The sequence below is a fragment of the Coptis chinensis genome, chromosome 7 (assembly GCF_015680905.1).
Source record: "Coptis chinensis isolate HL-2020 chromosome 7, ASM1568090v1, whole genome shotgun sequence".
NCBI lineage: Eukaryota > Viridiplantae > Streptophyta > Magnoliopsida > Ranunculales > Ranunculaceae > Coptis > Coptis chinensis.
In genome coordinates this window covers 16,797,169-16,941,347 of record NC_141462.1, presented here as the reverse complement: position 1 = coordinate 16,941,347, position 144,179 = coordinate 16,797,169, and the positions used below count along the sequence as shown (strand labels likewise).

The window sequence follows — 144,179 nt, the reverse complement described above, 5'->3', positions numbered from 1 at the left end:
TCCAGAGCATTTGCGTGTCTATTCTCCCCTCGCCCAACATGTACAAATCGGAGCTTCGTAAACCTGCAGGCCCTCTGTCGCACTACGTTCAAGTACTTCGCCATTCGCAAACATCTTGCTGCGAACCCCCCATTGGCCTGGCATACCACCAGGTTCGAATATGAGTATACGGTCAATTCTTTCACTCCCAAGTCCTCAGCCATCCTTAATCCCGCGATAACAGCCTCGTACTCAGCTTTGTTGCTAGATGTCGCAAATCCCAGTTTCATGGTAAACTCTATTCTGTTGTTGTCAGGTATAACCAACATAACCCCTATGCCGGTGCATGTGTCCGTAGCGGATCCATCTGCGAATACTCTCCACCCATTCTTCTTATCCCAAGGGTCTAGTAGATCAAGCTCCCCGTCCTTCTCTGATTCCATGACCATCTCCTTTCCCCATGTGGGGTCCTCGACAGGGAATTCTGCAAGAAACTTTGTGACAGCCTGTGCCTTCTCCGCCGTTCTTATTTGATATTGTATCTCATATAAGCTGAGCATCACTGCCCATTTCAACATTCTGCCTGACTTCTCTGTTCTTAATGCTTGTTTAAGAGGCAGGTTCGTCACCACCACCACCGAGTGTGACTCAAAATATGGTTTCAATTTCATGGCTGAAAAGATTAAAGAAAGGGCATACTTCTCCATTCTGCTGTACCGCATCTCGGCGTCCAACAATGTTTTGATTTGAAAATACACCGGCTTCTCCACTCGATCAACTATTCGAACAAGCACTGAACTTACCGCATATTCGGTGGCCCCCAAATATAGATACAACTTCTCCCCTTGCTCCAATCGTGACAGCAACGGAGCCTTACCAAAATACCTTTTTAGCTCTTGAAACGCATTCTCACATTCTGACGTCCATAGGAAATCAGGGGTGCTTCTCAATAACCGATACAGCGGCCTGCATTTGTCCGATGACTTGGAAATGAATCTATTCAATGCCGCGACCCTCCCAGCAAGCCGTTGCACCTCTGTGATGTTCTGTGCTGACGACATCTCCACCAATGCTCTTATCTGTTCTGGATTAGCCTCTATTCCCCGATGAGTAATGATGTAGCCTAGGAATTTCTCCGTGGTCACTCCGAATGTGCATTTCTCTGGATTCAACTTCAAATTGTATTTCCGCAGTATTCCGAGGGTTTTCCTTAATCCCTCCAAGTGTTCTCTCTCAGACATATTTTTTTCCACCATATCATCTATGTATATTTCTATCCCCTTTCGAATCTTGCTCTCGAACATTTTCTCCCCCAACCGCTGAAAAGTGGCTCCTGCATTTTTTAATCCGAATGGCATCCTTGTATAGCAATATGTGCCGCCTTCTACAACAAATGTTGTTTTCTCCTGATCTGGCCTGTACATCGCGACCTGATTGTACCCCATAGATGCATCCATGAACGAAAATATTTTGAATCCTGCTGTCCTGTCCACCAACTCATCCACCCGCGGCATGGGATAGCTATTCTTCGGGTACTCCACATTCACATCCGTAAAGTCGACGCACATACGAACCTTGTCGTTCTTCTTCAGTACCGCGACCACATTAGACAACCAATCTGTGAACTCCACTTCCCGTATTATTCCGGCCCCTTTCAACCGCACAACCTCCTCGCGAATGCCCTTCGCATACTTCGATCTAACGTTCCGCATCTTTTGCCTCACTGGTTTAACATCCTCTTTCATGTGTAGCCCATCGATATGCGAACTCTGGATCTAACCCCATAACCTCCTCAATTGACCACACAAACACGTCTCGGTTTTCTGACAAGAACTATATTAACTTACTTTTCCATTCCTCAGGCAAGCTGGACCCTACCGCGGTAAACCTCTCATCCTCCCCTCCAATATTCACTACTTCAATCTCGTCAGTGTCTTCGGATCTGCTGCTGTCTCTCCCTTCTCTTCTACTGAGGCGGACTGTAATTGCTATGCCTGCCTCTTCCTAGGGTTCGAGTTCTCTTCCTCCGGTCCGCGAATCAACCGTTTTACTGTACCCCTATGACTGTTCTTGGCCGTCACTTGATCTCCGCGAACTTCATACATACCCGTGGGAGTGGGAAACCGTATCACTTGATAGTATGTTGACGGAACGACCTTCATCTCATGAATCCACCGCCTCCCTAAAATTGCATTAATTGTACTGAGAAAACGAATCTACCACTATAAACCGTGCAAATACAGTCACTGGACCTGTGGTTACCGGTAGTAAGAGTTCTCCCATAGGCTCAGTCATGCTTCCATTGAATCCATATAAATTAGTCCGCGGATGCCTCAATTGCCTATGCATGATCAATCCCCATTTCTTCCAGAGCTCCTTTAAACAACAAGTCCATTGCGCTGCCGCAATCTACAAACACCCTCTTCACCATGTAGTTGCCCATTGCTACTGTGATGACCAACACGTCCTCATAGGGAGAATCCACCGCTCGCAAGTCCGCGTTGCTAAAGACAATCTTATCCCTGTCCTCCACTTTCCCAACTCTTGCTCGCAGTCTATCTGCCCCATCATTGATCTGCTGGATGCTCGGGGTTCTTCTCACCCTATCTTTATGGGCATTATGGCTTAGTACCTTTCCACTGAAAATCACATTGATAGTTCCTAGTATACGATCTTGATGTGGCACACGCTCCTCATTCTGTGCTCCCCTTATAAACTCTCTCATCCTCCTTTTTTCCACCAATCGCTGAACCATCCACTTTAGTGCATAACAATTGTCGGTCTCATGATTAAGTATCTGATGGTAGGCACATAAAGGTTTATCAGGCAACTCTCCGGGTGTGTTCCGCGGCCCTTCATATCCCTGCAGGTTCTTGAACAACGGTAATATTTTGCTCAGGGGTCTATTCAGCGGTGTTACTTCTATCTTGCGGTATGGCTTCCTCTCTCTATTTTCCCGTCGAATCCCTTCCCGGTTTCTCTCTGTCCTCGATGGATATCCCCGATACCCACCACTTTCTTTCTCGGTCGCGCCTGCCTTCCTTGGTTCCCTATCTTTCTCCAACGATAGCACTGCCTTCCCCGATCTCTTAGACCCCTTCTACATACTGTCCTCATATCTGATATATTTTTCCACTCGCAGATATAGTTCATGCAAGGTTGCAATCTCATTCTTCGCCACCGACTGGTGTACTCCTGTCCTTGGTCGCAGCCCTCTTTCAAATGCAAACACCGCGGTTCTCTCATCCAGATTTTCAACCTTCAACGTCTCGACTTTGAATCTACACAGGTATTCCCTCACTGACTCCACTGATCTTTGTCGAACATTGAATAATGCCGTAATATCCACCACCGCTTTTTTTTTCTGATGTATGAAGTGATCTATAAACGCTTGTTCCAATTCTTGAAAGTTATTTCTTATGCTTCCCGCGGGTAGCCGGTAATACCAGTCCGACGCCCTTCCTTTCAGACTAGCCGGGAACATCATACATCGCTGCCCGTCATATTGGGATTCTTGCCAGAGTGGCATTTGCTGCCGAAAATGAAGGATGTGATCTGCTGGGTATCCTTTACCGTCGTACCTTTCGAACCTAGGATGGTTGAAATGCTTTGGGACTTCCAAAGCCCAGATGTCGTCCGCTGGTGGGTTGCGGTTCAGCCCGGCCACCACCTGACAAGCTACTCCCCCACGACTCTTCGTCTGCTGCCGGTTAGCTTCCCTATCATTATTTATCATTTCTTGCACATGTTCGACTGGCAAGCCGGTTACTGGATTTTCCACGAGGTTCGGGCCATCCTCTTCCTCTTCCACGTTCTCACTTGCCTCTCCGTCTGTCTCTTTCTCTTCCCTTTCCATCTCCTTTCTCAACTCGTCATTCTCCTCTCTTAACCTCCCGATTTCTTCTCTCATAAGCCGATTCTCTTCCGCTTTCTGCTCCTCTCTTCTATCTCCTTCTTCATCAATCACCGCCTCGGGCATCGATTCCTGCACCGCCACCCTCTTCGGTCTCCTTACTTGTTTCTTAGGTGCCATCTCTCTCTTGCTTCTAGTCCCCACAGATGGCGCCAAATGTAAGAACCTAATACAAGCTACTAACTATTACACAAGAAACCAAGACTGTCTCACTATTTTTCCTCCTTTCTCCCCTCCCTTCTCTCATTTCTCTCTTTCTCTGTTTTTCCTTTCTCTCTACCATGCGGTCTCCCTTCTCTCTCCCCATCTTCTTCTCTTTATACCCCTTCTATCCCCTCTCTGGATCGTCCACCTGTCCCCCCATATGATGGTTCCCCTTTGTGTTGTACCTGTGCCACGTCCGCGGTCTAGGATTCCACGGCTATGTTATCCTACTCTCCGGTGTATATCGTTATGCTGCATCCTATTCGGTGTCCCTCTAACTTGGTCTCGTTCATGGACATGTTTCCCTGCCCTCCAAACTATCTCATTACGCTGCATCCACTCGGTGTCTGCTGACCTGGCCTCCTTTCCCTAATTAAGCCACCACAACACTCCCTCACCTCATTTAAATTAGAATTAGCTTTTATATTATTTAAAATAATTTAAAAATTTTCTTTCACGTCACTAAAATTATAATTAATTTCTCCTAATATTTTTATATTATTTTTTAAATATATTAAAGGTGATATATTTAAAGATTTGAAAAAACCCGATGCCGTAGTCCGGTTTGCATACTTGTAAGTCATACTAATCTGAAACTTGAAAATATCTTTCGTCATTACTCATTAGACTAATCATAACTTTGACTTAGAATATCCAACTCAATCTAAAATTGACTATTTGAGGATTGGACCAGATCTAGAAAAAGAGGAATAAATCAGTGCCAATTGTAAAGAGCAGAATACTAGTTGGGAATTGGGACCTAGCCATACATTCCCTCTTGCATCACCCTCTATATTTTGAATTTTTATAGTCCTTTTATGGTGGAACTTTCTCCCCTTTTAGTTGATGAAAGTCCTTCTTCAGTCACCATAGTTGCACCTTAATAAAAATATGAAATGCTCCTGGTTGACTACGCTGGTCAGCTGGCGGTCTATTTCTCCCTTGCTTGAGCATGATTCGAGCTCTTGAAGAATAAAATGATACTTACATACAAGTGAGCGAGGTTCTGGAGCACTGGAAGATAGATGGTATGTTTCCAAACACATCCATAATTCCCACACATGCAGTCATGCACTAAGGCATGCTTTCAAAACATTAAGATCTTCCACACATGCTATTGCACTGAATCATTGTACATAGAATCCTACTTTGAGGGTATATCCTTCTTAATAAGTTAGAGGCATGTTAAGCACTTAAGCTTATCCGGTCAAGTCAGTGAAATTTCTCCTATTTGTCTATATCAGTCTATTGAGAGTTTAGTCTTATTTCATATTCAATTCATTTATTTTATAGGTGGATTTCAAAGTTCATTGTCTCAACTCTCAAGCCACCTCTTATACTAGGAAGTAGGAACCCACCCTTGTAAAAGAACTGATCAAAGTCAGAGAATGATCACACACTGTATCTAATACAAAATTGTGCACGTTGAGCTCGAGGCATAATTGCTGTGTGACGACTGACACGAAGACGTGAACGACTGGATGGAGGGCCTATCCTGCAATCGCTTTGAAGTTTCAAAGTGCTTTACTGCAGCTCAGTTGTGATTTGTGATTGTAAAATTGGCAACGGTAGTTGGGTTGAGAGATCTTCAATCGTTATGATCGGAAGGAGAGTACAAGGAGGGTTGTTAGTGCACAGAGTAATTAAGACAGACACTGATCGTATACTCATTCCCATGCGTCTATTCCTTTTCCTAGCAGTATACGTTGAAAAGTATTATTTAGGATAGGGATGCATGAGTTAGTAGTGTAGCTTATTCATGATTTGATGCATAGTTAGGTTGATAAACGACGACCTTCAACTCTTCAAGGATGATGTAAACCGATAAAACTATTTGGTGTTGTGGCAATCACACACCAACTACACCATACCAGCCATCGTGATTTCTTACCCACCATTGACATGCTTTCATCGTTAAGTACGCATGAAAACCTGGATAAGGATCCAGTTCCCCTGATGTGTGTTCTGAAAGTAAGCAAACACAATCGAATTTTTCAATCGAAACATATATCCATATAACTCTCTTTTTTGCACTCAATTAAGGTAATTTTATTAGTGAAAAAGAGAAAATGATACAGAGAAAGGGAAAGCCTGCTTTTACATCATTCAGTCACCTTTATATACCTATATATATATCTCAACAACTTTTAGCTTCGGGACTACTACTTGAGAGGGGTTCATATATTTTTTATGTCAACATTAAGTTCGTCCTATCAGTGTAAGGCTGTAAGCTGTGGACAAAGTAAAACAAGAAAATTCTGTTCAAACTGATTTATGGAAAGGTAGTTCAATGTTATACACCTCAATTTTTTAGATTATGTATGTATACACCTCAGTTTTTTTACATGTTACTTCTAATTTTCCCATTTCTAATTAAAATTACACTTTAGCAAAAAAAAGAAGGGTTATTTTGAGTTGCCCCCATTTGAATATGGCATTAGACTTGCCCCAAATTCAGGGAAATTAGACTTGCCCCCCAAGACTAACTCACTATTATAGTCAACTGTCATTGACCGTCACCTCGTGGTCAAGACAGTTGAAATGTCTTAAATACCCTTTTTATTGAAAAATTATCAAAATGACAGTGAGTTAGTCAGTCTCGGGGGAGTCTAATTCCGTTTTCAAATGGGGGGGGGGGGGGGCGCAAGTCAAAATAACCCAAAGTTTGACCCAAAGTAACCCTTTTAAACTAGAAAATGTTCATGACACGTGTCAACATCTAATTACCCACATCCAACGACTCACATCACTCATTGATAATTAAGCCCTAAACCTTGAGTTCATTAATAGAGATTATTCAATTATAATGGCGATGGGGGGGGGATGTCTAATAACACATATAACAGTGATATACATGACACGTGTCAAAATATAATTATTCACATCCAACGACTCACATCACTCATTGGTAATTAAACCCTAAACTTTGAGTTTATTAATAGAGATTATTTAATTGTAATGGCAATTTAGAGAGCATATCTAATAACATGTGTCTAATGTATTAAATGTTTGTGACCGTTAGATTAGATAGGACGAGATGTTGACACGTGTCTCTTTCTTTCTCAAACATAAAAATGTGTCTTGAATTGCAAAACCAATATGTCATTTTGACTTGCCCCCTATTTGAAAACGAAATTAGATTTGCCCTCCCAAACTAACTCACCATCATTTTAGTAATTTTTCAATGAAAAGGGTATTTAAGACATTTCAACTGCCTTGACCACGAGATAACGGTCAATGACAGTTATCTCGTGGTCAAGTATAATTTCCCTGAATTTGGGGAGGGCAAGTCGAGTAATGTAGCATTGTATGCATATCGAGTATCACTAATTGGAGTCTTCACCATTTCTGAAGGGAACAACCTTCATCACCAAATGCATCCGTTTTCAATTTTCAGCTTATCAACGTGTGGATTAAAGTAGAATACTTACATAAAAATATAAATGGAACATATGTTAGCATGTTAGCGTTTTAACAAAATATCTATCTAGCCCTTTTATACAAGTAGGAACAGCTACAAAGTTGTTTTTCTAATGAACACTTTCATCAAAATTTACACGTTCTCCAGTAGCAAACATGACAAAGATAAGAGCACACAGGAAATATAGGAATGAAGTTAATAACAGGAATCCACGGAAAGTACCCATCATCTCGACAAAGAATCCAGCACCAACAGTGCCTATGATAGCAGCCATTGTTCCAGCAGTATTTGATATTCCTGTTGCCAATGCAAAAAGGGTAGTGAGAGAGAGAGAGCATCAGTTGAATATCAAAATAAGATAGAAATTGGCAGTATTACCATGTATAACACCTGAATAATGGGAGAAATTTCCTGATTACATCCAAAGGAGCAAAAGATCAGAAACGTAAGAAATAAGTCAGTTGCAGAGTTCCAAGTCGGTTCTTTAAATTCCAGTATACCACAAACCTGAAAATTCACAAGGAAACCAGAGTGGCTGAAAGACTTCAAGCCAACAGCTACAGCAAGCCAAGCAGATGCAATAGTTGGAGTTTTTGCTCCAATTAAACCAAGAAGCGCAAATCCCGGCCCCAGAAAACCAATAGACTGCACAGTAGGAACATAGATAGTAACTGTACATAAAAGTTCAACTAAACTTATCCACAACTAAGGACTGCCTCTAATTTTATTTCATCATTGAAGAGTACGTTTTGTCCTTCAAAGTAATTTTGTTTACTACATGTATTATTTGTAACACTGTAATTCAGTAAAATTTTAACTCTACTACTGACGTGCTATGCTAATTACAATATTCTAACACGCAGAAGCATATTTGGATATTTGAAGTACAGATAAGTACTTAATAATTATGATTTTTTCACTTATTGAGAGAACATTCCAATTCTATATTATGAGAAGCACGCAGAAGAGATGAGTACTGAAGGACTCAAGGAAATCCAATATATTTAAAATTTTCAGCTTGTAGACACACAACTTATTAACATAATCTATATAGATATCAGCACAGTGAAAGACAGTAGATAAAGAAAAATGGATGGTATAACCTAACTCAACATTGTAAGATTACAGGGATTTTATCATATGAAAACCAAGGCATACCTGCATAATTTTGCGAGTCAAAGTAACATCTGTGCCATTTTGGATCAGCATATCCGACAAAACACCAGCAAAGTATCCTAGAACTGCCATCATAGTCCATGGCACAGCACTAAACCACGCCGCTTGTCTGAGATCCACATGGTAGATCTGTCCCAGAGCACTTTGCATATTAGGCTATTAGGCATTCAAAGTTTCAGATCAAAATCATGCATGTGTTAACTATGGTAAGGACAGATGTATGCCTTACAGTGTTAAAGTAAATTGGCATCCATGAAAGAATCACAAAATATCCCTGCAGAAGAATAAAAAAAAAATTAGTTGCATTTTGAAGTGGATCGAAAAGTAATGAAAATGCCATAATACAAATGCAGAGAGACCCATGTATATATTTACCCAGCTGTGCATAGCATTTGCCGTAATTAGAGCCCATGTTGGTGACCTTGACAATAAGCGCCTGAAAGGAGGGATCACTTTTTCTGTTTTCAGTGTCTTCTTCACAGTGTCGCTGGAGGGCTTCAATGAACTCTGACTCTTATTTAGTATGTATTCAAGCTCGTATTTCGATATTTGAGGATGGCGGGCAGGTGTACTTGATGCCACAGAAATCCATACCAATACCCAAAGCATTCCAGAGAGTCCAAATATTACAAAAGGTCCAAATATACCTCCCTGAGACATGAGGATTGGAGCAAGCGTAAGCCCAATTACATTTCCAAGTTGAAATCCAGCCATTGCAATTCCAACAGCCCTGGATCTTTCTGTTTGAGGGAACCATCTACAGAAAAAATACCGTTCAACAAGCTTGAAAGTTTTAGCCCTAGGAACTTCTTCAAAACAAAAATTCTGAAAATACCAACTACGTATTTTGGATGTTACAGTATATGGACCTGCGCACGTAATACTGCAGCATCTTTATACAGCCAGTTGAAAATATCACAATACCTTGAAATCATGTTGTTCATGCTAGGAAGAGCTACACCTTCCGCAACACCAAGCAAAGCCCGCATGGCAAGTAGCAACCACAAAGAAGTTTCAGCAGCCCAAGGTGTTAGAAAAGTAGCCATTGACCATAAAGCCACGCCCCATGCCATGACCACCTTCCCACCATAATAATCCACCAGAGCTCCACCAGCAATTGGAGACACTAAATATCCCCAGAGGAAAGATGACTGTATTTGCCACGCAATGTTTATAATTCAAAGCCATAAATAAAAATTAATAATAATAATAAATAAATAAATAATAAATCATGCAAGTTATTCCAAACATTTGATAATTGGTTTGTCATAAGGAACAAGAAGACACTCAACACCTCATTTGGGACTGCCCAATCAGTTCTCAAGTTTGGAAAGGTTATGCAGCTAACTTCCAACACGACTTCAATGGCATACAACAGGCCCTCACCAAAGGATCCTCTTCAAGCTCTTTTCTTAAGGATTTGTGGACTGCCGAGGTACTAGGAACAATGGTGGAGGTGTGGATAGGGAGCACCAAAGTGATTTTTGAAGATCAGCACTTTTCGACGAATAAGTGTAAGCAGGGAGTATGGAAATGGTTACATTGCAGTGCAACACTCTCTTAAGGCACCACTTGCAACTGTCCTGTCCTACAGATGCGCAAACTCTCATGAAACTAAATTTAAGTCCTAAACCACCTAAATCACCCAAGATTCAGCAATGCAAATGGCTTCCATGTGACCATTTCATCAACATGGCGAGAGGCGAACTTTGCCACCGACATTCTTGCCAACCATGGAGCTATACTAGGTCCTAAAATCTCTGAACATTTTGTCGATATGCCTTGAATTCTTTATAAAGTGGACACTTGACCTAGTTTAGATTCATTAATATAAATAGGATATCCCACATTGTAATCTATTATCAAGGCTATGAAATAGTAGTAGTAGTAGATACCTGAACAATACCAGAAAAAGACCTGCTCCAACCATGAACTAAAGACAAAGGAACAATAGCAACAGACATAACAACTCTATCCGCATTACAAAGTGCTAATGCTAAACCAACCATTGAAACAACCTTAACTCTTTCCGAAGTTATAAACTCCAAAAAACTTGGTGCCTTAAACTCCTCCACTTCTGAACTCTCATTACTTGTCATTTCAGCATCATTTCGAGACGCCCCGACTCTCGAATTTAGAGATGAATGAAAGATATAATTGTTTTGAAAGCGGGTGTGAAGAGAAGTGAAGGAATGAAGGTGTCTGAAGGTTTTAAGTGAAGAAGGTGGTGAGAAAGTTGGGTTATGGAGTTTTGGGACAGTGAGAGAGTTGTCAAGGAATTGAGTAGAAGAGAGATGGCAACTGGTTTTCATCATAGTCAAGATAATTCTGATTAGTCAAACTCTCAAAGAAAGAAAGAAGAAGAAGAGTTATGACTTAATACAGTTTATTAGTGTTAATCAGTGATTGATGAATTTCCAGAATTGCCCATGCGCGAAGGGGATTCACGAGATCATTTTTTTTTAATAGCCAAGTTTTTTTTTGGTAGTTTATTTGTACACTTATCAAATTGGATTCGGCAACCCAAAAAAAAAAATTTTACAAGTTTGCCATCAAAGCCTAGGCCCAACAACCAATTCAACCGGTCTCGCCATAACGAAATCTCCAAGTCGTTTGGGTATACACTCAAACGATACCACCATATCGTTTGAGTGTACATTCAAACGGCTTAACCATATCGTTTGGTATCACATAAAAGTGGTACGGCTGGGTCGTTTGGGGTTACTATGGGGCAACCTGATTGAGTCGTTTGGACTAAAATAATTCATTAACCCGATTAGCCAAACAAATTCCTAATTAACCAATAAAAATTGATTACATAAATACAAATTATATTTTTCTTATACATAAACACCGAACACTTTTTTTATAATACAAAATCATTAATCGATTATAATTGTATAATAATTTATTTAAATAATGATCTGCAAAATTGAATTAGTAATGATCAATTATCAACACATCCCAATTGAATTAGCAAAATTGAGATCCAATTTAAAAAATTGGGTTAGGAACAACACAATTAGTTGCACCAACACAATTACATGCACTCAGCACTCTTTATCTGTTATGATATAGTATTTATATAACCAAGTTAAAACATGTAATCAAATATGCAAAAATATAAAATAATGTAATTAAACATGCCAAAATCTAAAATAATAATTTGTTTTATATCTAAACTTGTTATTTTTTATTTTTATTTTTTTCAATTGTGAATCATAAACTAGTTTGGGGTTTGGGGTTTGGGGTTTAGGATTTAGGGTTTACAAATTTCGTACCAACATATTTCACTTAATTATTCGAAATAATAATTTGTTTTATATCTAAACTTGTTATTATTATTTTTTTTTTAATTGTGAATCATAAACTAGTTTGGGGTTTAGGATTTAGGGTTCAAGGTTTACAAATTGCATACCAACATATTTCACTTAATTATCGAAATAATAATTTATTTTATATCTAAACTTGTTGTTTTTCAATTGTGAATCATAAACTAGTTTAGGGTTTAAGGTTTAAGGTTCAGGGTTTACAAATTTCGTACCAACATATTTTACTTAATTATTCGAAATAATAATTTGTTTTATATCTAAACTTGTTATTTTTTAATTGTGAATCATAAACTAGTTTGGGGTTTGGGGTTTAAGATTTAGGGTTTATAAATTTCGTACCAACATATTTCACTTAATTATTCGAAATAATAATTTGTTTTATATCTAAACTTGTTATTTTTTTGTTCAATTGTGAATCATAAACTAGTTTGGGGTTTGGGGTTTAGGGTTTAGGGTTTATAAATTTCATACCAACATATTTTACTTAATTATTCGAAATAATAATTTATTTTATATCTAAACTTATTATTTTTTATTTTCTTTTTCAAATTGTGAATTATAAACTGGTTTGGGGGTTTAAGGTTTAAGGTTCAGGGTTTACAAATTTCATACAAATATATTTCACTTAATTATTCGAAATAATAATTTGTTTTATATCTAAACTTGTTATTTTCCATTTTCCTTTTCAAATTGTGAATCATAAACTAGTTTGGGGTTTGGGTTTAGGGTTTAGAGTTTATAAATTTCGTACCAACATATTTCACTTAATTATTCGAAATAATGATTTGTTTTATATCTAAACTTGTTATTTTTCAATTGTGAATCATAAACTAGTTTGGGGTTTGGGGTTTAGGATTTAGAGTTCAGAGTTTACAAATTTCGTACCAACATTTCACTTATTTATTCAAAATAATAATTTATTTTATATCTAAACTTGTTATTTTTTATTTTCTTTTTCAAATTGCGAATCATAAACTGGTTTGGGGTTTAGGGTTTAGGGTCCAAGGTTTACAAATTTCGTACCAACATATTTCACTTAATTATTCAAAATAATAATTTGTTTTATATCTAAACTTGTTATTTTCCATTTTCATTTTCAAATTGTGAATCATAAACTAGTTTGGGGTTTGAGATTTGGGGTTTTGAGTTTAGGGTTTAGGGGTTAGGATTCAAGGTTTACAAATTTTGTACCGATATAAAAAAAAATTAATTTCAAACATATTTCACTCAATTATCCAAATCTAAAATAATAACTTGTTTTATATCTAAACTTGTTATTTTCCATTTTTTTTTAAATGTGAATAATAAACTAGTTTGGGGGTTAGGGTTTACAAACATATTTCACTCAATTATTCGAAATATATCAAAATTTCAAATATCTCTACATAGAATACTCAAGTTTCTCTACATAGAATACCCAATTAAAATCCTAAATAGAACACGAAGATGAAGAAGAAACATTTGAGGTAATGCTTGAGGTGCAACAAGAAATTAGAGAAGGAGAAAGTAGAAGAAATGTTAAAAGTGAAGAAGTGGAACAAAATGTTGAAGGTGAAGGTGAAGAAGTTGAAGAAATAAAAGATGCAAATAGTCAAGCAAATGAGATGTCGAGAAATCGTCGATGACAAAGACAACCAAACCTAAATAATGAGGTACCGATTAGAATAAATACAAAACACTTGATTGATTGAATTAATTAATTAATGAATCTACAAGAGAGCATTGATTAGAATGAATACAAAACACTTGATTGAATGAATGAATGCAAAACACTTGAATTAATGATTATAGAACCCGAGCCCAAACAACACCACTGGGTCGTTTGGGGACTCTATGGAACTACATGGCTGGGTCATTTGAACCCACTATGGAACTACATGGCTAGGTCGTTTGTACCATCTATGGAACTACGTGGCTCGGTCGTTTGGACCTTCTATGGAACTACATGATTGGTTCGTTTGGACTAAATTTAGTGAGAAGTTCATTTTTTTGGTGACTTTGAAATCCCTCATTACACAAATTGTTTTAGACTCTTGTTTTATTCTATATGTAGGATCATTTGCCGCTATCCGAGAACCGATCCTCTGCAAACTCAAATGACATGGATTGTCAACCGATTTTAAGTGATACAACATAAATTTTTATTACGGAAGAGGTATGATGGAATAGCTTAGGCATTGATTCTATTTTTTATTTTATTTTCTAAATGTAACTTTATTAGTGTATTAATAATAGTTGTTTCTTTTTTATGTGTTTAGGTTTTTCATACACGTAGCGAGGCAATTGGTTGGGCAACCGTTAGAGGAAAGCAAGTTAATATGGTTGTGGTCATTGAAAAGTCAGAGTATGCTAAGGGAAATCGGGTAGCAAGATTGAATTTGGCTTGCGAGTGCTCGGGTGTGTATCGGTCACACAAAAAGGAAAGCGAATGGGAGGGCTAATAAGAGAAGGTCGGGAACCAAGAAATCAGGATGTCCATTTAAGTTAAAAGGTGCTTTCCAATGCGGCACTGTCGATAGTTGCAAAATAGAAATTAGAAATGGTATTCACAATCATGTATTGGCGAAGACCCTTGAAGGACATGCATTTGTTACTCGTCTAACCGTTCCAAAGTTCGAGTACTTGTCAGAGATGAGTAAGTGTGGAATAAAGCCTAAACAAATTTTGGATTCCATCAAGAATAGGTATCGTAAAAACAAATCTAGTATATCCCAAGTCTACACTGCAAGGCAGAAGGTGAGGAGATTGGATAACGGTCTCACACAATTGCAGAGATTGCGTAAGTTGTTAGCAAAAGAACATTATTTTGAGGAGTTGAGACATGATGAGAATACCGAGGAGATAACGGGGTTGTTATGGGCCTATCCAGAAGGTGTTAAGTTGGCTCAGACTTTTCCAACAGTCTTCATGTTAGACCTACAAAACTAACCGATATCGATGGCCTTTCGTACAGTTTGTTAGGGTGAGTTCAACGTGGAAGTCTTTCACCGTGTGTCAGGTGTTGCTTCAATCTAAAATAACATTCGACTATGAGTGGGCCCTGCATCAATTTAGTAGCTTGCTTGGTGACATAAGCCCATCTGTAATCGTGTCTGACAGGGACTTGGCCCTGATGAGTGTCGCTGACAAAGTTTTTCCTAACGCACACAAGCATCTATGTAGATGGCATATCATTACGTGCGTCCTTTCAAAATATTACGATATTTTTCCAACCACAGAACTTGTAGAGAAGGCCCAGTTCTCGTGGAACATTGTAGTCAAATTGAAGACAGATGTTATTTTCCAGCGTAGATGGGATGCTTTGGAAAAATATTATAGGGTTGAGTACTCTAATTTTGTTAGTTATTTGCAAGAGACTTATTTCCTCACAGGGATCGATTCGTATGTTGTTAGACTGACCAACACATTCACTTTGGGAGTACAACGACCAATAGAGTTAAAGGGTCTCATGCTCAGGTGAAGCGTGTACTAGGAAATGCAAACTGTCATGATTTTTTGAGTATGTTTAGCTTAATATCCACCCAATTCTAGAGATCTAGCTGTCCAAGATTAGAGCTATACCTTCGAGAGGAGTATGATTGTAACTCAGCACCACCACCAGATTCCTTTGTTTCATGAACTCAGAAGGCCTTGTCTCATGCAAGTGTTTGGACTTACTATTTGAAGAAATAGATACCCGCATAAAGCGTGTTAAAGATGGAGAGATCAGGTGTTGGTGCTATTTGTGCACGAGCCATGGACTGCCATGTGCTCATGAATTAATTGAGTTTGAAGAACAAGAGCGGTCCATCCCTTTGATTGCTATCGACCCCTTTTTGGAAAACATTATTGTCTGTTTTTCCCAATGTGTCAGTGGGTGTTGGTCCCGATGTTACACCTTCGATTGACTTGTCCATGAAAAAGTTTGTAATGGTTTCTGAAAAAGAGCAGAGGGTTATGATTAGGAAGCTTATGGAAGATTGTCGTACCATAAAATACATGGTTAGTACTGTAACGCCCGTATTTAAAATACATATTTATTAATTTATTAATTTATTTATTAATTTATTTATTTAAAATTTGCTAGATTGGATTTGGGATATGTGGGCCTGGTTTCTGGGCCCGAGTCTGTGTTGGGCTTGGGTTTCAAACCCAAGTATATAATCACATTGTTCTAGAGAATAGGGTTTTGAGATAATAAAATAAAATAAAAATGGAGGCAGAGATAGAAGCTGGATTTCTAGAGCGTTGGAATGCGACGATTCGGACTAGGAGGATTCGTGGAGCTTGGGATTAAGGTGAGTAGTTATTTTTACTATTTCACTAAATCTACAGTTTTCCGTGTATCGGTGTATCTGGACATTTTCTACGGACATTTTCTTTCTGTTTTATTTGGCGTTTTGTTGTAGGTTTATGTCTCTTATATTACTACAAAATTTCCTGCTTTTATTTTATTTTGAACGTTTTGTTGTATTTGGTAAATTATGTTGGAGTGTTAAACTGAGGTTGAAAACTCTTTGGGTGAAGTGATGGTTCATGAGGGATGTCGCGAGCCCCAAACCATCACCCTCTCCTTTATACATCGGGTTTGGTCACCTATCTAAACCGGGATAATGAGGTGGTGTGGATGGTTTTATTTTGAACCGAACCGAAGCTTTTATGGGTTTAATGGCATATAAAGCCCAATAGCAAGAAATCATCCTCTATGTTTATTTTGAACTCTGTTGGGGTAGTGAACCCTTACTTACCCATGAGGTTAGGATTGAATGACGTTGGGTTGATGTTTGGTTTTGGGTGATTGAGTGATGTCGATGTCCATTCTTTCTAAATGGAAAACCTCAAAACCCGCGATCAATTCCTTGGAGAAATCGCGAATAATTCCCCACCCCAATCGCGGGTTGGAACTTTTGTAGTTTTGCTTGTTTGGTATTTGTTGGTTTGATGAATTGTTGGTTGTGGATGTTTGATTGATTGTTGTAAAAGAGGTTTTTCTTGAGTGGATGGTGGTGGTGGTGGTGGTGGTGGTGGTGGGTTAGGGTAGGGTTTGGTCACATGTATCCAAAATAACTTGAAAAGCCATTAATGGCGGACCCGATCGGTTCAAAACCCGAAAAATTAGATTTGAGGAATCCCTAGTATTGATTGAAGGAGTTAGGGATTTGTTGGTTTTTTTTAAATGTTTGAGTGGGGAGTTTTTCCCTGGTATTTTTTGATTAATTATTTGGTTTGGACGAGTGGAGATTTGAGGGGTATTGATTGAAGGAGTTAGGTTTAAGTTTTGGCGATTTTCCCCCAGTGGTTTTCGATTTGGAGGAGAAGATGACCGGTGGTCAAAACCATGGGGAGAAGATGGCCGGGCGGTTTGGGCGGTTTTTGGGCCTTAGCTTATTAGTTGTTGGGCGAAATTTCTATTTTGATTGGGCCGGTTTTGTTTTAAGTTGTTGGGCCATTTCTAGATTAAAGCCCTTTCTCTATGGGCGGTTTCATTTGTTTTGATTGGGCCCAGTTTTTGTTTTAATTTGTGGACCCGGTTCGGTTTAACGTTTTTGGGCGGTTTAATATTGTTCGGGGCAGGTCATGGGAACTTAATAGAGATCCAAATGGGTCTTTCAACATGTAGACTTTTGGGTTCTTAGGTTTGGGCTTGGCTAGTGGGTTCGAACCATGACCTTAGCCATGAGCCCATGAACCATGCACCTTTGACCTTAGCCATGAACCATGGCTATGACCATGAACCTGTTGAACATAGAAACGACAGTTTGACTTTGACAATGACAGTTTGACTTCGACCATGATGTGTTGACTTTGACCATGACGTGTTGACCATTGACCTTTGACCTTGACCGTTGAGTGTGGAATGTTGACTTTTTCCAATTTTTTCACATATTTGATTTTATACAAAGCTTGAATCACTTTTAAATTAGAAGAAAGGTAATATTATATTTGTTTGAATCTATTATAGAAATAATTTATGATATTACAAATAGTTTAACAACTTCCATGACCCTTAACCAAAACTATTATGTTTCTTCTTTATATCTATTACTTCTTCCTTTAAAATGATAATATAATTATTTATCTATGTATTTCAATTTAAAATGTAATTTTAGTGAGGTTTGAGTACAAGGAAGAACAAATTCCGAACTCTCGATGTACTTCAGTTCATTAGATTGTGGATGTGCATTTTAAATTTTTGGACTTATACAGGATTATTATTAGATTGGTTGGACTTTGAGTTTGTAGATTATTGTACATTTTTGTAATATAAATGAGTTTTAAAACTGATGTAGTAAAAAAAAAGAAAATATATAGGCCCGGCCCTAAAACCTTTAAAGAGGGCTTAGGGTAGGGTAAGGGCTTGAGGTTTAGACTTGTGACCTGGCCCGACCCGACCCTATGCTGACTTTAGGGCTAGGCCGACCCGGCCCTAATATTTGAAGGGCTTTAAATGTTTAGGGCCGGGCTAGCCCGACCCGGCCCATTGCCCACCCCTACATACAACTATACAAACATCAAATTCCATTTAACAACAAACACAAACATCCATCATTCATTTAAAATCAAATAACAACAAATTCCAAACATCCATCATTCATTCAAAATCAAATAACAACAAATTCCAAACATCATTAATTCCAAAATCAAACATTATTCAAAATCAAACATCCATCCATTCCTTACAAATTACAAATTCATTCATTATAACGCCCACCAATGTACTTGCACTTAGTCAAGTTGTACGCCTGTTCGAAGGAGGACCTTGATTCCTCTGGAATATTATTCCCAGCAAATTGCAGACCTCTCCTAGCATGCAACTAGTTTCATTGATGAAGTCGTTCTGTCGAAAAAAGTAAAATCAAGATAAGTTACCAATCAAATGCAAAAAATCACAGTTAGAGAAACTCAATTAAAAATCACAATACTCATAATCGGTGAACAGTTAGGAAGTGTCTCCAGGGATAAATGAATAGGAAGACGCTCAGGGTTCACCAATTGAATGTGAGAATTTCTCGCATACCAAGTCATGCAGTTTGGATGACACTCCCATGGATAAGACGAGATAGGTCCTCGATTGCAGGGTTGGATCATGTGAATCTGCAATGACTCCCAGTAAGTTGGCCCAATATTGGTCCATTTCACCTTATACCCGCGTCCGGCTACAATTCTTGTTCTCCAATTTAGTGTTGGAGGATCTACGAGTATAAGCTGCACGTGACCCAACTGACACACAACCCTTGTGACAGCGTAAAACTCGACAATATTGAAAAAACATAGTAATCCCTCAAAAAATGCAATGTTATCGATCGGGCTTGTAGCTCTGACATTATTGTAGGGATGCCAATCAACCTAAAACAAAATCAAATGTGTCATTAACAACTCCAATGATCAATTACTAAAAAATAATAATATAAACAAACTTAAATACTTATATTGAAACAATTTATATCATCAAATATCACTCAATAATACTACAATACATACGTTGTATCATCATAGTGTATAGTGACTACTGAGCACGCGCCTGAGACAAGCTATAGTCCATGTTTGGGATTGGTATGAATACCAGGAAGTACTCATAGATCAACGCCTAGATATATATATACACAAATAGTTAACATATTGATAGAGTAATAAAATTAACATTAAAAAAAATAATCTCTAAAATACTAAAGTTTTACCTGTATAAGAGTCATATAGCCTGTATTCACCTTCGCACATGTGGTAGCCCCAAGACCTCTTCTTCTGCACCCTCCTCTTCTCCCTAATCGCAGGCCCTCCCCGTTCCATAAAGAAATGCACAACCTCAGGAAGTTTAGCCCGTTTCTATGCTCGAGTTAGCCTTGCAAACTTCTCGATCACCTTTTGATCAGTTCCCTTCTCTATAGCGAGCTCTACACAGACAACAAAATAGTAATGTCAATAAAAAATCAACAGATGCAATATCGAAACACTCAAATAGCGTACTGGTACCCACCAGTAAGGTCACATATCCTATTTTCCACACTGTACCCTCTAGCACAGAAGTTCCCAACAAACAGCAACGGCCTTTTGTCCCAAGACTCATTACTCACACCGTCCATAACGCTCGACCTTTTAGCTCGTGTTTGCAAACTAAAGTTAAGTGCCCGATATCGCTTTACTGAGAAGTGCTCAATAATATCAGCGATCCCTATCCGGTACTTACCGCTGGCGTTCAGCAGGTCAAACACCTTGAACAACCACCACGTGTTACCCACAAACTGGCAGGGAGCTTTGCCACAAAAGTTCAAGAATGCACAGAGCAGTTTAGAGAACGGTATCGTCATATGTGCCTTCAGCTACCCTTCACAAATTATAACCCCATAGTGCGGTGGATTGCACCTATCACTAAAGACCCGTGTGTCATGTTCTGGCTCGTGGATCTCCAGACAGCTTACGGTTATCCCATAAGTCTTTCTCAGGTAAGGGAACACCCTCAAAGCGTGTTTGTCTACAGCCCTAGGCGGCAGCCCACTAGACGACAACCTCTCATCGCGACCTAAAGTGCTAGTTACAACAACCGCAGATGCAGATCAGGCATCATCTTCTCCACCTTTCGCCTCATCAACATCATCATCTTCATCGTCACCCTCACTCACCCCACAAACTGACTCTTTCTTATTTTCCTCCGCGTCATCCCAACCAAGAGAAACTTTGCGAATCTCATTAGATCGTGTATTGTCTGAGTCAGACATCTTTCTCTTGTCACTTACAACTCTGACAACAGGCAACAAAGCGAACGACATAACAACTCAATAACAAAAAGCAAGAACGAAGCAGAGAGCAGAAGATCAACAATGACAGAAAACTAACCTGAAGACTCTTGGTGTAGTGAGTTTTTCTGCAAAGAGAAGCAAAAAATGGCGATTCAAATAGCCAGCATTGTTTTGTATAACCGCCCCTCCAGTTTCCAATGTATTATGACACCCTAGCCCTAGCTGCACACGTCTTCCAACAAGCTATTTTGTCTTTTCAAATTCTGAAAATATGGGGCGGCACGTTTTCTCTGCAACTGCTCAGATTTGCTCACGTGCCATACACGTGCTAACTATTACCGTATGCATACCAGTTCACCGGATAGTACGAATCGATCTATAAAGTTCCTTGGGTATTTCCATTTGCATCAGTTCGTCTCTTCATGCATGCTCAACACGCGCTACTGTATTCTCTCAACAGATCGCTTCAATGAACTGCACGACCTACTGAGAGGGGGCTGTGTGAGGGAGTGATATTCTCATTCAGGAATATCAAACACATACTCAGCATGGTGGAAATACCACACCCTCTGACTTATTTCTCCGACCTACATCACTAGCTCGCGTCCACGAGCTACGAGATCGCTCTAGAACAGATCATATCACTACTCAGACCGTTCTACACGTGTTGGGTTAAGATTCACTTTCATCACCTATAAATACTTCCCATATGAACTACGCCAGACCTGATTTTTCTCTCTCCCCAGAATCAAAAGAAGATACGTAGGCAGTTTGCTCATCAACAAACTCGGTCTTTACCATATTTGATCCCATTCCCTCTCCCTCCTTGTATGTAAAGGTAAACTAAAACGCTCCTTTACACTCACTTATGGCCACTGATTTACATTTGATGTGGTTCAGCTGGTATAACCGTGGGCCATTTTATCAAGAGGTCGTGATTTTAGACACCACAATTGACATTTTTAATTTATTCCTCTTTTTCATTTCATTTTCTTCTTCACAATCAATTTGAAAATTTAACTTTCACAGGCTTCAAACATGAAACATTACATCATTGACTCGTTGTTGTTTTTTTTTTTTTTTTTTTGAGGCTAGGTTAGGAGCTGAAAACCCCAACCATTTATTAAATAAATGAAAACGAGCTTACAAGATAGAAGAAGACTAGTTTGTAGACCTTTGCTAGTATGGTTTTTTGAGATGACGCATGTATTAACCGCTCTGTTACAATGTGCACTTTTGACACCGAGAATTTACCTGATAACTACCAGTACCACCAATGTATATATTGCTTGGGGATACCTAACTAATGCTCAAAGCCTTGGCTTTGGTTTATAATTGATGCATAATCTAGAGTGAGACCTACAACTTCATCATTCCTACATTGTGCAGTAACTAAGCGAGTCCAGTGCACACGCATGTGATGTCTGTTAAGACATACCAAAAATATATTATAAAACTTAGAAGAAACAATTAATGACCATGGATGATGAATCTTCCCTAGAATCCACCACTTATTGCATGATTTGGATTAAATGAACAATTAATTACAATTCTTGAATCCATAAGTCCGAACCATAGTACAAAATATCGCAAAATATCGCAATATCTATTGAAATTTCAGCAATATATACAAAAATATTGCGATATGCGTAGAGATATATCGATGATATTTTGACAATTTCAATAATATTTGGTGATATATTGTGATATTTGGAGATATTTTGCGATATTTTGTATATGTAACAATTTTATTTAATATTTACTATTCAAATAAATACAAAAGATATATTAAGAAATATCCATAATATCTACAATATTTATCGATATTTTAGATATATCAACGATATTTACATGTGAAACAATGTAAAATATCCCCAAAGAGAAGGATATATCCATGATACATATCAAGAAATTGAGTATCGATAAATACATATATCCCGCGTGATATTTTGTACTATGGTCCGAACTACTCTAAGAACAATTTGTGTGGTGAAAATGAAAAGAGTTGTAGGATTTTGAAGAATAACAGGCCCATGCTTAGAAAGAGTATTCAAACTTCCCATCGATAAATACCTATATCCCGCGTGATATTTTGTACTATGGTCCAAACTACTCTAAGAACAATTTTGTGGTGAAAATGAATAGAGTTGCAGGATTTTGAAGAATAACATGCCCCATGCTTAGAAAGAGTATTCAAACTTCCCAATCCTTTACATTACAATTTAGAGCCTCACTATGTAATGTTCCAAACCCCTGCGGGTGTTGTTGCTGTCCAAACGTTAGTATTTCGACAAAAAGTCTAAAAAATGTTATGCTAACAAACTCGGTTTTTAAGTATAAAATACATAATAGAAATAGAAAGTCACGAAAAAACATTTTATTATGTTAACAGCAGAGTTCACAAGTAAACATCCTTAGAAAAAACATGGGAACAAAATTTGAATAACAAGGAACTAACCCTAATCAGTCTTAGCTTGCACCAATTTAGAATACCCAGAACATAAAAACAAAGGAAGAACCATCCACATACAAAGAGAACAATCATTTTCAGTTGTATCTATACAAGCTAAAACTTATTAGCATGACACTGAAGAAAGATTAGAAAAGAACAAAAACAATAAGTTGTTCAATTTACAATACTGATGAGTGATGACCATACTCTGTCACCCAGACTGATCTGTACTATATAAAGACTAAACATTCACTTTCAGTAAGACTGATATGCATTCAGACATTACAACGTGTTCCTCCACCCTTTGCAATCAAGAATGACCTGCACTTGAAACCCTTTCCGCCCAGTTTAGCCTTCACCACTGCATGCTTTCTTGCACATGACGCCATGTGTCTTCTCGATCAACTTCGTTATATCAACGAAACACTTCAATTGAAAAAAAATACATTCATAACAAAATCATTATCATAATTTGAACACATTTAATATAACATTACTACTTTCTCGCAATTCTCAAACTGACAACAAAACTTTCTTTCCTTATGTTACATTTTTCAGGAACAAATGTTAAAAAAACACGTAAACAAACTCAAAATCGATAGGACATTTATAAGTTTTAGATTAGCCTAAATTTTATAGATATGATCTCCTAACTATTCTAAACATTGTCACAAAAAATCAAAATAATTTTTTTTTTTATAAACTTGTCAAATGTAATATCAAAAATCGTGAAAATGAACAGTCCACAATTCTTAATAATTGTGGAAGCCTCTTTCCAACTCTTTTTATGATTTTTATGAAAGTACACTATGCCATTTTTTATTGGGTTAATTTGTCCAACCCCTTCACTTTTGTCACCACTTTATAATAAAAGCTCCACATTTGTAAATATCAAGATTCCCCCCCCTCCGTCTGACATCCATCCAAGTTCTGTTGGATCTTACCCTCTCTATTAATAGTTGTAATTAGTGTTATCCCCCTATTTTAAAAAATATTAGTGATACCCCCCCCCCAGAATAGGGGGTAAGTCTAACTGATCCTTTTTATTTTTATTATCTCCTTTAATAACTTGACCGAGTCGACTTAATTTGAGTAATTTCAAACAAAAGAGGGGGTAAAGTATAATTCTCTAATTAGTGATGGGTATATCTGAAAACTATTCATGTCATCAAACGTACTTCCCGCCTTAACTAAACAAAAAGGAAAGATCCCTCTCCTCATTTCCACTGACCTTCAAAACCTCTCTTCTTGAAAAAAGGGTAGCTTCGTAAATGCACAACATGAAAAACCAACGTAAACCCAACAAGAAAACAGATGCATCCTCAAAGGTATATAATCAAATTCACCAAAACCCTCATTTATTTAAAACCCTAATTTAGTTTTTTTTTTTTTATTGAATGTGTGGCAGTTGGTTTTGGAAGAAATAATTGGACTGACAACGAAGAATGCGAATGGATTGAGTTCAAACAATTTAACTGGGGAGTGTGTTTACTTAGCTGGATGTATTGTTGTAGTTTACAATGTGGAATTGGGTACTCAATCACATCTTATGGTTTCATCTCGTACGCCTAAACCATTGAGCTGTGTTGCGGTTTGTAATCAAGATGGCGGAATTATTGCAGCTGGAGAAGTAGGTATTACTGTACTAATGTTGAACAACTAATACCAAAAAAAATTCATCCTATATGATATTTACTTTTTGAAGGTTGTTATACTGATATTTTGTGCTATGTTTGCAAACTTCAGCTTGCCATTGTGTTAGGGTCAAGTAAACAATTTGTCTGAGTTGTTGGTGGACATGAAGGTTTAGGCACTATTAATGCATGGAACTATATTAGTGTAACCTATCCCTGTTGCAGAGATTAAGCGATTCACAAACACTTTCTATGATCAGATCATATCCATGTTTCAGCATTATATTGTACAATTCAGTTAAATCCTAGCTGTGATTTATTAGAGAACAATCACAACTTTTTCCTGCTTGATTTTCTTTGTTATATGTGTCTAACATGGCAGTCAGGGCATCAACCAGCAGTATTGGTATGGGATTGCTCTAGTGGAGCGTTGCTTGTTGAACTTAAGGTCCATCGCTACGGGGTGACATGTATTGCCTTCTCACCTGATGGTTGGTTTAAAGCAGTCGACTAGAACTCACACATGTCTCCCATATCATCCTCCCCCTTCCTCTGCCATGACTCAGACTGACATGCAGTTTCCCATGCATCTACATTTTCAGGAAAATACCTAGTTTCTGTTGGATTTCCGCATGATGGACACATATGTCTTTGGGACTGGCGCAGTAGGAAGCTTGTTACCAAGCTTAAATCGAGTTCATCATGTTCAGTCATTTCAAGTGTCAGCTTCTCGTCAAATGCAAACTTTTTTATTACAGCTGGAAAAAAACACCTGAAGTATTGGCATGTCGAATCATCTACACGGTCTCTCTCAAGTGTGGGGGCAGGCTTGCAAGCACTGGATGGAAAGTCTGCTATTCTTGGTTGTCAGAAAGGCAGCTCATTTATATCCGTAGCATCTTGTCCCTGGACTGCTCCCATCACTGTTGGCAGTGATCAGGCTGCTGAATTTTATTCTATATTTGCATTGACAAATACAGGTATTGTCTCCTTTGAAGTTACTGTATCTCTTCAAATAAGTTGGATAAAATATGAAAGTCTCTTGTTCTCTCAACTTCAATTACAGGTGTTCTGTGCCTTCTTGATTCTGGGTTCTCGATGAAAAGGACAGTGCATCTAAAGGTACGTGCCGTGTATCTAATGATGCTTTAAAAATTCACAAGGTCACTTGGGAAAGCTGTGGCAAGGCACTACAAGTAAAAGAGTCAACTAGAAATCTGCATTGTTAGAATGTTTTTTCTGATTTGCATTTTGTCCGAGTCCACTAGAATTCTGCTGTGGCTCTATCCTGTATTTCAATTTAGAAGGGAAGTCAAAAGGCTTTTAGCATTTCTGCATATATTGAAAATGCAATATTCAGTACATGTATTGCCTAGTTATTGGAAGGGGAGATTTCTGGGACAAATATTTACACTTTGCTAACCAGTGCTACTTTGTCAGGGTTTCACCAACTTATTTTATTCAATTTATTCCTATGCTGGCATGCTGCATGTATGTTACCATGTTTTAACAATTTCAAAATATTATTTTCAGGCTGGAAAAGGATTTGCGCTGTCTGTATCGGACAAGTTTGTTGCATGTGCATGCAGTAATGGAGTTGTTCAATTATATTCCATTGAAACCCTCAGTTTCTCTGGAAGTCTGCAATATTCTGAACTAAAAGAAACACAGGATTCAACAGATACGACCTCCGATACAAGAACCTCTCATAAGCATTTTGAATCTGATCCCCCTATCCCTGATGCAATAGCTTGCCAATTCGCCACCTCTGATAAGCTTGGTGAGTGTTAAGAATTTTTTGTATGAATACTACTCTCCTATAACAGGCAGGACGACATATTTACCAATTACAACATAATCCAAAAACTAGGAACTTCTGTTTAAGTAATTAATAAGAATTTGTGTTGTGTTTATTTGGTGTATATTTAATTGAAGGAGATGGTTTTGGTTTTGAACCCTCCTCTCTGTTGTAGATAGTCTGATCTCTATCATGTAATGAGTCCCCTACTGACATTGTATGTTTTTTCATGTTCCAGTGGTTGTTTATGGAAATCACAATCTCTATATATGGGATGTGCGTGATGTAAAGAAGGTAATCTTTTATAAAATTTGGAAACGTCTGTTTCTGTTTGTTTTTGTTTACATTGTTCTTTTATTTCTTCTTCAGGACATATAACATTCCCATCTGGGTTCTCAACCCCCTTCCTCCCACCTTTCTTCTGTATTTTAGCTTAGTTTCAACTTTCAACAGATTACAATTTGATGTGGCAAACTGGTGTTCTTTCTCAGGTTAGTAGGTGCACTGTGCTTGTTTCACACAGTGCATGCATATGGGACGTTAAGAACCTCTCGTGTGAAAATACGCACGACCCTACTCTTGCATGTGTTGCTAGAGGTTGTTGTGGTGGAGTTTCTTTTGCCACATGTTCTACAGATGGTACTATCAGGTTGTGGGACCTTGCTTTGCATTTGGAGCTTAAACAGAATGACAGACAAGAAGTTTCTATTAATGAAAACATTGATGGAAATCCTATTGATACTGACAAAACGGGAGCTATACATCTGGGTAAGCTCTGTCATTGAAAGTCTCAATTTGTGATCAAGCACCCCTCCCCCCAAAAAAATAAAAATAAATAATAATGATAAACAAAGAAATGAATAAGGCTAGAGTACCGAAGTACCTAGTAGAGTGGACGTTGAGTTCAAAAGTCAATACCTGGATTTTAGAACATGCCCTGATGCTCAGAAACCATGTGCGTGGATCTCTATCTTGTATTCCAGTTTGTACCCAGCTTTACCATTGGTGTGAAAGGATCTACCGACATGAATCGATGTCTTGTCTCGTTCACCCAACCTTTCTGTGACACAAACTAAGTGGTTTTATGGTTTGGAACATAGTGTACCTTTTGGTTTGGTAAATTTGTTCTATATCCATTTTCTGCCATCCATGAATGGAAACCAGTGCAATTGCTAGCAGTGCTAAATCAATCTTTGATATTTTAGTTGTTAACTCCGCAGTCGGTGCTGGAATTTTTGAACGTGACGTTGTGGAGTTAGGACTTAGCACCCAAGGATTTCGTTCAATGGCAGTTAGTTCAGATGGAAAGTATCTGGCTGCTGGTGATTTTCAGGGAAACCTACATGTTTATAACCTGAACACCGGTGATTACACTTTCATTCAGGTAATTGTAAGGTTCTATACACAATTCCTTAACCAGGTTAGAAATATTAAAAAATATAACCATTTTAACTATGCTACTCTGGCAGGATGCTCATGAAGCAGAAATCCTCTCACTGACTTTTAGCTTGCCGAGCGACAACAATACTGCTACTGGACGCTACTTGCTGGCTTCAGGAAGTAGAGATCGGATGATTCACCTGTATGATGTCGAAAGGTCTAACTTCATGACTTAAAGGGTATGTATTGTTTCTGAAGGTGTGCATTATCTGATATACTCTTTAAATCAGGGATTTTCAACTCATTGAAAGTCTTGATGATCATTCTGCTGCTGTTACCTCTGTGAGGTTTGCATGCAATGGGCGTAAGATTCTAAGTTGCAGTGCTGATAGGTGAGCTCTCTAAGTAATTCTGTTGTCTTTCCATTTTTCGATATGTAATCTTTGAAACTGAGAAATAGGAGTTAACCTATTTATCATCTTCCCCACAGATCTCTTGTGTTCCGTGATGTGGCAGAAGCAGATATTGGGTGTAAGACTTCACGTTGTCATCATCAAATTGCATCTCATGGCACTGTCTATGATATGGCTATAGATCCTATAACTGAAGTTGCTGTCACTGTTGGGCAGGTCAAAATTATAGTCTACATGTGAATAACTGTTGCAATTTAAGTACCATTTGTAGGTAATTTGGACCTTCGGGTACTACTAAAAAGTGACCACTGGTGGGCAAGCACATCTGCACATAAAAGTTGAAGGGAAACAAGACCCACTTAGTTGCTAATTGCTATTCTAGGACGGTGTCCATCTTTTCACTATTGGCTTCTTTCATTTTCTTGCTCATCGGTTAGGATGACATGAACTGGATGGTTATGATCATGCATCACGCCTAGACTCTAGAGCAATAGTCTATTTGGTATCTTATTTTTCTGGGCCAGTGAATGACTACCCTACAATCCTATATCACGAGTCAAGTCAAGGATAACTTTTTTCTGTAACAGGATAAGAAGATTAATACATTTAGCATTTCTACTGGGAAGCTTGTTAAAACTTTTAAGCAAGGTGGAGATTTTGGAGAACCAATAAAGGTGAATCGCCTCTATCACAATTTTATTTGTTACAGTGATCTTTTTACCCAAAAAGAAAAACAAAACATGAAAAGAAAATTTAAGTAAAGTAACTCTGTTTTACAGGTATGTATGGACCCAAGCGGCAGCTATCTGGTTTGCTCTTACTCTACCAAGTCTATGTGCATGTATGATTTTATTACCGGAGAGTTAGTCACACAAGTACTGGGGCATGGTGAAGTTATAACTGGCATCATTTTCTTACCTGACTGCAAGCACATAGTTTCTGTAAGCCCTTTTCTGCTCCTTAAGTCCATTGTTAATTTGTGATGATATAATTCAGGATTGTGTCAGTGCATATATTGACATATACTCAATCTAAAGTGATGATATTTGGTAGTTTTATTATTTAACATAACCCAGATTAAATTTTGCTGCCTAATTAAAACCAATGGCTTCTCGAACTGCTTCTTGCTTTTGAAGTTTCCATGACTGGTCAAGAGATGTAGTAACAAAATGAACTAATACTTATAATCAATGATTTCTTTAGTATTTGTTTTCAATGTAATGTTGTAATGCCGTTGTTTCTCTCCTAGACTTATTCTGGATATTGGCATGCAGCTATTCTTAATTAGCTTGATGTGTTCAAGATGATTCTTACTTCAGGTAGGTGGTGATGGATGCATTTTTGTGTGGAAGTTGCCTTCTCTTTTGTCTTCAAAAATGTTGCACAGGATGCTGGAACGAGCTGCTCCTCTGTTGCCAACAAGCATGCACAAAAAAGGAACTTCAAATACATCCATGTTACATGGGGTTGATCTACTGTTCAATGATTCCAGAGACTTGCCAGTGGTGGAAAATTTTGACCAAGTTGGCCAGAGAACGCTTTTCCAAGAAGTCTCAGACTTTAGATTTAGCATCTCAAGACTTCCAAATTGGGCACAAACCAAAGTTACAAGTAAAGAGATTTTACCAGGACATCCTGAATCCACTTTGTCAGAGGTGCGTTTTATACAAATAACACTATAATGACCACTGGTGCATTATTGGTCGAAACTCGAAGCTGCATTTTAGTTTCAAGCTGGATAAAGGAGGTTCGGGTGGGGGGGTGGGGGGGGGGGTATTATCAATTGAAAAAAATTTAAAAAACAAAGAAGATGGAAAGTAAATAAAAAAAAAAGTAAAGAAAGCACCCTCTTTACCGGTAAAAGAAAGTCTGGCACCCTCTTTATCAAACTCTGCGTCCCTAGTATAAGCCCTGATCCTACATTTCCATTAAATGATCAACTTGGTTGTTTTAACCTTGTCCTCCATTGAGGCATGACCTCTGTGGGAAATAAATATAACTGTACAGTTGGTAGTTTTCCCCAGCATCCACATACGTAACTAACATTTCATATTTTCCACTTTAACCTGAAATGAGGTCCTTCAGACTTAAAAGATTCTCTTGAAAATTCAGATAAATCATAGGGAATTACTTTCCTCAGTTAGAAAGTTAAGCTTTGGAAATTAGGAACATTCAAACTTATAAGTAAATAAAAATGTGGAGATGCGAACATTATGTAGGAGGCCCTTGATCTTGTCAAGTTTACCTCATGTTCCCCATAGTTTATAATTTTTTTTGGTCGAGTGGAAAAAAGTTGGAGATGTATTCTCAATCTGAGTATGTGTAAAGTTGAATCTTATATAAAATATTTCAAGTTTATCAGGTCCTCAGGTTAATTTCCATATTACCAGTACCTATTTGTCGTTTGGTTTTAATTATCGATTGTGCTTATGTTTTTCTTCAGGAACAAGAACCAGAATTTCTTTCATCTTCGATGGCTAGTTATGGTGACACTTTTGCTACTAAGGAGCCCAATGGAGTTCAGCCATGTCAACAAGACTTGGGTGTCAGCGAAGTATGCTCCACTGGCATGCCAGAAAAAGATAACAACAGAACTTCTGCAGTATCTTGTTGTATAAGTGTCCATACTCCAAGTAAACAGGACTTGGCGGTCAGTGACACATGTCCCACTAACATATCAAAAAGCTCATGTGATAGCGACACCAGTAGAAGTTCACCCTTTCCTGATGACATTTCACGGTATTCATCCTTGAAATCGTGTTATGGTTAAAGAAAGATGTTCCAAGACATGTCACCTCACAGTTCCTTTTTGTGTTGTAGCAGCTTTGCTATGGACAAGCGCTGGCTCACTATTCACACTGTTTATCATGACCTGCTGGATTCTCCAAAGGAAAGAAATTTTGAGGATGTGAAGTTGTTTGTCTCACCTTCAAATTTACGTAAGTTCAAACAGTAACTCTTAAATATTATCCGACAAATATCTTCTAGTCAGAAGTCAGAACTAAATGCGTGTTGATGTGTGTATGTGTCAGATGCATGTGCTGTGTTTATGAAAATTCTGGTCACCAAAGACAGTGGTCTTTAAAATTTGATTATGTGCTTGCTTTGCATATTTCAGTGACCATTTAATTATATGGTGTAGAACGTCTATTTGAGAGGATAGAGAAATTCCCTCCTGACTCCAATTTATGCACGTCTAGAACTGGGTGGTTTGCATGTAGGGAATATCTCACTTGGTGGTATAATGCGCCATGAATTGAAGTGGTTTTGCTTGAATTGCAAGTTACTATTTTACTGAAAAATCCCAAATTGAACAATACGGTGAGTTACTTTTTAGGATCTCCCCCAGCGAAGGTTCCTTTATGAATGAGAGGGTGGCTAACCAAATCAATTCTCACTAGTTGTACATTATAACACATGTTAATTACTGTCTGCTAATTTTTAGCATGGAACATACTTTTTCACTCTAATGGAAGAGAAATTCCCTCCTGACTTCAATTTATGCACGTCTAGAACTGGGTGGTTTGCATGTAGGGAATATCTCACTTGGTGGTATACTGTGCCATGAATTGAAGTGGTTTTGCTTGAATTGCAAGTTACTATTTTACTGAAAAATCCCAAATTGAACACTTCAGTGAGGTACTTTTTAGGATCACCCCCAGCGAAGGTTCCTTTATGAATGAGAGGGTGGCTAACCAAATCAATTCTCACTAGTTGTACATTATAACACATGTTAATTACTGTCTGCTAATTTTTAGCACGGAACATACTTTTTTACTCTAATGGAGGTGATTGGTCTAATGCAGTAGATAACTCGGCCTTTGAAGAATTGAGCAAAGACAAGGGCATGCAAATCAAGGGGGAGATCCTATTCTAACACATCAGGTCTCGGTAAATCCCTCTTGTGGGCCTTATGGCCAGAAGGATGGAAAATGTTTAAATTTAAGTGAGCAGGTCAGACACAGCAATGGTGGTGATTTGTGCAAGAATAAAGATCCTCATGGCCTTAGCAGTGCAATGACATGCTGTGAGGGTTTAGATGAACAAATGCATTCAGACACAATGGAAATAAGCAAGGATGAAGACACTGACAAAGTAAATTTCAACGATGATCTCTTCTCCAAGCATTTTAGCAATTTATCAAATGCAAATGCACTGAAGGTAAGTACAAGATTTCCACCTGTTCCTGGTTTAGTCTGAGAGTTTGTCCAGTAATCAATTCTTTTCATCTTTACATGTTCTTTCTTCATTAGATCGAAGGCAGGAGATCGTCAGCCAGGAGAAGCTACTCAGCACGCTTTGTCATCCGTCGTGATCTTACAGGCTGCAAGAGACTGTTTGAAACATCCAATCAAAGTACTGGTGGTGGATTCTTGACTAATTTGGATGTAATTGCCCCTAAAGCAGTATATAGGGATCAAACAAGCCAGGTGCCATTGGATGCTTGTAAACAGGTATAACAAAATGAAGAGTTGTTACATTTACTGCTTTCTTGGCTGTCAATAGACTGGAGGAATATATGATCACATCTGATTTATTAACGCAGGGACAGGACTCTTTCCCATATATTAGGAATCATTGCTAATCTCGCAAAAGAAAAAAATGTTAATAGAACAAGCAAAAAATATATTACATGCTTTGCTGTTGAATTTCCGTAAACATATTATATGTCTTCAGTCTACATAAAGGGTGTTTATCTTAGCGCGGAGTTTCTTTAGAGTTTTCTTATCCATAGATTCATTTCAGCAAGGCATTAAATTTGTCCCAATGCAGTTCGTTGCAATATCTCTTCTCAAATATATCTATACAGATTTGTTCTCCTTAAAAGTGATCATCATCATGTTAAAATCGTAGTTTGTGTTAGTGGGAAGCACAAATATCTGTTTTGTGGCTGGCTTTATTTTGATCCTTGTGATATGCTGTGTGTTACAGGATGAACAAATCTCTACAGAAAAATTGCCAAGTAATGCTTGCGTTCTCCAACAGATTGATCAAACTAATTGCTCTATGATTGAACAAACAGCGTTAGAAGAAACAAACATGAAGGATCAGGGGTGCAATTCAGAGGAAACTGTGACACTGAAAAAAGTTGCTGCATGTAAGGATGCGCTGCTCAAAGTAGGTGCTGCTGTAGAGAGTGCATTACAGTTATTCTCCACATTGGAAAGTAATGTTAGTAGAGAAGGTGCATCATATGGGTCTGAAACTGATTTCAATGATTGGGCTGCAAAACTTCATCCTGTGATTGGAGAGAAATTCCAGTCACTTGGTAATATATTGCACTCCAAAAGTTCTTCAAGTGCCAGAGCGGAAGATTTGAGATATGAAGCTTTGTTAGGAAAATTTGCCGAAAGTCTCTCGTGTCAAGTTCTTGAACTGGTGAAGAAGAATTTATCCACCAAATGAAAAGGCTCACGTAGATCATTAGAAAACCACTGGTTCTATAATGTTCTTAAGATCTCTGAAAGAGTGTAAATACAATTCTTTGAATAGTAGATTGGTGCATTACAGAAATGAACGATACAGTAATACATACAAACTCTTTAGGTACTCGGCCTTTCGATGCTATTGGTCGATTAATAAGACACTTTTCTTTTTAATGTCTTCAGATTCAGCTCGTTTTGAATTTAACTATGAAAAAAATGAGGCCCATCTAGTGTTTCCCATGTATGATAAACTGTAGAAAGAACCAATTCATACCTATAATTCACATGTATTATGGTTAGTAAGGAGTCCTTGAAAGCATATCCTTCAGCTTCCCATGTGTCCATGAACATGCAAGAAGCGAAACACCAGTTTTTACAGTGAAACCATATTAATGTTCACTTTATATTTGGTTTCACTGTAACATGACAACTGCGCCATATTACAGTGAAACCAAAATAATGTTCACTTTATTTGATTTATTTCACTGCTTTCTCCTCTTATTTTTTTTTTTATACTTATTTACTTTTATTTGCAAAACATGTATGGAACCTTGCAACAATATATACAATACAGTTATACATGGTTGATATAACCAGGAAACAGGAAACTACATTTTTTTATCTACGGATAAATCAAGTTATGCTGTGCTCTTTCTGAAAAATCATCGAACAGGAGATCAGGAAAACAATAGTTGTACCTGCCTAAGGTGATGAATGCAGGTCGTTTCTATCTGTTTGGGTATGCCATGCCATATTGTATAATTTTCCTTTTACTGTGTCATTGAACTTCTTTCATGTTTATAAGAACTTCATATGAGTTTTGCTGCCTGAACAAAACGTAGAATGTTCTATACGGACTTGAATACTTGATGAGCTTTGCTGTCTGAATAAAGCATTGGATGTTCTTACACGTGAAAAATCGTACCAATTGCCACTCTTTTTCTAATGACAAATGACATCACAATAAACCTTAACAATTAACCCACGAAATAAATAATATCTTGGAATGCTAATTACAGAAGGCTGTCTTCAAGGCCGACAATTACAAAGTCGTACACAAAATTACATTTTGCTAGCTTGTTTACCAAGTAATGAATGTCGACCTTCTGCTATCAACTCCCCAGTTGCTTTATTTCTCAGGAGAACACTAGTTCCAAAGTAGCCTCCCTTTTTCCCTAAAACTCTTGATATTATCTCCAACTCATCCTGCCATTTCAAGAGCAATGTTAGTATAAACACGTGTACGTTACATGCCCTACTTACGAAATTTTCCATAGAAATTGGAAAAAAGTTTGGTCATAATTCATTTCATACAGCGTAGTTCAGATGAGATTGCTAGAAGGAACACATGATCTATGTCCGGTGGTGCTCTTGATTTCCAACTCTATATATTACGTCATTAACTTCTTGAAGAAAAAGAAAGAACATTGAAAGAGTCAAGGAATGTCTATCTTACATAGATCTTGGCAGTTGACAGGAAGGAAATTGACATGTCCACTGAAACATTCATTGGAAGACCCTCAATATGAACTACAGCACCTCCAACCTCATCAATTAGATTTGCAATGGCACCCGAAGAAAAATTTCCAGTTGCATTCTGCACAAATGATTCAGAAATCAATATAGTGCCAAACATTATGGTAATTAAGAAAAGGCCAGCTGCACATTCATCAGTTTTGCTTAACGATAGAGCCAGTTAGCACACTTATCTGTTTTGCTTAGTGTTAGAGCCAGTTACTCAGCACATTCACCAGTTTTACTTAACAATAAGAGCCAGGTAGCATATTCATCAGTTTTGCTTAAAGAATGGAGCTACTTAAACCACTATTCATTTTGATACGGCTAGGAACCTTGGTCATCCTTTCTTTTTAATCCATTAAACAACTTACCTGCATTGGAGCATTATTGTCTTACCAGATTGTTGGAACAGAAGGTGTGTCAGAAATTCAGTTAGTGATTTTAAATGAGCATAATAAAATAGGGAGGTTTAGCTTCTTGTTAATGTTCCCTTTTAAGTAATTTATTTTTCATTTCCAAAGTAGGTCTGTTACACTCATAAGCAAGAGGATGACTGAAACAAATGTAAGCAGTAAAAAAGGGTAGATGCGTCAACAGATTATAGCATCTCGAAGTTCTCAAACTAAAAGGATGGGACAAAACAGAACAAAATCTACAAAGGGGTTTGTTACTCTGTCCTGTACCTCACTTTTGCCTTCTTTAATTCAGTTTATTTTCCCACTTCTGCTTCCTTAGTAGCGACTCATATACTTACACGAATAAGGAAGCCATCTTGGTAGTGTCTTAGTCTCAGACTCTCAGTAAGGCTATAGAAGGATTGGCTAATAGTTTTCCGTGTCTTACGGTTGCTCATGTCTGTGCAGAGACATATACAGAAGCAGACACCTAGCTAGTCTTGACTTGAATCAAGACCGTAATTACTTCTTACCTCCTCATGATGAGCAACTTGGCAACTTTGTAAAGGGGACAAAGAAGATAAAGTCTACCTCTAATTTTAAAGCAGGTGGCCTTCCTAACCCTAACAAACTTGTAGCACTAAAAGGGAAAAGAAATACTTCCTGTCCAAAATTACATGCAGACCAGGTTTGCCAATCAGAGATACACTTGATTATCATATAGTATCCAATTTATTTCTAGTACATAACTGAAAATTGATGCAACACTTAGTAACCAAATGACTTACCTAATAAGTTCAATCAATATACAGTGCTCACAAACTCATTGTTCCGTGAAAAAAATACGGCTTAATTTGGCTAATAATGAATTTACAATAATAACATGTCTTAAAAACCATGAAAATGGAAAAAAAATATTCATTTAAGAGATGGGGCTCGTCTTACAGTGAGTCTAGAAGGGACTTTGAAGGTGCAAACGATTAAACCAGGTTCGACTCGGTCAACCCGGATTCCTTTTAGGGCAAATTCTTCGTAGAAACTTTGTTCGTGTCCGGGTTCGTGTTGACTCACTTTGAGTCCAGACACTGTTTCTGTTTCTTCTTGGGTTAACTCCAACGCATGCCTTGCTTTCTCCATTTTCATTCTTGACAAAATTTCCAGGGACTGGAATTTTTTTGTTTTTAGTAGGGGTTGGGTCGGGTTGAGGCCTAACCCGAGTTTCAAATGTATCAACCCGGCGAGCCTGGGACCAAATCCTAGTCGGCCATGAAATTTTCAGCCCAAGCCCTACTACCCAGGTTGGGTCGGGTTTTCAGGTTTTCTAATAAAGCAGCGAATGATAGGCCGTGAACATCTATCTATATATATATATAAAAGCTCGCGCACATTCTCTCTCCTCACCATATCGCTCTATTTTGCACCTAGAGCAATATGATTGGCTCTTAAAAAATTGGATAGAATAATAATTAGTCACACCTCTCCAGATTTGTTTAAATCTCCCTAATTTATTTTTAATTTTCTATGGACTCCTCAAAGTAAAAAATAATAATAAATTAAATAAACCTTATACAACCTCCTTGTATTGTTTAAATCTCCTTTCTCTATCAAGTAATAATATTTATCTCCCTAACAAAAAAACCATTAAACCCCACACTACTGCAGAAATTGGAAACCCGAAAGTCGAAACTCCAGAAAAGTGATCAAACCTAAACCTAAAAAACTCTGCGATTTAAACCAAAAAAAAAAAAATTTGATACGAAAAAAATCCTTCTATACGCTCCGGCCTCCCAACTTCTCTCTCTTTCATCTCGATTTCGGTTTAGTTGGTAAACTTGCGTAGAACTCGGCTATATACCTCGGTGGTAACCTATCCAAAGACAAAATGGGGTTATTAACATTCCACCACCAATTCGAAAAATCCCCAAACATTATTCCCCCTAACAAGACCATTCACGGAAAAGTAAGCCTCGAAGGTCCAGTACTTTAGTTTGAAGATGTCCATCCTTCATGAAAATACCAAGCATACTTCCATTTTCACTCGGACCCTACCAAGATAAGTATCACTGATAAGAAATTTCCAGGTCTTGACTTTTTGGTTTGTTATTCTTTGCTACTACACAGCAAATTACACAACAAACAACACATTTCAAGCTGATTTCAGCATCCGTATTTCATCTATATCCCCATTGTTGGCTGTTACGGATGGCGTAGAGTCATTGGAATCTATGAGGACGATAGCTATGGTGCTTTGGTTCGGGAACCCCGACACTTCTTTCGGATGCATTGAAAGTCAGAAGCAGAGATTGAGCACTCCAAGCTTTCCCACCTTTGTCTTCTCATGTCGATCCAAAATCTTTCATCCAAGAAGAACTTGAGAAACTAGATGACAAGACAATCAAAGGGTCTTCATCATTGTTCGGTCTTCGTTAGAACTAGCCACCCGGATAATTCTGAAAAAAAAAAGCGATCTCATGGGAAGGGATTCACTGGATCACAAAGACTTCGATTACAAACCAATTTGACACGGTTAACTCATTAGTTATGTTCTCCATGGCCTGGAAGGCGTTATAGGAATCGAGAACCCCTTTCTCGAAACTAATCCTCCGAAACTAACCCGTCATTAAGACTTCTCTATAAAATTTCAGAATCTTTTTTTCGATCTATGTACCCTCAAGAAGACAACTCAACATCAAATATATGCTCTCCATTCATATGATACACTTTCCACTCTCCTCCACTATGATAATTGATTAGAAGAAACAATTATCTTGACTCTGATCACTATTTCACTAAGTCTTTCTTGAGCCTACCAAGAGAAGTATCACCATCATCGAAATTTCTAGCATTGACTTTGTTGTGACTTTTCTTCCTCGACCTTTAAACCGATGTTACTAAGGTATGTTTACAAGGGAATTACACAACTAACAGCACATGAAGCTAATCTCAACATTTTACTTTCTTCTATATCCAATAATCTCAAAATAAATTGACTCATTATGTATGAAAACGGCCCCCGTATTCTATCCATCGAGTTGAGGTTGAAAGAGAATCCTCTTGAACCCGTGTTTCTCTGCTATTTTTATGAGATGTAGGTGAGCAAAGGTATGTCTTGTCTTGGAGGTGAAAGTCAAAGATTGAAGCGAGTCAATGAGTACTTTTGGATTAAGGTAACAAATTGCTCCTTATAACTTTCTTGGCATGGAATTGCATATTGTTTCTGAATTAAAGATGCATTGTTGAAAAATTGAAAATATATGTACAAAGTGTAAACGCGTTGCATTACATTTTAAGAAAATGAGATATACCTTTCAACTTATCTGTGACCAAGTCTCTCCGTTGGATTTATTTTCAGTAAGACCAAACTAAGTATGAATAAAAGAAAAAAGACAAGAGAAATTCTGATCTTCCCTTCAATGTCTCTTCAATGTGCGTAAAGGTTGTCTTCCTTTCCCTTTAAGAAATTATGGAAATCTACAGTTAATTTTTGGCAAGTAGGAAAAATGAAATAATTTATTGTATACTTTTGTGATGAAACATAGTTTTTAGTGATGAGTGTAGTGTTATTAGGAGAAGTATACATGTTGTGGTAATGTCCTGAGAAAAGCATACATGCATGAACGATTAGATCCCACCCTTTACTTGCAAGTGCATGTATTAGTGCACCAAAGAGTTGAGTAACTTAAGTTCCTCTAACTGTGAGTGCCCTTATACATCCAATATTCATTTTCTATCTTTTTTTTGTTCATAGAAATTTCAGCACCAACGTTTTTATATCCAGTATGTGTCTTGGCGCCATAATCTATATCGTCTTAAAATTTGGTAAATGTTTATGAAAAAGATTACATGATTATTAGATTCTATTAAACTCTTCATGTAGGATTTGATTAGGGTTTACAAAGAGACAAGAAATGGAATGTTAGGACCTGATTATTCAACAAAATTCTCTCTTTGGCTTGCATCGGGATGTCTTTCTCCACGTCTGGTGTTTGAGGAGGTAAGAGATGTCTTGGCAATACTTGCTTATTACATATTTCATTTCTTAATGATTTTAATCCAACTTATGAATCCCACAAACTGATGATTCAGTATTATTCTCTCATGAAGGCGGAGATGATATTTTAACCTCTTAACCCATTGCAAGCGAAGTTACTCTTAGTATATATTACTAACTTATTTGAGAACTTACAACAAGGATTTAAGGCTCGGTCTTTACTGTCATTTGTAAAATTTCTAAACATTGAAGATCTTCAAGGACCGAGAATGGTGGTAATTGTTTTACTTTGCTTTCTAATGCAATGCAAATATTATTCAGATAGTTTGCCTATTTTCTTTTGCGTTCATCTATCCGGTTAACAAATTATAGATTTTTTGTTTTAAAGAAACTAAAGATTTTTCTCACTCTCTTATGGGTAAAATAGCTTTAATACGCAGGATACTTGCATCTGCACAAGGTCAAACCTTATTAGCAGCTCAGTTTGGTAGTCAGTTGCAAGAGTAGTAGCATTGAGTGGTGGAATTCCATGACCATCTCTAAGACCACTGAACCGGGGTGCTAAGGTTTGTCCTTTATCTTCGTTTAACAGAATCTTAGTATTTGAGCTCATATATTGGATTGAAGCATTGCTGTTCCCGAGCGTGATGAATTGGTATATCCTTCTTGACTAACCCTCCTTTGTGTGGAGCATTACGTGTTCCAATTTGAGGTAACGTGGTAGATCCTTCTGCATTACCCGTTTCAACAAAGTAGCATAGAGTAGTAGACCTCCTTTACCTGCGGTGAAACCACCACTTTCTAGGATGTGGCCAATAGTACAAACTACTGAGCTGTAAGGATCACTCCTAGAGCCTTCGGGTTCGGTCTGAACTTCTGAAGCTGTAAGGATGACTCCCGAGCCTCCGGGCTCATTACGAACTACTGAACTATAAGGATGACTCCTGAAGCCTTTGGGTTCATTTCGTGGATTTGGTATTTTGAGTAATGTAAAGGTCCACCAACCGCGAGAATATGTTGTGGGCGGTCTAGGCGGTCTCCATCGTCCCTCTTCTATAATTGTGGTTTCTCCGTGATGTGTTGTTATTAATTGCATCTCCGATTCTGATTCTTTTGACCTATCCATCCTTAAAACAAAGAAATAACCTCTAGAGCCTCTCAAAGACCTCTTTCCGACACTAGGAGAATCAGCCTCAAGTAGAAAGAACTCGCAATCAGTGACATTTGAAAAAAAAAGGAAAAATAAAAAACCATCTAATGGAAACTAGCATAAGGTGTTGCAGTAAAGAGATTATAGCTCCTTCAACTTTTTGATTCAAAATATACTCTTTGATTCAAGACTAATTGTCTGTAGCATTCTTAATAATGGACACATGATGACCTGACCCATCTAAAGCTAAACTTGGATCTGAAGTTTTAGTGGCGAAAATATGAAAACTAAGAAAGTATGAATTTGCAGTGTAGAACCTCTCTTCGTCCAAGCATGGGTTCTTTACATTTGATTTGTATACGGTTTCTAAAAAGCAAGTGTAGTTCACGGGTAACCTGTTTGGTTCATTTACTTTATTTTTATTTTCAGTTTTCTCTTCCAACCAATTGTTCATGTAAAAAGCTTCAGTTATGATATGTTTATTTTTATTATTTATTTTTGCTTCTTATAGAATTTGTATTGCAGGGAGCCCACAGTATGCACAACATTCCAAGGGTGTAGGCTTAAGACAATGTACTTATGCATAATGTACTACTTGGACGACTGAGAATCTGTTGTTTGACTACCAGTTTTGCAAGACAGGGGTACTTGATAATGTCAAGAAGGATTGGAAGAGGGTTGCTATCCTCCGCATCATCTTTCTCATCTTCATCATTATTAGTCATTACGACAAAATATTTGCAAGTATGTCTTCCATTACTTTTGTTCCTGTCACAAAATGATTACTTTATCCTATTTTCAATTCATAAACAAAACCTTTTCTTTTCAATATGTTGTTTATTTTATTCAGTATTTATATATGTTTTTGCAGCTGATATCAAGTTTGTATTATATTGGCAAGAACATCTAGGGGACTATTTCATGCTAGGTGTCTTATAGTCCTGACTCCTGTGTCAACTATTTGTTTGAAAAAAAATCTTAAGAGATGTCTAAAGATGGGTTTCAATTTTGACTTCGTGACTGCAAAAAGACAAGGTTATTGGGTAAGATTTTATTTTTCTTTTTAGAAATTCCAACACCACTTTGTGTAGACACCAAGTATATCAGTCTCACATGCATGCTTTTGTTGTTTTGCCAAATCAAAAGTTCGTTTATAAAGTGTTCCCTTTCTCTTCATTTTTTTGTTTTTTCTTTCTTTCTTTCTTTCTTTCTTTCTTTCTTTCTTTCTTTCTTTAGTTTTCCCCCAGGACCAAGGATTATATATTCAACAAATGGATTTAGTATTTGCAATAAAACTGCATTATATGTGGGCGTCAAAGTTCAGACACAATTTTTAAAAAAATGCAACTTTCTAGATTACACCCACTTCTCTCCGCGACTTTGACATACATGTTTGACTACTTCACTAGACCTCTTACTTTGGTCTTCCACTCTGACTCTCTATTTCCTCTATTGAATATATGATTAATCACTTCAACGCCACCTGCCTACTTTTGTTGTTTAATATATGTTTGTGTTCATTTCTTGGTTTTGTTGATTTCTCAATTTTCAATCATTATTTATTTTTGAGTGTTGGAAATTGACGTGAACAAGTGATCCTATTTGCAAATTGTTGTTTTCCTCATAGACTCATCAATTATTTATTAAGGTTTTGTTCCATACTAATGAAACTAATGAGTCACTTCATGTGATTTGTTGGTTAACGAGTAAATGGTCCATTTGTAGTTCGTATTATCTGACCTATAAATTGGACTTATACAGATCAAAGTTTAGTCGTTAGGTTGTTGTTTGCCTGTTTGCTAGCCTATTTGATTTTTGTGTGTAGTGAGACCTTGCAAGTGGAAAATGTTTCTGAAGTGATTTTTGGCTTTAGTTCTTTAAGATTTAGGATTTCTTACCTAATAGTTGTGTACCCTTTTTGCAGAGAGAGAATGATGAGTACCTGATGCTAGCATTATCAAACTGCAAGACACGAACTCCTCACTTCTCTTAGAGGCTTTAGGTATTAGTCGTGATTATCTTTGATCACATTGAATAGATGAAAAGTGGGTCATTGCTTGGTAACTACTATCCTCAAGCACACTCGAGAGCGGATCCTACTTTAATCACTATTCTTCTACAGTTCTACAGATTCATCATCAAAGTCAATCGGTGGATGTTCCTCCTAGGCAAGGAGCTCTAATAGTGAAAATTGGGGATCTTCTACAGGTATGATTGTACATAGATTCTTGGAACCTTTACATTCCAAAACTTACCTGTTTGTTGTTTGTCAATTATGTTCTTAATTAAAAATGACAAGTTCAAAAGTGTGGAGCATAGAGTAGTAGTTGGACACTTTGTTGAAGGTTTTCAGTGACATCCTTTTCAATGGCACTTGAATCACAATGGGGCTATATATGGGCAAATGCATTAAATAAAGGAATCTCTTTCATAAGATAATCTATCGAATATAGGGAAAAACAACCCTACCTGATTTTAAGATATGTCCACACCAAGTGAGAATAGCCAGAGGATATACAAATCAATTTTTGTTGTTCTAAACATTACACGGATAATGATTTTTGTTTTAAACTTTCTTCATAGTAATAGAATTTGAAAGTGGTTGATCAGCCAAAAACTAAAACTTCGAGTACAAAGAGTATAACAAGTAGCTAGAATATGAGAAGCTAAGTTTGCAGTTATTGATCTTGGTACACACATTGGTAAATAGATTTTTGATGCTCCCTATAATAATTAGCGTGGGGAGGAATGGGTCGAGAAACTAATATAGGTCTTTTGCATGAATGAGATGGAAATTTTTGGTGCGATCACATGAAGAGATGATTGTGAACTTAGTATGTGTTGGCTTTCTTTTTCTCAGCAGGTGTTACGCAACATGCAACCACGGGGAAAGAGCTTTTGTAAAGGCTTTGTTGTCACCGTAATCGAGAACATGCGATGCGTAGAAAACAGGGGTGGTTGTGACTTCTATTCCAATTGCCCCTTTTCATTTTTCAAGGTACATAATGAAATTCATATAATATAACGATTCAAGTGCGCTTTATCAACTCTTATGAGTGACTGAACCAAACCTCAATTCGCTTTTAGGTTTGGGGTTAACAAGTACCTAACCTACCATAGTTATGAAAAAAACAATGACTTAATTAAAGAATTGGTTTGCCGTACATGAACAAGATGAAAGGGAAAATCATTTTTACATTCTAGGTACCCCTGTGACTCTGTACATGAAATTACAAAGACTAACTCCATGGGTTATAGGATGTTTTGGCTCTCCATATTGAACATTTACCTTACTAATTAAGAGACAAGTGAATGGATGAAAGTATAAGAAAGTTTGTGCAATCATTGAGCCATGTAGAATATGAGTCTATCTCACTAATACATTGAAATTGAACTATTTTAGGTGGTTCAAAGATGAAGGTTGTGATTGGTTATTTGCTTTGATTGGTGGTACTGAACAAACTACAAGCATTAGTTATGCAACTTAGGTGGTATTCAAAGGTACTTTGAATAATTGTCTATATATCTGCAATCCATATAATTGATACTTGAAATAAGAAAATCATTGTTACAATGTAAATGATGGTAGACTATGTAGTGAGAATCTTTTAGGAGTTTCAAGGCACAAACTAAAACTTCATGTTAATGAGTTGCTTCTTTCATCATCAAGAACTGGTGGTTAGTTGCATTCTCCTTTGGCATCTAAGCATGTGTTCTTGGCCTTTCTCAGACACCACAAGAAGAACACTGCATCGTATACGAAGCTGATGCATTACAGTTTGGTGGTGATGAATAGTGATGGTGAGATGGTAATCGTCAATAAATGTCCATTGATTGATTAGGGTGACTACTCGGGAGAATCTCCACCGCTACATGAACTTAATGTGAAGTTAAGAGATATAAAGGCGGAGTAGCTAAAGAGGATTAAGTGAAGACATAAATATTCTATGCGGGGACATAAATATCCTTACTTCATTATCAACTATAACCTTTTGTTTTGATTTATGTGTTGTGCCGACCGAGATCACCTAAAATCTCAAAGATATGCCGACACCGACTTCTTAATTGTATCAACTCTCAACTAGACTCCTGTGAGATCAGGAAATTTAAGTCTCACTTTGAGGCCAAGAAGCCAATTCTGCTAGGGTTATTGCAGTAAATTAAATCTTGAGATGAGCTTTTCCATGAAACTATGCTTTTGTTTTTTGATGTATATTAGATTTGACTTGGAAAATCTCTGCCTAAATATCCTTACACTTTCATAGAGTTGTGGCTTAACTGAGTTTTGATTAGGTTTAGAGTAAGTGTGTGTTTGCTTAATCAGTTTAAAACAAAGAATTTGATCGAGCTCTGAGTTGAAGCAGAAAACATTCACCAGGAATACTTGGCTCAAATCAACAGTATGATTACATGTATGTACTATCTAATTTGATGTAACAATTCCTGGCCTCTGGCCCTGTGAGTAGTTACTGATAATCACTAACGATACATTTGAGGACAATGAGAGGTGCAAGCCAATGATCTTCAATGACTTTTGGTAGCTACTTTAACTAAACCTTGAAGTGGTGAGAATTGGATCCATGGGTCGTAAACATATTGAGAACTCGCACAAAATTATTTCAGAGTGTTCCACGTGGAAAATTACTACATTTGTTTGCAAGTGCACTTGGTAGGGATGAATGACTAACCAATAATTTTTTATTCTTTTACATATATTTTTCACAGGTTCTAACTTCACTGAAACACTTCTTTAACTTTAACAATTTATTAAATTTCTGCAACAATGAATGTGCAAACTAAGATCCTATATGACTCTAAACTCTCAATGTGTAACTTTGAAACTTCTCATTTTCTCCTTGCAGACTTTGCCCGACAATTCTATTGAGTGTATACTGCAAATGCCTCACACCTGTATAACTACACCTGTATAACTGAATTTCATGGATATCCCCAATTAACTTAATCGGGCTTGTTTCGACCCCCACCTACGTGGCGAACGTCCATTGGTAGGAGTCTCTATTTTATTCATTTAATCGACAGGGCTAAAGCCCAATTTGCAATACCATGGATCAATGTATAGGCCCATTAACTCATGTGTCTAAGGCTGAACCTTAGCCACATGGCTTGCCACTAATGTACATTGATTTATGTCCAGATTCATTTCTTATCAAAGAGATAATTATCAGTTGAGAGTTATATTATATCACAATGACTCAAGCTACAAGAATACTTGAGCTACAAGGATTCTCTACTCTACCTATATAAATACAAAACTATTTTTCATTTAGAACTACGTTCTTGAGACTTGATCCCACTGATAATTTGGGTACGTAGGCAACCGCAAGGTACAGTCTCATCATTCCCCGATCACCATCATTTTTCTAATTACTTTTCTAACGTTCTTCGTCTTTTTCATCAACACTTGGTGTTTTGATCATATTTGGTCGAAAACATAATTGGCCAGCCGTCTGTGGTTCTTATACTACACCCTCGATCACGTTCTCGCGAAAGTTATGACGCGATACTTTCGAAGAGCTCAAGGTCCCGATGTGATTCTTCGACGATCATCACGAACATGATGGTCAAGGACAACTTGGCGACAAGATAATACCTTCAAATCTTCGTCGTTCCACCAATCGCCAAATTATTCAGCGTGGGGTTATTGCTTCGGCGATTCTCCAAAGATCGATCGCGGATAATGTAAGTCATATGTCTCGAGAAGCACTTCTTCAAAAGTTAAAGACGTCCGCAAAACGTAATAATTACTACAAAGCGCCATCTTAAACGACGCTCCCACTTTGTAGATGATGTTGTATCATCACACCACAACGTCACACACGCCAACGACATAATAGTGTGTGGGATCGTTTAAGTGGTGAGGATGAGATTCAAATATTACGCAATGACCATCAACAAGTTAAGAGTAATGGGCTTACGAATTCCCCGACCTCCACCGAGAAATCTCCACCCACTTGGTCACGTTCTCGGTAGGCAAGGTACTGCTCATAATCGTCCGACTGCACCCCACGGTCCTACTAATTTTCGGCAAGTCCCGAGGAATTCAAATGGCGAACAGAATAATGATCGCACTCATGATCGTAACCATCAGTATGGTGAAACACTTCAGCAACGCGGTTCTTATCATTCCGAACATTATCGTACTGAAAGCCCAACGTACCATCCACAATCATCTCGACACGGAAACGATGAATCTTCGTCGTTTTCTTCTCGTTCTGTTCACTCCCATAGGCGTCATCGTGACTATGATCACGATCAAACAGATACGGATCTGATGACTCCTCAACGTGTTAGAGAAATGATTAAAAAAGCTCTTCTGGACAGCGATCCTTTTGAATCGACACTAGAAAATCTGGCAGTTGAAGATGGTATTTTGGACAAATTTTCTCTCGCCGTCCAAAGGGCTACTCATAACAAAGACTTCAAACAACCAGAGTTTGATCAATATGATGATGTCGAGGGTTGCCCTATGCTTCATGTGATTAATTTCACAAACAAACTGGTTTTATCGGGAGGTGATGATGCTTTAAAATGCAAACTTTTCCCTTCTACATTAAAAGGGGAAGCGTTGGTATGGTTTAGCGAATTACCTCCGCTTCTCGTCGATTCAAGGACTTAACCGAAAAGTTTTCAAGGCGTTTTCATCATAATCTCAAACGTCCAAATGGAGTCCGAAGTTCTTTTCAACATCAAGCAACAACGTGAGGAAACTCTCCGTAGTTTTATCGCGACGTTCCGCCAAAGCCGGTGAGATTTACGAACAATCCGATCTAATGGTGGTTTACGCTTTTAAAGAAGCTATCTTGTTTGATAAAGATGGGTTATACAACTCTCTTGTTCGGGATATTCCATCTTCCCGGCGTCGCGTTATACCGGCGAGTTCAACAATTTATCAATGTTGAAGGCGACACGGTGCTCGAACTTCTCGTGACAAAGATAATAAAGGAAAGGATTTCAATGATCAGTGAAATAAACGAAAGAATCCGACTTTTGATCAACAAAGCAACCCGTCGAAGCCTCCGTGATAAGAAAGAAGACTCCACGAAAGCGGGGACTGGAAAGCCTTTTACTGATTTTGAATTAACTCCGCTTAATACCAAATATCACGTTTACGACAAAATCAAGGATAAGAGTCCGCACTCCGCCGTTTCCCTTTGGCGCGACGACACTAAAACGACTTCGAGATAAATCGTTATGGTGCAAATTTCATAATGATTATGGTCATGAGACGGAGAATTGTCGATCTTTGCGGGAAGAATTGAAAAGCTTGTGCGAGAATGGAAAACTTGATCAATATGTGCGTAAGAAAGTAACAACTCAAGCTTTAACTATCAATCGATCACAATGTCATTAAGGTTGGACATGCCATTATTAATTCATTGTCCATACTTTCGGAAAACCGCTTTCGCCGTTCTAAAGTCAAATATCCGCTAATTTGTACGAAGTTAACGGGATCAATTTAAGTGGAAGGTTTTCGCGACGGAGACTATTGAAGATGAACCATTATGTTTCAATCGACCAAGATCTAATGGGCGTGCATGTTCCTCATTATGATCTTTGTCGTGATAATCTGCGTATATCGGGTTGTATCGCGTGTACAACGATAATGATCGACAATCGGTAGTTCAGCTAGTGTCATGTTTTCCGGGTGTTATCGCGGTATTCCTTTTATTGATAACTTGGTCACCCCGAAAATCGCTTATCGTTGGTTTTGATGGTACCGCTACTCATTCGTTGGAAAGGTGTCTCTCCGGTCACTCTTATGCAGAAGGAAGTCAATATTGATTTCTTATTGATGGATTGTAAATCCCCTTACAATGTCATCCTTGGTAGAGATTGGATTCATTATATGGAAGCTGTCGTCTCAACATATCATCAAGCCATCAAGTTCCCATTCAATAAAAAAGTATGTAAGGTGCGTAGCGATCCACGACAATGTTCTCGATGATTATAAGAAGTCTGAAGTTGTTGGACGAACTATTCTGAGTTCCAACGCCGTCAAATAGCAATTACAGCATCCGGGACCTTCAGTTTACTCTGCCAATAGAAATGTTGAAGGACCCCCGACAGTCGATCCACTTTTAGAAGTTCAAATTGGCCAACTCCCTGAAGAGACTACTTTTATTTCAGCCGAACTTCCAGAAGAGGAGAGACAAGAGCTTATTTTGTTATTGCGGAAGAATAATCATGTGTTTTGCTTGGCGAATAGAGCAAATGCACGTATATAGATCCTTCGGTGGCTTGTCATAAACTTCGACATTGATCCTAATGCAAAACCAGTTCGACAAAAGCCCGAAGGATGGCCCCCGATAGAAAGATGAAAGTGAAAGAGCGAAATCGACCGTCTCTTTGTCCGTTAACTTTATAAGGCTGTGACTTATCCAACATGGATGTCAAATGTTGTCGCAGTTAAAAAGAACGGCAAATTACGTGTTTGTATCGATTTCACAAATCTCAATAAGGCTTGTCCGGTTCATCCATATCCATTGCCTCGTTATATCTGAAATGGTCGATCTGACATCCGGTTTTCAGCGTTTGTCTTTTTGGATGCTTATTCGTTTATCATCGATTCCGTTATTCATTGAGGACCAAGAGTTCATCGCATTCATTCTGCACCAAGGCATTTCATCGCTACCGGTAATGCCTTTCGGTCCAAAAAACGCTGAGCCACATATCAAAAGCTAGTCAACACTATTTTTCGACCTACTTGGAAAGACGATCGAAGCATACATCGATGACATGGTTGTCAAATCTACAAAAGCACGATCATCTTATCGATTTGCAAGCTGTTTTCGACGGACTCTCCAATGTCAACATGCGTTTGAATCCGCTAAGTGTTCTTTTCGGTTTATCATCCGGTAAATTCTTAGGATACATGATGACTAGGCGCTGAATTGAAGCAAATCCGATCGATTCGAAATGTCCTTGAAATGCCTTCTCCGGCGTCAAAGAAAAGAAATTCAACGACTTTACGGGGCTTTGGCTGCCCTAAATCGCTTTATCTCTCGGTATTCGATCGATGCGTCCTTTTTCCAAACATTGAAAGACGATCAATTTGACGGAGGACCGTGAAGTTGCATTTAGTCATTTGAAAGCATACTTAGTCCAACCTCCAGTTCTTGCCGATCCAAAGAACGGCAGCCTATATAGTTCAGTATTTAGCCGCCACTGATCATGCCGTAAGTGCCGTCTTATTTGTCAACGGTGGTGGCGATGGGCGTCCTATATTCTTTGTTAGCAAGACTCTTAAAATCTTTGAAACAAGATATTCTCGAGTGGAGAAAATTGCATTGGCTTTGGTTCATGCCGCCCGGCGCCTTAAACCTTATTTCGGGGGACGAAGTCGTCAAAGTTTATCACGAATATCCATGCGAAAGCTTTTAAGTAATGCTTTCGGGGAATCAAGTCGCCCTCGCGAATGGGAAAGTTACCTTAAGCTTTATAGCATTGTGTTTGAAACTCGCACAGCTGAGAAAGGACAAGCTTTGGCTTCGCTAATGGCTGATTTTCCAATTGAGGATATTCTTATGTCTGACGCGTTACTAGACGAAGAGAATGTCGTCGACAACACGCCATTACCTCTCAGGGATGATGATTTGCCAAACTTATCAGATGTATCTGCTGATTGTTGGATTGTTTACACTGATGGTTCGCATAATAAATATGGCTCCGGTATTGGGTGTGTAATCTTGCAACCGAATGGAGAAAAAATTGAGAAGTCAGTGCGTTTGGGTTTTGACGCTTCAAATAATGAGGCCGAAGTCTGAAAAGCTGTCATTTCGCGGCTTGCGCCTTTCTTCTTCACTTGGGGCTTACTAAGCTACAATTATTCACACATTCTAAGTTAGTCGCTAGCCGGTTTGGTGGATCGTATGCAGCTCGTGACGATAGAATGGCGGCTTATGTGGACTTAATTCATCGGATTGCTCGAAATTTTGATTCTATCAGTATTGTGCAGCGTCCGCGTCATGACGTGCGACATGCGGATTCTCTTGCTTATTTATCCGCGGCAGTTAAGTCAGATAAGCCTCGCCGGATAACCATTGAATTTCAAAAGGAACCGAATCGATCGATCGTCCATCGAGGATGTCGCGATATGTACATCACTTTCGAGTTGTTTTTCATCAAGACATTTTCGAGGAATCATGTTATGCCAATTTGATATCTCCGTGGCGACTTTCGGAGGCAAGCGTGATCTTGATAATCAAAGTCCGCCATTGCAGAAAACGCGATCCACAACTTATGCTATCAGATGACCACAATGATCCTGTCAATGATATTGTCTCGGTTCATACCGACGACGATCATGAAGCTGACAATGCTCCAGAGGTTCCTGATATAGAGCTAAGTTTTCCACTTACACCTTGTGACGAAGATGATTGGCGTCTTCCTTATATCACATATTTACATGATCACATCTTGCCTCCCGATCATAAAGTGGGTGATCGTGTAAAACGCGATGCTTGGAAATATTGTCTCATATCGACTTGAACGGTTGTTGCAACTTTATCGCAAAGGCACAAGTCTTAACCCTATGCCGTTGTTGTCTCGGTGAAGGTTTGCTTGCTCTGGCGGAAATTCATTCAGGCCTATGTGGGAACCACTCCCGGGCGAAGTCTCGCTCATCATAGAGCAACGACACAAGGATACCGGTGGCCGTACATGCAAAAAGGATGCTAAGCGTTTGTCCGAGAAGTGTGTTCCTTTGTCGAAATATGCTAACATGGGAAATCTTCCAGCAACGGAACTTCATCCAATTTTGAGCCCTTGGCCGTTTGCAAAGTGGGGTCTTGACATCGTCGGTCCTCTTCCGAAAGCTCCTGGCAGTGTTCGTTTCTTACTCGTCGCAACTGATTATTTTACCAAGTGGGCTGAAGCTATGCCCTTAGCCCAGATCCATGCTTCAGATGTTAAAAAATTCTTATGGCGAGACATTGTTTGTCGTTTCGGTATTCCAACATCATTGACTTCCGACAATGGCAAACAATTTGATGCCGAAGAAATTCGACAGTTTTGTTCTGACTTGAAGATTAGTCACAATTTCTCGGCACCATACCATCCTCAAGCTAATGGACAAGCTGAAGCTACTAACAAATCCATTCTTGCAATGCTCAAGCGACGACTTCAACAGGCCAAAGGAAATTGGGTTAAGGAACTTCCTGCGGTTATGTGGGCTTATCGAACCACACCTAAGCATTCAACTGGATTTTCTCCGTTTAATCTTGCTTACGGTACGGAAGCGGTCTTGCCTACAGAGTTGATGACACCAACCACACGAACTTCTAACGTGGAATTAGAGTCAAATGATCAAGCACTTGCTCAAGCCAAAGCCTTGATAGATGAGACAAGAGATGTTGGTCTTCAACGATTAATTATTATCAAAGGCGATATGAAACGAAAATATGACAAGAAAGTTCGACTTAAAGTGTTTGAGAAAGATGACTGGGTACTCTGTCGAAAGACGAGGTTGATAGATTCCGGTAAATTTGGAGAAAATTGGACAGGTCCATACATCATAGATCGCCCTGCCACCAAAGGATCTTATTTTCTCCGAGATTTAGATGGGAATGTTCTCGATAAGCCGTGGAATGCGTTTCATCTGCGCAAGTTCTATAAGTAGATTTTAGTTGTGTTTTTCCGTTATCCTGGAGAAATAAAATAATACAATATTTAGTTTGTTTCCAGTTCAAGCATGTATTTTCCGTTGTTATCTTTGCATTTTTTAAGACTTGGTAATCAATAAAGAAGCAGTTCTTTCACTTCAGTTCCAATGGTATGATCACTACAACAAAATCTGGCGAAATTACCACGTTTAATTTAAATCGGTCTAAAGTCGAGCAACGCTTTTACGCCGGCTTAATTAGTCGCACTTATCGCTACAACAAAATCTGGCGAAATTACCACCTTTAATTTCATCGGTCTAAGTCGAACGCTTTTTACTATCGCCGCTTTAAAATTCGTTACTATCGCTTCAACAAAATCGGGCTATAAATTACCACGTTTAATTTACCCGCGTTTAATTTAAAGTCTGAACGCTTTTACCGCTTAATTAGTTACTATCGCTACAACAAAATCGGCGAAATTACCACGTTTAATTTCGTCGGGTCTAAATCGAACGCTTTTACGCTTCGCTTTTAGTCGTTACTATCGCTATAACAAAATCCGGCGAAATTACCACGTTTAATTTCGTCGGTCCTAAGTTGAACGCTTTTACGCTAAGTTCGAGTCATTACTATCGCTATTCGTGATAAAATCGGCCCGAAATTACCACGTTTAATTTTCAGATCCTAAGTCGAGCGGCTTTTAATCTAAGTTGAACGCTTTTCGCGGCTCGCTTAGTCGTTACTATCACTACAACAAAATCGGCGAAATTACCACGCGTTTAATTTCGTGGGGTCTAAGATGAACGCTTTTACGCCGCTTTTAGTCGGTTACTCGGCTATGTCAACATCCGATGAAGTGCCCCGTTTTCGTTTAAATCGCATCGGAGCATTTTTTAAACTCAATCTAATTTTGAAAGCTTAAAGTTAGCATTGGGGGCGTTTCATTCTATTTCGTGTCATCTATATAATTCAACAACATTGTCAGTTTTCCACAGGTATATTATCTAACATCACAATGATATTCAATAGCCAATACATACTTTATTAAAAAGAATTTGTATTACATTCACGCAATCACATAATCATTGGGTTGGGAAAAGCCAATGGTTCCTTATCGTTTTGTTTATACAACTTCATTATAACTCTTTCCGTTTCAAAGCGAAACTATATGACAGACTTTATTATTTTTTTTCTAAGGCATTGTGCGAACTTTTCTCACGTAAAAATTTTCCGGCGAAAATTTTCGTCGGGCTTCATTATTTTTTCTAAGGCATTGTGCGAACTTTCTACGTAAAATTTTTCGGCGAAAATTTTAAAAATTCTCATATTTTTCTAAGGCATTGTGCGAACTTTCTCTGAAAAATTTTCCGGCGAAAAATTTTAAAATTACTTCATTATTTTTCTCTAAGGCATTGAACCGGTCTTTCTCAACGAAACTTTTGTAAGCTTCTTTAATTCTTCTACGGCATTAATTGACACCTTTTTGCACAAAACTTTTATCCGTCAACTCTTTGAATATATTTTGCTCGTAGTACCGCCGTTTCTCCGAGCGGTAAAAATTCGCATTACATCAAATTTCTAAGCGAAAATTTTCTCCGCTCGACACTTTTCTTTGTAGACTTTTCGTCGATATTTTTCGCCCGTGTAATAGAGTCGTTTCTACCTGCAAAAAAATAAATAAATAAATAAATTAAAAAATAAATAAATAATCGGGTCAGAAAGCTCAAAAACCGGGTTCACTGGGTCAACTCAAGGCAACACAGGTACGGTGCCCTTCCTTTGCTGGTGCGGCACCATATCTTGTTTTATTCTTTCAATTCCGGATACACTTTGCCCATATTATAAAGAACAGGTACGGTACCCTTCATTCACAAGCGCTGCACCGTATCATATTGGTTAGTACCAATTTGAACGTGAGCGCCATCTTCATCTTCAGCGCCTTCATCACCATCTTCTCCAGCCGATCTTCAGTTTTTTTATTTTTTATTTTTTTGTTTTTGTCGCCTCAAAGAGATGTGTCCCAGTTTTCTTTGAGGAAGAGACTAAGGTCACACCACCAATCGTGAGGACGTTCATCCACCAATTCAAAATCCGGATTTCCATAACTCAAACATGCTACCACCAGTACAAAATTCGGATATCCATTATAGGGACATGGTAAACTACCACCTCAGGAACTTGCCACCGAGATTAACGAAGTTGTTGAGGAATCCCATCTTTTGAGTTCCGATAGGACTGCCACTACAACTCCTGTGACTAACTACCCCGAAATTCCAAAGTTTTGTCCCTGGAGCTTCTTAAGGTCATGATGGAGAATAGTGGTCCAATATGGCGGACAAATGACAGATTTCTTGGTGCTATTAAGCAGTACCTCTGCTTATCACTGTTGAAGAATAGTGCTTTGTCAGTCATGAGTGTTTTCCAGCTTCTGTGTTCGATTTTGATGAGTTTATTATCCAAGTTTCGATCTGGATTGAAGGCTGAGGTTGGAATATTCTTTCCTATGCTTGTCCTACGAGTTCTTGAGAACGTTCTTCAGCCTAGTTTTTTACAAAAAATGACAGTTCTCAACTTGTTGGAGAAGATATCTCAAGACTCTCAAATCGTTATTGACATCTTTGTGAACTATGACTGCAATGTGGATGCACCAAATATTTTTGAGAGATATATGCGGGATCACAATGGCCTTCTAAAGACTGCTTTTTAGGCCCTCATACGGATCTACGGCGACATTGTCTCCAAATTCCCGGGGATATGTCATTCGACATGAATCATTAAGTGCTTGGTTGGTATCATAAAGTCAATGGGAGCATGGATGGACCAACAGTTGCGAATCGGTGATTTGTATCCGCCTAAGAGTCCTGAGGATGACGTGTCAATGGAGAATCAAAGTACGCCTCGTGGAGAAGAAGGAGCCATCTTTGACTATGAGCTACACTCTGAAGCAAATTCTGAACATTCAGAAGCTGCTACTCTAGAGCAACGTCGTGCTTTCAAAATAGAATTTCAGAAAGGCATTTCGCTATTCAATCGAAAACCTTCCAAGGGCATCAGCTTTCTCATAAGTTCGAGGAAAATCGGCGGTTCTCCAGAAGAAGTTGCTTTGTTTCTGAAAGACACTAATGGGCTTAATCAAACCATGATTGGAGATTATTTGGGAGAAAGGGAAGAATTTTCTTTGAAGGTTATGCATGCATATGTTGATTCATTTAACTTTGAGCAGATGGATTGTGACTTCAAACCTTTTTCTGAACCACGACTATTTTGATAAGTGCCAACACTTATATAAGGTCGAGCTGTTTTTCAGTTCCGATAGGATTCTTCTCCAACTCCAACTTTATCTATACTCTCAATTCTTATCTCATCCGAACACTTTGAGTCCAATTCATATTTAACTACCTTTTATTTTTATTATTACTAAACTGCCCCTACGTTTAATTTTTAACGGTATAATCCAAGTATCGCAATTTCGTTGGCACGCATCGTCGAATTCAAATTTCGCATTATTATTACGGACGTTGCTCGCAGGTTTTCGCAATCGATTTCTTTTGCAATTATATTTCTGTGCATATTTTATTTTTTTCTATGCCTTTTCGGCCATCTTTTATTTAATTACATTGCGTCCTATATACGTTAATTTGACATTATGTCGTTTCCGATAAATTCACGAGTTTTTTCCGATTGTCATTTTCCTATCGTTTACGTTCACACGACACTTTCGTATACGTTAATTTGACATTATTTCGTTTCCAATAATTCACGAATTTTTTCCGATTGTCCATTTTCCTATCGTTTACGTTCACACGACACTTTGTTATACATTCCGCTTGCTCTTTTCTTATTCCAAGTTTTCCTTGATTTTTCTTCTCTTCTTTGCCATGTGAACTTTGTTCGCATGACAAAGAGGGGGCGGTGTTTCGACCCCCACCTACGTGGCGAACGTCCATTGGTAGGAGTCTCTATTTTATTCATTTAATCGACAGGGCTAAAGCCCAATTTGCAATACCATGGATCAATGTACGGGCCCATTAACTCATGTGTCTAAAGCTGAACCTTAGCCACATGGCTTTGCCACTAATGTACATTGATTTATGTCCAGATTCATTTCTTATCAAAGAGATAATTATCAGTTGAGAGTTATATTATATCACAATGACTCAAGCTACAAGAATACTTGAGCTACAAGGATTCTCTACTCTACCTATATAAATACAAAACTATTTTTCATTTAGAACTACGTTCTTGAGACTTGATCCCACTTATAATTTGGGTACGTAGGCAACCGCAAGGTACAGTCTCATCATTCCCCCGATCACCATCATTTTTCTAATTACTTTTCTACGTTCTTCGTCTTTTTCATCAACACTTGGTGTTTTGATCATATTTGGTCGAAACAGGGCTTTCTCATAGACTCCTAAAAAAACACCCATTCCACAGCCTTTCATACGAATCCTAATAAAATAAAATTCTTAAAACCTACTAAACCAAAAACTCGACTTCTTATATCAAACTCACTCTCAAACTTAGCAAACAAACTTTCTTAAAACTCTCAAACTTAGCAGCCGAGTTAGATTTTGAAAGCTATCAGCATTCAGAAAAACAAATTATCAGCCACCATCCTATTCATGTAAGTTGTTCTTTAACACATTGTCAAGCTAGGTAATAGGGAATACACTTTGGTAATATATTGAAAGCTACTTTTCAGTCTCTCACACCACTAATTAATTGATGTTATGCCATATAGCAATTTTAATATGCACATATATATTATAATTGTATTATGAGGCTGTCAGGACACTAAACTACGAATAATGAAATCCTTTTCATTTAAATTTGGTGGTGATTTTATAGATGTACAATACAAAACAAGACAAATTCAAAGCATACCAGGGGGTAAAAACGAAGAGTCAAATCCCAAAATATGGTATACCCACCCATGGCTCAGCATAATCTTTCTTTTTCTTCTAATGTAATAAATACCCCACCCATGGCTCAACATAATCTTTATTTTTCTTCTCATGTAATAAATACTGACCATCTGGAGAGGGGGAACACCAAAGTTATATTCACTAACTTTATCTGGTTAGATGGAATACCTGTAGTGGCATCGGGGAAAAACAGAGTAGAGACAATTGCCTCGGCAGCCCCATGAAACAAATCCCAAAAGACGGTATACCCACCCATTGCTCAGCATAATCATTCTTTTTATCTGGTTAGATGGAATACAGTGAAAATGAATTTTGCCTACAAGAAACAGGACCTTTAATGTTGAAAATAAGCAGAGACCAAACCAAAATTACATAGCCCATTTCAAAGCTCATAGACAAGTGTTTACAATATGTCTTATTTTCAAACCAAAGAAAGTTACACCCACCCACTAATTTAACATTTTGACCTACTATTTAAATCTCTATCGATGTGTCAAAAGTCCTAATCATTGATTTACATAGAGATACATGTCCGTGTGTATTGCAATGCAAACCAACATTATCCAAATAATCAATTAATAATAGTATGTCTAAAAGAAAAGTCCGTGTAACACTACTCCATTAAAAGAACTGTTGAAAAAAAAAATTCCAAAAAATATCATGTAACAAAAAATTGAAACCGGATCAAATGCATTGAACTAATCTAAAAAACTTAATTAAAATGGATGCAACTATACTTAACTTAACTCAAAAAATAATTAACGAAAAATCGGAAACTTTATATAAATGCATTGGGTTTTTTTTTTAAATAAACAATGAGGCCAAAACGATTTTATGGACAACTCGATGTTTAGACGACTACACCATCACAAAACTCCAACCAATTAATGGACCATGGGCCAAAGTTTGGGCTTTCGTAAAGTACATACATATTTAGAAGACTTTGGGCTTTTGACGTTATTCGTATATTTTTTGGGCTTAATACACTATTCATACATACAAAATACACTCTAACGCTTTGTTCAAACAATGTTGCAGCATATTCAAACAACATTATGCAAAGTTGCATACATGTTTGTAATATTTTAACTAAAAATTCCACAAACGTTGATAAATAGTAGCAGATAAATAATAGTTCGGTTAATACAAGTTTTATCGTTCCAATTCTTTGATTCTTCTTCCATCACAACTTAACGATTCAATAAGTACAAGTTTATATATCAATAAAAAGTTCTTAATAAATAATACTCAGACCAAGGACACATTTAAAAAAAAAAAAAAAAAACTCAACCACAATTAAATGAGTTAACAAACTTTATTATAGGCTATGTCTAAGGTGCAATATAGCCCTAAGAAGTGCACTATGGGCCTAAGCGATAAAATTGGATTGTATGCATCAATTTAGTTCAGATACACATTACCAAATGGGCTTATGACTTAAGTACACATTTGTATACAACCCACATTTTAATATAGTTTTAAAGTAATATTTTTTATACATAATAATAAAATGGAAAAAAAATCATATAAAAATGGTCCCCGTTTGTTGAACGGGTCCAAAAATCTAGTTATGATTAAAGGAACAGCAGCTCACATGTAGCCTTAAACAGCCAAAGCAAAACATATAACTAGGGAGCAAAATGACAAAACCATTATGGAAAAGTTAAATAAAACAACTACATCAAATTGATTAAGTTCCTCATAATGAGGATTTAATAACATTTACTCTTTTGGAGTTACATAAATTGAGATTATTCAATGTAAATAAAAATACAAATCTCTAAAGTTCATCCCGAACATCTTATTTTATTGAGATGATGTATGCAGCAACAGATCAATGCCTAGCTTTTATTCTTATAGTCAATGAACCATCCACATACATTCCATCGCTAAGTACCTGAAAATATTCCAGAAAAATACAATTAGACATGGTTAACAACTAAAAGGATGAGTATCACAATAACTTACTCTTGAATTAAATAATCCAATTATCTAACAAGGTAGACTAAGCTGAACCATTCCTACTGAAACAACTATAAAGATCAACTCAACCGGCATGGTTGCCTTCGATAATTTCAACTGGAAAATGTAAAATGTAAAGATATTAGAAGGCAAGAATTATGTATGGACTAAAATTATTATATGATATTATAAAGTAAAGTTGTACATACCTTCCTCCTCTTCATCGAAATCTTCATCCTCTTCAAGTGGTGAAAAAACGCGAAACCAATCTTGCCCACAAACTAAGCTTTCAACAAATCCAGGTTTCAGTTTACTACGAAAACGGTCAAGTATGCGACCTCTGGTACTAAAAGCTGACTCCGAAGTTATTGTTGACATTGGAATGACCAATATATCCCGCGCCATATGAGAAAGAACTCGGTATTTGGATTGATTTAGCTTCCACCAGTTCAATATATCAAAATTCTCATCATCACTTTCAGCTTCCTCACCAAGGTAACGTTCTAGTTTTGATTTGTTCAAAGTGCCTTGATGTTCTTGCAAGAATTGCCTATAAGCTTTCTTCACATTTGCTGCTTTCCCAAATGTAAATTTAGAACCACTATCACTACATTTGTCTTGAGACTTGTTTTCATCAACAGAGTAATTAGAAAGCAAAACAGAAGAACGATATTGTTTGTAAAGACGAACTATGACAGCTTTCACCTTGTCAATCTTGTCTTTAACTGTAGTCTCATCATGAATTTTCAAAAAGCAAAACCTCACATATTCCAACTTGTAACAAGGGTCCAAAACAATAGCAACCATTAAAAGCATATTAATCTTATCAATATTACCCCAATATTTGTTAAACTTCAACTTCATTTTTTCAGCCATGTTAGAAAAAGAAACAGTTTCACTTTTTGACCACTCATCTAAAAGTCCTTCAATGGCAAACACCTCATGAAAGTATGCATTAGAAGTTACATACCTATACCCTGACAAGCGTTTTGTTACCTTGTAAAACACTTCTAAGAACTTGCATAAATGGCTCGCTGTCTCCCAGTCATCATCAGTTGGCATCTCATTCCCAATTTTAGTTTGAAACTGTGGATCTTGCTCTTCTAAGCGATCAAACGCCTTTTGAAACTCCAAAGCAGATTGTAACATGAAGAATGTTGAATTCCACCTGATTGGGACATCCATACACACTGACCTGTTGCTGGAAAAAATTTCATGCTCAACACATTGGTTAAATCTCTGCAAACGTGAGGGTGAACTCTTCACAAACTTAACACAACTGCGAATTCGCTGCACCTCATCACGAACTTCATAAACACCATCTTTGACAATCGGATTCAAGATATGAGCACAACAACGGATATGAAAAAATTCACCATTCAATAACAAACCATTTTTTTTAATGAACTTCCTCTTTAATGATTGGACAGCTACATCATTTGAACTACAGTTATCCACAGTAATTGTGTTTAACTTATCGATTCCCTAAGATAAAAGACATAACTCAATAGCATTCCCAATATACTCACCCTTATGTGGAATTGGAACAACTCGAAAATTGATAATTTTTTTATGTAATTTCCAGTCCTTGTCAATATAATGTGCAGTGATGCACATATATCCAAGATTCTGGATGGATGTCCACATGTCAGTGGTAATGCATACTCGCTGATCAGTTTCTACAAACATCTTTCTCAACTTTTGTTTCTCACTTTCGGATACAATCTCGCAAGCTTTCCTAATAGTAGAGCTGAGACACGTCTTTGAACCTAGGTTGCATAAGGTTGCAAAAGTGTCTAAAGCCTTGATGCTCAACAAAATTTAACGGTAACCTCATCAATCATAATCATGCGAGCAAGGCTATCTACACATGCTTCTTGATCAAATTTCCAACTAGAAAGATTAGTTTCACCATCACTATTAGAGAATGACAAAACATGTTGTTTTTTATCCTTACTTGAACGATTGGGATTCAACTTACAGCTATTTGTATGCCTCCATAAGGTGCTAGTTCCTTGTGAATTAACAACCCCTAGACCTTTCCCACAAGATGATCCATCAGGCTTCAACACTTTCTTGTAGTGCTCCCAAACATCAGAAGTTCCTTTGTAAGGCTTTTTACGTTTCTTTGCTTCGTCCTCATGCTTAACATCAATCACATCAACAACAATTTCTTTGTTGTTATCGGTTTTATTATTTTCCGTCATTGAGAATGTTTATCCTGCAAGGTACAAATAAACAAACAATAAGACAAAATATTTCTTTTGGTTTCATACTTAGCAAAATATTGTGAAGAATTGAACAAACAATAAGACAAAAACGAAAAATACAGTAAAAAGAGAAGAATGATTCAATTACAAAGAACTCGACACCTTTTTTTCACAATTATATACGCAAATAGCACCGAAGAAGTTGCAATCTTTTGACGAAATCAAGGGGATTTGATTAATTGAGAGGGAAAGTAACGTGATTGATTGATTTGATTCCATAATCCTAGGATATTCTCAATTTTAATTTTGATAAGAATAAATCTATCGAAGGAAAGTGTATAATAGAAAGAAGGAATGTATATAACCTGAGCCCAGCCCAAAACCAAGTCGGGCTTTCACTTTACAAGACCGAGCCTAGACCACGGATCTAAAATGCAAGCCCAAGACCAACAAAAGTCGGGTTTTAGCCCATCGGGCTTGGGCTAACCTGACCCAAGTTCCACCCCTAGTTTTTAGTGAGAGGTATGCAGTATTCCGACTTTTGACTACACGTGCATTTTAAAGTCCCGCAAATTTATATTTCTCTTTTTGGTATGGATTAAGCATCTTCAATCTAATCAAGTAATCATACTCACAAATAGTCAAGTAGACATGTAGGAAGCTAAACAATAGAAATGTTTGTTGATGTCAAAACTATAAATAGGTTACTCTCACAAATTCTCTACTCTCCATTCTTCAATTTTCTCAACTAAACTATAATAACTAGTGAATAACAAAGATCTAAATTTAGAGACTTTATAGACAATGAAAGAAGATGTTGCTCTCACCAATGCTTAGTTACAAGTTGGTCAAGATGGTGTAATGGGAAATGAGCAAAATGCAAACAAATTTTGGAATATAATTTTAAATGTATTTCATGCAAATTTAAGAAGGATGACCAAATGCAACTTCAATGGAATGAAAAACCGGTGGGTTAACGTTCAATCCATTATCTATAAGTTTCATACTATTCTTTCTAAGATTCAAGTCTCCCCTCCAAGTAGCTATAATGAAAATGATATTGTAAGTGTCATTTACTTCTATTTTGTTATTTTGATTCACACTTGCATTTTTTAATTCAAATTTAGGTTTTTGTTAATTAGTAAGTTGAGGAAGCAATAAAAGCCTTTGAGATGGAACATGAGAATTAGAAGTAGATGCAATGCATATGGTGAAAACCTCACCCCAAATGGAAGAGAATACAATTGAAAAATAAAAATTTGACCTAACAAAAAGTCGACGTCAAACAATGGGGAGGGAGGTTTTTATCAACTCCAATATCAAGTAAAGCAGGTGCCGACTAGCAAAGTTGGTAAAACCTTTGAGTGATGATACCAAATGTCTGGGGATCAAACCCGCCAGCATCAAAGAGTTCCTGATCTCATTTAAAACAGGCTTACCAATCAAATATATATATATATATATATATATATATATATATAATATAATATAATATATATATAAATATATAAATAAATAAATATATATATATCGGTTTGGCTAGGTAGACATGCAAAAACGAAACAACCATCTTACAGGCGAACTCAAACCGTCAGATCACGTTTAAATCAAAACACTGAAATATATCTAAACACCTCTTACGAAGGGTTTTCTCTCTCCAATTTCTCCAAATCCAAACCAACAATTCTAAATTCAACATCTTCAACTTTCTCCATGAGTTTTCCCCACGAAGAACCATGCACCCTACTTTCGTTTGCGTTCGTCCATGATTGTTGCGACGAGTAACGGGTAAGAAATCTCTCTCTATCAGTTTTAAATGTGAAATTGAAGATACAAATTATTGTATTTGTTGATTTTGAGCCTATTACTTCTCCAAGTTATTGTTGCAATTAAAAGTTATAAGAAATCCTAGATGCAGCATGAAAATTGGGGTTAATTTCCAATACTCTCTATTTTTTTTAGCATTGAATGGTGAAATTCATGTTGAATTTTGCATAAATATAGTGTTTTTCTTGGCAAACTTTAAATCGATCCCTCTTGAATTTGCAAAAGTTTTATGTTGTTTGTTTTCTATAGTGCGTAGATTTATGATTTAGTCAATTTGGGTATGATTATTCATGCTTGATTTGTATGGTTGATTGATTCCAGTGTTTCTCATATATGTCGAAACAAGTTTGTCAGGTTTTTGGCATGTTTAGTACCTGATGGGTTTTTGGCATGTTTAGTACCTGATATTATTATTGAAGGGAAACCCAATTGCTTGAAAGAGATGATTGGTTTAAAACTTGGGTGTTTTGGAGATAAAAATATGTTTATGTGCACCACTATCTTACCCTAGTAATGGTCACAATGGTAACATCTTTGATCCATGATTCATTTATACGGACTCATTTAAATCTGAGCTCGAAAAAAGTTTTCATCAAGTTTCTTGTGAGGTACTATTTTGCCTTCTTCAAAGTGTCTGGTGTCCTTCAAAGCATCTCTTTCTCTATCACATTTTATAGAGAATTGTTGCAGGCGTTTGTTCTGTTAATTTGCAAAAGCAAGATTCTTTGTTTAATTTACCTTGTAACATATTTAATTTAAGTAAAATTGAATGCGGGTAAAATGTTAATTGGAAGTAGAATTGGTTAACTTAAGGGTGATAACTTCACATATCGACACATAATTTTCGTTATTTGCAATATTTTTGGTACTGCGTGTTATTTTTTTTATGGAATTTAGCTCAAATGGTAGAGCGCTTAAGAATGCTAGTGGATCTCTACTACATCTTAAGATATGGTGGTTCGAGTCCACCAATATCCATTAGTGCTAGTGGGTGCAAAAATTATGAGATTTTTATATTTTTCATGTGAAATATTTTGATTCTCACCTATGTATTGAGCTTTCTAATCGGCACCTATGTATGCATATAAGCAGGAAATACAAGAAGTTTCAATAAGGCTTCTCTACTATTTTTCCCAATACGAAATAGAAGGAATTGTACAGTTCCTTCTCATATATAAAGTAAAACAACTCAACCAATGGATTATGGTTTACATCAACTCCAATATAAATATTACATTTTGCTAACTTTGCTAACTTGTTTACCAAATAATGAATGTCGACCTTCTGCTATCAAATCCCCAGTTGCTTTATTTCTAAGGAGAACACTAGTTCCAAAGTAGCCTCTTTTTCCCCCTAAAACTCTTGATATTATCTCCAACTCATCCTGCTATTCCAAGAGCAATGTTAGTGTAAACCAAGACCCAAAATATCACCGAGATTTCTGAAATATTACCGATATATCCCCACCGAATATTGAATCTTTCTTTTGCCGATATATATCACAATTTCCGATATAATATATATATCGACCGATATATACTATATATCCGATATAAATTGTTGACTTTGACTAATCTTTTACCGATTTTTATTAATATATCAACGATATTTATGATATAATCGATGATATTTTTGATATTTTATGATATAATCAACGATATTTCTGATATATCGACATACAAAACAAAATTTTGACCGGTCAATAAAATGATATATATCCACCAATATATCCGATATATCTCGGTTTTTGGGTACACGATATATTACTCGAATACGATATTTTGGTCTTTGGTGTGAACACGTATATGTTACATGCCCTACTTACGAAATTTTCCATAGAAAAAGGAAAAAGCTTAGTCATAATTCATTTCATATAGTGTAGTTCAGATGATATTGCTAGAAGGAACACATCATCTATGTCCGGTGGTGCTCTTGAGTTCCGACACTATATATTACATCATTAACTTATTGAAGAAAAAGAAAGAAAATGAAAAGAGTCAAGGAATGTCTATCTTACATAGATCTTGGCAGTTGACAGGAAGGAAATTGACATGTCCACTGAAACATTCCTTGGAAGACCCTCGATATGAACTACAGCACCTCCAACCTCATCAATTAGATTTGCAATGGCACCTGAAGAAAAATTTCCATCTGTATTCTGCACAAATGGTTCAGAAATCAATATATATAGTACCAAACATTATAGTAATTAAGAAAAGGCCAGCTGCACATTCATCGGTTTTGCTTAACGATAGAGCCAGTTAGCACACTCATCTGTTTTGCTTAGTGATAGAGCCAGTTACTCAACACATTCACCAGTTTTGCTTAAAGAATGGAGCTAGTTAAAGCACTTTTATTTTGGTAAGGCTAGGAAGCTTGGTCATCCTTTTTTTTAATCCATTAAACAACTTACCTACATTGGAGCATTACTGTCTTACCAGATTGTTGGATCAAAAGGTGTGTCCGATTTTTTTTTTTTTTGCTAAAGATATATAGTGTCAGAAATTCAGTTACTGATTTTAAATGAGCATATTAAAATAGGGAGGTTTAGCTTCTTGTTAATGTTCCCTTTTAAGTAATTTTTTCATTTCCAAAGTTGGTTTGTTACACTTATAAGCAAGAAGATGACTGAAACAAATGTAACCAACAAAAGAGGGGAGATGCATTCGAACTTTCGAAGTTGTCAAGCTACAGGGATGGGACAAAACAGAACAAGATCTACGAAGTGGTTTGTTACTCTGTCCTGTACCTCACTTTCACTATTTTTTAATTCAATTTATATTCTCAATTTTCTACTTCTGTTTCTTTAGTAGCAGCTCATATACTTACATGAATAGAAAAGCCACCTTGGTATTTTCTTAGTCTCACTAAGGCTATAGAAGGATTGGCTAATAGGTTGTCGTGCCTTACTTTGGCTCATGTCTCTGTAGAGAAGCACACTTAGCTAGTCTTGACTTGAATCAAGAATTTCATTACTTCTTGCCTCCTCTTGATGGGCAACTTAGCAATAAAAACAGAAAACAAATCATGAATGAACAATAATAACAACTTGGGCATTCTTAATCTGACATTATAAACAATAAACGCATACATTTATTAAAAACCATACAAATGGAAAAACAAGACTCATTTAAGAGAGGGCTTGTCTTACAGTGAGTCTAGAAGGAACTTTGAAGCTGCAAACTACACAACCAGGTTCGACTCGGTCAACTCGGATTCCTTTTAGAGCAAATTTTTCGTAGAAACTTTTTTCGTATCCGGGTTCATGTTGACTCACTTTGAGTCCAGACACCGTTTCTGTTTCTTCTTGGGTTAACTCCATCGCATGTCTTGCTTTCTCCATTTTCATTCTTGACAAAATTTCCAGGGACTAGAAATGAAGAAGAATGCTAAGAGAGCTCACTTGTGAGTTGCTTACATGCTTCTCAAGTCGAGAGCTCACTTGTACCGCAAATTTATCTTTTGAAAAATAAATGCTTAACACGTTTTGAGCAAAATGCTTAACACGTTTTGAGCAAATTTAGTAGAAAAAGTGAAAAAGTGGTCCAAAAAAAATGGTCCCAAACTGAAACAGAAGCCAACGTTCCAACTTCGTTATCCAAATTTGTTAAAAAAACACAATTTATACACCATTATTTAATTTCGTGTATAGTTCATTGTTTTCTTTATCTTTCTCTTTGAATAGATTAATTAAGCATCTTCCATTTCAGTTCAGATACCGTATTATACTTTTCAATCTAGACACTAGAAACATAAGAGAAGCTAAACACTAGAAATGTTTGTTGTTCTCAAAAGTCAAAACTATAAATAAGTTAGGAGCTCCATTGCAATCTCGGAAGAATCAGGATACAATAAAGTACCTTACTCAAACAATGCGCATTGCCCTCTATTTCTTTTAAAAATGTCAAATCCTAAAATAAGCTTAAGGAGAAATTTAGAGAGCTTAGTGTAGAAAGGAAAAAACTAGAACCAAAGTGATTGATCTCATGAAAAAATACTATATAAATATTAAATATGTATGTGGCGAGTCAAAACTTTTCATACTCAACGTAATTGTTCACCTGAATTCACCAAAGAGCCGAAGATGGCACAATCTTTCAATTCCACGTACATCCACAATTTTTTATGGCCCTTTGTGAAGTTTAGGGTTGTTCTCTGTGGCAGCTTAATAGCTTATAAGACACTCTTTGTTCATAAGAGCTAAGGGACTTTTGTATTGCCCAAGGTTATCTAGAGGCAATCTTATTTGAAGATGTTTTGATTTTTAGAATAATCTAAATCCATTGTTCTCACATTTTTCTAATTTCACAAGCTATTTCATTTTCTTTTCGTCCTTCTTTGTCACATTAGAACGTGGTTTTTATGCCACGAGATTTTCGAATCATTGGAAAAACCTTGTGGATCCTTTTTTATATTTATTAACCAATTTTAGACACCCCAATTGGATTTCTTGTAAGAGTAGCCACCGGTGGGGAAAGGTTTTAACAAAATTGAGTTCAGTTTTTTTGTTTTCTTTTGTGTAATGCAGTAAGGCTAAGTCTAATGGTGCGCTATCCAACATATATGAGGAAAATTGAGATCTAATGGTAGGTCAAAACACTATCCTGCCAACACTATCGTTATTATTTTACATATCTATATCACCAGTTTAGCGAGATAGCATATGGTCTGCCACGTAGAAAACATTTCACACATGCCACTATCAAAAGCGGCTACAAAATGTATTGACAAAATTTTATTTTGAAAGAATTAAGTTTGTCCAATTACCTTTTTATCCATAATCTTTTATATTTTCAACATATTTTTGGTGATAAAGAGAGAGAATGGGGAGAAAAGGCAAAAAAGGTAGGGCATTTAATGCTAAAACACTACACGCATTTGTAAGCGGCGGCCAGCAAAAAAAATTTTGTTTTTCACACCCGCATTACCAATGGTGGCTAGGATGGGTTACTGTTTCAAATTACCCCAAAAACCATTGGGTCCATAAACACTTCCATTACCACCTATATACACTATACTCTTGTGGTTTGGTGTCAAAGCCGCACCAAACTATTGGACTTAGCCTAATACTAAAAGAGATAGAAAAACCGTAGTCAGACAAATCAAAATGCATAACAAGACAAATTTTTAGTTGACACTGTTACCAGGCCATCATTCAAAACCAAAGAAGAAGAAGGAATTCACCCTGTGACCTTTAAGGCTATTAAAAGAAACAAATCAGGAAGAGAATATTTGCTCAGAAAAGAAAAATAAGAAAAAGGATTAAACCTATTGCAAGTTTTAGATTGGGAGAATTCCTAGAATGTATTATCATCTGCTCCCTCCAAATCCTCTATATATTTCAGGTCTTATAAAGATTGTTAACAGCTGATGAAATTGTTAGAATATTTGTATGAACATAGCAACTAAAGTAGAACAGAAGGAACAGTAGACAAGGACAGCAATAACAGGTAACAACCAAGGTGCGGATTAGGCTATCCTTAAGGAAAGATTTCACCCCTTCCAGTGGTGCAAAAAGACAGCAGTGACGTCTTCCTCACAGGATTTAATGGTTAACAGCAGTCTGACTTTGCATTAGAACAGACTACCCTCTAGAACAACAATATAACTCTCTCGGCTACAAGAAAAAGAGAAGAAGAATAGGGCAGGTTATGGTTTTTGTTTCTTTGAGATGGATTTCTGATATGTTGAAGTCTTTTCTCTCTATGGACTCATAGTCCTATTTATAGAGGTTAGGTCGGTCTCCTAAACAGATAAGGAAGAGAGACCAACTCCTAATAGAACACCGAAACTTGCTGCTCAAGAAAAAAGCAAAACAAGTTTAGGCCAGTAAGCCCAAGCCCGAACCCTACCCAATGTGGTGGATAACCAATGTGAGACTATCTACTATGCACTAAAGTGGAGAGAACACCCTTTGTTCATCTCCTCCACTTTGCACACACACACTAGTATTTAGAAATACACAAGAGATTCCAACAATCCCCCACTATTTCAAAATATTAATAGTCCCCCACTATTTTAGAATATGATATATATTACAAAAGAAATGGGTTAACGAAATGCCAGAGAGAATCGAAAAAATAATACATAAGATACTGGTGCTTTACGGGCTTAAACCAGTCATAGGGTAACATGTTTTATAATACGTGAAAGTGGTGGATTAAAAAATCTTTGAACCAACATTCCCTTGTAGTAAAATAGATCACATGCACCCACACTGCTCTTTCATTATATGCCTGTTCTGCGGTAGTGTTGCGCTTTTTGGCCCTTGCGCTGCCTGTATTCTATGAATGCTCTAGAGTACTTGCCCGTATACTCATAAGAACCGACCCATTTCTACATTCACGTAGGTGGATTTCCATCAGGTGTACATTGCAGTTTAAATACACCACCTCATTAAAATATGAGATATGGAATCCAATAAGAGTTAAAGAACTTATCCTTACTCACTGCAATTTTAGTTATACAATGTGTACTAAGTACCATCTCGCCATAGGGTGGAACGTCTCATAAATAAAGAAGACGATAGTACAGCAGGACGACGAAGCGACTTGTTTTTTCCTTTGAACCTACTTCATGGGATCTCCAATCACATAGGTAGGGTTGCTGTCAGTGTTACCCTATATATGGGCATAAGTCCCATCCCCCTCGACGTATAACCACTTGCCTCCAAAGAAGTGGTGCGGTCAGACATGTGGCCAAATTAAGTTCAACCTAACATAATCTCTAGCAGCTGCTTGATTAAGTTATATCTCAAACTTACATGTATTCTTTTCCCATTGCACATAGGGTAACATGTCTTAGCTATTGCAATGAGACAGTTGCAAAACATATACACATCAGGAGGCTGTTTAGAGCAAATGGAAAGATTTGCCAAGAGGTTGCTAACCCACTCAGCATCATCACATACCTTTTCTAAGGCGATTAGCTTGGATGATATCCAAGACACTCAATTTCCACCAAAGGTAAACACATAAACATTACTGGATCCAGGTTTATAACATATTACCCTTCCAACAATGATGGAAATCTACTAAATATCGATCCTAATCAATGGCTCGCTATAATACTTGGATAATCGACAATATACATCAAAGTTCCTTATAAGGACACAATGGGTTATCATTTCGATGCCCATTAATGTAGGCAATGTCATGTCTCACATACATTATCCATCAAGTACAATAGGCTACTAATGATATTGACATATTTAGTATGAGAAAACACAAGGAGATTATTTTTCATAAGATAGATATTTGCCACAAAAGGTGTTAACACATGCTTACTATCATAATATCCATACTTTTCAATGAAAAATATTTCTACTAAGTGCTATAACAATATAATGAGACCAACATAAGTTTTAATTCCTATATTCACTAGTCATTCAATTCTGTAGTGCCCAAAATTCCCTTATACCTTCCTCGGGTTTAACGTTTAAGGTTTAAAGGCTTCAACCATATTCAAACGTCCAACATCTTAACAACTGAATATAGCAGTTATAGAAATGAGTTTAACAACATAATGAACTATCGTTTTCAATGATGGTCTATTATGTGTTTCAAATAGGAATTTCTCTATCTCATACACATTCTTAATGCTAGCACTCATGATATTAAATCATCTAAACAAACAGAGATTAACACATATGTCTTGTTTTACTCTAAAGAAAGTACATATTTTTTATCAACAACAGTACTTTGACATCCATATGACACCAATATGTTGTTGAATTGCTTATGCCATTTATAGGCGTTTGAATCAACTCATACAAATATTTAACTAAATTGTATACCTTAAACTCATCACCTGGTAATACTTGGTATTGTAGTTTCGCACAACTACTCAACTAGAGTCTTTAGAATTCTGTAGAAGAAATTCTAGTTATATGAGCAAGGTTTCAAAGTAATATAAATTTTGTCTTTGATTGAAACCCCTTAACTATTATTATTAGTCTTGTATTTTGCAATATAACTATCACGTTTTAGTTTTCTCTTGAAGATCCAATTCAACCTATAGATCCCCCAATAAAACAAGAGTCCAGTTTAGAGGAGTTGTATCCTTCAAAAAGGACACTTCTCATAGACAAACAACTTCATTATAGGTTAATGAATCTTCTTCAAGAAACATATAAACATCATCACCGTGAATGGTGGATATACTCACTGATAATCTTCCAAATTTTTTGTTCATAAATTATGGGATCCTCTTATGTAGTTCATTATGAACATCCAACCACTCTATGCCAATTTTACATAAAGCACATCCTCAAAATAAAATTAGCATATAAGATATTCAATAATAGTGTGGTATCTACAAGATTGTTATCACGCATGACAACTAAAACAAACATCACTATTATGAGTTTCACCAATGAACATCTACTAGATAGTTCTAGGTCTCAAAAAAATATTTCTTTTAAATTCATTCACAATAGTCTTGGCAAGTCTTGGCAAGACCCCCACACACACACACACACATTTTGAAGCATTTTTGGATAGGCCCAAGACCTTTCCATACTTTGTAGTTCAGTGTTTTTCCAGTTATCTTGTGAGGTAAACTTTGCTAAAACAGTGTCATGCATATGGGTCACAACTCCCCACAGTTCAATGGTTACTCAACCTAATAAAATTTACATGCAAAACACAGTATGCCGCTACAAATACTAAAAGAAATAACAACAATAATATGCACTCTTATGACAAGAATATACTTTACTCAAATCTATGATTATGGATCATATTAAACATAGTCATATTATGTTCATACTATCTATATGAAAGGAAATCCACAAGTGATTCAAATGAATTTTAAAGAATAGAAGAATTAGATGAAAAAGGTTTTACCCAAGATAATATCATTATCATTCTTCTTTTCATCATTCAACATTCCAACTTACATAGAGAGACAATCCACACACTTGTACATCACCTTGGCTATTTATTCATAGTCATAGGAGGATAATGCCTAATAAGACAATCCACAAGCGTTACATCTCCTTGTCTAAAATAGTCACTGGAGGATATTATCTAAGAAGACAATCCATAACCTTACATTTCCTTGACTAAATTAGGTTTAGGAGGATATTGATCGTTTTCCATATTGTTTCTTCTCATAAATAACGATGCTCATTACTTAATAATATATGACATGGTTAAGCTTCATGTTAATGTTAAATAATGCATTCATGCCAAACATGGTTAATATCATATCATAGGTTTAGGAAAATTAAACTTTAATTGTACCCCTTACAACAAAATGTATACGATATTAAGCAAATCTAGCCACTAAATATACAAAACAACTAAGGACTCCACCTCTTCTCCTTACATGAGCTCAAGCAAGATAGGATACCCTATCAACAATACCTAAAGTACTACCACAACATCCAATGATTCAACCCATTAATGTCTTCAACTAGAAAATTTTACCAATAAACTATCATCAAGTTCAAAGTAAATCTACGGTGATTAATATCTAAAACTAGCATACTTCACAACTTTAACATTTGCTATATTGGATATAAGCTATAAGTTACTTCATCTAACATGTATTTTTATAACAGTACAATTACAACCATCGTCTAACAACACGTACACTCAATAGAGGTAAGCAATTATGCATTGAATACATTATAATTACTATCCAAGATTTGAGTGTGGTTGATATTAACTATCTTAAGGTCTCTTTAGACCATCTACATACATCTGCATATGTACAAAGAAAATTAATAACAAACTACTTCTAGTCCAACCAATTAATATCTTAGTAATAAACACGTATAATTTGTTGACTAGGTTATTAAAGAAGTTTAAGCTTAGGGATTTTCCTGCTAAGAAAAACTAGCATGCAACTCAAGGCAAGAATATTACCATATAATCAAACCAAAAGAATTGCAAAGAGTGAAATAATACAATACCTAACCGATTGAAAAACCGGATTACCATATTTTCCTCATTCTAGAAAAACATTTCAAAAGAACTATAATTCTGAACCATCTCAGGACGAATTGGGTATCAAGCCTTCTACCACTAGAAAGATCTTTGAATCAGCTATCCAACACAAGAAGCAGATCGCAAAACCGAGCTCTGAGCTAAAAGTTACAGCAGTTTCCGTAACGAGTGAAGTAGCTGTCAAAAAGACGAACTTTGACGTTTTTTCTTGATAGAAATCTCATATTTGACTCCCACAAATGTAGGAGAAAAGTCTACAACCATATAGGGTTTGATAAACCACAAAAGATCAATAAATATTCAATCTTTAATTGGTTTCCCTAGCAAAAACAAAATTATTAGAAAATTTCTAAAGTCATAACCCAATAACTCAAAGTAAAAAACTTATATTTTGATTGTCGTATTAAAACACTCTCATTTGTTCTACTACGAAAATCTTTCTTTAAGATTGTTAGAATATTTGTATGAACACAGCAACTAGAGTAGAACAGAAGGAACAGTAGACAAGGACAGCAGTAATAGGTAACAACCAAGGCGCGATTGCCTGTCCTTAAGGAAAGATTTCTCCCCTTCCAATTAGTACGAAGGCGAAAATGGCGCCTTTCTCTCACAGAATTCAATGGTTAACAACAGTCTGACTTTGCACTAGAACAGACTACCCTTTAGAACAACAATATAACTCTCTCTGGCAGCTATAGGAAGAAGAGAAGAAGAATAGGGCAGGTTATGATTTCTGTTTCTCTAAGATGGATTTTTGATTTGTTGAAGTCCCTTCCCTATATGGACTCACAGTCCTATTTATAGAGGTTAGGTCGTTCTCCTAAACAGATAAGGAAAAGAGAACAACTCCTAATAGAACACCGAAATTTGCTGCTCAAGAAACACTACACCAGAAATGGCTGAAAACGATGGTTAAAGCCGTCCTAAATTGGGATTTACGACGGAATATGTTGTCTCACAGATCGTCGCAAATTGCCCTGTCGTTAATATTAACGACGGTTCTAGACGCCTTAACGTGAATTAAAAATACGGGGGTAAAGATCTGTTATTGCCGTCGCTATTATTTTATGTAATTTTAACAACCGGCCATAAATCACTTTTTAATTTTGGCGCTTAATTTTCAAACTTGAGACCCTAAATTGCGTCGCCGCAAAATTGTGTCTTAGTTTTAGCTTTAGGACATTCTTTTCATCGCATTTGCAAATTGGGAAAATCAATTATGGAGTCCGACACCTTTGTCGCTCCCTTTTTTGTAGTTATTTTATTGAAATAATATTTTTTCCTATAGAATCTAGTTTTTCTGAATACTCAAATTAAATTATTCATGATCACCATTTGAACGACATAAATGGTAACATACTAAAATATTGCATAAAAAATTGATAAATAATACATTGATATTTTCCAAAGTTTACAAGTTTTTGAGCTTTATAAGTTTAACATCAAGTTTTTTAACAATGTATAGACATAGTATGCTATACTTTGCATGAAAGTGAGTCTTGATGATTCCTTGTGGTCTCTCACAAGACTGCAAACACACGATGCAATCATATTATTATCTACATAAACTCTAAGCATCATTAGTTGAAACATCTGTTTGCATAAAAGAATACCAAGTCAAAACAAAGGCAAAGTACCATACCACCTTAAATTGTCTATGTCATTTCTACAAAGGGTAATCAAGTATCTACAGTTTAAGGAAGTCTAGCTTCACAAGGAATCATTGACAACATATGCAAGTGAAAAAATAAAGAACGGGTTTAGTGTGGAGTTATAAGCATCCTTTAAAGTGCTCCCCCAATGTATGTACTCGGACACTCGTTTTAGTAATGGATAAAAAAGAATAAGGAAAAAAAAAACACCATAAAATTCATCCGGCGAATTCCAAGTGACATGGTACTTAGCCACCAATAATCATGTCCACTCATGAAAATACTATGCGTTCTGTAAGCATTACAACTACAACAAGAAACCAATGAGTACACTGAGAAATAATACACCAAAGTGGCCCAAGGTCTTGTGTACCAACAATGTTACTAAAGAAATTGTGAAATCAAATTAGTCTTTGTTTTTTTACCAAAAAAAAAGGTAAGTTTTTGTCTAGGCTTAGGTACTGTCCTCTTGCATTCATTAATGGTTTATGCGATAAACATCCAAAAAGACGATACAAAAACAAGTAAAAACAGAATAAAAGGCACTATTGGAACTAATTCAGAGAGAATATTACTTGTCGGGTGCGCTTAGCTTTTAAGAAAAGTATAACCTTTATGACCCATGCAAGTAGGAACTATGAGCCCACCGAGGAAAAGTAGAATGAAAAGCAATTTATAAGTCGCCTTTTGCCTTTTGTAGAACAGAAAAAGAACTTACCGCTTGGAACTCTCGATACTAAAGTTAAATGAATGAAGAATTGCAAGCTACACAAATTAAATAAGCAAGTCTAACTAATCATACTCTTCCTAAAACCTAAAAGCACAATAGAAAGACATAAAAACTAACCGAAAGGACAATAAATGGAAGGTTACTTAGTAAGCATGCATATCATGTCATACACGCAGGAATTCATAGCAAAGCACCTCATCATGAACGGAACTGGGTGAGCCAAGAGGTGGTTCTCTTTAGAGAAAAATCGCTTCTCTTTTGCCATTCAAGCAAGATATATAAAATCTATCGATATGTAATTAAGGTCTCATGACCTGCAAGGCACAAAAAAATTGCGACGAGATAGTTTGAGAAATAGGAAAGGAATCGGCTATATAACTAAACTAGTTAATATCAAAACTTGGTAAAGTGACAATAAATACTTTAAATGTATTCAGACCTTTCTACTACGATATTACTAGGATATTCATGCCTTCATTGTCTCACCTGTTTACTAAAGGAAGTTCCAATGAGATAAATATAAAACCTTCAACCACCTATCTTCGATAAAACCACGCCAGTTCATGTTGACTAGTACTTAATGAGCTTAAGAATTAAATCCAAAGATGTTTAACGCACACAATTGTTGGAACCTCATACTTTCGATTTCTTTTTGCTATCCACCAATTACAATAGCATTTTTAAGTATGGCCACTCATGTCAATTAAAGAATCCCATCGGCAATTAAGAACTTAAGAACCATGATTAAAATAATAATAATCTAGTCATAATCAACTACAAAATGAACACACTTGTTGTATAAAATAGTATGTATCTAAACATAATTGTTGTTATGTGTCAACACGGAAATTAAGAAGTTTTTTGCCAGTTCTAGTTTCTATTGCATGTCTCTGCCAAAGGGGGTTTCGGAGACAACCAGCACAAAGGACTGCTAAACAAAGGAACCAAAAAGCACTAAAGTGAATCGTAGTTAAAACAAGCAAGATAAATTACATACCAGCACATGCAATCCGAGTTGAGCAAAAATATAATATAAAACCCATGAATCTACCTTGTCGATTCTCACGCCAGTTTAAGAACTCCAAACTAGAGAAAAAAAAACTACTATAGTGAACAGATGAAATAAAAAGCGCATTCCATTTTGTGCATGACAAAACCAACACCACCAACGATCGATGAACAAGCACATAAAATAGCGACTTAATATCTTAGAGGAGAGTGCCTTAAATACTTAATATGGGTGTATATCAGGACATATGAAATCACACTTTTCACCCTAAAACTATAGTGAACAGATGAAACGTTTACCTTCTGTTCTGCAAGAAAACGTTTAACTCTAAATTGACTAGCCTTGAAAAAAAAAATATTGAAATCTGATGAGTCAAGGACTAATATGATATGACCTTTATATCAATACCCATAGTTCTCTTTGTAATTATGAGGCATGTCCTGATCAATGTCCATATTGTAATAAGGAGAGATGAAATGCCACCATATTATTAAGGTTGGACAACACTATTACATATAAACTTTAAAAATGATAAACAATAAACAAGTAGAGCTAGTACACATATGGCAAAATTAATCCAAAGCACCAATTATGTACACTAAGAAATCAATATTATCAATCAACCATAGAAACTAAGTGAACATGCACAATCTTAATTAAAATTTAAGTCAAACTTTTTGTACATAGAAATCACAGGTGGTGAGAAAAGAACCTTGAGTTGTTCTCTAACAAGGTACTCATACTTATAAATAGAGGGGATATCTAATAACATGGGGATCAAAGGATTGCAAAAAAATCAAACTAAAATGCTTCCTTTTGTGTATATCAAGCTCAACAATAGCAAGACTAACTTGAATATGGAGAAATTTCGTACCTTGTAGTCTGCAAACAAACCCTAAAGTTTGGAATCCTCTTGCAAAATCCTAAAACAGAAATTTTGAAAGAAATTAATGAATAACCAAGAGATAAATAATTAATTCCCCACTATATACACAACAGATGGTATGCTTGGAGAAGACGATTAATGTCCCATGGTAATTAATGTCATGTCAAGTATCATCACCTCACCTTCACCTTCGAGAGAAAAAGAAGAGTGAACAGCTGGGAAAAATTGATGAAGGCAATGAAGCCTTAAATATGCCTGCAAAAGGAAAAATGACACGAGATGAAGAACCCTCACAATGAAAAAAAAAATTGTACTTCCAAATTCCTATCTTCATCACCTTTCATTTTTTTTTGGTGAGTCGCCTAGCCTTTCATGACGTTTAGAAAGTAGAACAAGCAACCTTGAGAGTCTTCTAAAGACTGAACGAGCAGCCCAAGCAGAGGCAAACAAGAATGTGTACTAGTGTCACACAAATGGATTCAATCCACAAATCCGATCCTTACCTGGGGTAGCAATGTAGAGTGGTAATGCCTCGGCCAAATCTCCGCCCTCCCATTCTTCTTATTAAGTAGAAGAAGCATTATCCCACATAATTTCTATTTGGTAACCTACATGACACCACAATAGGATGTGAACAGGTGAGACCCCCAAATGAAATGAAACAAGAAACAAAATCATATTTGCCGTTATATCACTTAGACTTAATTATATGAACACATTATATATGTTAGTATAGTTTAAAGATCAACGAATTGTAGCAAATGTTAAAATAATTAGACCAACATTCATGCATGCCTTGTATAATCTCTAATCTTTAAGCTGGGGATAGAAGACACATATATAGATCTAAAAGACTTCATGAACTTAAATGCTATAAAATGAAATTCTACAGAGAAGGATAACCATGAATTAAATGATTAAAGACACTAGCCTATTGAATCACTCACACACAATTTCCTATTAAATAGATAACAACTTGTATACTATCGTACTCTTGGCCGGAGAGGTTTGTTGACAGATCGAAGTCATGTGAGTGGAGGGCGACATGGGGTGGAATGACAAACGAAAATAAGCCAGTCCTCGGAACTTATTTGTTGTTGTTCATAAACAAAACATATTAACAACTCAACTTTATCCGGACTTCACTTAGAAGCGGAACTTCCATCAACATTTGCAGGACCAGGACATCTCAATTGCTTTAGCTATACTATGAGCAATTGCTTGAGATTCCGCAACATAGCAAGTATCTACACCAATACCTCCTATGTATACACCAACAACATCCCCATCACTCTTCCTAAAGACTGCCCCAACCCGAATTCCCCTGGATTTCCATGAGGATCCATCCATCAGATTGGCTTTGATTACTCCCCGCAGGTGGAGCATTCCAAAGAGCACTCTATGATCTTAGGGGCTCTTCGAAGTTTTATTCAAGTCCGAAAGCATGAAGGTAGCAAGATCCTATGTAGAGTTGTCCAGTGGTGTCTACTAACCTCAAAACTCTATGCACTAACTTTCTAACTCAGATAAAGAAGGAGAAACTTGCCGCTCCACCATCATAGAGAATTTTCTTCCCTCGTTCTTCAAATAGCTACTAAGCTTGAGACTGCAGAGCTTTTCCAAAGGTCTTGAATGAGAGCGGCTCCATCTTTCTTCCTTCTAATTGGTAAGAAAGAAAAACAGAAAAATGACTCCTTGGCCCGAAAAAAGGCTTTTGTTTCTACCGCACAATGGTGTCAAAAGTTGTATCCGATGGAGCCTACTTGCCCAATGCCATAAGTCCTAAAGGCTCTATCCAAAGGCAATGGCAAAGATCCTCCAGCTTAATATCTCAGAATAGTCTTACCCTCTTGCTTATAGGTCATTTAGTTCAATTCGAAGTTTCTAGAATAGGTGGTAGGTAGGGAAACTTGCACTCTGGTCGAGGTCTCTAGGTCGAAGGATATCATGGCGGTATTCAAGGTTTGCGAAAAGTAGCCGCTCTAATAGGAAGAAGTACCATCCGAAAACCCATGCTTCGGGCTTGACTTCACCATTAAAGAAATAGTGTTTTCGTGGCACCGGCTTAACTTAAATAAAAAGGGTTTATTGTTGGGTTGGCGTGTATCTTGTGGATCTCCACGATCTTCTGCAATCCTTTACTTGGCGACGATTGAGCAAGAGGAGAAGGAACGAATGACCGATAAGGGAGAGAGAGGAGGCGCTTGGGTGAGAGAGCCGGGAATAGATTGATCGGTTATGTTATGGAAGGACCAAGGGCAACAAGTTTCACTAAGTACCCCCTCCTTGATTGATGAGATGCATAGGTCGTAGGTTGGGTGCAAGATTTCACCATTTCTTCATCGAAAGCATAAGGTGGAATGCAAAATGAGACTATGAAATAAAGAAAAATCTAAGGTAGTATAGCTAACGACTATGCCTTTATGGTACCGCTGGCTTACCTTTTCTTTGGTTGAACTACCTCCGCCGCTTTCCCGATCTCTTTTTGTCGTCACCGCTTAACACATGCCGCTTGCCTTGCCCGTGAACTCCGCCTTTGTTTTAGCTTCCCACTTTATATGATATTGCTTTTAATAGTAACTACCATGTATTGGTGGACCGACTCGTTCAACTGCTTCGACAACATTGTAGCCCTATCTATCCACCTCTCTAGCCAAAATAAGGGCTTTCAAGCCAAGCCCTGGATGCAATTTCCCCTTCTTTCCTCCCCAATCGAATCTGAATAAGATCAAAGAGCGAAGTTAGAAGATACTATTTTGACTGAAAAAAATAAACCACTTGTTAACATTCTTACCACTTTCCTCATTGCTCTTCAATGGGACAAGTGCCATCGTCATTCGTATGTAAAGCAACATACAAGAGTGTTCTAGTAACAAGAGTGTTAGGATTCTTTTCTTTTTGAAATATCAGAAGAAACAATCTATGTTACATACACAATATGACCACCCAACCAAATTGGAAAAAGCTCACTCCACTTGCTAAAACACCTGCACACACCTAGCACCAACCCACACACATGCGCACAGATAAAATAACATTGCAACACGCGCACACACCCATCAATAATGTTTAAGAGAAGTGTTGATGAGAAAGTTAAACATTCAATCAATATATAGAAAAGAACAAAGAAAGTTAACAGTCCATCAATATATTGTTCTTCTTCAAGGACACTGCTAAGTGTTAAGGTCAGGACCACTAGTCAAGAGTTCCAACAATGAGAAAATTAAGGTCCTAATGGTAGCAACCCATTCGACATATATATTATGTATATATAAAGAATTTCTGGGTGCAAACAAAAAAAATGGGAACAATCCCATCAACGTTTTTTTTTATCACCCCAAGTGCCACTCATATAGTCAATATGTGTTTAACCTCTTACTCTAACAACCCCACTTAACAAAATCAAATAAATTGATAGGACTGTAATGTTCCAGAAAATACAGAAACATTAACCACAAGAATCACAAAAAGAAAGCTTTTTTAGCAAATAATAAAATCAAATTTTGACAAATGAATTTTTTTTATAAAACAAAACTAATTTACGACTGAAAAGTGAACAACATTAACAAGTGAACAACAATAACAACAATATTTGTCACCAATAACAACTAAGATCTAGCAACTCTAACAATCAACACTAAGTAATTCAATATCAATCAGATTAATCTAACTGAAAACCCAAAAATAGATCGTACTCATTAATGAAAAGTAAACCCAAAAATAGATGAGTACTTCATACTCATCAATGAAAAATCGAAATTACAAAACCCCATGATAGATTCAAAGAAACCCCATTGAATCCACAATAATAATAAAACAAGAAGAATGAAAAAAGAGAAAAATTTACCTCGATTTGGAGAAGGAACTTTGATTTGAGTGAACTCGCAAAAGAAATTTACCCATTTCAGTTTAACAAACAAATATCGGACTAAAAACTCAAACTTGAAGCTTTATAGCATTGACTAAATATTATAGTTTTGGGGGGAGGGAGGGAGAGAGAGCTTACAATTTCACAAGAGAGATCTTGACTCAAAACAAAACTTTACGGCTTGTGTTAGAACTTAGAAGTCACCTTTTTTTTTTTTTTTTATCTCTTCTATTTCCACTAGGGTTTCTAACCGATATAATGATATGAAGAAGTGAAAAACTACCTATATGGAAGTTCTTGAAAATTCCAACACTACTGCTACCATCGTGGATGCACTACACTAAAGCTCGTCCTATATTTTACCTTATGCCAATATACGACGGGCTTAGGCCATATAGGACGGTTCTTGCAGTCCTAAATTAAAGACGGTCAACACAGTCCTAACAAGGTGTCGTTATTAACCAATTCTGGTGTAGTGAAAAAAGCAAAACAAATTTAGGCTATTGGTCAAACCACTACCCACAACAGTAAGCCCAAGCCTAAGTCTGAATCCTACCTGATGTGGTGGATAACCAATGTGGAACTATCTAGTATGCACTCAAGTGGAGAGAACAATCTCCTCCACTTTGCAAACACACTAATATTTATAAATACACAAGAGATTCCAACAGAAATATGATTACTACTCTCAGCACCATGCTGTATGAATATAGAAGAGTGTAAGGTTTAAGTTTTAAACTAACCTACGTATGCAACAATGCAAGGCGTTTATTCAGTGACATAATTTGGGCGTACACCATATCTCGTATTTTTAAAGTGTGAGCCACATAAATTGAATGATGTGAATCAGTCTTACCCATACAACTTTATCATCTTATGCCATATGGCAAAATCCGAGCAGCATATCTTCTATCCTAATAAGCTACTTCCATTCATGTCCAACTGATAACAAATTGCAACACATAATACACTACTCTTTCCTTTAGCAAGAGAAGAAGACTTGCATTTGATTATCGAAAAAAAAAAAAAAGGACTTGCATTTGAAATTTCTTAAAATTTTGTACAAACATGGAAGCCAGTATTACATGTTATGCACGCGGCGCGTTTCTTCCTAATGCGTCTTCTCAAAGCTCGACCGCAATGGCACCGCCACCTTATAGCATTCGGTCATTTAGTACTCGAGTATGAATTACATTTGCTGAATCTTTTTTCTGGCTTTTTGAGATTTCCATATTCTACGTACATCTTTCGACTATACAACTATACTGTAGTACTCTACCATAGGAGTACCGAGTACAATCAGTAGATGACGTTTTAGAAATATGATTTGTTTTTGTAGAGTCTAAAATCGAGCTCCATCTTTGGTGAATCATTGCGAACAACGTCAAAATCATCTCTAAAGGTTTCAAAGACAAAGAACTCTTCACTTGTGACTAAATGCGAGATTGGTGATAGCCTGGTAAGTCTCATATATTAGTAGTCGGTTTTAGCATATCATGGGCTACCTATACGCATATCTGCATAATTAAACAGGGACTTGGACAAGCTTGCTGCTCAACTTTCTGGTTGCCAATTTAAATATGTTGTGGTATTCACTATTGACGAAGGAGAAATGATAATAGTGTAACTTGTTCGTATAGTAGCTTAGTTTTTGAGAAAAGAGGAGTGAATTTAATGGAAGAGTGAATTGTTAGGAGGAATTCCTTGCAAAAGCAACCCCAGACAAGGGACTGGTAAGGGTGTTGATGTGCATGAGTGAAGCAATAAGGACAATAGCGTTCAAAGTGAGGACTGCATCTTGTGGTGGTACTGCTTGCATTAATTCATTTGGAGATGAACAACTAGCAGTCGACATGCTTGCAGACAAGCTTCTCTTTGAGGTATACTACAGCACCATATCTTGGTTTCCTTTTCTTGTCCAGCTTTCCGAGTGATATGACCTCAAATATGTGTTAAGATTATATTTGATGCTTAGAATCTTAAGGTCTATGGTCTTTGATCCTTAGGCCTTGAGGCACTCGCACTTCTGCAAGTACGCTTGTTCTGAGGAAGTCCCTGAGCTACAAGACATGGAAGGCCCCGTTGAAGGTTCATACGTTAAACTATATTGACTCTCTATATAATATTTCCCAATGGACAATCAGAACAATAGGAAAGAGGAATAATGCAAATTATTTCGTGTTGCTTATCTGTTGGAAATTGGACTATCAACAGGTGGATTTAGTGTTGCCTTTGATCCGCTTGACGGATCTAGCATTGTCGATACAAATTTTACTGTGGGTACCATTTTTGGAGTTTGGCCTGGAGATAAGTTAACTGGTGTAACTGGAAGAGATCAAGTTGCTGCAGCCATGGGGATCTATGGTCCACGTACAACTTATGTTCTTGCTGTCAAAGGCTTCCCAGGGACACATGAGTTCCTTCTTCTTGATGAAGGTACAATCACTTTGTACATTATTATATTATGTTGAAGCTCATTTCATTTTATCTTTTCGCAACGCAACAACTCATCTATGCTTGGATTGGCTAGGGAAATGGCAACATGTTAAAGAGACTACAGAGATTGGAGAAGGGAAGATGTTCTCCCCTGGAAATTTAAGAGCTACTTTCGATAATGCAGACTACGATAAGGTCATTTTGTTCCTCCATTGTAAGGATATAGACAAGAAAATCTTTCCATTTGGACTAACTTTATATTTCTTCTCCCAATAGTTGATCAACTACTATGTGAGAGAAAAGTACACATTGCGTTACACAGGAGGCATGGTGCCGGATGTCAACCAGGTAAAAATACAATTTAGCAGTTTCTTAAAAGTGACGAATGCAGCAATATGAACCGAGTAAATTGCAGATATCTGTTTACTCTGTATAAACCATATATTGGTACTTCATTGGTCGGAAGTTAGTGGTGTTTGGGTAAACATACGTAATGACACCTTTTGTGTGCTCTACAGATCATTGTAAAAGAAAAAGGCGTCTTTACAAATGTAATATCTCCAACCACCAAAGCTAAGCTGAGGCTGTTGTTTGAGGTAGCTCCATTGGGGTTCTTGATTGAGCAAGCTGGAGGCTACAGTAGTGATGGAACGAAATCTGTGCTTGACAAAGAGATCCAGCAACTGGATGAGCGAACCCAAGTTGCTTACGGGTCCAAGAATGAGATCATTCGGTTCGAAGAAACACTATACGGGTCCTCCAGACTCAAGTCTGCTGAACCTGTTGGAGCTGCTGCTTAAGCAACCTCCCTTTGTTTCTAAGCACTAGAGTTTCATAGGAGGGTTGTATTACAGTGCTGAACCATTTGAGCCTTATGCAGAGAATCACATACAAATGTCAAGATGTAAGGGTCAGAGAAACAACAAATTGCTCATATTTTGTAAAATTTACTCGAACTAAACTTTCTGTCTTTTCTTGACACCACCTTAAGTCAAACAATAATTACCTTCGCATCTAGACTTCAACGAACCCCAGAAGTATGTCGCTATTTCTTGCCTTGTCATTTTGGCTTTGCACAACTTTTCTGCTTAGGTCTTTCAAGTCACAGTGATCTTCGAGACTTGCCTTGTGTTTGGTGACTTTGGTCTATCAGCAAAATTAGATGATATATTTTTGGAAAATTTCAGGTCAATGTAAGAAGGTGTCATGATGGCATATGATCTTAGGATGATATCAGTTATTGGTTAATGTCAGAATTTCTTTCAGGTCTGCGGACTGATAATTCCCTTAAATATGTTTCTGAATCACATCCCTCAAGGATGCACAGTGCCATAACAACTACTTGGAAGTGTCTAAGAATACAGTACCAACATTTACTCCATTTTCAGCTGACAAGGTTCCAAGCATAAGCATCCATAAAAGACTCAGTATAAATGTTTCGCACTTTGGAAAATTTGATTTAAGCAGTAAAATAATCGCGAATGGAAAAACTTAGCTATTACTTTTACATAGGAGAGTCCAACCACGCTATGAAGCAGCAGAAATTATTAACCACGAAAGCAGCAAATGTGCTTATGAGCCAAGAAGTAACTTAAAATTTAATTATTTTACTATTTCTTTCTCAAAAGGTAAAATCATTGCAGAAAATAGTTGCAGTTGCAGAACAATTCAGTACAAACTGAAACTCTTAAAACAGCAGAGATGTGAAGTCTTGTAAGTCGTCTAGAGCTTATAACATTGGAACAACATACCAACTATCAAAAGTAAAAAATACTCCTTACTTTATCTTTGCCTCAATAAACAGCACATGACGTCTCACGCGAGGATCATATTTTCGAATCTCAAGCTTCTCTGTCATCTTTTGAGGATTCTTACGCTTCATGTCTAGTTTTTGGGGACTTTTGTGCGTAACATAAAAAAATCCGGTCCCTGCAGTAGAAACGAGCCTGATGAGCATTGACTTCCCCATCAAAGCTCCTAAATCGAGAAACTCAGCGAAATCTGCAAAACTAATTATGTTGTTACCAAGGTGAAGTGATGCAGTTTTGGGCTGCCTGAAAGTAAATAATTAGGAGTATAACAGTCATAAACATGCTTTTGATAGTTTCAACAGCTTAGCAAAGATAATTTGTTGTAGATTTACAGTGTGTAGTCTCACACCACAAAACACATCAGAATACCAAGCAGAAGTAAACAAGAAACTTGCACTAAGGAGAATTTGCATCATGACATGACTACTGAGATATGCCCTTCTTAATTTTGAGCCTAGCATTTGGTATGCACTAGCTAGCATAAAATCAAAATGCCTTCATACCAAGGAGTAAATTGTCTCTAGTAATTCCAGCTCTTCCATAACTGATCCTGAATTCAGTAGCTACCATCTCGTTATCAGATATGATAACCTGACAGACTCGATGGTACTAGAAAACAGTCCAAATACATCGACTTGCTCATATAGAACAATTTTGAGAACATGATAAAGGAAGCAAAAAGCAGAAATAGGTAGACTAAGAATTCACAGCTATGTAATGTATACATTACGTATGCAACAATCTTACCTGCAAGGGTTAACGGTCTAAGCTCTGATTTTACAATTAAATCTTAATTTGGGATGCTAAGTTCTCGACTTTCTTTAAATTACTCACACATTTGCAAAAATTCCTCAGAATGAAAAGCTTCATCAACTGATGTCAGTCCAATACTTTTATCCGCATAGAGATCTTCATCGGGTGCTAAGTTCTTCTAACAGGAAATGATTAGAAAAACTAGTTCTACATTATTTCAGATTATAATTAAAATTCAGTGTGAGGAACAAACACATTGTTCACTTCAATTATATAGTATTATATTAAATAAAAGATTATCCCAAAATTGCAACACAACTGTCGCTCCCATTGCAACACAACTGTTGCTCCCAACTCCTTAAGCTTCTCAATAATACGATTACCTTCCTCCTTTGTAACCCCTTTCTTCAACACAACTGGCACTTTCTCCAACAAATCCTTGGCTTCCTTCAACCCCAAATCCGTAAAAGTTTGCACTTCCTTAATTATCTTTATTTTTGCAGCAGTATCAAATTTCTCCAACTTTATTTCGAAAGCTGTCTGCTCAGCCTTTGATTCTTCTGCAGCAGATCCACCCCCTGTCACTGCAGATCCCGAGGAATCAAGCCCGGAGATAGCCGGTCCATACTGATTCAACCCAAGTTTGAGCCTGTAGAGAATTTGGTAATCAGCTCGCCTGCAATCCTTCCAAGCTTCATCGTCCGAGTCTCTGTTGCTGTGGCGGTGCAGAGAGACCGCTGGAGGGTCTTGCTATTATAAAAGGTTTCCTTCTAATGAGGTAGAAATTAGGATTTTAGGGGTCATGGAGGATACCTGTTTTCAGAAACAAGCGGAAAACAAAGTTTGATCTTACTTTTTCATAAACCTATATCATATAAAACAGAATCTAGGACATCACAAGATTTGCAGTAATTTTCTAAATCCAATTTAAGCTTCGAACACAAGATACTACCAACTTACCAAGTGGCAAGTACAAGCATAAGTTTCTCACAGATAACAACCAAGGCAGCTTACCTCATCACAGACTATTGAAAGAAGCCCTTATGTTTCCTTTCCATTTCTAGGTAAGACAGACATCCGGAATGCGCCAACTAGCATAAAACTTGTACATGAACACAAAAAACATATACCAATGTGGCAATAATGGCCAACTCTATACAAATTCAAGGCATGGAAAGGCCAGGTTTTTGCATCCTATCCTGTTTGGCTAGGGAAGCCTTGACCAACTACAAACATCACTCCGCTAAGAACCGTATAAGGCTTCTTAATGGAACCTGACACATTCAATATCATTGTCATCAAGATGGAGATGCATCTATCATCAAATAGTATTGAGATATAGATTTCATACTGAACCAATGAACCATACATATGACCAGCCAATGCTTCTCAATAGTCCGTTCTGTCAAGGAGCGGAAAGGTAATTAGAACCTCGAGTCCCCCGCCCACCATGCTTACGACCTTCTCGTCCCCCCTCTAACAACATTGACCAATTTGTAGTCCTTAATATTCACATATCACTATACAGTGACTTAGTAGTACCAAACCATTTTGATCCAGCTTATAGGTCTCCTGTCTCCCATCCAGTGACTCAAACCTTAGATGTGGGGTTGGTTTCCGATACATAGTGTCAAGTAACCAGCCAATAAACCTCGAAAGCCCCAGCTGTCAAGGAGTGGACCACAAATTTACTTATTACGCTTTGTAATCTGGAGTTTGTACAATCAATCCGACACGACTTAGATATATCAGCTATGTAGTTTAGAAAGCTTTCTCTAGAACAAAAACACATCATCACCTTTTTGCGTCCAAACCTCTCTTCAGCATTTACCCTTTTCTCCAAGTAACTTGATCTTAGTCATCTCTATGATTAAATCTTGGCCATTTCTCTCACACTAATGCATGAATTGTCTGGAAAACCAAAGAGTGATAGCTCAGCTCTTCCATTCACTACTACAACTAGAGTTTTGTTATCAGGATAACCTGATATACCAAACAGCACCGAAAGGGTGGCCACATACAGCAAGTTTAATTTACTTAATAGTAAAAGATTTCACAATTTTCCTTTGTAAAAACTAGTGTAAGCTTCCAAACTCAACGTCCTCGTCGGCCTACTCTAACTAGCCTTGTTTACCTCTTCGACGACTCCACTCACCTATCAGTATTCAATGACAAAACACCATGCCTATACATAGTATCAATGCCTTTTAATCTAGCTTCCATATACTAATAGTACCCCGAGCTTTCAAGAAAAAAATGCCCCATTCAACATACTACAGCAGCAAAAATCAGTTTAAAAAAATCTCATAAATGACATATATAAACTTAGCAAAAACACATGAGATACATCATTAAATTTGAGGTGTATAATAAAAAAAACAGTAAAGGGAAAATGATTTTACCTCAAAAGGGAAGTGATCTTTCTTCTTCTGTGAACCAAAGTCGGTAAAACTTTTAGGTGATAATACTAGAGGTCGGGGACTCGAATCCCGCCAACATCAAAGAGTTAAAGAGTTACTGATCTCATTTTAAAAAAAAAAATGTTTCTTCTGTGAAACGAGAGAGTTTTTTATGGGTTCCGATATATCGAATATATCGAAATCTCCCAGTTCGACATTCCAGACTCGTACGTTATCTAGAGTCTAGAATGTGCTGCTTGGAGGTTCGTCAAATTATTAGTATTAGCCAAGGCCCCAAATATCGCGGATATATCTGATATATTATCGATATATATCGTTTTTTTATACACCGACATAAATATATTTGATATATCTCAACCGAATATTGATTTTTTTCCTGATATATATCGTAATTTCCGATATAACGATATATATCAACCGATGTATATGATATATCCGATATAAATTGTTGACTTTGACCAAATATTGTTGATTTTGATCAATATATTGACGATATTTCCGATATATCAACATACAAAATAAAATTTTGACTGGTCAACAAAAAAATAAATATCTCCAATATTTTCAATATATATCGGTTTTGGGTACATCAAAATATTCACCAAATTCGATATTTTGAGCCTTGGTATTAGCATTTCACAATATCATTCTCTACACTTGGGCACTTGGCCTTGTCAAGGCCCCAAAAGGGTGCCTAAGTGTGTGAACTGTTTTCCAAGAAGCTAGTCATTCACATTTGACCTGAAAGTTCGTTTAAATATGTTGTGAAGAATTGACCATGAAACTTATTGTAAAATAAATCGGCTAGTCTTGCTTTAAACTCCCAAAGTAGTAATTAATCTCAACCATAGTACAAAATATCTCTATATATCGCGATATTTGGGGATATCTATCCAGATTTTAGAGAAAGATATATAAATATCACTATATGTTTAGAGATATATACGACTGCAAATATCGGTGATATTTCAACGATATTTGCGATATTTATAGATATTTTGCGATATTTAGAGATATTTGGCGATATTTTGTGTATGTAACTATTTTATTTAATATTTACCATTATATTTCAAATAAATATAAAAATGTATCATGATATATCAAGAAATATCCATAATATCCACGATATTTGTTGATATTTTGGATATATCTACGATATTTGTATGTGAAACAATGTCAGATATCCCTAAAGAGAGGGATATATCCACGATACATATCTAGAAATTGAATATTGATAAATACCCATATCTTGATATTTTGTACTATGATCTCAACACAATCGTATGAGGAACATATTTTCTTGGTACTGATCGTCTGGTAATCCTGTAAATCTGTAATATTCAAAACTAGTTGCAAGTCATTATGCGGAAACTTTATTGTTGGAACCCACTCATAAAGGACTTCTGAAAGAAGTCTCATCTTTGTGATTCACTTGGGTAGTTGGGTGTGAAATTGTTAAGTTGTATGTAGAACCATGTTCCTTTGATCAAAGTCACTAATCTTTGTTGAGTTAGCTATGAAGACTAAAGAACTCTCTCCGATCCTAGCTTTTTTCTTTCTCAACCTCAGCACTCTTATCTATCTATATCTTTATCTAATAAAGAGGCTTGGTATGGGGGCCGCAGGGCCCTATCCGGTGGCTACTATTGTATTTCACAAATTGTGACATGGCAGATCCAAAGTCTTATAGGGTATGTGCAGTTTACAATGTTAATTTGAAAGAGTACTGGATCATTGTTGATTTGGTCAACAATGGCTATTTTGTGGGCTGGGCTTTTATCATTCGGTTAGTTGGGGTTCTTTTGGGCCTAGTTTGAAACAGTGTCGTGGGTACGGACTATGTACTAGTATCATATAAAACTGAACAAAAGGAGAAAAGCAACAATTAATGTTTCGGCAGTAACCTGCTTCAACACAACGAGAGTAAATGATAAAGAATGCACTAATAAACAGAGAAAATTGATATTGGGGAGATGAAACTGAACCAAGATAATGGCTGCCTACATACCCAATATCTACTCTCTAGGAATTAAGTTTCAACGTAGTTCCTTGTTGTCAGAGAGAATGTTTTTTTATAAATTGGTAGAGATTGAGTCCTAAGATTACTGTTCGGCAGTAACCTGCTTCAACACAACGAGAGCAAATGATAAAGAATGCACTAATAAACAGAGAAAATTGATGTTGGGGAGATGAAACTGAACCAAGATAATAACTGCCTACGTACCCAAGATCTACTCTCTAGGGATCAAGTATCAACGTAGTTCCTTGTTGTCAGAGAGAATGTTTTTTATGAATTGGCAGAGATTGAGTCCTAAGAGTACTGTGTTTGTTTGTCAAAAGAATTATTATCTCTTTGAACTTTTATCCTTATATTTCTACAATAATGAATCTGGACATATTTTTAAATAGACCAATTATTGGGTGTAGCTAGGATTAAGGCCTTGGGCTTAATTGATTTGGGCTGGATCTGTGGGCTTAATGAGCCACAAAGTGGGGGTCTATACATCGCCATCTCTTTGGTGGATGGGCAAAGCCCATGTGGCAAAGAAGTTAATATAGAAAAAAAAAAATAGAAGAACACCGATTTAAAAGAAAAAAAAATAGAATAAATGTTACCAAGTATTGGCGTGCGTAATCTTATTGTCAAAGGCGACAGTAGGCGATGACAGGAGACGAAAATTATTGGCAGAAATTATTAGCGAAAATTATTAGCAGAAGATATTAGCGAAAAAATTATCGGCGGGAAGTTATTTCTTGGAAAGTGCGAAAATTATTAACGAAAATTATTGGCGAAATAATTGGCGAAAATAATTGGTGGAAGTTATTGGCAGAAATTATGGTCGGAAATAATTGGCGAAATTTTTTGGCGAAAGTTATTGGCGAAAGTTATTGGCGGAAACAATTGACAAAATTTTTTGGCGGAAGTTATTGGCGAAAATTATGGGCGGAAATAATTGGCGAAATTTTTTGGCGGAAGTTATTAGCGAATTATGGGCAGAAATAATTGGCGAAAATTATGGGCAGAAATAATTGGCAAAATTTTTTGGCGGAAGTTATTGGCGAAAATTATTGGCGAAAATAATTAGCGAAAATAATTAGCAAAAATAATTGGCGGAAATAATTAGCGAAAGTTTGTATATGGATACTGTTAAAAGTTGCTCTGAAAGGTGTGCCTTTTCCAGAGGGAAAGTAATAGAACATTTTTAAAAGTAGGAAAAATAATACCAACCTTTAATGGAAATGCAACATCACTTCTTGTTTTTGATCATGTGTTGTTTGCTGCATGTTGATAGGTAATATTGATAGAAAAATATGATGGCGATATAATGGGGGAATGCAGACGCCCCCAATATAAAATTAGTGTAAGAAAGTATAAGTCTCGCCCCCATTGTTGTCATTGAAAAAACTAAGGCAAAGGGGTCACGGTGGTCCTTAATTAGTTATTCAGGTGTAACAACACATGCACCAAATGTGAGGTAAGGTCTGGAATTTTTCGCAGGTGCAAGATTGTCATTCTTGCACTTGGACCAAACTAAAACACAATGTCGTTGCCTTAGTAGTGGAATTCACACGGATATTAAAATTTGAGAGTATTCCAATAACCGTACTGAGCAAGAATAGTCATCTTATTGACTCAGATTTTCTTCAAACAGGCATGAATGCGACATACTTGGACCGAAGAAGGCATAATATGGATGACCTCTTTGAAATTAATGCCAATGAATGACAATATTGCTGAAAGGAGGAGTACATAAGAATAGAGTAATATAAGAAAGGACAACCAAACATATGTGAATGGAAATTAAATGTCTTTATTGATAGATAACATGTAAAAATGTAAAAGAACTTCATAACGGTATGGTAAAAAATTTCGTTTGAGTCTATTTCAACAGCAACTATCGAGATGTACTGGAAATCAGCTATGTGGATGAAACTGATTCAGCACCATATTCAAGGTTGAAAGGTGATAACGCAGTTGAATACTTCGGCGTTGTACTATAAGCCTGGAAAATTACAGGTAACGCCTTTACCCAATTTCCCCTTGAGAAACGACAAAGCTCTTCATACCCGTGACCATTATTTGTGGAAGTTACATCAAAGGGACTTTGTGTTAAGCGGGGTGAAATCCATTTCATCCAGAAGATTTAAACAAATAGACGCCCCGGTCGAGCCTATGTGGAGGATGACACCTGCCATTATCTCTTACAAGAGTTGGAGATTTTAGGCGATACACATGTTCGGGTCCAACTGGAGATTGCCTTTTTCTTTTCATGTAACCAGCCTATCTAAGTCGGTAGCTTGTCTGGGATCGTGGTCTTCCTTCTAGTTGCTTCTGTGAGACCTTCCTTCCCTATCGGATCAAACCTGTATAGGATGATGATTTTCCTTAGGTCAATGAGGTAGGCCTTCCCTGTCAAGTCGGTCTCGTTTAGGATATTGATCTTCCTTATATTTTCTTCCGTGACTCATTCTTTCCCTGTCTGGTCAGACCTGTCTGGGATGACAATTTTTCTCAAATCTACGAGATCGGCCTTCCCTGTCAGGTTGGTCCGGTCTGGGATGACGGTGTTCCTTATACTTTCTTCCGTGACACCTTCTTTCCTTGTCTGGTCGGACCTATCTAGGATGGCGATTTTCCTCAAATCTGCGAGGTTGGCCTTCCCTGTCAGGTCTGTCCGGTCTAGGATGATGGTCTTCTTTATAGTTTTTTCTGTGATGCTATGTTTTTTTTGTTAGGTTGGACCTATCTGAAATGGCGATTTTCCTCAAATCAGCGAGGTCGGCCTTCCCTGTTAGGTCGGATCTGTCTGGGATGTCGGTCTTCCCTGTCAGGCCAAACCTGTCTGGATGACATTTTTTCGTAACTTATCAAGTACCCTTCCTTGACCATCAAATTTTAAATTTTGACATCCCTTGACTCTCTATCGTTAAGTTCTTTTGCAATCAACTATTTCAATTGTTGTTTCGTCAGAGTTAAAGTATTTGCTCGAACAGCTAGACGCCCTCGGTCGTGCCCATGTGGAGAAGGATACCTTTCATTGTCTCTTATTGGAGTTAGAGATCTATGGCGGTACGCACATATAGCTCCGACCGGTGATTGTCTTTCTCTATTCCTGTAACAAGCCTGTCTAGGCCAGTAGTCACCCTTGGCAGGATGGTCGATATAATTATACCGCTCTTCCATGTTTTGTTGCTCTTGTCTATGATGAGACATGTCTAGGGTAATAGTTATCCCTGCCAATCTGAATCTCCCCATAAGTTCGGGTAATAGGGTCATTACTCTTAGAGCATGCACTGTTGATTGTGCTTGAGAAGTAGCACGTTGTTGAAGATTAGAAGTGGATCTTCAAGATGGTCCCATACACTGGAATGGCCTGCATCCCTGCGTGGTTGTCTTGATGTAGTTGAATTGACAACATCGTCCACCAGCCTTTGTCTCTTTGTGAGCTTCTTTCTCAAGTTCCTATTCAAAATATTGACTCATCATAACTCACGCTCAACTGTATTAGGGGTGTATTGGCTGTTACCATCACCTGTTTCGTTAGTTGGTGTGAGAGTAATGTCCACGTCCATATCCATGTCAATTGAAGGATCAACATAGACAGACGGTGGACCACGTAGAAGATTACCTATTTGTAGGTTTTCTTATTGCAAGACTGCTAGGGGGTGGCGGCGGCGGCAAAGGCGAGGAGGTGGCGGCGGTGCTCCAGTTGGATGTTGAAAATTAATCCTACCACTAGGAGCAACTCAATTGTTCAACGGTTCTTGCATTGGCCGAGTTGAATTTCGAGGGTTGTGATTCCTATTGGTAGGAGGAATATGTTGATAGTTCAGTCTGTTTCTTGTGTTTACCATCTTGATTGCTTCACATAATAATTGATTCTAAAAAACCCACAGACGGCGCCAATTATGTTTCGGCAGTAACGTGCTTCAACACAACGAGAGCAAATGATAAAGAATGCATAAATAAACAGAGGAAATTGATGTTGGGGGAGATAAAACTGAACCAAGATAATAACTGCCTACGTACCCAAGATCTACTCTCTAGGGATCAAGTTTCAACATAGTTCTTTGTTGTTAGAGAGAATGTTTTTTATGAATTGGTAAAGATTGAGTCCTAAGAGTACTGTGTTTGTTTTTCAAAAGAATTGTTATCTCTTTGAACTTTTATCCTTATATTTCTATAATAATGAACCTGGACATATTCTTAAATTGACCAGTTATTGGGTGTAACTAGGATTAAGCCCTTGAAAGTTCCTATTACCTGAAAGTTCCTGTCCACAAAAACTCCTAGCGAACATAAATCAAACACTATTTTCCATATTCAGAATCAAAGGTAAAGCTTTCTTTCATCTTCGTTTTCTAATAATCTTTTTCATTTTATCATCTTTTTGTAAATTTAAGTCTATAATTTTCCTACAGTTATGTCTTCTTGCCTTTTGATGCAGTTTGAACTTAACAATTGCTTTGGGGATTGTTTCGGTTCTTTTCGTTTAAAATTTTAAGGTACATTCTTCTATACCCTTTTGATATTTTTGGGATCTCAAGTTGTAGTTCCATGATATAATTGCGTCCAATTCGTTGATTTAGAGAAGATGTTTGATGGTGAGATGCTTAGTAGAATAAGCACTTTCTATCGTCATCTTAGCCCAAGTTATTCAAGCATCTTCAATTCGTTTCCTAATTTTAGGTTTCAATATGTTTTCTTCTTCACCCATTTCTATATGTTCCTTTTTGCTTTCCATTCGAAGTTCTCTTGCAATTGAGGGAGTCATACAAAGCCATTCTTTGAAGGAAGAAAGTATAATGAGCATTCCAATACTTTGGGCGTTATTCAGTTAATTTGCTTCAAGCAAAGCCAAAAGGCTTTTCTGTCGGGTCTGATTGTCCTTTAACGTGCTATAAATAATTCTAAATGTGTTTGGCATGGGTTGCCTTAAGGGTAACTCGAATCAGATCAATGTATTATATTTTAGCCTTCTTTGAATGTGTTGGTTGTTTTAGTTAACATTTTTTTTTGTGGAAATAATTGTTGCTTACTGTAACTTTACCTGATTCCGATGTACGTCTCTTGCAGGTAGCTTCACATTTTGAGAAAAAGAATTTCAATTGCTACATTTGGGTACACCTCTTTCTCTTTCTCAAATATATTTATCGACTAATATCTTGGGCTCATCTATATCATACCCGACGTTAATCTATCAACTTTTGTTTTCATTGATTAGTTATAATGATCTTTTAAGAATTTCATCAACAAAGCTATACTCTGTCAGTTTCTTCATTTTGGTTTGGTGCTTAATTGGTTTAAAGTATCTACTACTCCCTTTTCGACAGGATCCCGTTAGTGATGGCAAACAAAGTTCAGGATATCACAAAAAAGGACTGTGAGATTAGCTTTGTCACTCTCAGGTTTGCTATCTAAGGGGCTATAACTTCTGCATGTACGAATTATGCCCAACTTAAGGTACTTATCTTGGATTCTTAGCAATTTTGTTGTATTTTATTTTGTACAACTTACCTGAAAGTTTTGTGCAAGATGACCTAGAATGCATACTCTGTTGTAGGCATCTACAATTCTACTTATCGACTACATTTGCAATGTTTGCAAAGCCGTAAAAGTACAAAAGTTTGGATTAGAACTTCTGTTCGGAGGACTGTTTCATGGTTTTAGATTAGAAGGCCCTTAACCAAATATCACCATCTTGGTAAAAATATTAATGAAAACTTTGTATCCATTGTCATATATCTTGACTACTATCATGATCTAATTTTGTACTGAGCTGCTATCTGGATGTTTAAGTGAGAAATTCCATTTATACTTGATGGGTTAGTTAATGGATATTACTTATGTCCTCTGTCCAGGGTTTATAGGCTACATACGTAAGAGAATGCATGTTTATTTTTACCCACATTCACTATCACATTTCGGTGTTGAGTGTTTGTGCCCACGAGTCTATGGTCACGCACACATTTTCGTTTAGCGATGCTTAATTGGTAGGAGATATGCATTACATTCTAATAAGTTCTTCAGTAGCGTGAAGCATTTCCTTATCATTTTATCAAGATTGTACAACAACTCAGATGCTCTTTGCCACTGCGCTGCTTTTGAGCACTAGACTCCCAGTGACAGGCATATATGGTTCAAGCCCTCAATCGGGTCACAAAAAGGCGTCGACATTGTTATGGACCTAGAGTGAGTTGTCTCTGTTAGAGCGTTTTAGAAGCTCCCTAGGACACATACAATTATAGGACAAAGAGGTTAATTCCAATTAGTATCCTACATCCATGATCTCTGAAATGGTTCATACCTCATTCATGAATCAATTTTGCGCTCGTTCATGTTATAGGACTGATTGTACATTGTATCTTGATTACTTTTTGGTGTTATGTGGCATTCAATTAGCATTTGGGCATCTTTTCGATCAGAAATAACATATTGTTGTGCTATATTTGTAGTATACAAACTCCTCCATATTAGGCACTAGAGCTTTCTACCTAGGAGGATTATATTAAGCGGAAGAGCTTGGGTGGGAATGAATTGAAGTTGAGAAAATATTTAAAGTAGGCATAGCATTTCAATTACAATTGCTTCCGTGTTTTACAGCATGTCCTTATTGTTGTTGATAAAACTTCCAACGTATTCAAGGAATGGACTAGAATGTATGCATACTAAATGCAATGACTCATCATTGTTTCACTTGGAGGTGTGGATGGATCAGACAATTACAACCACTTTAAGAAACTATACAATGGTTAGAAACCACTTGCTTAGTAGTTGAATTATATTGTTTGCAGATAGGAGTGATGTGGAGAATGTGAAGAAAATGATTGCTGAGCTGAAGCAAGCGAGGGTATGCCAGGTATACCTTTCTGTATAAGACCTTCATAAAGCTTATGTCAAGGCCAAAACCAATGTTCTAAAAAATGATAGGCGGTAGTCGGACGGTAGGGGAGCGCCTAGCACCTAACCCTTCTAGGCGGCGCCTAGACGGGCTAGGCGCTAGACGGTTTTATTTAATTAATTAATTATTTATTATATATATATATATATATATATATATATATATATATATATATATATATATATATATTTTATTATTTTTTCTCTGGATAGAACAGGTTATTTGATACGTGGCAAGACTTAGCTTGATATCAAAGTTGTTGGAATTGAAAAGGCGAAACGAAATGGAAAAATGGGTCGCCGTTTTTCTTCTTTCTTCCATCTGTTTCTCTTGGTTGAAGTGATTGTTTTTTATGTAATTGTATTGTATTGTAAACTGCATGAATTGATTGCAATGGGATGAACTACTTTTAATGAAATCAATATTTTCCTTTTGCCAGTTGAATTCCACATGAATGCCTCGTCTGTATTCACAAAACACATACCAATTCCCACTGAAATACATAGAGTCTACCACCTGAAACTAACAAACATCATAAATTGAATACTTCATTCAAATTGTACATAGACTCATAGAGTCTACCTTCTGAAATACTCAAATAGTCAAATAAACTTGGCAAAACAGAGTAACATACCAAATTAACAGAAAATACACTTAGCAAAACAAATGTTGTTTTTGATCTAGTATCTTTCATGGACTTGCAGTAAGTAGTGTTTTAACGAAAGGGTGGAAATATTCCACTATTTGTCTAACTACTCTTCCTCTCCATATCTCTCTAACGCGATCTCTTCATCGAATTCAAACTCATAGTCCTGTTCTCCTTCATCCTCGGTGTCCTCATCTGATACAAAATCCTCTTCATGGAGCTCTCTAACTTCAATATTTCTAGCACTTCTTCAAGGCTCTAAGACATCATCCGCTCCGGATGCTTCTCCAACCATTCCCCAAACCGGGTGCAATTTCTTCATCATCATCATCCCCACCATTAACAATCCATCCTTCTGCGGTACTCGCTTCACTAGCTAGTAGTACATCTACCTCTTTTTCCTTTTGCCTTCTATTCTTGTTGATGATCCTAGCATTGAATTGGACATAGACTAGATTGTTCAATCTCTCTGTATATTGTATATTCCTTTTCTTTGTATGTATCTACATAAAAGAGAAGTTTGAAAAAATGTTAGTACACTTTTAAGTGATCCAATTAGTTAACCACACGTCCACACTATATATGTCATAGTCAGTACATACCCCCTCAAAAGTGCTCTAATTTCTCTCGCATCCCGATGAGCTAGTAGTCAATGAGAGTATCTTTGAAGCCATTTTTTGCAAGTTAGGTGTAAGAGTGTCATACTTGGACCACCATCCAACTAGTCAGTAGATAAGCACACACAATATATATATATATATATAACACAAGTTAGTATTAATTAATAATTTAATAACACATAATGCAAATGAATAACTAGGCAATACTATTTAGATAAGCATAATAACATATAGTTTTACACTCTTAGGGTCTTACATGGATCATAATTATCATCATTTTTGGCACATCCCGCCTCAGCTAAGGCTCTTCCAAACTCACCCTCTTTGTTTTTATACTTCATTAACTCGACATTGGAGACACGATCTTGCATATCAAAGTCATCGGCAAAGAACTTCTCAACACATGTGAAAAATGCATCATTGACAAATGGATCATCTTTAATGTTTGAATTTTTGAAGAAGAAGTAAGGATTTAAAAGTAGGCCGCCAAATGTAATGGACCATCAAGCTGACCATCGCCTTTGTCCTTAATAATATTAAGAATGGGTTTGTAGTTATCCTCCACATTCTTGAATGCCTCTTTAATCTCCTCCTTTGCTTGCAACAATTCACCATGTAAAAAAGGCATTGATGGCTTTCAATCCCCATCAACAAGGCGAAGTACCTTCACTAAAGGAGCAAACACTTTCAAGCAAAGTGTTACTCCATTTCAAAATGTCATACTTAGAACAGTGGAATATGTCGTTTTCCCCTTCACAATCTTGGACCATTTGGACTTCTCCCAATCATCACTAGTAAACATTTTCCTCAACTTTTCTTTTTTGTCCATCAAACTTTGCAAAGTTAGGAATCCAATTGCAAATCTATTGACTCCTGGCCTCACTATGTCTCTTTTCTTCGTAGCTCTCCTCATCATTGACAAAGTGTTATGATGTGAATAAATAAATATAGTGAAGGTCTTTGCTTTATCAATCACTCCTTTGAACCTAGGCAACTTACCGATTCCTTCAAGCATAAGGTTCAACGTGTGAGTGGCATATGAACCCCAAAATATGTGAGGTCTCTTTATCTTCATCAAATTTGCCGCAGCCATATTGTTCGAGACATCGTCCGTCACAACTTGTACTACACATTGTGGCCCAATATCTTCAATACACTTGTCAACATATTTAAAGATGAAATCTCCGGTGTGTGCATCCTCCGAAGCTTCATATGAAGAAAGAAAAGTCGTGCCTTCCTTGCACCTTGCAATTGACACATAAGTTCATGATGCTTCTTCTTTTCCGATCAGTCCAAGCGTCGGTCATAACAAAACAACCATTCTTAGCCCACTCCTCCTTTTGCTTCTTGAGTGTGTCTGTAGGTCGCTCATATTCTTCTTTCAACAATAGCTCCCTCAATTGGTATTGGCTTGGAGGTTGATATCCTGGACCAAATTGACCAACTGCTTCAACAAATCTTCTGAAGCTATCATTATCCGTAGCATGAAATGCAACACCATTTTCATACACCCATCGAGCCAAATATCGATGCACATCATGTGTCCTTTCTTTCCAAAGTGCATCATTGATATTTTGTTGTCGCATCTTCTTATTTGCATCAATTGAAGATCCAGGACTAATAGTAGAAGCAAACTTATCCATAGGCCCGAGAGTGTGTGGCCTTTTTCTTGACAATACCTTCATCTGTTTCATCAGTAATGTGAACTTCTTCTCTCACTTCTTGTTGATGCTTCTCTTTATTACTCTTCTTCTTTTTCACTCCATCCAATGTGGCTTTACACTTAGCTTTATCTTCATTAGTAAACTTTGAGCATGGGGTTATTTGTCCTCTAATGTTCGCTATGTGTAGCTTTATTCTATAAACACCTCTACTGAATTCTTTTCCACACAACTTACACTTCCATTTATCTAGATTATCTTTCTTGAACAACTTCCCATACTCTCAACCAACATCATTGGAATCCCGTTTCAAAAGATTATTGGGATCGGACACGGTGGCATTGGACGCTGCAGAAGAAGCCACATTTCCCGTATTTTCCGCCATTGAACTGTATAAAATAGTATGTATAAAATAAATGAATCAAATAGGTATGTATAAAATAAATGAAGTCTACAAGTTGAAAGTCTAGTATTCTAGTGACTATATTCTAGTGGAAGCTACTAAACTAGGAGCTAGATTATCTTAATGCATAATTTGTGATTGAAGTGGTGCACGTCCATCAACGTCCATGTTATAAATTTACTTTGGTTGCTGGATTGCAGCCTACCAAAGCTCACAGTTGGACTTGTATTAATGAGCAAAAAGAGAAGAAAAAAAAAAAGAAAAGAATATTAAGAAAAGAAATACATACCGAAATGGTTACTTGAACGAGAGAGAGAGAGAGAGAGAGAGAGAGAGAGAGAATGAATTAAGGCCTAGTTTTTTGTGGAGATGATTTCCCACCATGAAGATCATTCTCACAAAAAATCATAATATTTGGATATTTCTAACCATGTAAAAATTAGTGTTCATTTTTAAACTTTTTATCTAACGGTCTAAACGTTTTGTAAGCATATTCTAATGTTAGACTTCTTTGAATGAGCTAAATTTTTGTGAGCATGTTCTCCATGGTGGGGAGATCATATCTACAAAAAATCAGCCCTTAATTCAACTTTTAAGTTCATGATTTTGCTTGAATTAATTTACAATGTGGCTATAATGTGCACATAAGAATGTGCCTCCACACATATATATATATATATATATATATATATATATATATATATATATATATATATATATATATATATATATATATATATATATATATATATATATATATTATCCACATTCTATATTCTATGAGCCCCACCCCCTCTTTGTAAACTCCAAAGCATGTCCCTTAACAATGTAGCTCTCCAACACATTAAATAACCAGCAAAAAGATCTGTTTGGATTATTTTGTAAATCCCTAAGAAGGTTTGTCTAGGAATTATCTCTTTGTATTCTTCTATGCTTTGGTCTTTACTGACATGCTATATGTTCTTTCTTGGGATTCCTTGGTACCATATCTGTTATACTCAATATATAACTATATAATACATTAACAATTACCAAATGTAGTTGTTCAGGATAATGTTTGAGATTATAAAGAGAGCCTATTATGTAAGTTTTCTTTATAATGGGCTATGATTCTACCTAGTGTTTGGGGGGAAAAAAAAGCCTAAGTTTGCTTTGTTGGGTGAGCACCTGAATTTGATTTGTAAAAGAAGCAGACCTATCATCAAAAACAAAAGGACACAACGATCACATGGTATGAATAGAACCTTTCCAACCAATTTATATATCTTTCTAATCATAAAGTATTTTGCTAACCTTTCTTCTTTATAGCAACATATACATAGAGAAATAAACCTATATTAATTCTTAATCATTGCATAAACATGATAATACACTGCAATCACATCAACATATATTGGAGACATTAGCACTTTCTTTCCTAATAATTTGAGCGTGCAGCTAGATACCATTACCACATACATTGTTGACCTCAACGGCAATTTAGGGACTAATGATGTACTGTAATTTGTGAGCTGCGCTGCGCTGTACTGATTTGGTTATATTAATCTTTACTCATTCTCTGTCTTGAATATGAATTTTTTCCATTGGAATCCTGACTTAGGAGTTAGGACTGCTACTATTTACAGGCACTTGAGCTGAAAAACGACAAGTGGCGCGGATCAGTAGGGGGAATTGTTGGTGCACCAATAGATGAAGTGTGGAACATAGTTTCAAGAAGTAGTAGACTATCAGAATGGATGCCGATGGTGGAAAATTGCACCACACTGGCAGGAGAAGAAGGCCTTCCTGGCTATGTTAGACTAGTATCTGGTTTCATGTTCCCTCAAGATTATGGAGATAGATCATGGATCAAAGAAAACTTGGTTTCCATGAATTCAGTCACATATAGTTATGTTTACAGAATGGAAGCAAGTAATGTAGGTCTAGACGGATCCATTAATTCGTTAAAACTTATTGATTATGGGGATGACTCGACGCTTATCGATTGGTCATTCGAGATAGATCCCATTGTAGGAGCTTCTGAGGACAGTCTTATTGATTATCTTGGATTTCTCTACAAGTCCTGCATTTACAGGATTGAGGGTGCTATTAGAAATGCTTCAAAAGATGTTGATAAAGCTTAGGGCCGGCCGCGGACATTTCACATTTATGTATCGATATGCATTGAAATATTACAAAGAAATGGTCAAACAAGCTCAATGTAATTAGTATCTGTATATTAACCACATTCGGAATAAGTCACAGATGATCAAAAAGAAAGGAAACATTGACAGTAAAAAGTTGCATAATCCCCTAGTTTGGATGTTTAACAACTTCCATTTGCAGATATTTGATTTTAAGCTAACTTTAAACAAATGAAGGTCAAAAGAAACATATATGCTTCTTTCTATCACATGGTAGATAGCTAGTGAGCAAGCTTGATCCAGGTGAAAAAGATGATTAATTGGCTAACCCATATAATGTGTTCTAGAACTTAGCAATACTTTTGTATTGCTCTTGAGCTACTTTAATAACAACTCTACTTTAATAACAACTTTAAATAACTACTAATTTCAGTATGAGAGATATATACACTTGTTTTTAATTGTTTAGAAGTACAATAAGTTGCGTTCTGTTTTAAATAATCAGTTGCAATTTGCAAACCATACAAATCACCAATCGATTTATCCCCTCAGTCCCTCACCAGTCACCCTTGATTATTGAGAGAAGAATATGGGATCTAAAGGTCGGGACGTGAAAGAAAAGTTCATTCCCATGGCAATATAGCACGAAGCAGTTTAGAAAGACATTTAGACATTATAATACTCCGGAATCTTACCATCAAATCTAAGCAAACCAATACAATACTTAAAACAACTTAAGTTTTCTAATGCATGCATGTCCTTCAGTCCTATAGAAAAGGAAAGTTCATTCACAAGGCATGAAGCGTAGAAAGACAAAATAATGCACGCACTGACATCAAATCCAAACAAAACAATATCTAATGCATAACGCATAAAAACAAGGCAAGAATACCGAAGTTATTGAACCCTACAGTAGTGCATGTTCTTTAACAGTATGATCTTCTTTATATCTTCTTGTGAAGTTGTGAGATAAAATAATCGTAGGGAAGAAAATAGAGACAAAGTTAAAGCTTCAGAAGAGAATCTCCCTAACATTGGGATCCACACCAATGGGGACAACATGAGACACCCTTCTAAGTTCAAATACATACTCTTCACTGCAGTGTCCGCTTTCCCAATCAGTCCATAATAAACGCTGGGTGGCTATTATACATTTATGATAGTTGAGCACTGCTCTGCTACAATATAGCCATAAGTATGTTAACCCTTGCATAGTTGCATCAGTCCGGAGTCCTGACATCAGCTTTGTTGCTACATATGGCCACATCAATATGCAATACATCATTATATATGTATGGAGTGGGCATCCATAGAGTGCTATTTTATCAGCAGTTTCCCCTCATTACTTCACCAAAATCTGAATAGGTGACTTTAACTGTACAAATGAAATTAGATTTCAAAGACATAACTAAGGATGACTGGAATTAATTAACAATTTCAGGAGTGAGACAACGTAAGATCTCTCAACAGAGTTGCTACGACTTAAGATCACTAGTACTGATTGACTTGAATTGCGAATTAGTTTTTCTTAAAAGCTTTACAGCTAAAAAAAAGGATAAAAAGAAAAGTGAGAACAAAAAAAGATCGAAGAGTAAGGATCAACTAGCAAGAGATTAAAACCTCATCTTTTCGTAGAAACTTTTGATACTGGAGCTTCTTGACATTCATCCTCTGAATAATACAAAATTTATTATTTAAACTATTCTATCTATGACACTGCAATGAAAGTGCAAATTGAAATTGTAATAATATGCATAACTGTAGTGATGAATCTGAAGAGCCAAGTTCACAAGTAGCTTGTAAAACTCTGTCTGAAAACTGTTTGTATGTATTTGTAATTTTGTACTAGTTGGCACTGGGGAGGTACTGGAAAGGGCCCATGAAAAGAATCTAATCAAGTTGTTTCCTCTCTTTTATTTTCACTCAACTCGATCTTGTACAGTTGTATCCACATTAGACTTTTGAGTAGTCATCTTGTTTAAAAAAACAAGCAAATCTCTAGCAAGACAACCTTGACTGAGAGACAAACACTGGAATTTGAGACCTTATAGTTATACGGCACAAGGTGGCAAAGTAGAGTGAGTTACATTTTGGCCTCATAAATCATTTCCATGCACAAAAAACACAACCAAAGTCTCCAATCTCATTAAAGGGCACCCTCTACACTACTTTCACATGTAACCGGAGCTCCAATCCCTATTCCCACTAAAGAGCACCCTGCATCCACACAACCACATGTTACTTTGTCCCAATCCCCATTCCCAGTAAAGATAGCAATATTCTTCAATCCACCCTATCACATGTGTTTTTGAAGTCTCAATCCCAATTCCCATAAAAGAGCATCTTCAAGACCCGACCCATTTTCAGTAGACATTCTAACTCATTCTTCAATGGACCAACTATGTCTCTAATAAGTCTCTGCTAATAGGACAGTGGCATCAACCTAGGATTTTCTTTTTTTTTTCTTTTGAGATATAAAACTTGCCTTGGCAAGAGTCCGCAAAGAACAATTGTATACGGACATAGAAATAGTACTGATCTATATAAAAAAAATAGAAAAGAAATAGTACTGAGTTTATAAAACACTATTGGCAATTTGGTATTGTTGCTCATGACAAAAATCCATTCGAGTAACGGTAGGTCCACGATTTAGGAACCAACTTGTGTTTTACTTCCTTAAAAACGCGATCATTCCATATGATCAAAATTGAGATAATGCTAGTGGCTACTGGCTAGAGTGCTAGAACTCGCGATGTTTTGTAATACTATATTTGACAAAGTTTTATTTTCAATTGAATAGAAAAATCAAGGGGGGCTCAACATCGTGTGACTTATTTATAATATATATATATATTTTTTATATAGTGAATTTTTGTAATAAAATTAAATGAATTGATTAGTAATAGAAAATAAATATGTCTTGCCAATGTTTTTAATATTAAGATGAAATCATTAACACCAACAAATTGAAAAAAAAAAAAAAAAAAAAAAAAAATGAGAGACAAAAAAGCAAGTGGTGGGGACTTAATTACTTTTACTTTTTCACTTTACTTTGAAAAATTAGACATGTATTGGACTTAGAGTCAAGAAAATGAGCATAAAGAAAAGAAAAAAAACAAAAACAGAACAAAAATAGGAGAAAGTGAAAGCACAAAAGTGAAAGAAAAACAGAGAGACAAAAAAAACAGAGCACAACACCATCTTCTCTCTCATCAAATCAAATCTCCACTTTACACATTTTTTTAGAATTTTTCTCTCTCACCAACCTTTCAAGAACAAAAAACAAAGAAAATGAGAAGCAGCATAGCATTACCAAGAACAAGTAGTAGTAGTAGTAGAAGAAGAAAAACAGCACTGGTAAGAACAAGTGGTTGTTGTACTGCATTGTACTACTACTACTATCATCACCATTGTTATGAATAATCTAGAACAACAACAACCCTCTTTACAGCTCCCCCTTCGTTTCTCCACTTGTGAAAACCACCCTGATCAAACTTTCACTAGTTTTTGCCCTTCATGTTTAAGAGAACGTCTCACACTTCTAGAAACTACTACTACTTCTTCAACTTCCAATACTACTACTCGTTCTGCTGCTTCAGCTCTTAGAGCTATCTTTAATAAAAACAAAGCTTCTACTTCTACTACTTCTTCTTCAAGTTTCCTACCTGAACTCAGAAGAAGTAAGTCTTTTTCAGGTGGAAAGGGTGAAGGTTTTTCTGGGGTTTTAGTTCCACAAAGGAAATCTTGTGATGTTAGAGGAAGGAGCTCGTTATGGAATCTTTTTAGTCAAGATGATGAAAGAAAGATAGAAAATTGGAGAGAAATTGAAGTAGAAAACAGAGAACGAGGGTTTTCGGGTAACATCGTGGAACCAGTTGTAGAAGAAGAGGTAGAAGAGGAGCAAGAGGAGGTGGAAGAAGAGATTGAGGTGGTTCATGAGGAAGAAATAAGAGACCCCGTCAATGTGAATTTTGTTCAAGGGGTGGAAGAAATTATAGAAGTTGAAGAAGGAGGAGAAAAGCAGGAAGAAGAGAAAACAATGAAGGATCATATTCATATCGAGATTGATTCTTCGAATAATAAGAAACCTTCTGGAAGAGATTTGAAGGACATTGCAGGGAGTTTTTGGGTGGCAGCTTCAGTTTTTAGTAAGAAATTGCAAAAGTGGAGGAGAAAACAGAAGACCAAAAAGAGTAAAGGTGGTGGTGATGGAAGCTCTGCTAGAATGCAAGTTGATAAGCCATTTTCGGAGATTGCTGACTATGGATATGGAAGAAGGTCTATTGATATTGATCCTAGATTCTCACTTGATGCTGGTAGAATGTCATTTGATGACCCTAGATGTTCATGGGACGCGCCGAGGGCATCTTGGGATGGATATCTAACTGGGAGAACATTGTCAAGGGTTCCACCTCCAATGGTTTCTTTAGGTGAGCATGTACCTATTTCTGTTCCAAGATTTGATAATTTGATTCCTGTTGAGGAACCAAGGATTTCTGTTACTGAGGAGGCAACTACAACTCCCGGTGGATCAGCTCAAACACGCGATTATTACTCCTCAGACTCTTCCTCGTCTCAGAGACGTAGGAAGAGTTTTGAGAGATCAAATTCTATAAGGAAGAAGGCTGCTGCTGTTGTAGCTGAGCTTGATGAAACAAAGTTGGTTTCGAATGCCAAGGTGTCTCCACCAGTTCTCGATCCCTTTCTTGGGACGAAGTTGCTAGTTGGGGATAAGGATTTGAGGAATTTGAAGTCAAGTTCCGTTAGAGATGATTGCTCAGAGAGCTTTGAATCGGCTTTTAGAGACACAGCTTCTGTTACTGGTGGTGTTCTTGAGCGGAAGGGGTCAAAAAAGTCTCGGCGCTGGAGTAAGGCATGGAACATTTGGGGTTTGATATACAGGCGCGGTGGTAGTAAGGACGAGGATGAAGACAGGTATAGCAGAGTTGAAAGGTCATTCTCAGAGTCTTGGCCAGAGTTGCGAAGAGAGCCACTAAATGGAGATGCAAAAGGGGATCTTAACAGGGTTTTGCGGAGCAATAGCAGTGTCAGCTCAAGGAATTCCTATAACATGAGTGGTTCATTCAACAGTTCAAGGAGAAATGCTGCAGAGACTAATGGCAATGGTAAGAAGAAAAAGGAAGAATACATGCTGGATCGCAACCGGAGTGGAAGGTATTCCTCCAACGACATTGATAATGGCCTCTTACGATTCTACTTGACGCCAATGAGAAGCGGTAGAAGAAATGGATCTGGGAAGAGCGCACCAAAAAGCTCGCATACTCTTGCCAACAGCGCACTGCGGATGTACTGAACTGAAGCTGCATCTGGTGTTCTTTGAGTGTGTTTGAACTTCCCAGTTTATTGTGTAAACATCTCTCTCTATATATATATTTTTTGTCCCTGCTTAGAGCTTTCTCAACTTTTTAATTGCGTAATAAAAAAAGTATCACCATTCGTCCATTTCGTTGTGTTATTGTTACCGTCCAGATATCTGATGAATTCATTTAGTAGATAGTAGACACATCACATTTGTTCCTTTAGATACTCTTTTGACGCCAGAGGCTCTGTGCTAACTGATTTAGATCTTGCATTTCCTCAAAATCTTTGGGCAAGCATAATCTTTTGCTAGCATTGCATAATTTTATATTAGCTCTGCCATTATGATTCATGACCATACTCTTCTCAATTCAAATTGGAGGAATATGTTTGCAGTATATGTTAACTATCCAAAAATAAAAAACATTTGCATCACCGAATGCACCATCTTTGAACTTTACTTGTTTTGGAGATAAATCTCTGGACATGGATATTTGTGCGCAGGGATTGAGGTTGCAAATTGCCTATAGGAATCTTGCCCTTGTTCCATATGATTTGATTAATAAGGAAAGTCTAAATCACGGTGGATGATTTGCTCTGTGGTCACTCCTTTGGTAAATTTCAGATTTCGTTGCATGGTAGAAAAATGTGTTCTTCTGTGACATTTTTACTTGTCTAAGTAACGCTTAATTTTTGCGTCACTTTCAGGTAGATATAGACTTCAGCATTTTGTAAAAGGTGGATATTAGAGTCCCACGGATTTTGCAGCAAACAAGATTTCTTGATTTCTTGGTCCCCCAGCAAATTTAATTTGTATTGGTTGCCATTGCCATCAATCATGCTTTCGGTGTTCCCTAATTCGCTGCAGTGTAGGCTTTTGCTGCTCCTTCAAGGTATATTATAAAATAATTGTTGTCGTTCCTTCATTCAGTAGTTATAGCTGTAATGTAAGTGATAATCACATATATATGTGAAGCATCATCCACTTTGAGGATAACTTGAGCCCCTTGAGAGACTTGAGGAAATACACGAGAGAGTGAGATACCATGGTAAGCTCACCTGTGGAAGGATATGATGCTTGCATCATTAATTTCTATACGAAATGTACCTTGCATGGGGAACATCCTGTGTTTGATTGAGTGACTGGACTCACTGCAAATGCAACGACAATTTTGGTACGCAAAGCTTGCGAATATCTACCACCTCAAGGATATTTTCTGGATCAGCAAGCAGTACAAGGTTGGGCTTTCTAGAAAACACAAGAGTTGTGTTTCTGTCTCTAGGTACGGTGAGATCAACTATGTGCAGCATCACCAGCATGGGGCAATGGGTCGAGTGGGCGGTATCCTGTCACTGACTCACTAGTTTATACTTTATACATTGAGTTATGGATAGGCGCTTGGCACTGACTCATTTGGCCTTGGGTCTTGAGGTAGGCCTTGGAACCATTGATGAATGATGAGAGCAGGTTCAATGCAATATGCTTTTCAAACCATGAGGGGTTTAGATGTTGTAGTGGTTGTCAATTAATTAAGCCTTTAAATATACCAGTTGGTTTAAGCCAGTAATCAGTCTAAATGAAATGAAATCTAAAGGCCTAAATTACTAAATATACCAATTGAGAGGTGAGATCATGAATAAACTACAAACATCTTCGATGCATGACAAATCTTACATTGCAACGATAATTTTCATAGTAGTTTACAATGTTAAAATTCACTTAGCATTGAAAGTAGACAAGCTATTTTTAGCAGCTTTTGTTTAATTCTCCCGCTGATTGCTATAGACCGACTTTGGATGATAGGAAAGTAAGAAACCCCTTGCCGAAGGAAAGCTTTTGGGCCTTGTCCTGATTTTATTGGGCCTATTGGGCTATTGGGCCATGCTCTGTTGAAGTAACCACATTTTAATAACCAGCCCTTTGATAAGGTAATGTGCTCGGTATAAAAATAAAAATAAAAACTCGGTATACGCGGTTCACTCCATGGATTTGTTTTTTTTTTTCAGGTACAATATTTAGTCTCAGCAGACAAGTTGGAAGAGATTCCCCTACTTGACCATGGCTAGCCCACTGAGCCAAGTCATGGGCCTCCCATTAAACCTACGACTAATCCAATGAAACTTGCAGAAAGAAAATCCTAACTGGGTAGAGTCCTAACTAGGGAGTTCCTAACATTCTGCAGTTGTCAATTTCACTTGGCCTCACTGCCCTCCAAAGCCTTGATGACTTCCTGGTAGTCTCCTCTGAACAAGAATTTACTTCCTCCTAGAGTGGTAGCCAAGTTGACTGCCACTTCAGCTGCCATCATCTCAGCTTCCTCAGGATTTCTAGCTTTGTACCTTTTTATTGCTGCCCCTGATGTTGTGCCTTCACAATCCCAAGCAATAGCTCCAGCTCCTGCTCATCATGAATCCCTATCAAAAGTGCATCAAAGTGAATACTAATAGCATTTAAAATAGTGAGTGGGAATAATTCATTCCAATTTGAATTGCTAGCACCACTAGGTAGATCATGAGAGGAAGAGATTACGTTGGATTCCTCTTCCTGAAAAGCCCTTTAAAAACTGAGTGGCTTGTGCCTTTCTTATCACTCTCTCCCTATTGGTGGCAACCCCTTCAAATTTATGATTATTCCCATCCTCCCAAATATTATAAAGCAGAGTTAGAGCCAGAATCCCCTTTTTTTGAACTTCCCCATCTTAGTTATTGCTCCAACTTATAAACACCTCCACCCATTGCCTTATAGAGCCACAAGGCATGAGCTCCACCCTTACTCCTAGGCCTGCAAACCAGACACTTATAGCCAACTGCATTCAAAGAACAGGTGGCTGGGCTCCTCCATTTCTTTGTTGCATTGCAAGCATGAGTAGTCCCCCACCATATTCCTCTTTTCCAACAGATCCCACCGGGTAGGCCGACATATACAACCGGCGGGGAACATGTGCATATTGCTCACCCTAGGTGTCCACAAAGGAAATTGTAGGCTGATTTCACAGTCACATTTTCACTTTTGGTGTGTATCCAGACCAACTTATCACTTTATGCATGGGTGGGCCTAATCACCATCTCTTCCACCATACTGCTAATATATGGTGGCAAATTGTTGTGGATGATATAAGGATCCCACCCATCTCTTGCCTGAGTGAACAAATATTTCACTTTCTAATCCATTAATTGAGCACTGTACATGCCTAAATCCTTGATGCATGTTGGTGCACCATTACACAAAATCCATGGGTCCTCCAGTACACTAGTGTTCCTTTCCAGAACTGGAATGCATAAGGTGGGGGTTCCTCTTTTTTGTCAATCAAGTTCTTACCATAGATACTATGAAACATGATAAGCACCAAAACGTAATATTAAACCCCGTGAAATGACATATCAATTTGGTTAATTATGTGTTTAATAAGCATGAAATAATTAGATTTTTAAGTATTTTTGCGTGGTTTTTGCGGTTAACATGAAAATAATAGTTAAACCTACATTAAAACACTCTGAATAGTGTATATAGTGAAGTTTTCCTAATCGGACCATGTGAAGCTCAACAAAGCCGGATTAAAGCTTGGGGACTCAAACAGATGTAATCAAGTCGAAATGGGATTATGTGCGAAAAAGCATCAAACTTCGAAAAGCTCATATCTCTTAAACATGGACTTCAATTTGGTAAGTAAGCTACCCCATAATCAATCAACGACGACAAACTCTACCTCATGCTAGATTTTGCGGACCCACCACTCCATAAAAATGTCTACAAACTTTATCTATCTTGTTGCAAGTAGATATAGGAAGTAAGTATGTAGCCATGGCATACAAAGGGGTGGCTTCGAGCAACCTTGAATCATAATCGCTCTGCCCGACTTGAGAAAGCACCTTGGCTCTCCACCCATTTATCTTATTATTGACTTTGTCTACCGGGGTAATGAAAGTTTCATTGAACTTGGGGTTTAAGTTCCCGCTATGAAAAAATCTTTTATGAAACTCGGGTAATACTAGGACCCACTATGTCCCAACATTTATGGTAAAAGACCCCTTGGAACCCATCAGGTCCAGGGGCTTTAAGACTTCCTATCTTCTTGATCACATTCGAAATTTCAACATCAGTAGGGCAACCAGTTAGAATGTCATTCTCTCTATCATAAACACACAAGGGGTGAAGAGGTCCAAGATGTTATTGTTAATTGGGGGTTATCGGAAAAGATGGCGCTGCCCTGAATTACCCTTTAATGGTCTCTCCCACGGCCTCCCTTCTTCCTTCTTGCCATCCATTGCCCGCAGCAAAGAAAGATGGCGCGGTATCCTGTCCAGCGACTCACTAGTTTATACTTTATACATTGAGTTATGGATAGGCTTTGGCAATCGACTCATTTGGCCTTGGGTCTTGAGGTAGGCCTTGGAACCATTGATGAATGATGAGAGCAGGTTCAATGCAATATGCTTTTCAAACCATGAGGGTTTTAGATGTTGTAGTGGTTGTCAATTAATTAAGCCTTTAAATATACCCGGTTTAAGGTTTAATCCCTAAAACGGTCTAAGCGAAATGAAATCTAAAGGCCTAAATTACTAAATATACCAATTGAGAGGTGAGATCATGAATAAACTACAAACATCTTCGATGCATGACAAATCTTACATTGCAACGATAATTTTCATAGTAGTTTACAATGTTAAAATTCACTTAGCATTGAAAGTAGACAAGCTATTTTTAGCGACTTTTGTTTAATTCTCCGTGATTGCTATAGACCGACTTTGGATGATAGGAAAGTAAGAAACCCCTGCCGAAGGAAAGCTTTTGGGCCTTGTCCCGATTTTATTGGGCCTATTGGGCTATTGGGCCATGCTCTCATTGAAGTAACCACATTTTAATAACCAACCCTTTGATAAGGTAATGTGCTTTCGGTATAAAAATAAAAATAAAAAACTTCGGTATCACATGCGGTTCACTCCATGGATTTGTTTTTTTTTTTGCAATAATATTTAGTCTCGTGAGACAAGTTGGAAGAGATTCCCCATACTTGACCATGGCTAGCCCACTGAGCCAAGTCATGGGCCTCCCATTAAACCTACGACTAATCCAATGAAACTTGCAGAAAGAAAATCCTAACTGGGTAGAGTCCTAACTAGGGAGTTCCTAACATTCTGCAGTTGTCAATTTCACTTGGCCTCACTGCCCTCCAAAGCCTTGATGACTTCCTGGTAGTCTCCTCTGAACAAGAATTTACTTCCTCCTAGAGTGGTAGCCAAGTTGACTGCCACTTCAGCTGCCATCATCTCAGCTTCCTCAGGATTTCTAGCTTTGTACCTTTTATTGCTGCCCCTGATGTTGTGCCTTCACAATCCCAAGCAATAGCTCCAAAATCCTGCTTTCATCATGAATCCCTATCAAAAGCTGCATCAAAGTGAATACTAATAGCATTTAAAATAGTGAGTGGGAATAATTCATTCCAATTTGAATTGCTAGCACCACTAGGTAGATCATGAGAGGAAGAGATTACGTTGGATTCCTCTTCCTGAAAAGCCCTTTAAAAACTGAGTGGCTTGTGCCTTTCTTATCACTCTCTCCCTATTGGTGGCAACCCCTTCAAATTTATGATTATTCCCATCCTCCCAAATATTATAAAGCAGAGTTAGAGCCAGAATCCCCTTTTTTTGAACTTCCCCATCTTAGTTATTGCTCCAACTTATAAACACCTCCACCCATTGCCTTATAGAGCCACAAGGCATGAGCTCCACCCTTACTCCTAGGCCTGCAAACCCGGACACTTATAGCCAACTCTGCATTCAAAGAACGGTGGGTCGGGCTCCTCCATTTCTTTGTTGCGGTCTGCAAGCATGAGTAGTCCCCACCATATTCCTCTTTTCCAACAGATCCCCCCAGGTAGGCCCGGACATATATACAACCGACAGAACATGTGCATATTGCTCACCCTGTGTGTCCACAAAGGAAATTGTAGGCTGATTTTTCCATCCACATTTTCACTTTTGGTGTGTATCCGCACCAACTTATCACTTTATGCATGGGTGGGCCTAATCACCATCTCTTCCACCATCTTTGCTAATATATGGTGGTGGCAAATTGTTGTGGATGATATAAGGATCCCACCCATCTCTTGCCTGAGTGAACAAATATTTCACTTTCTAATCCATTAATTGAGCACAGTACATGCCTAAATCCTTGATGCATGTTGGTGCACCATTACACAAAATCCATGGGTCCTCCAAGACACACTAGTGTTCCTTTCGAGCTGAATGCATAAGGTGGGGGTTCCTCTTTTTTGTCAATCAAGTTCTTACCATAGATACTATGAAACATGATAAGCACCAAAAACTGTAATATTAAACCCCGTAGCGACATATCAATTTGGTTAATTATGTGTTTAATAAGCATGAAATAATTAGATTTTCGTATTTTTGCAGGTTTTTGCAGTTAACATGAAAATAATAGTTAAACCTACATTAAAACACGGGAATAGTGTATATAGCTGAAGTTTTCCTAATCAGACCATGTGAAGCTCAACAAAGCCGGATTAAAGCTTGGGGACTCAAACAGGACAGAATCAAGTCAGAATGGGATTATGTGCAGAAAAGCATCAAACTTCTGAAAGCTCATATCTCTTAAACATGGACTTCAATTTCGGTAAGTAAGCTACCCAGACAATCAGTACGACAAACTCTACCTCATGCTAGATTTTGCAGACCCACCACTCCATAAAAAATGTCTACAAACTTTATCTATCTTGTTGCAAGTAGATATAGGAAGTAAGTATGTAGCCATGGCATACAAAGGGGTGGCTTGAGCAACTGCTTGAATCATAACTGCTCTGCCAGCTTGAGAAAGCACCTTGGCTCTCCACCCATTTATCTTATTATTGACTTTGTCTACCAGGGTAATGAAAGTTTCATTGAACTTGGGGTTTAAGTTCCCAGTTATGAAAAAATCTTTTATGAAACTGGTAATACTAGGACCCACTATGTCCCAACATTTATGGTAAAAGACCCCTTGGAACCCATCAGGTCCAGGGGCTTTAAGACTTCCTATCTTCTTGATCACATTCGAAATTTCAACATCAGTAGGGCAACCAGTTAGAATGTCATTCTCTCTATCATAAACACAAGGGGTGAAGAGGTCCAAGATGTTATTGTTAATTGGGGGTTATCGGCAAAGATGGCGCTGCCCGGAATTACCCTTTAATGGTCTCTCCCACGCCCTCCCTTCCTTCTTGCCATCCGCGTGCCCAAAGAAAGATGGCGCTGTATCTCCTCAGCGACTCACTAGTTTATACTTTATACATTGAAGTTATGGATAGGCTTGGCACCCGACTCATTTGGCCTTGGAACCTTGGAACCATTGATGAATGATGAGAGCAGGTTCAATGCAATATGCTTTTCAAACCATGAGGGGTTTAGATGTTGTAGTGGTTGTCAATTAATTAAGCCTTTAAATATACCGGTTGGTTTAAGCCGATGTCGGTCTAAACGAAATGAAATCTAAAGGCCTAAATTACTAAATATACCAATTGAGAGGTGAGATCATGAATAAACTACAAACATCTTCGATGCATGACAAATCTTACATTGCAACGATAAATTTTCATAGTAGTTTACAATGTTAAAATTCACTTAGCATTGAAAGTAGACAAGCTATTTTTAGCGACTTTTGTTTAATTCTCCGTGATTGCTATAGACCGACTTTGGATGATAGGAAAGTAAGAAACCCCCTTGCCAAGGAAAGAAAGCTTTTGGGCCTTGTCCCGATTTTATTGGGCCTATTGGGCTATTGGGCCATGCTCATTGAAGTAACCACATTTTAATAACCAGCCCTTTGATAAGGTAATGTGCTTTCGGTATAAAAATAAAAATAAAAACTTCGGTATACGCGGTTCACTCCATGGATTTGTTTTTTTTTTTCAGGTACAATATTTAGTCTCGGCCACAAGTTGGAAGAGATTCCCCTACTTGACCATGGCTAGCCCACTGAGCCAAGTCATGGGCCTCCCATTAAACCTACGACTAATCCAATGAAACTTGCAGAAAGAAAATCCTAACTGGGTAGAGTCCTAACTAGGGAGTTCCTAACATTCTGCAGTTGTCAATTTCACTTGGCCTCACTGCCCTCCAAAGCCTTGATGACTTCCTGGTAGTCTCCTCTGAACAAGAATTTACTTCCTCCTAGAGTGGTAGCCAAGTTGACTGCCACTTCAGCTGCCATCATCTCAGCTTCCTCAGGATTTCTAGCTTTGTACCTTTTTATTGCTGCCCCTGATGTTGTGCCTTCACAATCCCAAGCAATAGCTCCAGCTCCTGCTCATCATGAATCCCTATCAAAAGCTGCATCAAAGTGAATACTAATAGCATTTAAAATAGTGAGTGGGAATAATTCATTCCAATTTGAATTGCTAGCACCACTAGGTAGATCATGAGAGGAAGAGATTACGTTGGATTCCTCTTCCTGAAAAGCCCTTTAAAAACTGAGTGGCTTGTGCCTTTCTTATCACTCTCTCCCTATTGGTGGCAACCCCTTCAAATTTATGATTATTCCCATCCTCCCAAATATTATAAAGCAGAGTTAGAGCCAGAATCCCCTTTTTTTGAACTTCCCCATCTTAGTTATTGCTCCAACTTATAAACACCTCCACCCATTGCCTTATAGAGCCACAAGGCATGAGCTCCACCCTTACTCCTAGGCCTGCAAACCAGACACTTATAGCCAACTGCATTCAAAGAACAGGTGGCTGGGCTCCTCCATTTCTTTGTTGCAGTGCAAGCATGAGTAGTCCCCCACCATATTCCTCTTTTCCAACAGATCCCCTGTAGGTAGGCCAGACATATACAACTTCGACAGGAACATGTGCATATTGCTCACCCCAGGTGTCCACAAAGGAAATTGTAGGCTGATTTCACAGTCACATTTTCACTTTTGGTGTGTATCCAGACCAACTTATCACTTTATGCATGGGTGGGCCTAATCACCATCTCTTCCACCATACTGCTAATATATGGTGGCAAATTGTTGTGGATGATATAAGGATCCCACCCATCTCTTTGCCCTCGAAAGTGAACAAATATTTCACTTTCTAATCCATTAATTGAGCACTGTACATGCCTAAATCCTTGATGCATGTTGGTGCACCATTACACAAAATCCATGGGTCCTCCAGTACACTAGTGTTCCTTTCCAGAACTGGAATGCATAAGGTGGGGGTTCCTCTTTTTTGTCAATCAAGTTCTTACCATAGATACTATGAAACATGATAAGCACCAAAAACTGTAATATTAAACCCCGTAGCGACATATCAATTTGGTTAATTATGTGTTTAATAAGCATGAAATAATTAGATTTTCGTATTTTTGCAGGTTTTTGCAGTTAACATGAAAATAATAGTTAAACCTACATTAAAACACGGGAATAGTGTATATAGCTGAAGTTTTCCTAATCAGACCATGTGAAGCTCAACAAAGCCGGATTAAAGCTTGGGGACTCAAACAGATGTAATCAAGTCGAATGGGATTATGTGCGAAAAAGCATCAAACTTCAAAAGCTCATATCTCTTAAACATGGACTTCAATTTGGTAAGTAAGCTACCCGGACAATCGAAGACGACAAACTCTACCTCATGCTAGATTTTGCGGACCCACCACTCCATAAAACTGTCTACAAACTTTATCTATCTTGTTGCAAGTAGATATAGGAAGTAAGTATGTAGCCATGGCATACAAAGGGTGGCTTGAGCAACTGCTTGAATCATAACTGCTCTGCCAGCTTGAGAAAGCACCTTGGCTCTCCACCCATTTATCTTATTATTGACTTTGTCTACCAGGGTAATGAAAGTTTCATTGAACTTGGGGTTTAAGTTCCCAGTTATGAAAAAATCTTTTATGAAACTGGTAATACTAGGACCCACTATGTCCCAACATTTATGGTAAAAGACCCCTTGGAACCCATCAGGTCCAGGGGCTTTAAGACTTCCTATCTTCTTGATCACATTCGAAATTTCAACATCAGTAGGGCAACCAGTTAGAATGTCATTCTCTCTATCATAAACACAAGGGGTGAAGAGGTCCAAGATGTTATTGTTAATTGGGGGGGGGTTATCAGAAGCAAAGATGGCGCGGCCTGGAATTACCCTTTAATGGTCTCTCCCACAGCCTCCCTTCCTTCTTGCCACCCCCCCACTATCATCTTTGATCTTGTGAATAATATTTTTTCTCCTCCTGTAAACAGTAGATAGGTGGAAAAATTTGGTATTTCTACCTCCTTCTTTGATGTAATGGATAGTGGACTTTTGTTTCCACAGACTTTACTCCTTTGCAACCCAGTCAAATAACTGAGTCTTAAGGAATCTAGCTTTCTCATGATTCTCTTTAGAAGGAACTCTCATCAGAACTCTCTCCAATTCCCTCCTAGTTTTCTTAATATTGGTCAAGACATTCTTAAAACAACTTTTATTCCAGGCATTGAGAGAGGATTCAGTAGCCTTCAACTTGTGTATAACATTGCAATCAGGTCTGTTATCCTTCACATCATGCCAAGCCTTATCTATCACTACTTTACAATTATCATGCATGAGCCACATGTCAAAAAACCTAAAAGGGTTTCTTCCCCATCTCATCCTTTTTATTTAGGCTAATAGTTAATGAAAGATTATCAGAAATTACATTAACAACATTTTTAACCTCAGCATTAGGAAAAAGGGTCAGCCATGCAGAAGAGGCTAAAGCCCTATCCAGCCTTTCAAGCACTATTGCCTTGTATCTTCTGTTATTGTTTCAGGTAAACTTTGGACCTTTGTACCCAAGGTCCACAAGTCCCAAATCCGTAATCATACTTAAACATACATTTATTATAAAGATACTTCTACCTCATAGTTTCTCATCCAGAGATATGATAGCATTAAAGTCCCCAAAAAGAATCCAAGGACCTGGGACAAGAGGTGCTAGCTCACGCAACTCATCCCAAATCTCCTTTCTTATGTGCGCAATAGGCCAGGAGAACCATATATGAAAGAAAAAAACCATGGAGCATTAGAATAATAATTTACAAGTTTACCTGTGATGTAATTTTGTGTCGATCCTAGCATTTTAAGATCGCATCCAGCTTTCCAGAGAATTGCAAGACCACCACTCAAGCCAGCAGCAGGAACAAAGAAGCACCTATCATACTTAATACTCTTACTTAATCTACTAATACTATCACTACTTACTTTAGTTTTCGAGAGACATATAATATATGGTTGGTGTTATTGAAGTAGGTCTTTTAGATGTTAAACTGTCGTGGGGGAACCAATTCCCCGGCAATTCTGGGCGAGCATCATTGCATTGCAGTTGGCTATGTTGGGACAGCCACCGTGAACCCTTGTTTTGTATTTCCAGAGTTAACTTCCTCTCCTTTATTTTCTTATGATCCACCAAACATCGACATGCTCAAAACCCTTGCATCAGACGACCCCTCTATTGGATGTGCAGTTCTAGATCCTTTTTCTTCCATATAAAACTCCAACCTCCTAGCCATAGATCTGCTTGCCATGGAATCATCCATTGCTAAAGGTAGTGGTTGAGTGACGCTATCTTCAGATCCCGAATCATAGTCCACCAGATCCCTTTCCTCTGACCCACCATTAATTGAAACCAGTTGTCCTTGTTCATTTTCTTGCTCATTGCTTGATTCGCTGGATACTGAAATAATGGTTGCATTCTTTGGTATCAGTTTGTTCATCTTTCCTTGCTTCCTCATCTTCTCTGCAAAAACCCTTGCTTTTTTGGATATGTTTATCACATTTCTCACTCCCTTTCCCTTCAGCTCAACACTTTTCTCTCGTCTCCTCCATAGACTTGGTTTTTCTCTTGCACAATATATCCAAGCAAAAGTTTGATTCTTCCAAACCATAAGGTAAGGTTGGTCTTTCATAAGGTGTGCTTTTATACTATGTTCTCTTCCCCATTCTCTCTCCACGCATAACCAACCTTTTGTAGGTCTTGTTTCCAGCTTTGACCAGTCTAGCATGTTGTGTCGGTTGTTATGTGATTTCTAAGTCTGGATAACTGATGCCCTCGATACTCTCTTCTAGGCGAAGATGTGATAAGACTGGGGTAGGTGAGAGGATAGGACTAAGGTTTTCTGCATCCATTGACTGGGCCTGCCATGTTACAATGGCTTTATCTGTGTTACCCATATCACAACCTAGGCCCATACTTTCTTTTTTCAGACTTCGGTCTACCTCCATCCTGTCTGGCCCCCTACTCCCTTGATTGGGCTCCCTTAGATTTGATCCCACCTTTGAGCTCACTTCCCCTGATTGTCTATTCTTTGGACCCAATTCAATAGCTCTCTTCCGTACCTCTGTACTCCTGTCCTGTTCTGATCTTCCATACCCACCTCCAACGATCCTCTGCCTTGTCACCGTTGACACGTGTTCTGGGGCTTTTATCTCCTACACCAAATTTCCTTTGCTACCACGCCTCCCTCCCTTGATCGAAGATTCCTCTCTATCTTTTCCCCCAGCTGGTTCTTCCACATGGCGTTTCGGAGAAGGTGATGGATTTCTTATGCGTACCTGATAGCCCATGAAAAAAGATACCTGCCTTGAGAGAAAACTTATAGTTAAGTTTGACATCTTTCGGAGATCCACCCAGTTTCGTTAGGTTTCGGCCATGTTGTGCTTTGATTGAGCATCCATAGTAATTGTATGTGCCACCATATCTACACCCCTATAAACAACCATTGTTGGATACCATTATAGCGCCACTCACTACTAGGCATGATACCCAAAATTATGGTGTGTCTGTGCTGCCCAAAATTATGGCGTGCCTACCCTGCCCAAAATTATGGCACCACAAGCTAGATATAGCAAGTTCAGATTTAGGAGACATATTTGTCAAGATATGCTTCCATATTAAGACTTTACATAATTACAGAAGATTTTCTAACAATTAAGGAAATTATATTTCTTATTATTATCCTATAAATACCTCATTCCTTTGAAACAAAGAACTACGTTCATTTGAGAGACTTGATTCCAGAAAACGATTTGGATACGTAGGCAGGCATTGAAGGTGCAGTCTCAACAATTCTACAACAATCTCCCTAACAAGATCGTTAGTGTGTTCGGGTGAGTTTTTACCCAAACATAATTGGCGTCGTATGTGGTTTTTACCAACGGACTTTCTTCCACGATTCGATAATGGCGAAAACAACAAGATCTAAAGTGAGCAAAAATGCAAGATTACAACAAGAAGAAAAAACAACTTACCTAATCCTGAAGTTCCGATTAATCAAACCGTGATGTATCAACCAGCTGCCCCAGATCTGCAAGTTCCGCCTTCAAAATTCCAAGTGCCACGGCAGCGCAGATCTAGACGTACACGACTTCAGGCTTCAACAACTCATTCTCAAGATTTAGAGGCCACAAATGCAAGCAAAGTAGATTCAAAGAATATGGAGATAGGAGATGAAGACGTGCCTTAAGAAGTGCTGTGTCAGAGGTTCAGAAGAGTGAAGGAACATAGCAACTACTTGCAGAAGTAACTAGACAAAGGGAAGCAAGTACAAAGGGATGATGTCAATGCTGCAACTTCCACATCGACAAGAGCCCCTAGATCTGGTGAAAACTAGAGTGTATTCAATCGAATACAATTTAATTACGGTAGATCCCATCCATTGGAGCCTGTCCCCGAACATCATCAAAATCACTCAAGGTCAAGCAGACATTCATCCCATTCAAGAAAGCGATTCAGATCTCGAAATACCAACAACACTAGGCGTAGCAGTGGTCATAACACTAGGTAGAAAGAACAACAATACACATTGTTAGGTAATCATCATACCTCTCATAACATGACAAGATCATTTAATGCTGATCATAGCGCATCAGAAAGGTGGATAACATCCACCATAAGATGCAATGCTGGACGCCAAGATCAGGACCTCAGAGACGAATTGCAACATGACCTTAGACATAGCTTGAATGCAGCAAACAGATACAGAAAGGTTAACGAAGGTCAGTCGTCCAGAATGCGGCCACACAGAAGAAACGGCTCCCCAGTTCGACATCCTAGCCCGTTTTATCTAGGGGTGGACCTTGGGTCTGGTTAGCCCAAGCCCAATGGACTAAAACCCGATTTTTGTTGGTCCTGGGCTAACATGTTAGATCCGTGGTTCGGGCTTGGTTTTGTAAAATCAAAACCCGACTTGGTTTTGGGTTGAGCTCGGGTTAGAATATCAAAAAACCGAAAAACCCGAGCCCGTGTGCATATATGTACTATCTTTCAATCCTTCTATTCTTGTAAAAAATAAGGTTTAGATTCTCTATTTTAGAGAGAATAATGTAATCAACAAGGCTATTTTTCCTTTCAAACAATCAAATCTCTTTGATTTCATTAGAATATTTTAATTTTGGTGTTTTTTACCTCCTAATTCCAAAAAAAACCTGAGAAGTTTAACCAACTCGACATAGCCCGATCCAACCTGAATTGGTTGGGCTAAGGCTTGAGCTGAAAATTTAAGGACCGACTAGGGCTTGGTCCCGGGCTAGGGTTGAAGCATTTGAAACTCGGGTTAGGCTCGGGTTATACCTCAACCCGACCCAATCCGCCCGAGTTCCACCCCTAGTTTTATTGGCATAGGTCTCGCAGTCCAAGGAACCAGCCAAATATAGAAACAAGCAACAACTGGGGGCAACAACACCGTGAGATACAACATAGTGAAGTTACTCCTCAAGTCGAAAATCTAGAAGCCGCAGGAGCACCATTCACGGAACAACAAATCAAAGACATTATCAAGAAAATAATGACCAATGTGGGTGTTGCTGAAGCACGATGGAAAGACCTTGTAGTGAATGAAGATGTCATCGGGAGATTTTTGCTAAAGATACAAAATGCAGAGCATCAGGAAGGATTCAAACAACTAGATTTTCCTACATTCAATGAAGTAGGAGGTGACCCGAACTATCATGTTATGGAGTTTAAAAGCAGGCTAATTCTCTAGGCTAGAGATGACCCCCTCTTATGCAAACTTTTTCCATCTACACTAAACGGAGAAGCTCTACGTTGGCTTCCCAGCTTGCCAGCTCGATCTATCGCATCATTCCAAGAATTAGCAAACCAGTTCACAGATCAGTTTAAGCATAATTGGACACGTCCTAAGGATGTCAACATGTTGCTAAACACCAAGCAGCAAAAGGATGAAGCACTAGCAAAGTTCGTAATTCATTTCCGCCAAGTGCAAGCAGAGGTCGCCGATGTCTCTGACGTAATGATCATTCATGTATTCAAGGAAGGAGTCCATTTCGATAAAAATAGAATTTACAACTCCCTTGTACGGGACCCCTCACAATCAAAGTCTGATTTGTTTGCACGAATGCAGCAGTTCATTAACGTGGAGGAAGATGTTAGATTTAAAGCCTCCAGAGACAAAGACTTTCGGAGTAAAGATTCAAACTAAGGTAAAGGCAAACAGAATTGAAGCAAAACATATCGGAAGGGCAACAACAGAAATCATAATACAAAAAAGTAACACAGTTCGTGAAGAAATGATGCTCACTCCATTAAATGCTAAGTATGATGTGATATATGAGAAGATCAAGGGACACAACTTACTTTTTCCTCCGCTGCCCTTACCTGAAAACACTAAGTCTAAACTTGATAAAAATCTTTGGTGTCACTTTCACAATGATTTCGGCCATGAAATAGAAGAGTGCAGATCCCTCAGGGGAAAATATAGAGGTTAGTCGACAAGGGACAATTAGACGAGTTTTGGCTTTCAAAAACTATGAAGCAAAATTTAGCAATGACTAGCTACAATGTCATACTAGCTGGTCATGCCAAAATCAATGACATTTCACGAACAAGGCAAAAATGTGAACAGCGAGCCAAGTTCATTTTCTTGCTTGAATTTTATCACATCAATAACATTGATTTTGTTGAAGAAATTCGTTCAGAAACTATAGAGCTTGGTCCCCTATGTTTTAGTGATAGAGATCTAATTGGCTTCCATCATCCTCATTATGATGTTGTCGTCATCTCAGCTTTTATTGGATTATGTTGAGTTCAGCGCATCATGATAGATACTGGAAGTTTTGTCAGCGTCATTTTTGCAGGTTGCTACAAGAATATGCAGCTGTCAGAAAATTTGATTGTTGTAGAAAATAATCCAATCATCAGGTTTGACGGAACAACAACAACCCCAATAGGAAGAGTCTTTTTACCAATCACGCTCATGGATAAGTCAATCGACATTGAATTCCTTCTGATGAATTGCAAATCCCCTTACAATGCAATCCTAGGAAAGGACTAGCTCCACAACATGGGCGCAGTAGTCTCTACCTTTCACCAGGCAGTAAAGTTCCCATCTCTTGACAAAATTTGTAAGGTGTGCGACGACTAGATGGCTTCCCATAGCTGTCACGAAAAGGTCTTGGAGGAATATCGTCAGTCTGATACGCGGGGAAATACAATTCTCAATAATTCGCAAGAAGTGTCTAAATCAAAAGTAGTCCCACACAGTATTTACACTGCTAATCCATGAAATGAAGGACCGCCAACTATAGACCGCCTCTTAGAAGTACATATTGGGAATTTAAGCGGAGAAACAACTTTCTTATCGGCAGAACTGATGGAAAATGAACAAAAGGAAATGGTAGCACTCCTCAGAAAGAACAAAAATATCTTTGCTTGGTCAGTCGAGCAGATGTCAGGAATTAGCTCAGAAGTTGCATGCCACACACTTAACATTGATCCTACCATCAAGCCAGTTCAGTGGAAACCTAGGCGCATGGCCCCGGATAGAAAACTCAAAGTCAGAGAGGAAATTGATTGTTTATTCTCAACTAAGTTTATACAGCCAGTTTCATATTCGTAGAGGTTGTCTAACGTGGTTGCAGTAACCAAGAAAGATGGTAAAATGAGAGTGTGCATTGATTTCACGAACCTTAACAAAGCTTGCCCGATTCATCCCTACCCTCTTCCACGAATATCGGAATTGGTGGATGCCACGTTTGGCTACCCACGATTATCATTTATGGATGTGTATTCGGGATACCACCAAATCCCGCTAGCTGTTAAGGACCAAGAAGAAATTGCATTCATAACTGACCAAAGGATTTTTTGTTACCAAGTTATGCCTTTTGGTTTAAAAAATGCAGGGGCTACTTACCAGAGGATGATTGACACCATATTCGGAGATATGTTGGGCAAGACAATGGAGGCTTATATTGATGCCATGGTTGTAAAATCCAAGCACAATGGAGATCACATCTCTGACTTGCAATCAGTTTTTGACTGAATTGATGAGTTCAACATGCGGCTAAATCCTTTGAAATGTGCTTTCGGACTAATATCAGGGAAATTTATAGGGTATTTGATGACTCGACGAGGCATCGAAGCTAACCCAGAACAGATCCGATCCATTCAAGCCATGCCCTCTCCAAAAACAAAAAAGGAGATTCAATAGCTCACAGGGCGCTTAGCAGCACTAAATCATTTCATCTCTAAGTACTCGGACCGGTGCCGTCCTTTCTTTTAGAATTTAAAAGACTCAGCAAGGTGGTATGATGATTGTGAAAATGTTTTTCAATCAGTCAAGAACTACCTGGTCTTGCCACCAATCTTGGCTATCCCAGCTACAGGGCAACCTGTTGGAGCTTACTTGGCCACTACAGATACTGCAGTAAGTGCAGTCCTGTTCATCAATGGAGAAGACGGTCGTCCAATCTTCTTCATTAGTAAGACACTAACGGGGGCAGAAACCAGATATTCGAGAATTAAAAAAATTGCTCTAGCATTGGTTCATGCTGCCAGACACCTCAAGCCATATTTCCAAGGAAGACTGATCAAAGTATACACGGAATATCCTCTTCGCAGAGTTTTCTGAAGTACCCAGGAATCAAGTAGACTCGCGGAATGGGACATCTACTTGAGTGCTTATAACATCAATTTTGAACCTCACATTTCAGAAAAGGGTCATGCACTTGCATCCCTAATGACAGATTTCCCTTTCGACGATTTCGTCCCTGAAATCAACCAAGATGACGGTATCTCTAGCGAAACGGCTACAGTTGGGGGCGAGGAAGCCCTGCCAAAGCATACTGACCCTTCATCCTGATTCATGGATCATTTACACGGATGGCTCACATAACAAATCCGGCTTTGGATTAGGATGTGTTTTTATCAAGCCAGATAAATCAACCATTGAGCTCTCAGTTCGTTTTAGGTTCAAGACCTCCAATAATGCAGTAGAATATGAAGTTATCTTGTACGCCATGCGCACAGCTTTGGACTTAGGAGTTCAAAAATTACAAATTTTCACTGACTCATGGTTGGTAGCAGGGCAATTCTTCGGCTCCTTTGAAGCCCAAGACGATAAAATGGCAGCATACCCAGATCTAATTCACAGACTTGCTCACCAGTTTGAAACCATCAAGATTATATAAAGGCCTTGGAATGATGTTCGACATGCAGACGCCTTAGCATATCTATCCGCAACAATAGACATTGATGGACGAAGACAAGTTAATGTTGATTTCCAGCAATACTCGAGCATTGACTTGTCCGTAGAACAACTCGCAAACATCTACATCAATGCGTGTTGCTTTTTCAGTATTTATATGGACCATCTACCATCAAACATTAATGTTGTCAATACGAGGAAAAGTAAGTACGATACTCCCCTACAAGACAAGCCCAGCGAAGAAGCTTCCCATAAAGATAGAAACACGATTCTTCAAAAAAATGATGCATACTTCTTCCCTATACTTGCCAATAATGATCAATGTGACGAAGAAATTGCAGAAGAGCTCGACAGCTTCACTTATCCAAACGTCGTGGCAGATATCAACGATTGGCGCACACCGTTTATTGCATTTCTATGCAATGACATAGTCCCTTAAGAGCCCAAGATTGCGGATAGCATCAAAAGAGACGCATGGAAGTTTATACTCGTATCTTCATCCTCAAGAACTCTGCAATTGTACAGGAAAGGTAATTCATTGTCTCTTATGTTGAGGTGTCTCACAACACATGAAGGATTAGTCGTGCTACAAGAAATCCATGTAGGGATATGCAGCAATCACTCGGGTGGTCGAAGTTTGGCTCATAAGGCAATGACGCAAGGATATTGGTGGCCTCATATGCAATTGGATGTGAAACACATTTCCTAAACATGTATTCATTGTCAGAAACATTACCATATGGGTACTCTTCCAGCAACTGAGCTGCACCTGATTTTCTCACCATGGCCATTTGCAAAATGGGGTTTAGACATCATTGGGCCCCTACCTAGAGCTCTGGGGAATGTTCATTTTCTACTCATAGCTACAGATTACTTTACCAAGTGGGCAGAAGTACAACCCTTGGTGCACATACAAGCTTCGGACGTCAAACAGTTCCTATGGAAGGATATAATTTGCCAATTCGGTATCCCCTCTAAGTTAATATCAGACAATGGAAAGCAATTTGATGCAGAAGAAATACACAGGCTTTATGCTAGTCTCCATATTCAACACAATTTTTCTGCACCCTATCATCCCCAGGCAAATGGGCAAGCTGAGGCGATAAATAAATCTATCCTAGCAATCCTCAAATGTCGACTCGAACAGGCTAAAAGCAAGTGGACAAGAGAGTTACCAATTGTTCTATGGGCGTATAGAACAACTCTAAAGTGCTCGACAGGAATGTCACCATTTAACCTGGCTTATGCAGCATAGGCGGTATTACTCACATAAATTTTTGCTGGGACGACCCGCACCGCCGCCTTAAACGATGGCCATAATGATGAATTACTAGCTCATTCAAAGGCCAATCTAGATGAAGTGCGCGAGAAAAGTATTGCTCGTTTTCTCCATTACTAAGCTGCGATGAAGAAGCAATATGACAAAAAGCTTCACTTGAAAGTTTTTCATCTGGGCAACGGGGTCTTGTGTAAACAATCAAAGATCATTGACGCAGGGAAACTAGGCGAAAATTGGGAAGGACCTCTTATCATTGACCGTACTGCTTTTAAGGGATCATATTTCCTTCGCACAATTTCAAGAACCCCTTTCCCGAAATCATGGAATGCGCTCCATCTTAGGCATTTTTATAGTTAAATTTGTTTCCTATTAGTACAAATTGGTAGCTTGATTGACAGCTCTTTAGTGTTTGTCCATGAGACAAAGTTGTTATGTTTTTTCAGATTTCAGATCATCAATAAATTTCATTCTTCCACATTTGACTTCTTTACTTCCATTCAACAAGGCAAACATAGTGTATGTTAATTACTCAAAAACAGTGTATGTCAATTACTATAGTTCAATCACCACTACCTTAGTTTAGGTGAGGTTAGTATTTAACCTATACAAATTCAAAGTCGTGGAGTTTGCGTTTGCGACACCTTACTCCATGCATCAAAAAGTCCTGGAGTTTGTATTTGCAACACTTTACTCCATGCATCAAAAAGTCATGGAGTTTGCGTTTGCAACACCTCTCTCCATGCACCAAAAAATCATGGAGTTTGCATTTTCAACACCTCTCTCTATGCACCAAAAAGTCACAAAGTTTGCGTTTGCAACACCTTACTCTGTGCATCACCAAGTCATGGAGTTTGCGTTTTCAACATCTCTCTCCATACACCAAAAAGTCACGAAGTTTGCGTTAGCAACACCTTACTCCGTGCATCACCAAGTCATGGAGTTTGCGTTTCCAACACCTCTCTTCATGCACAAAAAAAGTGGTGGAGTTTACGTTTGCAACACCTCTCTTCATGCACCACCAAGTCATGGAGTTTGCGTTTACAACACCTCTCTCCAAAATAATAATAATAATAATAATAATAAATCGTGGAGTTTGTATTTGCAACACCTCTCTCTATGCACCACCAAATCATGGAGTTTACGTTTGCAACACCTCTCTTCACGCACAAATATTATATCAAACAATGTTCAAGTGCAATGGGACAATCAAGTACCTACGATACATCAATAGAATTTATGGAGCAACATAATTATTTTATTCATCTCCTGTTCCACATTACATGCAAAATAGAAAGAAGGGCAAAAATGTTCAACCTATCTGAAAAATATAAAAAGACAGTTTCTTACCCTATGAATAACTAATTATGCTAGGAATAAGTAAACTATATTATTTTACGTTTAGATCAAAGTTCTACTCGTAATTATCATGCAATAACAGGAGTCAGAATTCGTTCCACTCTTAGTTTCTTAGACGTAATAATTTCTCTAAATTAAACAATCCTACAATATCAATGAGAGCAATAATTTAATTATACTAATATGGTTAAATTAACTAATTTAGATATTCTAACTTATACTATGACAATTTAATACTAAGATGTGAATGAGAAGAAGAGTATTAAGGGAATTTGATTCCACCTTAATTCATTCTTAATATGCTAGTATAGATTTGTTGTAATCTTAATAATCTTTCTGTTTTCACATAAAGTTTAGGTCTTTTTAATCCCTAATTATTCATGGCAATCTCTACCAACTAATAATTATCATATGAGGCAATTTAATCTCATTCTCATGGTGAATTAACTATCTTCTAAAGTGGAATATTTTACTACAACTTATTCTACACTAACACATCAAGTTTTCATCAAAGCTTCAATCAAACCCCTTTAATGGAGGTTTAGTTATGATTCATTAGACTATCATAATTAAAATAATAAGAATAAGATATAATGAAAAACTACTTTATTAAGAATAACTTGAATTGAATTAATGGTGACTAGGCTAATAAAACAATAACTAGGGTTTAAAACTAAAGAAAACTAATGATAGAAAGCTTAATTAACTAAGGGGTTCTTATTCTAAGTAATAAGGAAGATTCTAATTAACTAAAAGGTTTGATCTAAATTATTATATCTAATGGAAGGGTTAGAGAATAGAGTTTAGCCTTAGTCCTCTTTATATAGGAGAGGGTTAGGTTTACAGTTTCGTGCATGGGTTTTGGAGCTATGTTTTGGGCTATTAAATCAAGCCTAAAACCTAATTACTTAAGTCCAAAAAGGGTTTCTCTGTTGGAAATTACTACAACAACGTTTTTGTCCACTTTTACTCTTCTGATTGGATCAAGGTCTAGACCATTATAAAACTCTTTCCGAGCTGGTCAGTTTGACATATAGTATGCTCAATTCTGAGGTCTGAGTCCAAAAATACGGCCTGCAGAAGTTCTGTTGACTTTTATGCTCTATTTCTGCCCGCGTTGACTTTGATTTTTCAACTTTGACTAAGCTTTAAAAAGGCTTTTTCTCCTTGAAACTTGGGTTTTAACCATAAAACTTCTTAGCAACCAACATTTGCTCCTTTCTCTTGCAAAAGTGACATATTTCTTCACATATTTGACTCCAATACCTGAAATACACAAAAACACGTAAACAGTACTAACTCTTATTTATTATACACACAATTGGTCTAAATGTAATATTATTAAGGGATTAAAACTATAGTTTTGGGCTCTTATCAAACCACCCCCAAACAGCATTTTGTTTGTCCTCAAGCAAATATGAGAAATTAAAATAAGTGACCAAAATGGAGTTCTTAACTAATCTCGTTTCGCCGAGTGCGATTGCATTGACCATATGCAATAAGGCCTTAAACCACTAGGAATTCCCGAGTGGACGAGTTATAGCCTCGTGAGAGTTTTCCAGAGAAGGTACTCACAAATTTCATCTATCCTACAACGACTGAGAAATAAAATTAATGTTTCCTTATTTATTCTCAGATATCTATACATCTCACTAGCAATGAATACATAATAATCAATTCGAAATCTAAGTTAATACGTGCATAATAGTCAATCATCTACGGATAAACATATATATAATGAACTATGCTTGAAATGCAATAACAGGTCCGTTTCTGAAACTTTGGAATAGCATCCTTAAGTAGGTCCTCACAAATATGTTAAGACAAAAATACTCACTCTGATTTTTTCACTCAAGTTTTGCTCACTCCAGTACACAGTGGGCACATTTTACCTTACAAACTCAATGACATACAATGAAGCCGAAGTCGATCAAACACACTTGCCACTTACTATCATACTAACCTATTTCTAATTGAGCTAGAGGTCTTTATTAGGTGTTGCGGGGATTAGGTGATGGTTTAAGAATGAAGGAAATGGATATTCAAAAAGGACAAGTCTGAGATAATAGAGTCTTCAAAATATATAACTAGAGAAAACATTGTTCTTACTTTGCTTCTACACTTTGTTTCCATCCTTAGCCATTTTTTTTCTTTTTCTTTTGGCTTTTGACTCTTTTGATTCTATTTTTGGAGTTCTAACTTTTTATTTTATTTATTTATTTATTTCTTTTCTTTGGATGGAAACTTTCTTTTCTTTTCTTATTTGAAGCAACTAACAAATTCTTGGTATTCCACAGGTTTTTCTCTATTTCTTTTTCTTCATTTCATCTATATTCTCAGACTCATTCAAAAAATGGGTAGGCTAATTTTTATTTTGTTTTGTGTCTTATAAAAGGGTAAAGGATTGTGGTTTATGAAAAGGCTAGGAAAGGCTCAGAGAGACGACTAGCGGAAAATAATTTCATATAGGTTTGAATTTATGGCTATATCGATCCAAAAAGGGCTTAAATTCTCGTTTAAGATATGGTATAGTGATCAAGCAAGTGGATATGTGATTTCTCTATTTGGAATTTACTTCTCCCTTGTGTCATTACCTAGATATTTCACTCATAAGTCTTTTAGGCTATATTCTTACAGGATTTATAGAATAAGTACTCTAGCCTAGATTTCAGAAACTTACTGCCAATACAAACATAGATGCTCATGCAATATATTTATGGAAAGATGCAATGACTATTACCTACATATTAACCTAAATTTCTAAAAACTATCTAATTTCAGAGCTAACGTGAAACTTCTAGACTAATATTATCATGGAGAAAGAAACAATATAAATATTTCTAAATGCATAGTATAAATACTTATTATTATAATTATTATTATATATCAATATTCCTAATATATATTTTACTAGAAAATAAGTGCATATTATACATATATATATCATAATATGTGCCTTAAATTACGCGTGTTTCTATGCCACCCCCAAACAAAAACATGTTTTGTCATCAAAGTATAAAGATAAGAAAGATATGAAATACCATGGAAACGCGTGAAAATTTTAGAACACTTGCAAAACAAATTTAGAACATACTAATATAAATAAATAAAAACAGACGCAACTCTATATGAGTTTCCCTCGTTATGGGAATAACAAAAATTAAATTGCTTGGGACATAAGTAGACACTAACAAAAAGTAAAACTTACCTCATATTCATCATTTAAGCGTTGTCCTCTTCTTCTATAAAGAAGTGAGGTTCCTTTGTGAGTACGGAAAGCCCCAGAAGATTTAAAAACTGGAGGTATTGTTAAGGTAAGGGCGCGGGCGCGCTCAGAATAGCCTATGGAAGGGCGCATGCGCGCTCAACTCTAACTCTGCGTTCTAGGTCCTTTGGCGCGGGCGCGCTCTGTTATAAGGCAACAGAGAGGGTGTGCGCGCTTGGAGTGTTGTTTGTTGGTATGAAGTGAGAGGTGAATTTGAGAGGTGTTGTGTGAAGTTTAGAGCATCACATGTATTTATACAACCCAAGTTACTTAATCTAAGGTCCTCAAGGTTCCCTATAGCTTTTAGGCTGGAATTAAAAATAGCAATCATCCAAATTTCTAATCCTTGAGGTTGTACAAACCAAGAGTAGCTAATTCTAGCTACACCATATTAGTAACATGCTCACACAAACCATATTCTCAAAACCTTGCAATATTAAATTCCAAATACATGTGGATAGGGTAAAATATAATGCTGAACAAATAATATCACCCCCAAACAAGTCGGGAAGGTGGGATTCATGAAAAATAGATAGCATGCTCGGACAAAATTTAAACTAACTTGAAATTCAAATAACGGATCCATTTGTTTTAGTCCTACTTCTTTCCCATCTACTTTTCCTGATGAGATTTTACCATATTTATATCCTTCTTCAAAATGGGTGTCTTCGAAATTTAATGATGAGTCGAATATGTGGATGGGGTAGCCATGATTTTTTTACCTTGTTCTTGCTGGCTTGGCTTGGCTTGCCTCTATGAAGAAGAGAATGACCAATTTTTTTTTGTTTTCGTCACTTTTTTATTTGCCCCCTTTGTTCGAGTCAGTTTTTACTTTTTTATTTGTAATCTAGATCTATTCAGATTAGACACAATCTAAGTCCTCCTTGCTTGTCCCTATAAGTATATCCGTGGGATATGATAGCCGAGCTCTATAGTGAAATATATTGAAACTACGGTCTATTATATAATATATATTTATTCATACTATGATTATTCGGGTCCTTCACAATTCGGGGCATGTGTTGTCATCCACTCTGCACTGCTCCGAGACGGAAATGGGCATTTCTATATGTACTTTTGAAGTTAATGAATGCGATTTTTTTTTTTGTTTAAATTAAATAAGCTAAAAGAGTTGTTATTATGATTTATGAAGTAATAACAACTAACAACATCTCAATAGGTAACGTACTTTTGAAACTGATTTTGTTTGGAAGTAATGCTGCAATAAAAGTTTGATTTTTATGTTTTGTTATACTTTTTTGAAAAAGAAAAATGGGTACATTGGTTTATTTTATAAAGACGATTGACTTAACTAGAACGTAATGAATGAAAAAATAGGGTTTTTATTGGTTTAATGAGCTACTGTAGTAAAAAATTTATTTCTATGTTTTGTTGTTGTATTTTTTTTCGAGAAAAAACAATTGGTAAGTTGGTTTTGTAAAAAGACCGAGTTCACCACTTATTCCATTTTAGTTTGACATAACGCATAACTGGTTCTAAACTCATCGTTGACTCAGCTATCTATTTTTTTGCTTGTTGAGTCATCTGTCTCATTGGCCAGAGACAATTTACTTCACTTTATTTCAATTTTTATTTGATTAAAAAAACAAAATCTGATTTGATGGAATTTTGAATCCTTTCTAGCTTGGAATCAAATGGCTACGCTAGTAGTAGGATGGAATAACAGGAAAAAAAACAACAAACAAACAAACAAACGTTAGATGATGTGTTTTTTAATGATGATAAAAAAAAAAAAAAAAAAAAAAAAAAAAAAAAAGTGGAGTTAAAATGTGTCATTTAAAGGGCTCATAAACATAAGAACATTTTAGGGTTTTAGATACAATTATATTCCAAAGTTTAACAACTTTCCATCACCACTGAACCATGATGAGTGCTAGTTCATTACCATTAGAGTACACGCAACCATAGTACAAAATATCATGTTATGGGTGTTTATTGATACTCAATTTATTGATATGTATCGTGAAAATATCCCCCTCTTGGGGATATTTTACATTGTTTGATATGCAAATATCGTGGATATATCTAAGATATAGACAAATATCATAGATATTGTAGATATTTCTTGATATATCACGATATATTATTTATATTTATTTGAAATATAATATAATGGTAAATATTAAATAAATTTGTTATCTAAACAAAATATCTCCAAATATCGCAATATATCCTAAAATATCATAAATATCATCGAAATATCACTGATATTTACAGTTGTATATATCTCTAAACTTATCACGATATTTATGTATCTTTTGTTGAAATATTGATATTTATTGCGATATATCGTGATATTTTGTACTATGCTTGCAACACCCATGGCAACCCATTTGTTTAAATGAGCTAAGAAGATGTTACAAATGAGGTAAGAAGATGTTTTATGGAAGTAATAAAGATCTTAACTCTAATAAAAATTTGATTTTTCTCTTTTTTTTTGTAATTTAAAAAAAAATCTTTGTCTAAATGAGCTAAGAAGATGTTGTTTGGAAAAGGGTCTCACACGCACTACCCTTGCAAAAAAATGTGAAGGATAAAGTTCATAACTCAATCTCAAATCAACTTAGAACTTTGAATGAGCAAAAATAAATAGATACAAACATAATAACTACATAACTAAATTAGAAACAACATTAAAACTCCCTAGCTTCAACGAAAACATTTGTTCGAGTGCTGAGTGCTGAATCCAAGTGCTAAGTGATGAGTCCGAGTACCGAGTCAGGCCGAGTCGTGCACAAAGAAGTCGGTTTTTTCTGCTCTTAGAATGCTATGAAGGGAATCTAGGTCTGTATTGCTATCTCCAGGTGGGTTAGTAGCTTTGATCGGAACTGAAGTATTCTGGTTGGGCTTTAAGAGTCATGATGTGTTTTAAGTAACACATGCTGGTTTTTAGACGGCAGAAAACAGAAGTTAAGTGTGATTAGAAAGGATTACATTGGAAAGGCCAGAACTTTTTTTCTTTTTGATTGTCGATTGGCTGCATGGTTGGTGTTAATGAACAATTTTCTCATGCAGATGTACTATATAAACCATGTTCATGTGTTCGTTCTTTTCTCACAATCCTCATCAGTCAACTTTGTTACTGCAACCATGGCATCATCCAAAACCCCATCAAAAGGAAAAGCTTCTATCAACCTCAACAATCCTAATCCAATCGAAAACCTTTCTTCGAACTTCGCCACAAAAATCAAGATGTCTTACCAAGCGGCTCCATCAATCAATTACTCAGAGCGAATGAAAGCAAAACTCCTGGAACGTAATGTTTCTTTGTCAAAATTCTAGATGGGAAACTTTTAGCTGGAACTTTCAAATTGAACCTTGAAAAAACGTGGGCTCCATTTCGGATCACTGAAATGCATCTGTATAAAGGCGATATTCATCAAGTGTGGATGGAAAACCAACACCATATTGAAATGATTTTACAAGCTCAACCTTGGGTAGTATCTCAACACATTCTACAAATTGTGCCATGGATGGAAATGAAGGAGAATCGAGAACCAGATTTTCATAATTTTTTGTGGGATGCAGCTCATAAACTTTCCAGAAATCTTTCAAGATAGGGAAATTGTGGAGGGCAATTTGATAGATTCAGGCTGTTTTTCTCCAAATCAACTGTTTCATCTGGAGTTATACCCCAAATACAATGACTTTGTGCAGCTGACTCGAGTCAAAGTATTAATGGATATTTCCGACCCAATCCCGTCTGGATTTAAATTGCCGGAAGCTGTCAATGGAGTCGAATGGGTTCAGTTCTCTTATGAAAATTTACCAGTCTACTGCTTCAAATGTGGTTTCATTGGCCATCATCAAGCTTCATGCAATATAGCAGATGCGGATTTAAGTGTGGAACCCTAGTTCACATTAAATGGACAGCGCTTTGAGATGTATAATTCGAAAACAAGGATCTTCCCCAAACCAATGCCAGACCGTCCTGTTATTGCAGTATCTCTTCTCAACCAGTATGACGTACCAAGAATGTATCAACCGCTACGACTTCGGGAAGATAATATGCAAGAGCACAGCACCAGGCCTTCACCAATTCGAGATGATTTGCGTGAACAACACTGCCGCCATATGTAGGACAAGGGAAAAGGACCTTTGATCATGGAATTAATTCCCCTGAGCCATATGTTGTACATACTACTAACTTGGGACCTTCTGCCCAGATGAACAATGAATGGACTATCAACAACAATTCGGTTAACTTTGAAACTCAGTTTCTGAATTCTTTGGTTTTCAGTTCCCAAATGCCAGGCCAGGAGATGAATGGGCTACCAAATCCATCCTATGTTTTGACTTCTCAACCATGATTAATGATCCAACCAACATCCCCTTTGTTGACCTCTCTGGGTATTCTGAATCAGAACTCATTGGTGAAAATTCATTGCACTATAAGAGATAGGAAATTTAACATGGAATGGCACAGCGAGATAACAGTGATCTGAGGAATGCACAGCATCAGACAGAGTTTGATGGGAGTATGTTCCAAGACCGTGAACACAGGCGCAAATCAGCTCTGAACACAGGTGGTGATGAGAATTCTATCTCCTCCAATGGGAACACAATTAGCCTCTCTGGAAGGCGACATAAATTCCATATGGTGAAGGCAGCTGCCCAAAAATAGCTCCAAAGGGCGCCATGAGTTATCTAATTTGGAACCGTCGAGGTATGGGTCTCCCCTCGACGGTAAGAGAGCTGAAAGATGTTATCAAGAAGTTGAGACCAAAAATTATCTTTTTGTGTGAAACTAAGGCTAGCTTAATTAAATCTAATAGTATTATCAGGAATATTAGGAGTGGTTATCAGTCTTTTGTAGTTCCAACAAGAGGTCTTTCTGGTGGTTTATGATTATTGTGGGATGGTGATGTAGACCTTCATATAAGCTACGTGGACTCATGGATCATTCATGCAAAAATTAATGAAAATAGTACTTCTTGTTGGTATTTCTCTGGAATTTATGGCAATAATGACTTCTCTATAAGGAAAGAGCAATAGAAAATGTTAGAAAGGTTGAACCCGGGAACTAACCAAGCCTGGTTATGTGCTGGTGATTTTAATGACATTTTGTATAGAAGGGAGAAAAGAAGGGGGCAAACCTGTGTATAAATGGCAATGTCAACCTTTTGCAGATATGATTCAAAATTGCGCTTTCATGGATTTGGGTTTTGTTGGCTCAATCTTCACCTAGAATAACAGACAGAGTTTCCTTAACAGAGTTTCTAAAATGCTAGACCATGCTTTGTGTTCAAGCAATTGGAGAGGAATGTTCCCAAATGCTTTGATATATCATAAAGTTACACTGGCTTCAAACCACAAGATGCTCCATTTGATCTTTGACCCATCAAAACCGAAGTTTGAGAGGCCTTTCAGGTTTGAGGCCATGTGGACCAGGGACGATGGTTGCCGACGAGTGATTCAAAATATCATGGCTCAAGAGTTCTATGGGTCTCCTTCATATACCTTCTGTAAAAGACTAGCGGCATGCAGGACTAATCTTATTGAGTGGAATCATAATAGTTTTGGCAACTTGGATTATAAATTGAATCGGCTGGACTTGAAAATAAAACAATGCCAACAACAACAACATCGAAGTGGGAGTCCAACTGAACAACAACTGCAACAAGAACAAGATCTACTCATGGAGTATGAAGAGGTTCTGGAATTAAAGGACATACACTTGGGACAAAAGGCTAGACATGACTGGTACGGAATGGGTGAGTTGAATACGAAATACTTCCACTTTGTGGTGATTCATAGAAGGAGAAGAAATGACATTAATAGGTTGGTGAAATTAAATGGCGAGGTGTTGACATAGCGGCAGGAGATTGGAAACCATTTGATTGATTACTACTCCACTTTATTGACCACATCGTATCCTGACACTGATGAAATGCTAATGGATGCGATCCCACTTCTGGTCACTCAGGAGGATAATGCTACTTTGAATAGAGCAATTTCGCAGGATGAGATATGGTGGGCTGTTAAGAATATAGGATCCTTTAAGGCTCCGGGGCTTGATGGATTTCAAGCAGTGTTCTATAAAACATATTGGGAGGAGATTCACGAAAAAATAACCACCCTTGTCCAACACTTCTTTAACTCAGGTACCTTCAGTAAAGAGCTCAACCATACCAATATAGTGCTTATCCCCAAAGTACAACATCCATCTGCAACTGAGCATTTCAAGCCGATCAGTCTAACAAATGTGAGTTACAAGATCATAGCAAAGATAATCGTCAGGAGAATGAGACCAATTCTACAAAGAATTATAGGTCCCTAACAGAGCGCCTTTCTACATGGGAGATCCATACATATAATGCTCTTCTAGCTCATGAGGCCTTTCATGTTATCAAGAACAGAGCAAATGTTAATTCCAAACTCTTTGGCCTGAAGTTAGATATACACAAAGCCTACGACAAAATTGAGTGGCCCTTTCTTGAGGAGGTTCTAACTAGATTTGGCTTTGAGGGAAATTGGATCAGGAAGGTGATGTTCTGTGTAAAAAGCCCAATGTTTTCTATTCTACTCAATGGATCCACTTATGGCTTCTTCTCCCCAACACGTGGACTTCGTCAAGGCGATCCTATGTCTCCTTTCCTGTTTGTATTATGTGCTGAGGTACTCTCTCTGAATATCAATAGACTACAAGTGCAAGGGCTGATTCATGGCATCAAACTCTCCAGAAATAACTCACCGATCACTCATCTCATGTATGCTGACAATACAATTATTTTTGGGAAAGGAACGGTTGAAGAAGCGGAAGAAATCCAGAAATAACTCACCGATCACTCATCTCATGTATGCTGACGATACAATTATTTTTGGGAAAGGAACGGTTGAAGAAGCGGAAGAAATAAACAGATGCTTGGACATATATTGTGATGCCTCAAGTCAGAGTATAAATAAAACAAAGTCACAATTCCTTCACCACAAGAGGTTACCGGCTAGTGAAATAAGGATCTTTCACTGGATTTTTAGCACGCCCTGTACATATAAGTTCCCTAGTTATTTGGGTATCCCACCAGTGTTTAGTGGAAATAATAAACGAAGTCACTTCTTGTCGTTGATAGAAAAGTTTAGCAACAAATTAGCATCGTGGAAGGCTTCCTTGCTATCCAAAGGAGGGCGACTGACATTAATCAACTGTCTTGTCGGCATTGCCTACACATATCATGGCATGTATCCAATTACCGATGAATATTATCGAGGAAATGGATAAAATTAGAAGGAATTTCCTATGGGCGCAAGAACCGGGAGAAAGGAAAATGCATTACTTTGGATGGGATTTAGCTTGTACACCACTTCAGTTCGGAGGATTGGGAATCAAGGACCTTCATATGCAAAATTTGGCATTATTGGGGAAGAAGGCATGGGAATTATGCAATCCCCGATCATTATGGGCGACACAAATGAAAGATAAGTACTTCAAGAACCAACAATTTATGCATGCCCATCTCAACACAGGTGCATCAAGAACCTGGAGAACTATGCATTACCTGAGGAATATGTTGGTTATAGGAAGGAGATGGAAGGTTGGGGATGGCATCTCAATTCGAGCGTGGAGGGATAATTGGATTTTGGGGACTCCTATTAAAATGCCCATGATTGAAAAACCGGCTGGTTGCCTGATGGAACGTGTGTGCGACTTCATTGACCTAGTCCATAGACAATGGAATACAAGACTGGTCAGGGAGCTATGGCCGGATGAATATGCGAAACGAATCATCTCCATCCCTCTTATAATCATAGCAAAAAAGGACTCTACCTTCTGGTGGCCTAATAAATATGGGATATATGATGTCAAAAGCGCCTATACTATGATGCAGAATTATTGTGAACCAAATAGAGAGAAACTTCCCATCTTCTCCAAAATATGGAAACTCAACCTTCCGCAAAAGGTTAGATTTTTTTTGTGGCAGTTTACACACCAATTGCTACCGACTGCTAATTTGCTATGTTATCGAGGTTTCCATGTTGAGTCTCTTTGTTCACTGTGTATAGAGGAGGAAGAATCACCGAAGCATCTTTTCCTCCAATGTCCTTTTTCGAGGGCTGTATGGCTGGAATTAGAACTGTCAGTATCAATAGCACACTTCGACATCATATGATGAAATGCCTTGGAAGTGTTGATGAGTCGAGAACATGGATTACAATATTGGGTGCTGGTCTCTGGTATATCTGGCTCGCAAGAAATGAAAAGAAGTTCACCAGTACAAAGCAATTTCTATTGGGTTGTGTAATAAAAGCTAAAAAGATGGCGGCAACAATGGAGGAAATTGATGGCGGAAGTAACTCAAACGGTCATAGGATGATGGAGATTTGTGTCAAATGGGACTGTCCCCCGAGGGGTTGGTATAAACTAAACACTAATGGATCGTCGCATGGGAATCTAGGAGCTGCTGGGGCTAGCAGTGTATTAAGAGATGATAACGGAAATTTTATATTGGCCATTGCAGTTCCAATTGCCTATGAATCAGCTTTGATGGTGGAGACTTTGGCACTGAGGATAGGAATCAAGGCAATCAAAGAATTAAACCTTAACAATGTGGTCATGGAAATGGATTGTAGCCTACTACATCAACTGGTTAGTAACAAGGACTCTCAAGTTCCAGCTCTAGTTCAAGACATGACAATGGAAATTCGAGATATGATGAATGAGGGGAATTTTTTCATGTGCTGGAATTATAGGGAAGCAAATTATGCTGCAGATGTCGTGGCAAACTTCGCAGCTCATAAGGCTGAAGCGATGGACTGGGAATGCAACACAAAACATTTTGTTCAACTTCCGAAGAGCTGGAGACATTGGATACCAAAGTTCGCTTTTGTGTGGAATGTAATTCCACCTCATTTCTTAGGAGGATGGATTAATCATGATATGCGAGACATCTGTATTCCGAGGTTGATTCCGAGATAATGAAGTATCTTTAGCAAAAAAAAAAGATGTTGTTTGGAAGTAATAAATATATTTTTATTTTATTTTGTGGTGGAAAGATAGAGGAATTGAGTGATAAAATTATATTTTTCTTTAGTTGAATTTTATTTTACTTTCTTTAGGAAGAAAAGTGAAAATGGAAAAAGAGAACTACATTTTAGGTGCCACATCATATGGCCTAGAATGGGAATAGAAATGGTCTTGAGTAACAATATTTATATTATTAACTTGAAAATGGAGCCTAAACTGTTGCCTAAAGGACCATAGTGTATAAGCCTAAGCTCAACTAGACTACACAACAAGTCTGGTATGATGTGTCACTTTTCTATTTGAATAAGATACAATATCTAGAGAGGTAACATAAATACACGGTCACAACTAATTCTTAGAGTATGCCTTGGACTACCAGATATATATTTTCCACTTTCTTTCTCCTTTGTAGTTCGGAAGTAGATTGTGCGACTGTGCTCACTAACAGCGCCAAAAATACATTTGCTTTTGGACATAATGAGAGAAATAGGAGAGGTATCAAATGGCTTGGGCTTATATTGGTGGTGGTTATTCTGTGTATTGCGGCAGACTTGTTCCTCATTGCTGATAAGCCTATAGGATATGCATTAAACGTTGTGGGCACATCTCTTATACTATTATTTGCTCTTATAAGGCTAGTGTTACGCTTGTGCTGAGGGTTCATAGGAGATAGGACTCCATCAGAAGCTTCATCATGCTGAGTCTTAGCTTTGTATTGCAAGGACGTCGGATTTACCCAAAGGATTTTAATAATTTTTCTAAGCTTAAAGCAATTATATGGTCGCTCAATTTTACAAAAATTATGCAAGTAATGTTGCTAGAGAAATATGGTCATGCTATTTTAGCTACAAGTGAAATTGCCGGCCATGTGGATGTATTTATCATATGCGTGAGCGGATCGGATGTGCCTCGTGTATATTTGGTTCACCACAGTGGCAGAGCCAGAAATTGCATCTTAGTGGGGCACCATGGAATGTGAGTACTGACATAACAACAACTTTTTAAATAGAAAAACAACATATAATCTAAAATTTGAGGACATAACTCCGGATCGGAAGATGATTTGTATGATCATTCTAAACACAGTTTTACTTTATTCATTTATTGCAGGTTGCACTTGATTAGGGTGAGTATTTTCTAATACCACGAGAAATTGATTAGGAATATACTTATATGCTTTCTTTCGCGCCATAACTACACAAAAATGAATTGCTTTCTTTCGCGCCATAGCTAATCGAATATAGACTATAAGGCTTCCCAACTTAACAATACAGGCCACTTTAACACTTTAAGATTCCATTAGAAAATGTATTCTGCTCCCTTAAACTAAAAACATAGGCTCAAAGCTATATATATGCATTTGTTTTGTACTTTTGTACCACTTAATATTAGTTTATAAATAACTTAACATAAAATTATGAAAGAGTAAGCACTCAACTAAAAATTAAGGGAATAACAAAAATGAGTTTAGTTGCAAAATAACAACAGATACGTGGGCTGGGTATTAAAGTTGTACTTAGGCTTTTTCCTTATTCTTTTGTGTTTGGGCTGTAGACTGTTGGCCTAATAGGATACTAAATCAAGGACCAAAATATCGATATCGGTGTACTTAAAAACCGATATATATCGGATATATTTATTTTTTTTGTGACTAGTCCAAACTATTTAAAATATCGGAAATATCAAAAATATCAGATTTATATTAAAATGGTCAAAAAGTCAAACGATATATATCGATTATATCGGCAATATAAAGTTTTATGTTGGAAATTTTGATATATATCGGGGAAAAAAAGATTCAATATTCCGTGGATATATGTCGAAAATATCGATATCGGTGTACCAAAAAAATGATATATATCGGCGATATATAGGATATATCGATGATATTAACGTGTTAGAATTAAACCGATTTGGAGAGAACACCACACTAACTTAACATGTATTGAATCATTGAGAGAATGAGATTGAGAGAATTCTTATTTATTGAGGTAAGTCTAAATAGAATGAGGTTACCTTTATATATAACTAGATAACTTCCTTTTCAAGATAAAGGATTATCAGGATAAATACCAGATAGAGGGTTATCCAGATAAACACCAGATAGAAGACTATCAGGATAAACACAGATCAATGGTGGGCATCCATATAAGCACACGGATTTCATAACAGTCCTTGTACTAAATTACTAACACTACTATTTTTGAACCATCCAGATGTTTT

The 144,179-nt window shown here is 37.3% G+C and overlaps 11 protein-coding genes, 4 long non-coding RNA genes and 1 pseudogene across 18 annotated transcripts in view; 7 read left to right on the top strand and 9 right to left on the bottom strand.

Annotated features, from left to right (window-relative positions):
- Positions 1–1,220, bottom strand: part of LOC147486313 (uncharacterized) — a 1,713-nt gene extending 493 nt beyond the window's left edge. Inside the window, exon 1 of the mRNA XM_086573706.1 lies at positions 1–1,220. This exon is cut by the window's left edge and continues 493 nt beyond it. Within this exon, the coding sequence (XP_086429832.1) occupies positions 1–1,220 (1,220 nt within the window).
- A 3,581-nt stretch (positions 1,221–4,801) lies between these two features.
- LOC147486312 (uncharacterized) lies at positions 4,802–5,822 on the top strand. The gene is made up of 2 exons (XR_015201707.1): positions 4,802–5,124; positions 5,390–5,822. It is a non-coding gene; the product is annotated as an uncharacterized LOC147486312 (long non-coding RNA).
- A 1,641-nt stretch (positions 5,823–7,463) lies between these two features.
- On the bottom strand, positions 7,464–11,132 carry PHT4;3 (phosphate transporter 4;3). The gene is given in 9 exon segments (XM_086573049.1): positions 7,464–7,814; positions 7,896–7,916; positions 7,919–7,928; positions 8,025–8,162; positions 8,676–8,822; positions 8,923–8,967; positions 9,069–9,450; positions 9,618–9,844; positions 10,589–11,132. Coding segments are annotated over 9 exon segments (1,578 nt in total). The 5' UTR covers positions 11,009–11,132; the 3' UTR covers positions 7,464–7,626.
- Positions 11,133–24,360: 13,228 nt separating this feature from the next.
- On the top strand, positions 24,361–34,016 carry LOC147486310 (Transducin/WD40 repeat-like superfamily protein). Its single transcript, XM_086573705.1, has 21 exons — positions 24,361–24,519; positions 24,600–24,821; positions 25,208–25,316; positions 25,428–25,805; positions 25,892–25,947; positions 26,359–26,605; positions 26,862–26,917; positions 27,115–27,391; positions 27,844–28,007; positions 28,093–28,220; positions 28,294–28,395; positions 28,494–28,632; positions 29,004–29,090; positions 29,196–29,357; positions 29,736–30,071; positions 30,860–31,155; positions 31,237–31,355; positions 32,223–32,249; positions 32,282–32,577; positions 32,670–32,870; positions 33,349–34,016. The coding sequence occupies exons 1-21, from the start codon at positions 24,463–24,465 to the stop codon at positions 33,820–33,822; spliced, it is 3,933 nt and encodes a 1,310-aa protein (XP_086429831.1). The 5' UTR covers positions 24,361–24,462; the 3' UTR covers positions 33,823–34,016.
- Positions 34,017–34,800: 784 nt separating this feature from the next.
- Positions 34,801–36,948, bottom strand: LOC147486309 (Thioesterase superfamily protein). Its single transcript, XM_086573314.1, has 3 exons — positions 36,701–36,948; positions 35,299–35,439; positions 34,801–35,048 (listed from the first exon to the last, which is right to left on the bottom strand). The coding sequence occupies exons 1-3, from the start codon at positions 36,896–36,898 to the stop codon at positions 34,905–34,907; spliced, it is 483 nt and encodes a 160-aa protein (XP_086429440.1). The 5' UTR covers positions 36,899–36,948; the 3' UTR covers positions 34,801–34,904.
- A 22,165-nt stretch (positions 36,949–59,113) lies between these two features.
- LOC147486308 (zinc finger BED domain-containing protein RICESLEEPER 2-like) lies at positions 59,114–61,082 on the bottom strand. Its single transcript, XM_086572911.1, has 2 exons — positions 59,617–61,082; positions 59,114–59,524 (listed from the first exon to the last, which is right to left on the bottom strand). The coding sequence occupies exons 1-2, from the start codon at positions 60,590–60,592 to the stop codon at positions 59,493–59,495; spliced, it is 1,008 nt and encodes a 335-aa protein (XP_086429037.1). The 5' UTR covers positions 60,593–61,082; the 3' UTR covers positions 59,114–59,492.
- A 3,467-nt stretch (positions 61,083–64,549) lies between these two features.
- Positions 64,550–66,902, bottom strand: LOC147486307 (uncharacterized). Its single transcript, XM_086572999.1, has 3 exons — positions 66,596–66,902; positions 65,462–65,602; positions 64,550–64,828 (listed from the first exon to the last, which is right to left on the bottom strand). The coding sequence occupies exons 1-3, from the start codon at positions 66,791–66,793 to the stop codon at positions 64,676–64,678; spliced, it is 492 nt and encodes a 163-aa protein (XP_086429125.1). The 5' UTR covers positions 66,794–66,902; the 3' UTR covers positions 64,550–64,675.
- A 9,694-nt stretch (positions 66,903–76,596) lies between these two features.
- LOC147486306 (uncharacterized) lies at positions 76,597–78,979 on the bottom strand. Of its 2 annotated transcripts, none has more exons than XR_015202366.1 (4): positions 78,012–78,979; positions 77,857–77,929; positions 77,663–77,711; positions 76,597–76,865 (listed from the first exon to the last, which is right to left on the bottom strand). It is a non-coding gene; the product is annotated as an uncharacterized LOC147486306 (long non-coding RNA). The 2 variants fall into 2 exon arrangements; XR_015202365.1 differs by having other exon boundaries at positions 78,178–78,979.
- Positions 78,980–82,400: 3,421 nt separating this feature from the next.
- SBPASE (sedoheptulose-bisphosphatase) lies at positions 82,401–84,995 on the top strand. The gene is made up of 8 exons (XM_086572998.1): positions 82,401–82,724; positions 82,882–83,001; positions 83,237–83,422; positions 83,549–83,630; positions 83,757–83,978; positions 84,073–84,173; positions 84,255–84,326; positions 84,497–84,995. The coding sequence occupies exons 1-8, from the start codon at positions 82,611–82,613 to the stop codon at positions 84,776–84,778; spliced, it is 1,179 nt and encodes a 392-aa protein (XP_086429124.1). The 5' UTR covers positions 82,401–82,610; the 3' UTR covers positions 84,779–84,995.
- A 570-nt stretch (positions 84,996–85,565) lies between these two features.
- On the bottom strand, positions 85,566–89,149 carry LOC147486304 (uncharacterized). The gene is made up of 2 exons (XR_015202364.1): positions 88,945–89,149; positions 85,566–85,979 (listed from the first exon to the last, which is right to left on the bottom strand). It is a non-coding gene; the product is annotated as an uncharacterized LOC147486304 (long non-coding RNA).
- A 10,691-nt stretch (positions 89,150–99,840) lies between these two features.
- LOC147486303 (uncharacterized) lies at positions 99,841–100,816 on the bottom strand (annotated as a pseudogene).
- Positions 100,817–102,213: 1,397 nt separating this feature from the next.
- On the top strand, positions 102,214–103,490 carry LOC147486302 (uncharacterized). Its single transcript, XM_086571474.1, has 2 exons — positions 102,214–102,426; positions 102,821–103,490. Exons 1-2 carry the CDS (start codon positions 102,424–102,426, stop codon positions 103,316–103,318), a joined length of 501 nt encoding a protein of 166 aa, XP_086427600.1. The 5' UTR covers positions 102,214–102,423; the 3' UTR covers positions 103,319–103,490.
- Positions 103,491–104,148: 658 nt separating this feature from the next.
- On the bottom strand, positions 104,149–105,760 carry LOC147486301 (uncharacterized). The gene is made up of 2 exons (XR_015202579.1): positions 104,939–105,760; positions 104,149–104,693 (listed from the first exon to the last, which is right to left on the bottom strand). It is a non-coding gene; the product is annotated as an uncharacterized LOC147486301 (long non-coding RNA).
- Positions 105,761–106,472: 712 nt separating this feature from the next.
- OPS (LOW protein: UPF0503-like protein, putative (DUF740)) lies at positions 106,473–115,455 on the top strand. 3 transcript variants are annotated; one of them, XM_086572565.1, is made up of 4 exons: positions 106,473–108,686; positions 109,142–109,251; positions 109,346–109,530; positions 115,052–115,455. In XM_086572565.1, the coding sequence occupies exon 1, from the start codon at positions 106,734–106,736 to the stop codon at positions 108,630–108,632; it is 1,899 nt and encodes a 632-aa protein (XP_086428691.1). In that variant the 5' UTR covers positions 106,473–106,733; the 3' UTR covers positions 108,633–108,686; positions 109,142–109,251; positions 109,346–109,530; positions 115,052–115,455. The 3 variants fall into 3 exon arrangements, with proteins under 3 accessions (XP_086428691.1, XP_086428693.1, XP_086428692.1); XM_086572567.1 differs by lacking the exon at positions 109,142–109,251 and having other exon boundaries at positions 115,052–115,451; XM_086572566.1 differs by lacking the exon at positions 115,052–115,455 and having other exon boundaries at positions 109,346–109,758.
- An 11,196-nt stretch (positions 115,456–126,651) lies between these two features.
- On the top strand, positions 126,652–127,056 carry LOC147486299 (uncharacterized). The gene has a single exon (XM_086573704.1). The coding sequence runs from the start codon at positions 126,652–126,654 to the stop codon at positions 127,054–127,056; it is 405 nt and encodes a 134-aa protein (XP_086429830.1).
- Positions 127,057–138,218: 11,162 nt separating this feature from the next.
- Positions 138,219–138,809, top strand: LOC147486298 (uncharacterized). Its single transcript, XM_086573703.1, has one exon. The coding sequence runs from the start codon at positions 138,219–138,221 to the stop codon at positions 138,807–138,809; it is 591 nt and encodes a 196-aa protein (XP_086429829.1).
- The last annotated feature ends 5,370 nt before the right edge of the window (positions 138,810–144,179 follow it).

Excerpts from the sequence above, each read along its gene's own strand:
- OPS (XM_086572565.1), top strand. The coding sequence starts at position 106,734 with ATGAATAATCTAGAACAACAACAACCCTCTTTACAGCTCCCCCTTCGT.
- LOC147486308 (XM_086572911.1), bottom strand. The coding sequence starts at position 60,592 with ATGGATGTCCCAATCAGGTGGAATTCAACATTCTTCATGTTACAATCT. Across the intron at positions 59,525-59,616 it reads TTTCGATGAAGAGGAGGAAG|TTGAAATTATCGAAGGCAAC; the intron begins GTATGTACAACT and ends TACATTTTCCAG.
- LOC147486298 (XM_086573703.1), top strand. The coding sequence starts at position 138,219 with ATGCTAGACCATGCTTTGTGTTCAAGCAATTGGAGAGGAATGTTCCCA.
- SBPASE (XM_086572998.1), top strand. The coding sequence starts at position 82,611 with ATGGAAGCCAGTATTACATGTTATGCACGCGGCGCGTTTCTTCCTAAT. Across the intron at positions 83,631-83,756 it reads CATGGAAGGCCCCGTTGAAG|GTGGATTTAGTGTTGCCTTT; the intron begins GTTCATACGTTA and ends GACTATCAACAG. Across the intron at positions 84,327-84,496 it reads TGGTGCCGGATGTCAACCAG|ATCATTGTAAAAGAAAAAGG; the intron begins GTAAAAATACAA and ends TGTGCTCTACAG.
- LOC147486307 (XM_086572999.1), bottom strand. The coding sequence starts at position 66,793 with ATGAAAATGGAGAAAGCAAGACATGCGATGGAGTTAACCCAAGAAGAA. Across the intron at positions 65,603-66,595 it reads AAGTTCCTTCTAGACTCACT|AATACAGATGGAAATTTTTC; the intron begins GTAAGACAAGCC and ends CCATTTGTGCAG. Across the intron at positions 64,829-65,461 it reads TGTCAACTGCCAAGATCTAT|GATGAGTTGGAGATAATATC; the intron begins GTAAGATAGACA and ends TTGGAATAGCAG.
- LOC147486299 (XM_086573704.1), top strand. The coding sequence starts at position 126,652 with ATGACGGTATCTCTAGCGAAACGGCTACAGTTGGGGGCGAGGAAGCCC.
- LOC147486309 (XM_086573314.1), bottom strand. The coding sequence starts at position 36,898 with ATGAAAATGGAGAAAGCAAGGCATGCGTTGGAGTTAACCCAAGAAGAA. Across the intron at positions 35,440-36,700 it reads AAGTCCCTTCTAGACTCACT|AATGCAACTGGAAATTTTTC; the intron begins GTAAGACGAGCC and ends TCATTTGTGCAG. Across the intron at positions 35,049-35,298 it reads TGTCAACTGCCAAGATCTAT|GATGAGTTGGAGATAATATC; the intron begins GTAAGATAGACA and ends TTGAAATGGCAG.
- LOC147486310 (XM_086573705.1), top strand. The coding sequence starts at position 24,463 with ATGCACAACATGAAAAACCAACGTAAACCCAACAAGAAAACAGATGCA. Across the intron at positions 29,358-29,735 it reads ACTGCAAGCACATAGTTTCT|GTAGGTGGTGATGGATGCAT; the intron begins GTAAGCCCTTTT and ends TTCTTACTTCAG. Across the intron at positions 31,356-32,222 it reads TGTCTCACCTTCAAATTTAC|TAGATAACTCGGCCTTTGAA; the intron begins GTAAGTTCAAAC and ends GGTCTAATGCAG.